At 48.8% G+C, this 143326-nt stretch overlaps 12 protein-coding genes and 2 pseudogenes across 12 annotated transcripts; 8 read left to right on the forward strand and 6 right to left on the reverse strand.

Annotated features, from left to right (window-relative positions):
* Positions 1 to 4468: 4468 nt before the first annotated feature.
* On the forward strand, positions 4469 to 4780 carry LOC141091700 (histone H4-like). The gene has a single exon (XM_073577394.1). It carries the CDS (start codon positions 4469 to 4471, stop codon positions 4778 to 4780), a length of 312 nt encoding a protein of 103 aa, XP_073433495.1.
* An 8519-nt stretch (positions 4781 to 13299) lies between these two features.
* Positions 13300 to 13756, forward strand: LOC141091645 (histone H2B 1.1-like). Its single transcript, XM_073577326.1, has one exon. It carries the CDS (start codon positions 13336 to 13338, stop codon positions 13711 to 13713), a length of 378 nt encoding a protein of 125 aa, XP_073433427.1. The 5' UTR covers positions 13300 to 13335; the 3' UTR covers positions 13714 to 13756.
* Positions 13757 to 13891: 135 nt separating this feature from the next.
* On the forward strand, positions 13892 to 15610 carry LOC141091646 (histone H4-like; annotated as a pseudogene).
* A 47862-nt stretch (positions 15611 to 63472) lies between these two features.
* On the forward strand, positions 63473 to 63840 carry LOC141091651 (histone H4). Its single transcript, XM_073577332.1, has one exon. It carries the CDS (start codon positions 63480 to 63482, stop codon positions 63789 to 63791), a length of 312 nt encoding a protein of 103 aa, XP_073433433.1. The 5' UTR covers positions 63473 to 63479; the 3' UTR covers positions 63792 to 63840.
* Positions 63841 to 66470: 2630 nt separating this feature from the next.
* On the forward strand, positions 66471 to 67220 carry LOC141091647 (histone H1.5-like). Its single transcript, XM_073577328.1, has one exon. The coding sequence runs from the start codon at positions 66548 to 66550 to the stop codon at positions 67169 to 67171; it is 624 nt and encodes a 207-aa protein (XP_073433429.1). The 5' UTR covers positions 66471 to 66547; the 3' UTR covers positions 67172 to 67220.
* A 495-nt stretch (positions 67221 to 67715) lies between these two features.
* Positions 67716 to 68218, forward strand: LOC141091649 (histone H3). Its single transcript, XM_073577330.1, has one exon. It carries the CDS (start codon positions 67757 to 67759, stop codon positions 68165 to 68167), a length of 411 nt encoding a protein of 136 aa, XP_073433431.1. The 5' UTR covers positions 67716 to 67756; the 3' UTR covers positions 68168 to 68218.
* A 439-nt stretch (positions 68219 to 68657) lies between these two features.
* On the reverse strand, positions 68658 to 70364 carry LOC141091652 (histone H4-like; annotated as a pseudogene).
* A 163-nt stretch (positions 70365 to 70527) lies between these two features.
* LOC141091650 (histone H2B 1.1-like) lies at positions 70528 to 70989 on the reverse strand. Its single transcript, XM_073577331.1, has one exon. It carries the CDS (start codon positions 70949 to 70951, stop codon positions 70571 to 70573), a length of 381 nt encoding a protein of 126 aa, XP_073433432.1. The 5' UTR covers positions 70952 to 70989; the 3' UTR covers positions 70528 to 70570.
* A 222-nt stretch (positions 70990 to 71211) lies between these two features.
* Positions 71212 to 71730, forward strand: LOC141091648 (histone H2A type 1-like). Its single transcript, XM_073577329.1, has one exon. It carries the CDS (start codon positions 71287 to 71289, stop codon positions 71677 to 71679), a length of 393 nt encoding a protein of 130 aa, XP_073433430.1. The 5' UTR covers positions 71212 to 71286; the 3' UTR covers positions 71680 to 71730.
* A 34437-nt stretch (positions 71731 to 106167) lies between these two features.
* Positions 106168 to 106666, reverse strand: LOC141091659 (histone H3). The gene has a single exon (XM_073577341.1). The coding sequence runs from the start codon at positions 106627 to 106629 to the stop codon at positions 106219 to 106221; it is 411 nt and encodes a 136-aa protein (XP_073433442.1). The 5' UTR covers positions 106630 to 106666; the 3' UTR covers positions 106168 to 106218.
* Positions 106667 to 107850: 1184 nt separating this feature from the next.
* Positions 107851 to 108619, reverse strand: LOC141091658 (histone H1.01-like). Its single transcript, XM_073577339.1, has one exon. It carries the CDS (start codon positions 108536 to 108538, stop codon positions 107900 to 107902), a length of 639 nt encoding a protein of 212 aa, XP_073433440.1. The 5' UTR covers positions 108539 to 108619; the 3' UTR covers positions 107851 to 107899.
* Positions 108620 to 111266: 2647 nt separating this feature from the next.
* Positions 111267 to 111649, reverse strand: LOC141091662 (histone H4). The gene has a single exon (XM_073577344.1). It carries the CDS (start codon positions 111625 to 111627, stop codon positions 111316 to 111318), a length of 312 nt encoding a protein of 103 aa, XP_073433445.1. The 5' UTR covers positions 111628 to 111649; the 3' UTR covers positions 111267 to 111315.
* Positions 111650 to 112957: 1308 nt separating this feature from the next.
* Positions 112958 to 113420, reverse strand: LOC141091661 (histone H2B 1.1-like). Its single transcript, XM_073577343.1, has one exon. The coding sequence runs from the start codon at positions 113379 to 113381 to the stop codon at positions 113001 to 113003; it is 381 nt and encodes a 126-aa protein (XP_073433444.1). The 5' UTR covers positions 113382 to 113420; the 3' UTR covers positions 112958 to 113000.
* Positions 113421 to 113660: 240 nt separating this feature from the next.
* LOC141091660 (histone H2A type 1-like) lies at positions 113661 to 114163 on the forward strand. Its single transcript, XM_073577342.1, has one exon. The coding sequence runs from the start codon at positions 113720 to 113722 to the stop codon at positions 114110 to 114112; it is 393 nt and encodes a 130-aa protein (XP_073433443.1). The 5' UTR covers positions 113661 to 113719; the 3' UTR covers positions 114113 to 114163.
* Positions 114164 to 143326: the final 29163 nt, after the last annotated feature.

Genomic DNA, 143326 nt, shown 5'->3' on the forward strand with positions numbered 1-143326 from the left:
TCCCTGCCCAACCCTCCACTCCACCACCCACCACCTCTTCTGCTTCCCACATGTCCACCCATTCTGTAGTTTTTTCCACACCTTCACCTCTAACTGTTCCTTCCCCACCACGATCCCAGTCCTCTCTCCACACTCCCAGTGTCGAAGTGTCCCGCAGCCCCTCCAGCAGTATTTCCACCACACACTACACAGATTTATAATGTGTGTATTTAAATAAAAATGACCAGTTTTATGGTTTCAAAGCTTTATTAAACAAGTTTATTAAAATTTTAAAAAAGTTTACTAAAAAAAACATTTTTCAATAAAAGTTAAATTATTTTACACTGGTTGTCTGTCATTTCTTTCTGCGGCGAAAAAGGTTAAATACAGGGTATTTAAAAGGTGAAATGGTATTCAAAACTAGGTATATAACTGTGGGTAAATTTTAGCTTTTTGCCACAGTTGTGTTCCTGGTTGTGTTTGAAGCAAAGTATTTCACCTAAAAAGTTGTGTTTATTGTTGGTGATTTCCTAACAATGTACACAACTTTTGTTAAAAGGTGAAATACTTTGCATAAAACACAACCAGGTACACACCTGTGGCCTAAAGCTAAAAATAGTAAGACCATGACAAGATAGCCAACTTTGGTTGGCAAAGGTATATACTGTTGGTCCAGAAGGTACACAAGTTTGGTTAGGGCACAAATCTTTCACACTCTGTCATCCTGCCAGTGCACTCTGCCTTGAGGTGACATAAAGTATATTGCAAAATTGTCCCTCATTACTGAAACCGTCACAGAACTTCTAGTGGTAATGTCATGGTAATCTTGCAAGGTGGTTTCTTCAGAGGTGTCCTCAATGGAAATGGGTTCCTTGCAGATAACAAAATTGTGGAGTACCACGCACGCTTTGATCACCTCGTCCACAGTTTCTGTCTTGAGGTTGATCGCAGTCAATAGGACCCGCCATTTGGCTGTCAGAATACCAAAGGTACATTCAACCATTCTTCTTGCTCTTGTGAGGTGGTAATTAAAAATGCGTTTTGGTCTTGTCAATCCTCTGCTAGAGTACGGTTTCAAAAGGTGTTCTGACAGCTGGAAGGCTTCATCCCCTACACAGACAAATGGCATAGGTGGACCAGATGTTTGCGGCAGCGGTCTAGGTGGTGGGAACTGGAAGGTGTTTCCATACAGTTTACGCCCCATGGCAGACAGTTTGAAAACTTGAGAGTCATTGGAGCGGCCATAGGCCCCAATATCAACCGCAATAAATTTGTATTCCGCGTCAGCGATGGCCATGAGGACAATTGAAAAATATTTCTTGTAATTGAAATATTCCGATCCCGATCCAGCTGGCTTTACAATGCGGATATGTTTCCCGTCCACAGCGCCCAAGCAGTTTGGAAACTGACATATCTGTTGAAACTTGTCAGCAATTTCAATCCACCTCTCTGTTGTGGGCTCTGGTAAAAACTCTTCAGCTAAGGAGTCCCACAGTGCACGGCATGTGTACTTCACAATTCCAGATATGGTGGAAATCCCGAGTCTGTACTGGAAATGCAGTGACGAAAGGGATTCTCCAGTTGCAAGAAATCTGTGGGGAATTAAAAAACAATAAATTAGTTTTAAATCACAGCATTACATACCAAAACTGAGCTATAACACTTGGAGATACAAACTACCACCAACAAGATTGCAGTGAAAGTGTGCTCTGATGCGATCACATCCAATAAATGTGGCTTACCTTAAAGTCACCATCAGACGCTCTGCGGGTGAAACAGAGAAGCGGCAATAGGTGTCCGCTTTTCTTATGAGGTGTGCAATGCGCTCCACCAAGTAATCAAAATTTTCCATTTTCATCCTAAGAAATCCAAAAAATTTCTCCGGGTTTCGTCGAAGGTCCATGCAGAGTGTAGAATAGACCCCACGCGTCATTCTCTTGGCTGTGATGGGGTGGATCCACAAACGTCGTCTACGATGCCTGATGCGCTGCTGTCTCGCTCTCTCCTTCTCCAGAACAATCACCCTCAAACGATTCGCCTCCGCTATAAAATCCGCCAAATTCTTCAAAATATTTCCAATCACAACATCCATCTTCGCCAGTAACTTGCTCTTCTCTCCAACCTGCACTTTCTCCTCTACAACCTGTCAAAGAAGGGCTGTAGGAACATGCTATATATAGTTTTCCAGTAGCCAATCCCGTTCGGAAGGCCACAAGGGTCAATTTTAAAAACCGGATCCGGCGTAATCCGTCGAAAAACGGATAGAAAAACGGATGAACCGGATGAGACGGATCCGGTTTTGTCTGTCAAGAAAAAGACGGATCCGGCAGAAAACCGGATCCGTCACATCCGGTTTTACGAAACATTTGCCGGATCCGGCGTTCCGACACGACGCCGGATCGCGCCTGACGCCGAAAACCTGATGTGTGAAAGTAGCCTTAGTGTGCTTATTCCTGAACAGCTGGTTACAGGTATAAGAAACACTAATTTTATGAAGTGTGTGTGTCGACTACACTTTAATGGGAGCTAATGTGGCCTACACAACTTTCAAATGTAGTGTTTGTTGAACTTTGTTGTTTTTTTTTGGGGGGGGGAAACTAAAAGGATGTGACCAAAGATTTGAAAGTCAGAGTATCACCAACTTTCTGGAGCTATTACAATGCAGGCAGGTAACCTACAATGCAAAAGATGAGGCTCCAAAAAAATTGGGTAATACTAATCTGGCTGCAGCTGAAGGGCTCAAGCCAGAAAAAGGCTCCTCTATCTACTCCTATATAGTGTTTGCAACCAACCACTGTAAATGGATAGGGATGGATGCACACTAATAGGAGAACAAAAAATGAGCTGCAATTAAAGAAAAATATGTGTGAGGCAGTGACGCACGCTGAGCGGCCTACAACCAGACGTGGCTGCAGGACACACTACTCAGCGTGAGCTGCACTCACACACAGTCACCTCTCAGACAGCCGTGAACAGTGCAGCAAAGTGGGCACTAGCACTGAAAGGCTGCAGAAAGGCTCCGCTGTCTACTACTAGTGTTTGCAACCAACGTATATGGATACGGATGGAAGCACACTAGATAGAATTTTTTAAAAATAAGCAGCTCAAAAAGAAAAATATGTATGAGGCAGCAGTGAGGCACGCTGGGCGGCCTACCACCAGACATGGCTGCAGGACCCACTCCACAGCGTGAGCTGCACTCACACAGCCCTTGCAGACAACTGTGAACACTGCTGCTAGGGAAAAGAAGGCTACAGTGGTGGTTTATGTAGCCTGGGTAAAGCACAATATTGTTTTGAGAATCGCTATTTCTAACTGTCCCTCACAGTCTTCAACAGCAGCCAGTCCCTAACTGAATTCACAGCAGAGTGACCAGAAATGGCAGCGGCGGTGGCTTTTATAGTGCATCATGACATCATTTCAGCAGCCAATCACAGCCATGCCAATAGTTAACATGCCTACATGCCTAACAGGATGTGCCCACACTTCTGAGGATTCCCATTGGCTGAATCAAAGCGAGCGGGCTCCTAGCATTATGGGAACTTCCGATTCCGGTATCCGATATGAAAAAAGTATCGGAAGTCAGTATCGGAATTCCGATACAGCTAATATCGGCCGATACCTGATACTTGCGGTATCGGAAAGCTCAACACTATTCAAGAGTCTATATGCCTGATTTTCATATAGCTCATTAGGCCATATCACAAGGTTGCCCCCCCTTATCCGCAGCCTTAAAGACAACGTCTTTCCATTTTTGCATCTCCTCTAAGGCTTTTTGTTGTTCATATGTTAAATTAAATTTTTTCTTTTTGGTCTCAGCCAATTTCTCAATATCATTAGACACAATTTTTGTAAAAAATTCCACTGCAGGACAAACACTCAATACAGGGAATTTTTTAGATTTACAAAATAGTTTTTTAAGGGAAATTGCTTACCTCAGACGAATTGTCATTTTCCTCCGCCAAGGATTCCAACACTTGAAGGGCCTCCTGCTCCTCTCTAGTGTTAAGACCCTCCACCGTTTTACAATGAAACTTTTTCAAGAGGACTTTACGGGCAAACAGGTGGACGTCCTTAGTCGTTAGAAGCGGATCTATAGAACGGGATGGTGAAAAGGTTAAACCTTTTTCTAATACCTCAATTTGAGGCAAAGTGAGTACATGAGAAGGCAAATTAATGACCTTACTCTTATCATTCTCATAATTTCTCTCTTTCCTTTGATTTTTAAAAGGTTGAATTGATTTATTATTATTTTGATAAGCATATCTTGTAACAGGTCCCGATCTATAAGAGGATTCTCTGTCACTCTCAGATCCATATGCTCCAACTGATGAAGAGAGGGAATTCACGGACTCACTTCTTTTCGGCTGATTCTTATTTTTATCCACTGGGTCCTGGTGCCGCCTCTCCAGTTAGTTCTGCCACACCGAGTTTTTTTAGTAAAGGACTCTGCGCTCATCAGTCATCGTGTTCTGCTGACTACGGGAAGATGTCTGGTCGCGGTAAAAGAGGGAAAGGTCTCGGGAAGGGCGGCGCCAAGCGGCACAGGAAGGTGCTCCGTGATAACATCCAGGGCATCACCAAGCCTGCCATCCGCCGTCTCGCTCGCAGGGGAGGCGTCACGCGCATCTCCGGCCTCATCTATGAGGAGACTCGCGGCGTCCTGAAAGTCTTCCTGGAGAACGTGATCCGTGACGCCGTCACATACACTGAGCACGCCAAGAGGAAGACCGTCACCGCCATGGACGTGGTGTACGCGCTCAAGCGCCAGGGCCGCACTCTCTACAGCTTCAGAGGTTAATGCGTCTCCTCTCCATCCTCACCCCCCAAAGGCTCTTATCAGAGCCGCCCACATCTACTAAGAAAAAGCTATGATCTCCGCTGTGTGATGTGGCCAGGGAGGGAGATTGCGGGTATTTTGCGGTGTTATGTGACATCAGCGGTTAAAACAGATGGTTACCTGGATATACAGCGCTATATGGGTCGGGAATTACTGTATGGATGAAATATCTAGAGCGCTTTATAGAGATTACATCAAAGTATATACATTTACTGCACTCTATGAGGGTACACTGCAGTGTATTAATGGTATTGGGTAGAGTTGAGCGACTTTTGGTTTTTTAGGGTCGAGTTTCGTTTCGTGAAACCCGACTTTTCCAAAAGTCGGGTCGAGCAAGATCGGCCGGCTATAGGGAAAAGTCTGGGTCGTCCTGAAACACGAAACCCAATGTAAGTCAATGGGGAATAAAAGTCGGCAGTGAGAGGAGGACAGGAAACACACCTACAGTGCCCATTTGAATGCCAAAAGCATCAATTCTTCTTACTTAAGCTTGTCAACCTTAATTAACTTCATAATACAAGTTACGCACCGAAAAATGGGGGTTATTTGGCTAAAGTTGTGGGGGGGAAGGGCTGGCTCCAGGTTTTCATGTGCCCTGGGCGAAAGAGCGCCCCTTTAACACATACCACAACTCATCATGCTCCGATACGGCAGAGAAATAGCGGTATAGTACAATGAAAAATACTTCACTTTTTACATCTCATGACAAGGCCCATCTATTTCTCCATACAGAATCATTGGTCCCATATAATGTTTGAAACAGTATATGATGAGATCCACATCCTGCTACAGTATATGTTGGTCCCCATGGATGAAGCTCCACTGTCTTATGGGCCCAAATAATGCTCCAAACATAATGGGCCCCATTTCTAATGCTCTAGTGTATAATGGGCCCTGTAAATGCTGCTCCAGTGTCTGATGTCCACCTTTGGAATGTTCCAGTGTATGGTGGGCCCCATCTATCATTCTCCAGAGTATAGTGCTCCCCAAAAATTGCTGTCCCAACATTGAAAACAATGAAATAAGTCTCCTCGCTAGGGAATCCCTGTACTAGTCTGGACTCCTCGTCGTCCCCATCTTCCATCTCACTGCACAGTATTTCAACCTTGCAAGTGCTGTGATCCTGAGCAAGCAGGGGGGGCCCACTCGTTGGCGACGGCACTGACACAGGGCCCCTGATAGTACGGTGGTGTGTCTGATGGCGGGTGGGCCGAACCTGCACTTTCATCTGCAGCTTCCTCTTTGTCACCGTGTAAGATGGAACTGTATATGGGAAGGGTAACATGAGTTTCATCAGGGTCAGATTAAGGTCGTGTAGCGTGCGAGGGGAATGTAGTGGTCTGGGTCAATGTACCAGCAGATTCATCGAGCAGTGGCTGGGCATCAGTGCACTTGTGTCGCCCCCAGGAGTACGGTCGCCACAGTGGCATTACCTTCCTCCTAGGGAGTGTGATGTCATGCTTGGGAGCAACGAAGGATCTCTCTAGCAGGTTAACTGATTGGGCGGCGTTATTCCCACGAGTCATGACCCTCCAAACAGCGTTCATGAAGGCAAAGTGTTTGTTTTACGTGGGCAGTATGGTTGCAAAGCTGAACCTTAAAGAAATGTCCAGAAGGGCACCACCAGGAGTGGAGCCTACGGTTTAATTCGACTCCACCTGGGAAACCTCAACCATGCCAGCTACAGAAAAGATGCACACATTGCAAGCTTAATTCTGTTAACGAACGAGACTCCGTCATGCCCCGCGGTCCGAGTCCGGCTTACTAGAGGGACACGTGAGGCTCTGGCACATGAGATTGGCCAATAACTGGTGTGTCATGCCCTTACATGTCCGTGGCTGCATGTGCGCTACACTGAAAAGGCCAGCGTTTGTCGCTTACAGGTGCAGATAACCCGCTGAACAGCGTTAGTGATGGGGATCTGTGATTACAATTATTACCCGCGAACAATGATTTCCCAGTAAGTGCAGGTCAACTGCCGTTCCGGAATTAGGCCTAACCGTCATTCCTGAAAAAATGAAAAACTTACGTGTGCAAACTACAGGTGCTGTAGCTTGCTTAACAGCTCGCCAGCCATTCTCACGCCCAGTATGGATTACACGTGATTGCACAAAGGTGAGAAAGGGTACCGTATCCCCGGATGACATGTATGGATAGCATAGTGTACACATTCAAAATATATGTCTATACATCAGGAGGCAGGCTCAGACGGTGTCAGGCACAGTATGGATTTGACGGCCCAGACTACACAGCGGAGGAGCAGGGAGAGGTAAAGATTGCAAATGCTGGGGCCCTGCCCAAGCAAGGGGGGCCCACTCGTGGGCGTCGGTATTGGCACTGGGCCCCTCATAGTACGGCGGTGTGTCTGACGGCGGGTGTGCACCACCACCGTCAGAGACACTTGATTGCACTATGAGGGACCCTGTGCCAGTGCCCGCGCCCAAGAGTCGGCCTACCCACCTGTCCAGGGCAACGGCACTCGCACGGTGTCGTGCGCTAGGTGGTGACCCCGGCCATGGGGGGGGGAGGCAGCACAGTTAGGGAGTTTTAGAAAGTGGCATATGTTGATGTTGGACATTCAGCTGATGCAAAAGGCGAAATAGGTGAAGTACCAGGAACAGGTGAACCAAAGCAAGCCATTTTTCTGTCACCCTATGTGTCATCAGGGGAAGGTGGGACAAAATCCTTGGAAACCCATGCATGGTTCATTTTAATGAAGGTTAGATCATCCACATTTTGGGTTGACAGACGGGTCCTTTTTCTGTCAGGATTGATCCAGCTGCACTGAAGACTCTTTCCGATAGCACACTTGCAGCTGGGCAAGCGAGCCCCTGTAAGGCATATTGGGCCAATTCAGGCCAGGTGTCCAGTTTAGCGGCCCAATAGTCAAAGGGGAATGACCTGTGTGGAAGAACATCGATATGGGAGGAAAAGTAGTTTGTAACCATAGTTGACAACTGCTGTCTCCTGTCACTTTCCATCAATGCAGTATTACCAGTTGTGTGAGCGGTACTTGAAAAATCAGTCCACAACATTGTCATGAAACCCCTGTCTCCAACGCCACTTCTGCTGTGTGCACCACGAACACCTCTGCCAAGCTGCCCCCGGCCCGTACGGCTCGTGTGAGAACCATCACCGCTGCTGTGTGCTGGGAATGCCTCAAGCAACCGATTTACCAGAGTTGCTTGTTTATTAGCCAATATTAGGTCAAGGTTCTCCTGTGGCATGATGTTTTGTAATTTGTCTTTATAGCGTGGATCCAGGATGCTGGCCAACCAGTAGTCGTCATCGTTCATCATTTTGGCAATGCGGGGGTCCCTTTTTAGGATCTGCAAGGCATAATCTGACATGTGGGCCAATGTTCCCGGTGTCAATGATGCACTGCGAGTGCTGGTTGGAGGAGCACTTTCTGGCAAATCCACATCCCTCCAGTCACGCACAAACCCTGTACCAGACCTTGCCACGCCAACATTTTCACTTGCCCCACGAGATGCATCCTCCTCCCCTAAGTAATCATCCCCATCATCATCCTCCTCCTCCTCTTCTTCCTCCACCTCGTCCAGGAGAGGTCCCTGAGCAGACAATGGCTGAATGTCATCAAGGATTCCCTCCTCGTCAACATTGGCTGCAGACGCCTGCTCCTTAAGGTGCGTCAAAGTTTGCATGAGCAGACGCATAAGTGGGATGCTCATGCTTAGGATGGCGTCTTCTGCGCTTACCAGCCGTTGTGCATTACTCAAAACACTGAAGGACTTTACAGAGGTCTTTCAGCTTCGACCACTGCACACCTGTCAACTCCATGTCTGCTCTCAAAGTGCCTGGCCGTGTATCCTCCCACAAATGCATTATGGCCTGCCTCTGCTCGCACAGCCGCTCAACCATGTGCAGGGTGGAGTTCCACCTTGTTGCAATGTCGATAATGAGGCGGTGGTTGGGAAGGTGGAGCAATCGCTGCAGCTTCTGCATACGAATGGAGTGTACAGGCGACCGGCGGATGTGCGCGCACAGTCTTCGCACCTTCTGGAGCAGGGCTGTTAACTCCGGATAATTTTTGAGGAAGCACTGCACCACCAGGTTCAAGGTGTGAGCCAAGCAAGGTAGTTTTGAAAGGGCTATGGCTGCCACAAAATTACGGCCGTTATCACTAACTACCTTGCCTGCCTCAAGATGTACACTGCCCAGCCATGACTCAGTTTGTCGCTGAAAGTACTCGGCCAGCACCTCGGCGGTGTGTCTGTCGCCCAAACACATCATCTGCAACACAGCCTGCTGACGCTTTCCACTAGATGCTCAATAGGGGGACACCTCGTGTGCAACAGTGGCAGCTGCAGATGGAGTGCTCGTACGACTGCGCTCTGTGGACGAGCTTTCGCTTCTGGAGGAGGAGGAGGAGGGTGGAACGCCTACAGCCAACTGTTTCCTATACCGTGGGCTAGGCAGCACTGTCCCACCACCGCTGTCCTCTGTGGACCCTGCATCCACCACATTAACCCAGTGCGCAGTGATGGACACGTAACGGCCCTGGCCATGCCGACTGGACCATGCATCAGTTGTGAGGTGCACCTTTCCACTCACTGACTGCTTGAGTGCATGGACAATGCGGTCTTTCACATGATGGTGGAGGGCTGGGATGGCTTTGCGAGAGAAGAAGTGGCGACTGGGTAGGTCATAGCGTGGTACTGCATAGGCGCTTTCCACCAACCGAAAGGGCATCATCTCAAACGAGATTAGTTTGGCAATGTGGGCGTTCAAACCCAGTGTACGCGGATGAGAGACTGAGTACTTTCTTGACCAACTCATAGTGTCTGGGAGGGTGAGCTGGACTTGAGAGCTGCATATGGTGGAAGTAGCGGTGGACAGGGCGGACTGAGAGAGGGTTGATGATGGTGATGGAGTTGGTGTTCTTTCTGATGGCCTAGATTCAGTATTTCGTTGATATAACAGTGGGATTCCCTGACTGCTGTGGCCTTGCAACGACACCTCAACATTTGCTGCTGTGCTGACCGGTGGGCTTACAGTGGGGGAAACAATGTAGCATTGCTGACTACCTTCTTTGTGATCAGTTGCACATGTGGTACTTGAGGTTTGGTGTTGTGTCCACGCTTGCAAGTGCATGGTGGTTAAATGTCTAAGCATGCAACTGGTATTCAAATTTTTCAGATTTTACCCTCGGCTAAAAGTCTTTGCGCACTTCTTACAGATAACCTTGGCCTGATCATGAGGATTTTGTTCAAAAAAGTGCCACACTGCACTCTTCCTACTTTGGCAGACATTTTGCGGCCTAGCACGCTGTGATATTTTGACCCTCTGGACAAGCTGTCCAACAACTCTTTTGATTTTTGGAACCTGTCTTTGGAGTGCTCCGTGCCTGCCAGATAACAGCTGTTGCGATGTCGATGTCTGCTGTGGATGCTCCTCATCTGAGCTATTGGAAGCAGCACCCTCTTCCCCCAATGGATGCCAATCTGGGTCAACAACTGGGTCATCCATCACCTCCTCTTCAATGTCATGTGCACCTTCCCCTGTGTCACCGTGTATGGTGGTATAGTGTGCGGGAAGGGGCACCTGAGTCTCATCAGGGTCAGAATCTGGCTCTGTACACTGCGAGGACAATGTAGTGCTCTGAGTGAATGTACCAGCAGAATCATCTATCAGTGGCTGTGCATCAGTGCACTCCATGTCAGATTCATCTTGGCCTGGGTAATTCACCATTTCACTTGATAATCCAGGCGTGGTATGTGAAAACAGCTCCATGGAGTAATCAGTAGTATGGCCTGCGTCATCCTTCAATCTTGGTTGGGGTGAAGGACACAAGGAAAGGTGTGGTTCATGAACATGAGCCTCCAATGACGACTCAGTGCTTTTACTTTTTACAACTGAAGAAGAGGAGGCGATAGAGCTGGAGGCTGAGTCAGCAATGTAAGCCAAAACTTTTTCCTGCAGCTCTGGCTTTAAAAGCGGTTTGCCAACTCCTAGAAAAGTAAGCCTTCGAGGCCTTGTGGAGCCAGACGATGACGCAGGCTCAACACCTCCTGCATTCGGTCCTATTTTGCTCTTGCCACTACCATCAGATCCACCACCAACACCATCATTACCAGCTGCCAACCCCCGCCCAATTCCTCGGCCTCTTCCACCAGCCTTCCTCATTTTTGGTAGAAATGTAGACAAAATCCAACAAACTATATAGTAATGTAAAACAAGGTACAAGGTGTCTATAGGACAGGGTAGATTTTGAATTTCTGCACACACTTGTGGACACTGGACACTTATGGATTGTGTGAGGCCCACTGAATATCAGAGCGCTATGTCACAGGCTTGATGGCACAGGTGTGAAAAAAGTGACTACAGGATAAGGGAGATTTTGAATTTCTGCACACACTTGTGGACACTGGACACTTATGGATTGTGTGAGGCCCACTGAATATCAGAGCGCTATGTCACAGGCTCGATGGCACAGGTGTGAAAAAAGTGAGTACTGGATAAGGGAGATTTTGAATTTCTGCACACACTTGGGGACACTGGACACTTATGGATTGTGTGAGGCCCACTGAATATCAGAGCGCTATGTCACAGGCTCGATGGCACAGGTGTGAAAAAAGTGAGTACAGGATCACGGAGATTTTGAATTTCTGCACACACTTGTGGACACTGGACACTTATGGACTGTGTGAGGCCCACTGAATATCAGAGCGCTATGTCACAGGCTCGATGGCACAGGTGTGAAAAAAGAGACTACAGGATCACGGAGATTTTGAATTTCTGCACACACTTGTGGACACTGGACACTTATGGATTGTGTGAGGCCCACTGAATATCAGAGCGCTATGTCACAGGCTTGATGGCACAGGTGTGAAAAAAGTGACTACAGGATAAGGGAGATTTTGAATTTCTGCACACACTTGTGGACACTGGACACTTATGGATTGTGTGAGGCCCACTGAATATCAGAGCGCTATGTCACAGGCAGAAATTGGCTAGTGCATCACAAACTACAAGGTGTATATAGAATTGGGCAGAATAGGAATCTAGAGTGTAGGTCTGTAAGAACGGAACAAGTACTCCACTTATCCTTCCACAGTGACACACAGATAGCTTCACTGTGGCCGTGATAAAAGCCGTTACACGGTACTGAGAGGAGCGTGCACGTACACGGCTGTCCGGTGTACGTAAAATTGTCAAGCTCCGTGTTTTTTAAGTATACGGACTGACACACGCTGTCTCTCTATAGTTTTGAATGTAATCAAACAGCAAATATATTTAACTGTTTGAAAGCTAGACAAAACTAGTAGGTGCAGGTCTGAAAGAACGGAACATGTCCTCGACTTATTCTCACAGAGTGACACACAGATGGCTTCACTGTGGCTGTGATAACAGCCGTTACACGGTACTGTGTGAGGAGTGTGCACCGCTGTATGGTGTGAAAAAATGCACGCTCAGTACCTCAGCAGGACAAAAAAAAAAAAATTGGGATTGCTTTTAAAAAAGCAGTTTGCAGAGCAGTGGGTAAACAGCAATGCAGCCGTCAGGAAGCCTTAGAAGGCAGCGTAACAACCAACACCCCTGATCCACCAAAATATAGCCTCCCCTTGCACCGCGCACACAGTGACTGGTGTGTTGTACAGGCAAAATCGATAGCAGCAGAATCAGTTTTTTTTTCTTCTTCCCTGCCTAACGCTCTCCCTACAGAATCAGCAGCAGCAACCTCTCCCTATGCTAAGATCGGCAGAAGTAAGATGGCGGTTGGCGTGCACGCCCTTTTATAACCCCTGTGACGCCCACCAAAGCAAGCCAATCACTTGCATGCCCTTCTGAAAGATGGTGGTGACCCGTGCCTATGTCATCACGTTGCCCACAGTGTCCGTGGATCCTGATTGGCTGAAAAGGAGCGCAAAACAAACTTTTGAAACGCGACTTTGGCACGTAAGTCGCCGACCTCGTGGCCGACCTCATCCTAGGGTCGGGTTTCGTTTCATGAAACCCGACTTTGCCAAAAGTCGGCGACTTTTGAAATTTTTCGACCTGTTTCGCTCAACTCTAGTATTGGGTATGAGCATTAAATGGCCGCAAATAGCGCTATATGGCATCCGGAGAACTACTTTGAAGGCTACATTACTACCTGGAGGTGTCTATTTCTATATGGAAGGTTTACAGCTGTGCGTGGGGGGTTTTGCATGATAGATAGGAGGCATACAGCACAATAAGAGGGTACGCTGCAGTATATGGAGCTTCACTGTGCTATTTAGATGTATACAGCACTATATGGGGGTACACGGCGGTATATAAAGCTGCACTGCATCCCCCATATAGTGCTGTATAAAGACTTGTGGAGCCACCAATGAGCAGCAGTGGGCGGAGCGAGTGACGGTTCCGTTGGTCACATGACTTTGTCACCCAATAGCACGGCGATCTCGCAGCAGTGCTCATTTGCATGGCCGGGCTATAAATACCTCCGCTCTGGGAGGAGCAAGGTCGTTATTATTCTGCTTTGAGACGGAGGAGGCTGCTTTACTTTTGTTATGGCTGATCCCAAGTCTGCTCCAGCTCCCAAGAAGGGCTCCAAGAAAGCCGTGACCAAGCCTCAGAAGAAGGACGGCAAGAAGCGGAGGAAGAGCAGGAAGGAGAGCTACGCCATCTACGTGTACAAGGTGCTGAAGCAGGTCCACCCCGACACCGGCATCTCCTCCAAGGCCATGGGCATCATGAACTCCTTCGTCAATGACATCTTCGAGCGCATCGCAGGGGAAGCCTCCCGCCTGGCTCACTACAACAAGCGCTCCACCATCACCTCCCGGGAGATCCAGACCGCCGTGCGCCTGCTGCTGCCCGGAGAGCTGGCCAAGCACGCCGTGTCCGAGGGCACCAAGGCCGTCACCAAGTACACCAGCGCCAAGTGAGATCTGCTCCGCCATCACCCCAAAGGCTCTTCTAAGAGCCGCCCACCCCCTCACCATAAGAGCTGCTCCTCCGCTGCCCTGTGTAGTGTCCTCATCAAGGCCGTGCATGTGCTGAGCAGCTCCTTTCCGGAGAAAACGTCTACACTGGGACCTCCTCTCTCCAATAGGTCAGTGATAATGATTGCAGGTGGTGCGTTGCACTCGGCGATAGGTCCTCGCTCTCCCGCAGCTGGTAATGATGATCTCTGCTCAGTGACATTTCCAGTAGATTATCCTCCTGGTTGGATCTCTGCTTTCTCTTTTCATCTCCTCTTACATTAACCCTTTCCATTCCAATTTGTGAGTTTCCTGTGAATGCTGGGGGTGGTAGTAGTGAGGTGCAGACACAACACTGGATGAATCCAGGAGCCGCGCTACAGCGATCTATGAGGGCACCCGGCCGTCACTGCGCTTCACTGGAATAATACAAGTTCATGGAGTCTCTGATTCTACACACTCCTTTTCCTTCCGCTGTCCGGTTTATGTGCGGGTTCTCCCTATACGGATCGCACTCTCTCAGGAATAGATGGCGGCTGCGGTTTCTGATATCACAGGTGAGAAGTGAGATTCCAGTTATCGCTCAGCACTTTCTCTAGTCTCATCCATTGTAAGGGAGAGGGGTATGGTGTGCACAGCCGGGGTCTGCGGTGCTTGAGGCGGATTCTGTACAGAGCAGAGATTCAGCAGGAATACGGTCACTAAGGAGTTGAAAGTAAATTAAGTAGCGGGCGAATGGTCGGTTCTTTATTTCGATGTTCCGCCGTCATTTACTGAGCCGTTAGTGAACCCTAATTTCCCGCTCAGTCGCACATTGCGCTCCGGAGAAGCGTTAGCGATCACAATCTGATGTCACACGCGCTGGGTCCTGGTGCCGCCTCTCCAGTGTGTTCTGCCTATACCCGTATTTGTCCCCGGATCGGTGCTGGCGCCTTCCCACTCCCTTTTCTATATTGTCTTAGTGAACATTATTCCTGACGTTGATTGGAGCAGATCCCGTGCGCGGCGATGGTCGCTGCAGATCACATCGGTGGTTGGGGATCGTTATCTTGTATCTGATATTTCTCCTCTTCTCCGGGGATGGAGCCTCCGGGACTCGTTACATGCGGCTCCCTGCCCTGTACTGGCCGCCACCACCTGTAATGAGGAGCGACTGCCTGGGTCAGATGAGGCTTCTGGAGATCACTGTCCCTAAAGTATTTATTTACTTATTACATTTTGAAGAAGCTGGAAAATAGCAACGGAAAAATCCAAATAACGGACAGATCTAGCGGCGGCGCCGCGATGGGGAGTTTTGTTGAATATTCTTTGTAACTTAGAGGCGGGAAATTCAAAATCACCAACAGTCCTGTATTCAGCCAATCAGAGAAGAGGAGGAGCTTAACTGCGAATTCAATACTAGAACCCCCGCCCCGGAAACCGTCATCCCTCCTGTTCTCGCTCCGGTCCGCACTTCCTCCATGTAAAGTAAAGGACTCTGCGCTCATCAGTCTTAGTGTTCTGCTCACTACAGGAAGATGTCTGGTCGTGGTAAAGGAGGGAAAGGTCTCGGGAAGGGCGGCGCCAAGCGGCACAGGAAGGTGCTCCGTGATAACATCCAGGGCATCACCAAGCCTGCCATCCGCCGTCTCGCTCGCAGGGGAGGCGTCAAGCGCATCTCCGGCTTCATCTATGAGGAGACTCGCGGCGTCCTGAAAGTCTTCCTGGAGAACGTGATCCGTGACGCCGTCACCTACACCGAGCACGCCAAGAGGAAGACCGTCACCGCCATGGACGTGGTGTACGCGCTCAAGCGCCAGGGCCGCACTCTACGGCTTCGGAGGTTAATGCGTCTCCGCTCCATCCTCACCCCCCAAAGGCTCTTATCAGAGCCGCCCACATCTACTTAGAAAAAGCTATGATCTCCGCTGTGTGATGTGGCCAAATGGTTATCTGGATATACTATATGGGTCATGAATTCCTGTATGGATGAAATATCTAGAGCGCTTTATAGAGGCTACATCACAGTATAGGCATTCACCACACTCTGAGGGTACACACACCTTACCCCTCTCCCTATATTAACGTTGGTTGTTATAGACGCCGCATGTTTTACAATGGATGAGAATAGAGAAAGGTGAGATTTCAGTTATCGCTCAGCAATCACCTGTGATATCAGAAACCGCAGCCGCCATCTATTCCTGAGAGTGCGATCCCTATATGGAGAACACGCACATAAACCGGCAGTTCAGGACTCAGCTCGTTTTTGGGAAGATTTGGTGGCTCTGAAAAGAGCCTTTGTGTTGTGGTTGGAGCCCGGGAAGATCTAAGCTCTCTCCCCACGGATCCTGCGGGCCAACTGGATGTCTTTGGGCATGATTGCTACCCTCTTGGCGTGGATGGCGCACAGGTTGGTGTCCTCGAAAAGTCCCACCAGATAAGCCTCGCTGGCCTCCTGCAGGGCCATCACCGCGGAGCTCTGAAAGCGCAGATCAGTTGTTAAGGGGTTAAGTGTGACAAAAGAATTGGAAATCAGGAAGGGGGCAAACGCTTTTTCATACCACTGCATATCACATAGTAAAGAACAAACACCCCAGAATAACAAGACCGTATGTAACACCCCAGAATACTGAGACCGTATATAACGACTCGAAAGTACGGGAATGTATATAAAACACCAGAATAATGGGATCGTATATAAGACCCCAGAATACCGAGAATGTTGTGAATTTGCTTTCTGGCCTACCTCTGGTTACTACTAGTGTTGAGCGATACCGTTCGATACCCAAAAATATCGTATCGGATGGTATCGCCCGATACGAAAAAAAAATCGGGTATCGCCGATTCCGATACCGGAAGTCCCATTCAAGTCAATGGGACTTCCGGTATCGGAATTAAAAAAAGGCCTTTATTTCCTTGTTGGCTAATTCTACATAATTGAAAACAAATAAGAATCATGTAGAATGTATTGTGGGAGGTGGAGGAGACATTAAAGGCATAGTGGTTTATTCAAATCACATGGCACAGCATTAAATCCAATTTTTTTTTTTCAAGACGTTCGGAGTTAAAAAGATATTGACTATGTTAACCTTTTTTATATTTAGTCAGATATGTGTGTTTCACAACTTCCTTGCTCTTCACCTTCTTTTGTACTTCTCCCACACTTTCTCCTTCATGATCCGCAGCAGTAGCATTTTTTTCATCAACTGTTTCTTCACCTTATTCATCTTCTTCTTCTTCATCTTCTCCCCATTAATTTTTTTTTTCCATTCTTCATATTCTTCTTATTCAGCTATTATTAATTTTCATATGCTATTTCTTCATCTTCTTCCTATTCTTCTTTTTCTTCATTTTCTTATGGTGACAGGCATTCCTGTAGTACTTATCTATAAAAGTTATAAGATTACACCTTACGTTCTGCCTGTCACAAAAGATTTACAAAAGGATTTGTCCGCGTTCAGTTTGGCCTGCAGCAGCAGGCATTTTCCAGGGGCACCACGAGGAGGAACGGACTCACCCCCATTTACTGCTTAGTCTTCTGCTTATAATTTTGATTTCTTCTATGCTGATTTTTTGTCTTATGCTTAATGTTCTTCTGCTTTCTGTTCTTCTGCTTCTTGTTCTTCTGTCTTTTGTTCTGTATCTTGGTGGTTGTCTTCATGTTCTTTGTCCTCTTGGTCTTATTATTTAGGGTCATATTTCTGGTCTTCTTTGGTGTGGTCTTCAGGGTCATCGTCATGGAGATCAATAAGGATTACCAAAGACAATTTCAAAAAGCTTGATCTTGGAAATGTAGCAGAAGGTACAAGAAGGCTGAGAAACTGGCGAGAACCAGCAGACAGTGCTGGCACCCGGATGGGTAGCAGAAGGAACAAGAGCCAATGGCACTACCGAGGACCAACTGACGGTGCTGGACCACGGTTACTAAGCAGAAGGTACCTGTGCTAAAAAGCACTACCAAGGACCAGCTGACGGTGCTGGACCTCGGATACCGAGATGGAGGCACCTAGGCCAAAGGCTCTGGCGAGAACCAGCAGACAGTGCTGGAACCCGGGTGGGTAGCAGAAGGTACCCATTGAAAGCAAAGTAGCCAGGCCGCAGTTACCGAAACCCACAGTCCTACAGGGGGTCCATGTCCCATTGGCACTACGGATCCAGCCTTCAGTGCCAGTTCCCGCAGCCCACATAGGAGTCACCTAAACTGCAGGCACCGTAGAGTCGGCTAACCCGGCCGCAAGACGACAGGACAACGGATTGGTGGCATAGTGACCTTGACACTACCCGGAAACAGCAGGCGTGCTGGAACCCGGGTGGGTAGCAGAAGGTACCCATTCAAAGCAAAGTAGCCAGGCCGCAAGCCTGCCGCAGTTACCGAAACCCACAGTCCTACAGGGGGTCCATGTCCCATTGGCACTACGGATCCAGCCTTCAGTGCCAGTTCCCGCAGCCCACATAGGAGTCACCTAAACTGCAGGCACCGTAGAGTCGGCTAACCCGGCCGCAAGACGACAGGACAACGGATTGGTGGCATAGTGACCTTGACACTACCCGGAAACAGCAGGCGTGCTGGAACCAGGCTGGGCAACAGGGAGTCCCCGTGCCAAAGACACTGCCGAGCACCAACTGGTGTTGTTGGAGCCCAGGGACAATCATGGTGTAGGCCGAGGCCTACTTGGTGGCAGTTTTAGATTGCTTGTAGGCTACAACAGACTGTCAACGTGCTCCAATTAGGCATCTGTCTCCACTCTGTTTCCATGATTTCACGTGACTACCAACACCGCCAGTTTATGCGTACAGTAGCCGTCTGCCCAATCCACACGTGTTCCTGTGTTACTGGTGTTCTGTAATGTCAGCAGATCCCCTGATGTTTGTCTGCCACTGTCTCCTGCTCTGTCCACATTCCCACCGCTTACAGTGGGAAGGTGGACAGCGCAGGAGACAGTGCCGGACACACATTGGGGGATCTGCTGACGTAACAGAACCCCAGTAACACAGGAACACGTGTGGAATGCGTGGACGGCAACTGTGAGCAGGAACTGGCGGTGTTGGAGGTCAGGGGAAATACTAGAGACAGAGTGGAGACAGAGGCCAAATCAGAGAATTTTTAAATCTGAAGTAGTTACAATTTGGAGGCAGCAGCAGTTTGCCCTCCACACAGCAGGGGATCAGCTGACGTTACTGAACCTCACTTTCACATGAACGAGTGTGTTTTTCTGTGTGGACAGCACTTCCGAGCACCAACAGGCGGTGTTGGAGCCCAGTGACAATCATGGTGCAGGCCGAGGCCTACTAGGAGCCAGGTGTAAAGCTGAGGTATTTTGACTTTGGAGGGAGCAGGACACTTTGCCCTCCACACAGCAGGGGGATCAGCTGACGTTACCGAACCCCACTTTCACATGAACGAGTGTGTTTTTCTGTGTGGACGGCACTTCCGAGCAACAACTGACGATGTTGGAGCCCAGGGATAGTCATTTTGTAGGCTGAGGCCTACTTGGAGGCAGTTTAAGATAAGACGTTGTTTGAATTTGGAGGCAGCAGCAGTTTGCCCTCCACACAGCAGGGGATCAGCTGACATTACTGACCCCCACATTCACATGAACAAGTGTCTTTTTCTGTGTGGACAGCACTTCCGAGCACCAACTAGCGTTGTTGGAGCCCAGGGAGAACCAGGGTGCAGGCCGAGGCCTACTTGGTGGCAGTTTTAGATTGTTTGTAGGCTACAACAGGTTGTCAACGTGCTCCAATTGGGCATCTGTCTCCACTCTGTTTCCAGGATTTCACGTGACCACCAACACCGCCAGTTTATGCGTACAGTAGCCGTCTGCCCAATCCACACGTGTTCCTGTGTTACTGGGATTCTGTAATGTCAGCAGATCCCCTGATGTGTGTCTGCCACTGTCTCCTGCTCTGTCCACATGTCCACCTTCCCACTGCAAGCGGTGGGAATGTGGACAGAGCAGGAGACAGTGGCAGACACACATTGGGGGATCTGCTGACGTAACAGAACCCCAGTAATACAGGAACACGTGTGGATTGCGTGGATGGCAACTGTGAGCAGGAACTGGCGGTGTTGGAGGTCAGAGGAAATTCTAGAGACAGAGTGGAGACAGAGGCCAAATCAGAGAATGTTTAAATCTGAAGTAGCTAACATTTGGAGGCAGCAGCAGTTTGCCCGCCACACAGCAGGGGATCAGCTGACGTTACCGAACCCCACTTTCACATGAACGAGTGTGTTTTTCTGTGTGGACAGCACTTCCGAGCACCAACTGGCGTTGTCGGAGCCCAGGGAAAATGAGGTAGTAGGCTGAGGCCTACTTGGAGCCAGGTGTAAATCTGAGGTTGTTTGACTGTGGAGGGAGCAGGACACTTTGCCATACACACAGCAGGGGATCAGCTGACGTTACCGAACCCCACTTACACATGAGCGAGTGTTTTGTCTGTGCGGACAGCACTTCTGAGCACCAACTGGCGGTGTCGGAGCCCAGGGAAAATCAGGTAGTAGGCTGAGGCCTAATTGGTGGCAGTTTGCGATTGTTTCTAGACTACTACTAACTGTCAACGTACTCCAATTAGGCCTCTGTCTTCACTCTGTTTCGAGTATTTCCGCTGGCTTCCAACCACGCCAGTTGCTGCTCTGAAATGCCGTCTGCACATCCACACTTGTTCCTGTGTTACTGGGGTTCTGTAACAGCAGCTTCTCCCTAGAGGTGAGTCAGGCAATGTCTCCTGCTCTGTCCACATTTCCACTACAAGTAGTGGGAATGTAGACAAAGCAGGAGACATTGCCGTGCTCAACTCTGGAGATGAGCAGATGTTACAGGACCCAGGTACCACAGGAACAAGTGTGGATTGTGCAGACGGCACTTGACAGCAGAAACAGGCGGTGTTGTAGGCCGGAGGAAATACTCAAAACAGAGTGGAGACAGAGGGCAAATCAGAGAACATATTAAATCAGAGGTAGTCAGAAGTTGTAGGCAGCAGGAGAGTTTGCCGTACACACAGCAGGGGATCAGCTGACGTTACCGAACCCCACTTACACATGACCGAGTGTTTTGTCTGTGCGGACAGCACTTCAGAGTAGAGTTGAGCGAAACGGGTCGAAAAAATTCAAAAGTCGCCGACTTTTGGCAAAGTCGGGTTTCATGAAACGAAACCCGACCCTAGGATGAGGTCGGCCACGAGGTCGGCGACTTACGCGCCAAAGTCGCGTTTCAAAAGTTTGTTTTGCGCTCTTTTTCAGCCAAATCAGGATCCACGGACACTGTGGGCAACGTGATGACCTAGGCACGGGTCACCACCATCTTTCAGAAGGGCATGCAAGTGATTGGCTTGCTTTGGTGGGCCTCACAGGGGGTATAAAAGGGCGTGCACGCCGACCGCCATCTTACTTCTGCCGATCTTAGTATAGGGAGAGGTTGCTGCTGATTCTGTAGGGAGAGCATTAGGATGGGAAGAAGACAAAAAAACTGCTTCTGCTGCTAGCGATTTGGCCTGCACAACACACAAGTCACTGTGTGTGCAGTGCAAGGGGAGGCTATATTGTGGTGTATCAGTGGTGTTGGTTGTTGGGCTGCCTTCTAAGGCTTCCTGACACGCTGGCATTGCTGTTTACCCACTGCTCCACAAACTGCTTTTTTAAAAGCAATCCAATCTCCCTTATCCTCTAGTCACTTTTGTCACAGCTGTGCCATCGAGCCTGTCACATAGCGCTCAGATATCAGTGGGCCTCACACAATCCACAAGTGTCCAGTGTCCAAAAGTGTGCGCAGAGATTCAAAATTTCCATTATCCTCTCGTCACTTTGGTCACAGGCAGCTGTGCCATCGAGCGTGTCACATAGCGCTCAGATATCAGTGGGCCTCACACAATCCACAAGTGTCCAGTGTCCAAAAGTGTGCGCAGAGATTCAAAATCTCCATTATCCTCTCGTCACTTTGGTCACAGGCAGCTGTGCCATCGAGCGTGTCACATAGCGCTCAGATATCAGTGGGCCTCACACAATCCACAAGTGTCCAGTGTCCAAAAGTGTGCGCAGAGATTCAAAATCTCCATTATCCTCTCGTCACTTTGGTCACAGGCAGCTGTGCCATCGAGCGTGTCACATAGCGCTCAGATATCAGTGGGCCTCACACAATCCACAAGTGTCCAGTGTCCAAAAGTGTGCGCAGAGATTCAAAATCTCCATTATCCTCTCGTCACTTTGGTCACAGGCAGCTGTGCCATCGAGCGTGTCACATAGCGCTCAGATATCAGTGGGCCTCACACAATCCACAAGTGTCCAGTGTCCAAAAGTGTGCGCAGAGATTCAAAATCTCCATTATCCTCTCGTCACTTTGGTCACAGGCAGCTGTGCCATCGAGCGTGTCACATAGCGCTCAGATATCAGTGGGCCTCACACAATCCACAAGTGTCCAGTGTCCAAAAGTGTGCGCAGAGATTCAAAATCTCCATTATCCTCTCGTCACTTTGGTCACAGGCAGCTGTGCCATCGAGCCTGTCACATAGCGCTCAGATATCAGTGGGCCTCACACAATCCACAAGTGTCCAGTGTCCAAAAGTGTGCGCAGAGATTCAAAATCTCCATTATCCTCTCGTCACTTTGGTCACAGCTGTGCCATCGAGCCTGTCACATAGCGCTCAGATATCAGTGGGCCTCACACAATCCACAAGTGTCCAGTGTCCAATAGTGTGCGCAGAGATTCAAAATCTCCATTATCCTCTCGTCACTTTGGTCACAGGCAGCTGTGCCATCGAGTGTGTCACATAGCGCTCAGTAGAGTTGAGCGACTTTTGTTTTTTTAGGGTCGCGTTTCGTTTCGTGAAACCCGACTTTTCCAAAAGTCGGGTCGAGCAAGATCGTCCGATTATAGGGAAAAGTCGGGGTCGTCCCGAAACACGAAACCCAATGTAAGTCAATGGGGAATAAAAGTCGGCAGTGAGAGGAGGACAGGAAACACACCTACAGTGCCCATTTGAATGCCAAAAGCATCAATTCTTCTTACTTAAGCTTGTCAACCTTAATTAACTTCATAATACAAGTTACGCACTGAAAAATGGGGGTTATTTGGCTAAAGTTGTGGGGGGGGGGAGGGCTGGCTGCAGGTTTTCATGTGCCCTGGGCGAAAGAGCGCCCCTTTAACACATACCACAACTCATCATGCTCCGATACGGCAGATAAATAGCGGTATAGTACAATGAAAAATACCTCACTTTTTACATCTCATGACGAGGCCCATCTATTTCTCCATACAGAATCATTGGTCCCATATAATGTTTGAAACAGTATATGATGAGCTCCACATAATGCTACAGTATATGTTGGTCCCCATGGATGAAGCTCCACTGTCTTGTGGGCCCAAATAATGCTCCAAACATAATGGGCCCCATTTCTAATGCTCTAGTGTATAATGGGCCCTGTAAATGCTGCTCCAGTGTCTGATGTCCACCTTTGGAATGTTCCAGTGTATGGTGGGCCCCATCTATCATTCTCCAGAGTATAGTGCTCCCCAAAAATTGCTGTCCCAACATTGAAAACAATCAAATAAGTCTCCTCGCTAGGGTATCCCTGTACTTGTCTGGACAGGTGCTGTAGCTTGCTTAACAGCTCGCCAGCCGTTCTCACGCCCAGTATGGATTGCACGTGATTGCACAAAGGTTAGAAAGGGTACCGTATCCCTGGATAACATGTATGGATAGCGTACACATTCAAAATATATGTCTCAGGAGGCAGGCTCAGACGGTGTTAGGCCCAGTATGGATTGCACAAAGGTTAGAAAGGGTACCGTATCCCTGGATAACATGTATGGATAGCGTACACATTCAAAATATGTGTCTCAGGAGGCAGGCTCAGACGGTGTCAGGCCCAGTATGGATTGCACGTGATTGCACAAAGGTTAGAAAGGGTACCGTATCCCTGGATAACATGTATGGATAGCGTACACATTCAAAATATATGTCTCAGGAGGCAGGCTCAGACGGTGTTAGGCCCAGTATGGATTGCACGTGATTGCACAAAGGTTAGAAAGGGTACCGTATCCCCGGATAACATGTATGGATAGCGTACACATTCAAAATATATGTCTCAGGAGGCAGGCTCAGACGGTGTCAGGCACAGTATGGATTTGACGGCCCAGATTACACAGCGGAGGAGCAGGGAGAGGTAAAGATTGCAAATGCTGGGGCCCTGCCCAAGCAAGGGGGGCCCACTCGTGGGCGTCGGTACTGGCACTGGGCCCCTCATAGTACAGCGGTGTGTCTGACGGCGGGTGTGCACCACCACCGTCAGAGACACTTGATTGCACTATGAGGGACCCTGTGCCAGTGCCCGCGCCCAAGAGTCGGCCTACCCACCTGTCCAGGGCAACGGCACTCGCACGGTGTCGTGCGGTAGGTGGTGACCCCGGCCATGGGGGGGGAGGCAGCACAGTTAGGGAGTTTTAGAAAGTGGCATATGTTGATGTTGGACATTCAGCTGATGCAAAAGGCGAAATAGGTGAAGTACCAGGAAGAGGTGGACCAAAGCAAGCCATTTTTCTGTCACCCTATGTGTCATCAGGGGAAGGTGGGACAAAATCCTTGGAAACCCATGCGTGGTTCATTTTAATGAAGGTTAGATCAGCCACATTTTGGGTTGACAGACGGGTCCTTTTTTCTGTCAGGATTGATCCAGCTGCACTGAAGACTCTTTCCGATAGCACACTTGCAGCTGGGCAAGCGAGCTCCTGTAAGGCATATTGGGCCAATTCAGGCCAGGTGTCCAGTTTAGCGGCCCAATAGTCAAAGGGGAATGACCTGTGTGGGAGAACATCGATATGGGAGGAAAAGTAGTTTGTAACCATAGTTGACAACTGCTGTCTCCTGTCACTTTCCATCGATGCAGTATTACCAGTTGTGTGAGCGGTATTTGAAAAATCAGTCCACAACATTGTCATGAAACCCCTGTCTCCAACACCACTTCTGCTGTGTGCACCACGAACACCTCTGCCAAGCTGCCCCCGGCCCGTACGGCTCGTGTGAGAACCATCACCGCTGCTGTGTGCTGCGAATGCCTCAAGCAACCGATTTACCAGAGTTGCTTCTTTATTAGCCAATATTAGGTCAAGGTTCTCCTGTGGCATGATGTTTTGTAATTTGCCTTTATAGCGTGGATCCAGGATGCTGGCCAACCAGTAGTCGTCATCGTTCATCATTTTGGCAATGCGGGGGTCCCTTTTTAGGATCCGCAAGGCATAATCTGACATGTGGGCCAATGTTCCCGGTGTCAATGATGCACTGCGAGTGCTGGGTGGAGGAGCACTTTCTGGCAAATCCACATCCCTCCAGTCACGCACAAACCCTGTACCAGACCTTGCCACGCCAACATTTTCACTTGCCCCACGAGATGCATCCTCCTCCCCTAAGTAATCATCCCCATCATCCTCCTCCTCCTCCTCTTCTTCCTCCACCTCGTCCAGGAGAGGTCCCTGAGCAGACAATGGCTGAATGTCATCAAGGATTCCCTCCTCCTCTTCCTCAACATTGGCTGCAGACGCCTGCTCCTTAAGGTGCGTCAAAGTTTGCATGAGCAGACGCATAAGTGGGATGCTCATGCTTAGGATAGCGTCGTCTGCGCTTACCAGCCGTGTGCATTCCTCAAAACACTGAAGGACTTTACAAAGGTCTTTCAGCTTCGACCACTGCACGCCTGTCAACTCCATGTCTGCTCTCAAAGTGCCTGGCCGTGTATCCTCCCATAAATGCATTATGGCCTGCCTCTGCTCGCACAGCCGCTCCACCATGTGCAGGGTGGAGTTCCACCTTGTTGCAATGTCGATAATGAGGCGGTGGTTGGGAAGGTGGAGCAATCGCTGCAGCTTCTGCATACGAACGGAGTGTACAGGCGACCGGCGGATGTGCGCGCACAGTCTTCGCACCTTCTGGAGCAGGGCTGTTAACTCCGGATAATTTTTGAGGAAGCACTGCACCACCAGGTTCAAGGTGTGAGCCAAGCAAGGTATGTGGCTGAGTTTTGAAAGGGCTATGGCTGCCACAAAATTACGGCCGTTATCACTAACTACCTTGCCTGCCTCAAGATGTACACTGCCCAGCCATGACTCAGTTTGTCGCTTCAAGTACTCGGCCAGCACCTCGGCGGTATGTCTGTCGCCCAAACACATCATCTGCAACACAGCCTGCTGACGCTTTCCACTAGCTGCTCGATAGGGGGACACATCGTGTGCAACAGTGGCAGCTGCAGATGGAGTGCTCGTACGACTGCGCTCTGTGGACGAGCTTTCGCTTCTGGAGGAGGAGGAGGAGGAGGGTGGAACGCCTACAGCCAACTGTTTCCTATACCGTGGGCTAGGCAGCACTGTCCCACCACCGCTGTCCCCTGTGGACCCTGCATCCACCACATTAACCCAGTGCGCAGTGATGGACACGTAACGGCCCTGGCCATGCCGACTGGACCATGCATCAGTTGTGAGGTGCACCTTTCCGCTCACTGACTGCTTGAGTGCATGGACAATGCGGTCTTTCACATGATGGTGGAGGGCTGGGATGGCTTTGCGAGAGAAGAAGTGGCGACTGGGTAGGTCATAGCGTGGTACTGCATAGGCCATGAGTTCGCGGAAAGCTGTGCTTTCCACCAACCGAAAGGGCATCATCTCAAACGAGATTAGTTTGGCAATGTGGGCGTTCAAACCCAGTGTACGCGGATGAGAGACTGAGTACTTTCTTGACCTACTCATAGTGTCTGGGAGGGTGAGCTGGACTTGAGAGCTGCATATGGTGGAAGTAGCGGTGGACAGGGCGGACTGAGAGAGGGTTGATGATGGTGATGGAGTTGGTGTTCTTTCTGATGGCCTAGAATCAGTCTTTCGTTGATATAACAGTGGGATTCCCTGACTGCTGTGGCCTTGCAACGACACCTCAACATTTGCTGCTGTGCTAACCGGGGGGCTTACAGTGGGGGAAACAATGTAGCGTTGCTGACTACCTTCGTTGTGATCAGTTGCACATGTGGCACTTGAGGTTTGGTGTTGTGTCCACGCTTGCAAGTGCATGCTGGTTAAATGTCTAAGCATGCAACTGGTATTCAAATTTTTCAGTTTTTTCCCTCGGCTAAAGGTCTTTGCGCACTTCTTACAGATAACCTTGGCCTGATCATGAGGATTTTGTTCAAAAAAGTGCCACACTGCACTCTTCCTACTTTGGCAGACATTTTGCGGCCTAGCACGCTGTGATCTTTTGACCCTCTGGACAAGCTGTCCAGCAACTCTTTTGATGTTTGGAACCTGTCTTTGGAGTGCTCCGGGCCTGCCAGATAACAGCTGTTGCGATGTCGATGTCTGCTGTGGATGCTCCTCATCTGAGCTATTGGAAGCAGCACCCTCTTCCCCCAATGGATGCCAATCTGGGTCAACAACTGGGTCATCCATCACCTCCTCTTCTATGTCATGTGCACCTTCCTCTGTGTCACCGTGTATGGTGGTATAGTGTGCGGGAAGGGGCACCTGAGTCTCATCAGGGTCAGAATCTGGCTCTGTACACTACGAGGACAATGTAGTGCTCTGAGTGAATGTACCAGCAGAATCATCCATCAGCGGCTGTGCATCAGTGCACTCCATGTCAGATTCATCTTGGCCTGGGTAATTCACCATTTCACTTGATAATCCAGGCATGGTATGTGAAAACAGCTCCATGGAGTAATCAGTAGTATGGCCTGCATCATCCTTCAATCTTGGTTGGGGTGAAGGACACAAGGAAAGGTGTGGTTCATGAACATGAGCCTCCAATGACGACTCAGTGCTTTTACTTTTTACAACTGAAGAAGAGGAGGCGATAGAGCTGGAGGCTGAGTCAGCAATGTAAGACAAAACTTTTTCCTGATGCTCTGGCTTTAAAAGCGGTTTGCCAACTCCTAGAACACTAAGCGTTCAAGGCCTTATGTAGCCAGACGATGACGCAGGCTCAACACCTCCTGCATTCGGTCCTATTTTGCTCTTGCCACTACCATCAGATCCACCACCATCATTACCAGCTGCCAACCCCCGCCCAATTCCACGGCCTCTTCCACCAGCCTTCCTCATTTTTGGTAGAAATGTAGACAAAATCCAACAAACTATATAGTATGTAAAACAAGGTACAAGGTGTCTATAGGACAGGGGAGATTTTGAATTTCTGCACACACTTTTGGACACTGGACACTTTTGGATTGTGTGAGGCCCAATGAATATCTGAGCGCTATGTGACAGGCTCGATGGCACAGCTGTGACCTAAGTGACTAGAGGATAAGTGAGATTTTGAATCTCTGCACACACTTTTGGACACTGGACACTTTTGGATTGTGTGAGGCCCAATGAATATCTGAGCGCTATGTGACAGGCTCGATGGCACAGCTGTGACCTAAGTGACTAGAGGATAAGTGAGATTTTGAATCTCTGCACACACTTTTGGACACTGGACACTTTTGGATTGTGTGAGGCCCAATGAATATCTGAGCGCTATGTGACAGGCTCGATGGCACAGCTGTGACCTAAGTGACTAGAGGATAAGTGAGATTTTGAATCTCTGCACACACTTTTGGACACTGGACACTTTTGGATTGTGTGAGGCCCAATGAATATCTGAGCGCTATGTGACAGGCTCGATGGCACAGCTGTGACCTAAGTGACTAGAGGATAAGTGAGATTTTGAATCTCTGCACACACTTTTGGACACTTTTGGATTGTGTGAGGCCCAATGAATATTTGAGCGCTATGTGACAGGCTCGATGGCACAGCTGTGACCTAAGTGACTAGAGGATAAGTGAGATTTTGAATCTCTGCACACTTTTGGACACTGGACACTTTTGGATTGTGTGAGGCCCAATGAATATCTGAGCGCTATGTGACAGGCTCGATGGCACAGCTGTGATCTAAGTGACTAGAGGATAAGTAAGATTTTGAATCTCTGCACACTTTTGGACACTTTTGGATTGTGTGAGGCCCAATGAATATCTGAGCGCTATGTGACAGGCTCGATGGCACAGCTGTGACCTAAGTGACTAGAGGATAAGTGAGATTTTGAATCTCTGCACACACTTTTGGACACTGGACACTTTTGGATTGTGTGAGGCCCAATGAATATCTGAGCGCTATGTGACAGGCTCGATGGCACAGCTGTGACCTAAGTGACTAGAGGATAAGTGAGATTTTAAATCTCTGCACACACTTTTTGACACTGGACACTTTTGGATTGTGTGATGCCCAATGATTATCTGAGCCCTATGTGACAGGCTCGATGGCACAGCTGTGACCTAAGTGACTAGAGGATAAGTGAGATTTTGAATCTCTGCACACTTTTGGACACTGGACACTTTTGGATTGTGTGAGGCCCAATGAATATCTGAGCGCTATGTGACAGGCTCGATGGCACAGCTGTGACCTAAGTGACTAGAGGATAAGTGAGATTTTGAATCTCTGCACACACTTTTGGACACTGGACACTTTTGGATTGTGTGAGGCCCAATGAATATCTGAGCGCTATGTGACAGGCTCGATGGCACAGCTGTGACCTAAGTGACTAGAGGATAAGTGAGATTTTGAATCTCTGCACACACTTTTGGACACTGGACACTTTTGGATTGTGTGAGGCCCAATGAATATCTGAGCGCTATGTGACAGGCTCGATGGCACAGCTGTGACCTAAGTGACTAGAGGATAAGTGAGATTTTGAATCTCTTCACACACTTTTGGACACTGGACACTTTTGGATTGTGTGAGGCCCAATGAATATCTGAGCGCTATGTGACAGGCTCGATGCCACAGCTGTGACCAAAGTGACTAGAGGATAAGGGAGATTGGATTGCTTTTAAAAAAGCAGTTTGCGGAGCATTGGGTAAACAGCAATGCCAGCCTGTCAGGAAGCCTTAGAACGCAGCCCAACAACCAACACCACTGATACACCACTATATAGCCTCCCCTTGCACTGCACACACATTGACTGGTGTGTTGTGCAGGCCAAATCGCTAGCAGCAGAAGCAGTTTTTCGGTCTTCTTCCCTGCCTAACGCTCTCCCTACAGAATCAGCAGCAACCTCTCCCTATGCTAAGATCGGCAGAAGATGGCGGTCGGCGTGCACGCCCTTTTATACCCCCTGTGACGCCCACCAAAGCAAGCCAATCACTTGCATGCCCTTCTGAAAGATGGTGGTGACCCGTGCCTATGTCATCACGTTGCCCACAGTGTCCGTGGATCCTGATTGGCTGAAAAAGAGCGCAAAACAAACTTTTGAAACGTGACTTTGGCGCGTAAGTCGCCGACCTCGTGGCCGACCTCATCCTAGGGTCGGGTTTCGTTTCATGAAACCCGACTTTGCCAAAAGTCGGCGACTTTTGAAATTTTTCGACTCGTTTCGCTCAACTCTAATCCTAACTACTCCGGTTTTTGCCTACCGCATGTGTGCCACTGAGTCCCTGTGTTGCTAACAGGCTCAGCGTTACTTTTCTATTTTTTCCTGGAGCAGCTCTGTGCACTTAACAGAGACTGCTTGATTGCACCTGGGTGATATAGAACCCTGTGCACATTACCGCCACAATGCTCTGTGTCTTCTAGCTGCGGTTTTTCCATCTGCCGCACGGTGGACCCCGGGCGGCGAACACGTTTATTTATATTTTTTTAAGAGTGTTCCGCCGCCGTAACACCCGGTCCCAGACCAGATCCAGGACGACCTGGCCAGCCGCTGCAATTGCGGTACACCGCAGGGCCTTCCCAGGTGGAGGCACATCCGACATACCTGGGGCCTCCTGGCAGTGCGTCCTGTGCTCCGGTGCAGGTGGTGATGGAGCGGATGGTAGCTCTGGGTCCGCGGGGGCTTCGGTCGGGACCTGCGCAGCCACAACAGGTCCGGGCGGGCGCACGGTCTCAGCTCCCGGGTCCTCCGATGACTTCTTCGGGCGAGCGGGACGCAGCCGCACGGACAGCGTGGAGGTGAAAGTTATCGCTGGCGGGGAGTGGTCTGGTGCGGCAGCGGCAGGTACCGATGGAGAGGGTACCGCTGATGTAGGCCCCGCCAGGGCGCGCTGCCGTCTCAACCTCTCCAGCGCTTCCCTTCTTAGCTGCAGACGGGTAGTCAGTTCGGTGATTTCGTCTTGTAGCTGCCGGCAAATGATGCCAGCTTCAGGGTTGGAGCCGTGAGCCATGGCGCCGGGGGCTTGCACTTCCCCGCGCTCCGCAGGCCTCCTTCCATCACTCTCCAAAATGGCGTTCTGGCGTTCTTCTTCTTGCTTCGCCCTTCTGCTCGCCACTGGCTTTCTCTGCCCCTCCTTCCGGGGGCAGCGTCTTCTTCCCGCGCCTCCAAACCAAGCCAGTACACGATCCCCTCGGGGAGTGGGCCATGCATCAGTCACATAGTAATTCAGGCAGGGACAGCCCAAGACTCTTCGCGGTCTTTTCTTAGGACCTCCCACCTCTTCACGCCCTTCTTCTCCGCGCCAGTGGCCATTTCTAATGTCCATTTTACAGTCTATTAAATTTGGTCTTCTGCACATTTTCAAAAGTTGTTAATCCAAGGCACACAGAACCCGATGGCATCGGGTCTCGTCATCCTGTTCCATGGCATCGGGTCTCGTAATCCTGTTCGTGACGCCAAAAATTGGGTCGCCCTCGCTTCTCCCAGGGCTGCGGGGTACTCGGTACCGGGCCGGTGTCAAGGCGGGAATGTGTCACAGCAGCGGTGACCCGGTCCGTGGCCCTGGGCGCCCAATATCAATGGCGGTGATATTAATGGTGTTAAAGTTTATATGACTAGTTCGTGATGCCACCCGTGGTATTTGGCAAGTGAGGTGTTAGCCAACACTGCGTGCAGATCCGCTGGGACTGATGGTGTGGTGCAGCAGAGATGGTGTAGCTCCCCACAGGTGGAGCTGTAGTCCCAGGGCAGTGTAGGTGCAATGGATGAGGAGAGGCACAGAATGGTATGGAGGCTGGTACCCTGGTGTAGTGGTGCGGGAATAACTGGAGGACACCAGAGTATGCGGTTCCAAAGCTTTACTCACTGTTTGCAGTTCACACAACTGCCTGCCTCCGTACCGTGTTCTCCAGGTCAGGGCTCCAGCCAACCTCCAGGCAGGATAGGATTCTCCCTACCACACTCCGCCAACATGTACCTTCACTGAACGACTCCTCCAATGCGCCTTTAGGTGCGAAGCACTCCAGTACTTAGTTACCCTGGAATGCCTCTCTCTAGGTGTTCCTAGTCTTTACTTGTATGACAGACAGCTGTAGCCTGCTCGGGGACTCCTCACTACGTCCCGCCTCTCTATTCAGTTGCTGTTGTGTCCCAAGTCTATGATGGGAGCAAGCCGTTAGCGGCTCACTACTCCTCCGAAGTCTGTTGCCGGACATTAAGTTCCAATCCACCTCGGGGACCGGGCCCCGGCCTTTGCGCTCTCTGGACTGGAAGGGTGCTCTCTCTTTCTCAACCTGCTTCCCACTGTCCTTCTCTTCTCCTTCGTTCCGATCTGTTCTCTCTCTCTTATGGAAGGTTAGGTTATCAATCTTATCAGTCTCTCTCTCTGGTCTTTCTCGTGCCAGCAGCCGAGATCACTGGGGCCTGCTGCAGCATGTCCCTCAGACACCTATCTTCTCTCTTCTTTCTCCTCTAACCAACTAACTAATAACTTTCACTCTTCCCTCTCTTTTATATCTAACTCCACCCGCCTCCCCAGCACCTCATGTGTTACGAAGCCAGGGACCTCAACAGGCACCCTATGACCTTTCCAGCATAAAGCATGGATGGGTTCCTGCTGATCTATCCTGTGTGTGGGGTGCAGGTGTTGGAATGCGGAAAGGAGTTCCCAGCCTACCTGGATAGTGGGGCACTACACCTTAGGAGAAGGTGCAGTACCTCTGTGGCAACTGAAGCCTCAGGGGCGCCACAGCAACAACAGAAGGGTCACGTGACTCTACACCATTTTCCTCCAAGCTAACCTTCAAGGGGGAGCTGGAGTTCGGTTCCTCCACTCTGGCGGTGGAGGTTTGCGTGGATTCTGGAGAGGAGGATAATTTTATGTCCTCAGCCTTCGCTCTTCTGCACGTGATGCCATTGGCCAGGTTACCATTAAAATGAACCATGCATGGGTTTCCAAGGATTTTGTCCCACCTTCCCCTGATGACACATAGGGTGACAGAAAAATGGCTTGCTTTGGTCCACCTCTTCCTGGGACTTCACCTATTTCGCCTTTTGCATAAGCTGAATGTCCAACATCAACATATGCCACTTTCTAAAACTCCCTAACTGTGCTGCCTCCCCCCCCCCATGGCCGGGGTCACCACCTAGCGCACGACACCGTGCGAGTGCCGTTGCCCTGGACAGGTGGGTAGGCCGACTCTTGGGCGCGGGCACTGGCACAGGGTCCCTCATAGTGCAATCAAGTGTCTCTGACGGTGGTGGTGCACACCCGCCGTCAGACACTCCGCCGTACTATGAGGGGCCCAGTGCCAGTACCGACGCCCACGAGTGGGCCCCCCTTGCTTGGGCAGGGCCCCAGCATTTGCAATCTTTACCTCTCCCTGCTCCTCCGCTATGTAGTCTGGGCCGTCAAATCCATACTGTGCCTGACACCGTCTGAGCCTGCCTCCTGATGTATAGACATATATTTTGAATGTGTACACTATGCTATCCATACATGTTATCCGGGGATACGGTACCCTTTCTCACCTTTGTGCAATCACGTGTAATCCATACTGGGCCTGAGAACGGCTGGCGAGCTGTTAAGCAAGCTACAGCACCTGTGGTTTGCACACGTAAGTTTTTCATTTTTCAGGAATGACGGTTAGGCCTAATTCCGTAACTGCGGTTGACCTGCACTTACTTGGAAATCATCGTTCGCGGGTAATAATTGTAATCACAGATCCCCATCACTAACGTTGTTCAGCGGGTTATCTGCACCTGTAAGCGACAAACGCTGGCCTTTTCAGTGTAGCGCTCATGCAGCCACGGACATGTAAGGGCATGACACCAGTTATTGGCCAATCTCATGTGCCAGAGCCTCACGTGTCCCTCTAGTAAGCCGGACTCGGACCGCGGGGCATGACGGAGTCTCGTTCGTTAACGGAATTAAGCTTGCAATGTGTGCATCTTTTCTGTAGCTGGCATGGTTGAGGTTTCCCAGGTGGAGTCGAATTAAACCATAGGCTCCACTCCTGGTGGTGCCCTTCTGGACATTCCTTTAAGGTTCAGCTTTGCAACCATACTGCCCACGTAAAACAAACACTTTGCCTTCATGAACGCTGTTTGGAGGGTCATGACTCATGGGAATAACGCCGCCCAATCAGTTAACCTGCTAGAGAGATCCTTCGTTGCTCCCAAGCATGACATCACACTCCCTAGGAGGAAGGTAATGCCACTGTGGCGACCGTACTCCTGGGGGGCGACACAAGTGCACTGATGCCCAGCCACTGCTCGATGAATCTGCTGGTACATTGACCCAGACCACTACATTCCCCTCGCACGCTACACGGCCTGAATCTGACCCTGATGAAACTCAGGTTACCCTTCCCATATACAGCTCCATCTTACACGGTGACAAAGAGGAAGCTGCAGATGAAAGTGCAGGTTCGGCCCACCCGCCATCAGACACACCACCGTACTATCAGGGGCCCTGTGCCAGTGCCGTCGCCAACGAGTGGGCCCCCCCCTGCTTGCTCAGGATCACAGCACTTGCAAGGTTGAAATACTGTGCAGTGAGATGGAAGATGGGGACGACGAGGAGTCTAGACTAGTACAGGGATTCCCTAGCGAGGAGACTTATTTGATTGTTTTCAATGTTGGGACAGCAATTTTTGGGGAGCACTATACTCTGGAGAATGATAGATGGGGCCCACCATACACTGGAACATTCCAAAGGTGGACATCAGACACTGGAGCAGCATTTACAGGGCCTATTATACACTAGAGCATTAGAAATGGGGCCCATTATGTTTGGAGCATTATTTGGGCCCATAACACAGTGGAGCTTCATCCATGGGGACCAACATATACTGTAGCATTATGTGGAGCTCATCATATACTGTTTCAAACATTATATGGGACCAATGATTCTGTATGGAGAAATAGATGGGCCTCGTCATGAGATGTAAAAAGTGAAGTATTTTTCATTGTACTATACCGCTATTTCTCTGCCGTATCGGAGCATGATGAGTTGTGCTATGTGTTAAAGGGGCGCTCTTTCGCCCAGGGCACATGAAAACCTGGAGCCAGCCCTCCCCCCCCCACAACTTTAGCCAAATAACCCCCATTTTTCAGTGCGTAACTTGTATTATGAAGTTAATTAAGGTTGACAAGCTTAAGTAAGAAGAATTGATGCCTTTGGCATTCAAATGGGCACTGTAGGTGTGTTTCCTGTCCTCCTCTCACTGCTGACTTATTCCCCATTGACTTACATTGGGTTTCGTGTTTCGGGACGACCCCGACTTTTCCCTATAGTCGGCCGATCTTGCTCGACCCGACTTTTGAAAAAGTTGGGTTTCACTTAACGAAACTCGACCCTAAAAAACCAAAAGTCGCTCAACTCTAGCGACGACACCTCAACATTTTCAGCTTGTGGTGTGCTAACCAGTGGGCTTACAGTGGGGGAAGTGATGTAGCATTGCTGACTACCTTCATTCGGAGCAGGTGCACATGTGGTACGTGAGGTTTGGTAGTCCGTCCACGCTTGCAAGTGCATGGTGGTTAAATGTCTAAGCATGCAACTGGTATTCAAATTTCTCAGTTTTTTCCCTCGACTAAAGGTCTTTGCACACTTCTTACAGATTACCTTTGCCTGATCATTAGGATTTTGTTCAAAAAAGTGCCACACTGCACTCTTCCTAGTATGGAAGACATTTTGAGGCCTTGCACGCTGTGCTAATTTGACCGTCTGGCCAAGCTGTCCTGCAACTCTTGGTTTTTGTAACCTGTTTTTGGACTGCTCCGGGCCTGCCAGATAACAGCTGTTGCGATGTCGATGTCTGCTGCGGATCCTCCTCCTCTTCTGAGCTATTGGCAGCAGCACCCTCTTCCTCCAATGGATGCCAATCTGGGTCAACAACTGGGTCATCCATCACCTCCTCTTCAATTTCATGTGCACCTTCCTCTGTGTCACCATGTAAGGTGGTATAGTATGCGGGAAGGGGCACCTGAATTTCATCAGGGTCAGATTCTGGCTCCGTACACTGCGAGGACAATGTCGTGCTCTGAGTGAATGTACCAGCAGAAAAATCTAGTAGTGGCTGTGCATCAGTGCACTCCATGTCAGATTCATCGTGGATTGGGGAATTCACGATTTGACTTGATAACCCAGGCATGGTATGTGAAAAGAGCTCCATGGAGTAATCTGTAGTGTGGCCTGCCACATCCTTCACTTTTGGTAGGGGTGAAGGACACAAGGAAAGGTGTTCCTGACCAGGAGACTCCACTGACGACTCAGTGCTTTTATTTTTTGAAACTTCAGAAGAGGAGGCGATAGAGCTGGAGGCTGAGTCAGCAATGTAAGCCAAAACTTGTTCCTGAAGCTCCGGCTTTAAAAGCGGTTTACCTACTCCCAGAAAAGGGAGCCTTCGAGGCCTTGTGGAGCCAGACAATGACGCAGGCTCAACACCTCCTGCCTTAGGTGCTATTGTGCTTTTGCCACTACCAGCAGATGCACCCCCACCAGTACCAGCTGGCAACCCCTGCCCACTTCCACCATACAGTCATGGTCAAAAGTTGAGAATGACACAAATATTAATTTTTACAAAGTCTACTGCTTCATTTTTTCTAATGGCAATTTGCATATACTCCAGAATGTTATAAAGAGTGATCAGCTTAACAGCAATTACTTGCAAAGTCAATATTTGCCTAGAAAATGAACTTTATCCCCCAAAACACATTTCAACATCATTGCAGCCCTGCCTTAAAAAGACCAGCTAACATCCTTTCAGTGATTGCTCCATTAACACAGGTGTGGGTGTTGATGAGGACAGGGCTGGAGATCAATCTGTCATGATTAAGTAAGAATGACACCACTGGACACTTTAAAAGGAGGCTGGTGCTTGGCATCATTGTTTCTCTTCAGTTAACCATGGTTATCTCTAAAGAAACACGTGCAGTCATCATTGCACTGCACAAAAATGGCCTAACAGGGAAGAGTATCGCAGCTAGAAAGATTGCACCTCAGTCAACAATCTATCGCATCATCAAGAACTTCAAGGAGAGAGGTTCCCTTGTTGCCAAAAAGGCTCCAGGGCGCTCAAGAAAGACCAGCAAGCGCCAGGACTGTCTCTTAAAAGTGTTTCAGCTGCGGGATCAGGCTACCAGCAGTGCAGAGCTTGCTCAGGAATGGCAGCAGGCAGGTGTGAGTGCATCTGCACGCACTGTGAGGCGGAGACTCTTGGAGCAAGGCCTGGTCTCAAGGAGGGCAGCAAAGAAGCCACTTCTCTCCAGGAAAAACATCATGGACAGACTGATATTCTGCAAGAGGTACAGGGAGTGGACTGCTGAGGACTGGGGTAAAGTCATTTTCTCTGATGAATCCCCTTTTCGATTGTTTGGGACATCTGGAAAACGGCTTATTCGGAGAAGACCAGGTGAGCGCTACCACCAGTCTTGTCTCATGCCAACTGTCAAGCATCCTGAAACCATTCATGTGTGGGGTTGCTTCTCAGCCAAGGGCATGGGCTCTCTCTCAGTCTTGCCTAAAAACACAGCCATGAATAAAGAATGGTACCAGAATGTCCTCCAAGAGCAACTTCTCCCAACCGTCCAAGAGCAGTTTGGCGATCAACAATGCCTTTTTCAACATGATGGAGCACCTTGCCATAAAGCAAAGGTGATAACTAAATGGCTCAGGGAACAAAACAGATTTTGGGACCATGGCCTGGAAACTCCCCAGATCTTAATCCCATTGAGAACTTGTGGTCAATCATCAAGAGACAGGTGGACAAACAAAAACCTTCAAATTCAGACAAAATTAAAGCATTGATTTTGCAAGAATGGACTGCTATCAGTCAGGATTTGATCCAGAAGTTGATTGAGAGCATGCCAGGGAGAATTGCTGAGGTCCTGAAGAAGAAGGGTCAACACTGCAAATATTGACTTGCTGCATTAACTCATTCTAACTGTCAATATAACCTTTTGCTACTCATATGATTGCAATTATATTTCTGTATGTGATAAAAACATCTGACAAACACACATAAAAACCAGAGGGCAGCAGATCATGTGAAAATATAATATTTGTGTCATTCTCAAAACTTTTGGCCATGACTGTACTTCCTCATTTTTTTGAAAAATGTACCCAAAATACCACCAGCTATATGGTACAAGGTGTATATAGTATTGGGGAGAATTGGAATCTCCCTAGAGATTTTAGGAGGCTGACAATGATGCTCTCAGTCCAAGTATGGCAGCAGGCAGCCTAATAAGCAGGACTGCTGCACACAAAAGTGTGGAAAAATGAACGCTTGGTAACTGTGCAGAAGAGAGGAAGAAAAGTACTTTTGCTTTTAAAAAGGCAGTTTGCTCAGCAGTGTGCAAACAGCAATGCAGCTATCAGGGAGCCTTGTAAGGCAGCCTAACAACCAACAGAGCTGATGCACAAAAATAGAGCCTCACCTGTCACTGCACACAGTGTTGTACAGTGGAAATCGCTACCAGCAGAAGCAGTTTTTTTGTTCTTCTTCCCTGCCCAACGCTCTCCCTTTATTAGGGCTGGTGGAACGCACCAAATGATAAAGTAGTAGTAGGTGCGTTTGCAGCCGGGGTCCACTGTGCAGAGGTGGTACACTGCTGCTAGACAATGGCGGAAGAATAGAGCAGCGTGAAAACAGTCACACGTGGGTTACGTCACCCAGTGTGAGCAGGAGCGGACTCTGTTAATTCACAGAGCCGCACAACCACTGAACGTGGATGCCGGAGCCTGTTTAGCTCACAGAGCCCGGCCAAAGAGCGCACAGCAAACAGCCACAGAACTCTACCTCAAGGACACGGGGTTAGAGTCCCTCTAGGCCCACTGAGCGCGCGGCGTCGCTACCACGAGCGCCGCTATAGACGCTGACTATGGAGTGCGGAGCACTTGCACTGAGGCGTGCCGAGTCACTGGTGTGGACTAAAGCCTGACGCCAACTCTGACCTACCTACGCCTAAGCGCTAGCAGGCTAGGCTGCATAACACATGCGTACCAAGGGTAGGGTTGAAAATACAGTGTATCCTAGCGCATGGCCGAGCGGCCATGTGAACCTTTTACAGCCACGAGCGTCCGGGACCTTCCTGGCTTCTTCGGTAGGAAGGCTGGATCAGTTTTTATGATCACCCCATCATCCAAAAAGGTGGTATATGGTGGATTTACAGACATTGCCTGCAGCTCGCAGACACGACGAGCTGAGGTTAGGGCCACCAGGAGTACTGTTTTTAGCGTCAGCGCCTTTATTGAGATGGAAGCAATAGGTTCCAATGGAGACGCTGTTCGTGCCCTAAATACTAAATTTAGATCCCAGGGAGCTACCTTAGATGCTAATTTTGAGGGCCTGGATGTAAAGGAGGCCCGAATGAATCTATAGACCCATGGGTGATCAGCCAGTTTTTGATCAAGCAATGCACCCAGGGCCGATACCTGCACTTTCAAGGTGCTTGTGGACAGTCCTTTTTCCAGTCCTTTCTGGAGGAACTCTAGGATTTCTTTTATTGGCATTTCCTGGGCTGTCCCAGTCAATTGTTGGCCCATGAACTGCAAGAATTTTTCCCAAATTTTTTGGTATTTGCGTGAAGTTACCTCCTTTCTGCTAGCGAGCAGGGTGGTTACTAACGGGACTGAGAACCCTTTTGCTAGAAGGAGTCCCCTTTCAAGTTCCACGCAGTGAGGTGCAGCCTGTGAACCCTGGGGTGTTCTACTGGGCCCTGGTATAGCAGATTTAGGGTATCTGGGAGGATCCGCGTCTGAGCCATGTGAACCATGCCCTTTTCGGCCAGAAGGGTGCAATCAAGAATATTCGAGCTCTCTCTTGTCGGATCTTTTTCAAGAATACTGGTGTCAATGGAAAAGGGGGGGGGGGAACGCATAGGCCAGACAAAATTTCCACCGGTGTAGTAGCGAGTCCACCCCCTCTGGTTGCTCTCTTGGATTTAGGGAGTAGAACCTGTCCACTTTCCGATTTTTCCCTGGTAGCAAACAGGTCTACTTCTGGTGTGCCCCAGGCAGTGCAGATTTCTCCAAATATTTTTTGACTTAGGGACCATTCTCCCTGGTGTAGTACATGGTGGCTTAAATAATCGGCCAGATAATTGTCTGCCCCCTTTAAATGTGTACCCGATAAGGACAGAAGATTGTTTTCCGCCCATGCGAATAATTCCCTGGCCTCTGCCATAAGGGTTGCCGACCTTGTACCCCCTTGTCTGTTTATGTATGCTATGACTGTGTTGTTGTCGGATAATATGGTGACATGTCTTCCTTGTACTTCTTGCTTTACCAGGGGAAGGGCTCGCCTTACAGCCGCCAGTTCTTTAAGATTTGAGGATGCATCCCTCATTCCGGGTTCCCACTGGCCCTCTAGGGTTCGTTTCTCTGTGTGTGCCCCCCAACCACTCAGACTTGCGTCCGTGGTTAATACTACTGAGTTTTGAGTAGTCCAGGGCACTGATCTGGTTAAATTTTCGGTGCTCAGCCACCATTTTAGTGACTCCCGCACTTGAGGGGAGAGAATGATCTCCCGGTTTAAATTGGAAGGACCCTTCTCCTGCTTGGATAGGATCTGCTACTGTAGCTCTCTCGTATGGGCTTGTGCCCACCGGACCGCTGGGATTGTTGCTGTTATCATGCTCAGGAGCGACATTGCCTCACTTACTGATATGGCTCGACCGGATTGTATCCGTTGTGTTTTTTGTTGGATAGCCCCAATTTTTCCTTTCTGGAAGAATGCACTGCTGTTTTAATGAGTCCAATTGAATTCCAAGGAATTCTTGTGACTGTACTGGAGTTAATTTGGATTTTCTCAGATTGATCCTCCAGCCCAACCTGGTTAATATTTCCAGGACCTTTAACTGCATCTTCGCAATTTTGCTTGTCGTTTGCTATGACCAGGAAATCGTCTAGATAGGGTACTAGCAGGTTATTCTCCCTTCTTATAAAGGACGCTACTTCCCCGATGATTGTTGTAAATATATGAGGGGCTACTGATACCCTGAAGGGTAGGTACTGGTACAGTAGACGAGTGTGAATTTGAGCTCTCTCTACCACCAGTCTTCGATATTGTTGGTGCTCTCCCCATATTGGGACATGGTAATAGGCGTCGTAAGATCTATTACTGCCATGTAGCAACCTGGGTCGAGTAGCTTAACTGCTGACCCCAAGGTCTCCATTTTGAATTTCTATGTTCTGATGTATTGGTTCAGGGCTTTGAGATTGAATATTGTTCTTAGTGACCCATCTGGTTTTGGCGTGAGGAACAGAGTGCTGTAATACCCTTTCCCTTCTTGATGAGACGGGACTTTTATTAGTACCTCTTTTTGAAGGAGGAGCTGGATCTCCTTTTCTAGCATAGCCTGATTCTTTTTGGCTACCCGGGTCACTTTTAGTCTTTGGGGTGGAAGGCTTAGAAAACTTAGTCGTAGGCCCCCGGCTAACAGGTCGGTTACCCACTTTGAGGTGTGCAATGCTACCCACTGATGGACAAAGAACTGAAGCCTTCCCCCGACCACCCTGGCGTCATTGCTTAGTATCGGGTCTCGGGGTGGTTTTACTAAAGAGGAATCCCTTCTCTCTTCCCCTCCATGGTCTGCCCCGTGTGGTCCTATCGTCTGGCCGCCCTTGGCTCCCTCTGTTCCCTGTTCCCACGAAAGGATGAGAGAGCTTCAGTCCACCGGCGCCTAGGGAAGGGGGGTGGAAACCATTTTTTCTTATCTGACGCCTTTTCTAAAATTTCATCCAATGCTTTCCCAAACAAGTATTGACCCTCACAAGGGAAGGCACAGAGTTTAACTTTTGACTGGAAGTCTTCCGACCAGTTTTTTTTAACCAAAGTGCTCTGCAGCCTGAATTTGAAAGGGCTCATGCACGGGCGGCACCATGGACGGAATCTACTGCGGCGTCCACCAGGAATTCCGCTGCCTTCTGTAGGGAAGGTATTGCCTCCAGCAATGTCTCCCTTCGGCATTTATTCTTAATTTGGCCTTTCCCTACAGAAGACATATATAGGGCAATTGTTAATATATTGTGCTGCCTTACAAAGGCACTCACCCGGCCCCTTTCCTAGGTACCCCGGTAGCTCTTCATCCTGCGCGTTCCTCTCAACTTTAGGATCCATTTTCCTTCTGCTGCTGGTCTGGCTCTATAACACTGGAGTCCGTGTGCAGCCTCTCAGGGACCATTGGCGCTTGCCTCGTCTCCCTTTTTATGGAGGAGCGGTGCGCGCTTCTGGGACTGCTCCCGCCCGGAAGTGCCCATTACACCGCTCCCCCGGCATGTGAAGTCACTTCCAGTGCAACCCCGGAAGCCGTCGCCACACAGTCGGTGCCAGGCCTCCCCCGGCTCTGCCTCCCACTGGAGCGGCCGCCGGGGAGTCACACGAGGAGGACACCGCTCACAGCGCCCACCGAGCTGGGCTGACAGGCGCGCGCCACCGCGCCCCGCTGCCGTCCTCTCCCTGTGGACCTCGGCCTCCTGACCGGACATCAGAGGGGGATCCCTCCGGAGGTACAGGCTCTGCCCCAAGCATTCCGGCTGCAGGAAACCAAACTGGGGAGAGAGGTGCCGCCCCCTTCTTATGTCTCTGCTACAGGTTTCCTGTTTCCTGGGGGCAGATACCTTCTCATGTCTGCGGTGCTGTCATGGGGAAGGGAAAAATACGACCTAGTAGGAATAACTGAGACATGGTTAGACGACAGCTATGACTGGGCGGCTAACTTGCAAGGATATGATTTGTTTAGGAGGGATCGTAAAAAAAGGAAAGGGGGTGGAGTCTGTCTATATATAAAGCCCACACTAAGAGAAGATCTACAAGAGGGAAATGAAGAGGTGGAGTCTCTATGGGTGGAGATACAAGGAGGGAAAAGTAATAAAATCCTCATAGGGGTTTGTAATAAGCCACCAAATATAACAGAAACCACTGAGAATGTATTATTGAAGCAAATAGACAAAGCAGCAAATCCAGAGGTGTAGCTAGGGTTTCGGTTCGAGGGGGGCAAAACTTCTGAGTGGGCCCCTAACTAGGTAACGCACCCTAATAGTGGATGTAGGCGATGACTGCGCTGTTACTGAAAATAATCCCTATATAAAGGCCAACGTGGATATTACCGCAATATCGTCAGTGGTAAATACCATTCCTACAAAACATATGTGATTACTGCACAGGTATAGTTGGTGTCTTACCGCTGACGTTCTTTCTGATGGAATCGTTCACTTTTCACGTCTTTTCCATCTGGCCCAGACCGACATGACAACTCCTCCAGCCAAGACTCGGCTACAGAGAATACAACAACGACATGTTTCACCTCTCATATTCCCGCCCCATCACCATCTATTCCCAACCTGCACAAACCCCTCATCCTGCTGATACGGTAGCAGCGGCTCAGTATTGAGGTATGTGTCCCTATTACTGCACCTGATACCCCAATACTGAGCCGCTGCTGCCATATGTGTCTCTATTACTGCACCTGATACCCCAATACTGAGCCGCTGCTGCCATATGTGTCTCTATTACTGCACCTGATACCCCAATACTGAGCCGCTGCTGCCATATGTGTCTCTATTACTGCGCCTGATACCCCAATACTGAGCCGCTGCTGCCATATGTGTCTCTATTACTGCACCTGATACCCCAATGCTGAGCCGCTGCTGCATGTGTCTCTATTACTGCGCCTCATACCCCAATGCTGAGCCGCTGCTGCCATATGTGTCTCTATTACTGCACCTGATACCCCAATACTGAGCCACTACTGCCGTATGTGTCTCTATTACTGCACCTGATACCCCAATACTGAGCCACTACTGCCGTATGTCTCTATTACTGCAGCTGATACCCCAATACTGAGCCGCTGCTGCCATATGTGTCTCTATTACTGCACCTGATACCCCAATGCTGAGCCGCTGCTGCCGTATGTGTCTCTATTACTGCAGCTGATACACCAATGCTGAGCTGCTGCTGCATGTGTCTATTTACTGCACCTGATACCCCAATACTGAGCCGCTGCTGCCGTATGTGTCTCTATTACTGCACCCGATTCCCCAATACTGAGCCACTACTGCCGTATGTGTCCCTATTACTGCACCTGATACCCCAATGCTGAGCCGCTGCTGCCGTATGTGTCCCTATTACTGCACCTGATACCCCAATACTGAGCCGCTGCTGCCGTATGTGTCTCTATTACTGCAGCTGATACACCAATGCTGAGCTGCTGCTGCATGTGTCTATTTACTGCACCTGATACCCCAATACTGAGCCACTACTGCCGTATGTGTCCCTATTACTGCACCTGATACCCCAATGCTGAGCCGCTGCTGCCGTATGTGTCCCTATTACTGCACCTGATAACCCAATACTGAGCCGCTGCTGCCGTATGTGTCTCTATTACTGCACCCGATTCCCCAATACTGAGCCACTACTGCCGTATAGAACATAATTTTACCTCTATATAAGTCACTAGTGCGACCACACTTAGAATACTGTGTACAGTTCTGGTCTCCGGTGTATAAGAAAGACATAGCTGAACTGGAGCGGGTGCAGAGAAGAGCGACCAAGGTTATTAGGGAACTAGGGGGTCTGCAATACCAAGACAGGTTATTACACTTGGGGTTATTTAGTTTGGAGAATCGAAGGCTTAGGGGTAGTGTTGAGCATTCCGATACCGCAAGTATCGGGTATCGGCCGATACTTGCTGTATCGGAATTCCGATACCGACTTCCGATATTTTTTCAATATCGGAATTCGGCATCGGAATCGGAAGTTCAGTTGATTGACAGCCTGACGTCATCATGATGCGCGGTGTGTGCGCGCATCATGATGCGCCGTCATTTCGGGCCTTCCGGGGGTCTCTGCCGGCCTGCCGGGGGGCTGTGCCGGCCTGCCGGGGGGCTGTGTGGACTGCCCGGGGTCTGTACCGGCCTGCCGGGGGGCTGTACCGGCCTGCCGGGGGGCTGTGCACCCTGTGGGGGTCTGTACCGGCCTGCCGGGGGGCTTTGCCGGCCTGCCGGTGGTCTGTGCACCCTGTGGGGGTCTGTACCGGCCTGCCGGGGGGCTGTGCCGGCCTGCCGGTGGTCTGTGCACCCTGTGGGGGTCTGTACCGGCCTGCCGGGGTCTGTGCCGGCCTGCCGGGGGGCTGTGCTGATGTCCGGGGGTCTGTGCAAGCATCGTCCGATGGGACTACAAGTCCCATCTGGCGATGCCTGCTACCATGACAGTGATTGACACATTAGCCAATGATGGGACAGTAGTAGTCCCATCATCCGGCTAATGTGTTAAATGTTAAAAAAAAAAAATACTACATACATACTACATGCTACATACATACTACATACATGCTGCATGCTACATACATGCTGCATGCATACTACATACATACTACATGCATGCTACATACATACTACATATATACTACATGCATGCTACATACATACTACATACATACCACATACATACTACATACATACCACATACATACTATATATACTACATACATACTACATGCATGCTACATACATACCACATGCATACTACATGCATGCTACATGCTACATACATACTACATGCTACATACATACCACATACATGCTACATACATACTACATACTACATACATACCACATACATACTACATGCATGCTACATACATACTACATACATACTGCATGCTACATGCATGCTACATACATACTACATGCTACATACATACCACATATATACTACATACATACAATACATTCATACAATACATACAACATAGAGTAACATACTTACCAATACTTGTCACATTGTTCCCCGAAGCCATTGTCTTTTCCGGAATAAATATTAACATAACAAACCACAAAAATACTCACCCACGATCCGAAGCAGTCCACGAGTGTGTCCCACGACGATCTTGGGTAGAGAACTGCAGCATCAGATGATGCTGCCGTTCTCTACGGGCTGCAGGAATCCAATGACGGAAGGTAGGTATCCTTCCGCACTGTATTCCTCCGCCACTTAAAAAAAAAAAAGTCCCTAGTCTCACTTTATGCCATTGCTGTGTGGGAATTTCCCACACAGCAATGGCATAAAAAAAAAAAAAAGTCCCTAGTCTCACTTTATGCCATTGCTGTGTGGGAATTTCCCACACAGCAATGGCATAAAAAAAAAAAAAAGTCCCTAGTCTCACTTTATGCCATTGCTGTGTGGGAAATTACCACACAGCAATGGCATAAAGTGAGACTAGGGACTTTTTTTTTTTAAGTGGCGGAGGAATACAGTGCGGAAGGATACCTACCTTCCGTCATTGATTCCTGCAGCCCGTAGAGAACGGCAGCATCAGCTGATGCTGCAGTTCTCTACCCAAGATCGTCGTGGGACACACTCGTGGACTGCTTCGGATCGTGGGTGAGTATTTTTGTGGTTTGTTATGTTAATATTTATTCCGGAAAAGACAATGGCTTCGGGGAACAATGTGACAAGTATTGGTAAGTATGTTACTCTATGTTATATGTACTGTATGTCTATGTATGTATTGTATGAATGTATTGTATGTATGTAGTATATATGTGGTATGTATGTAGCATGTAGTATGTATGTAGCATGCATGTAGCATGCAGTATGTATGTAGCATGCATGTAGTATATATGTAGTATGTATGTAGCATGCATGTAGTATATATGTATGAATGTATGTAGCATGTAGTATGTATGTGGTATGTATGTAGCATGTAGTATGTATGTAGTATATATGTAGTATGTATGTAGCATGTAGTATGTATGTAGCATGCATGTAGTATATATGTAGTATATATGTAGCATGTATGTGGTATGTATGTAGCATGTAGTATGTATGTAGCATGCATGTAGTATATATGTAGTATGTATGTAGCATGTAGTATGTATGTAGCATGTAGTATGTATGTAGCATGCATGTAGTATATATGTAGTATATATGTAGCATGTATGTAGTATGTATGTGGTATGTATGTAGCATGTAGTATGTATGTAGCATGCATGTAGTATATACGTAGTATGTATGTAGCATGTAGTATGTATGTAGCATGCATGTAGTATATATGTAGCATGCATGTAGTATGTATGTAGCATGCATGTAGTATATATGTAGTATGTAGCATGTAGTATGTATGTAGCATGCACTATGTATGTAGCATGCATGTAGTATATATGTGTTATGTATGTAGCATGTAGCATGCATGTAGCATGCATGTAGTATATATGTGGTATGTATGTAGCATGCAGTATGTATGTAGCATGCAGTATGTATGTAGCATGCAGTATGTATGTAGTATATATGTAGTATGTATGTAGTATGTATGTAGTATATATGTAGTATGTATGTTGCATGTAGTATTTATGTAGTATGAATGTAGCATGTATGTAGCATGTAGTATGAATGTAGCATGTATGTAGTATGCATGTTGTATGTATGTAGCATGTAATTTTTTTTTTTTTTTTTTTTTTACATTCAACACATTAGCCGGATGATAGGACTATTACTGTCCCATCATTGGCTAATGTGTCAATCACTGTCATGGTAGCAGGCATCGCCCGATGGGACTTGTAGTCCCATCGGACGATGCCTGCACAGACCACCGGCAGGCCGGCACAGCCCCCCGGCAGGCCGGCACGGACCCCCTGGCAGGCCCGTACAGACCCCCTGGCAGGCCCGTACAGACCCCCTGGCAGGCCCGTACAGACCCCAGAGAGGCTGTACAAGGGCAGGAAAGGGTTTTTCTTATTCCGATACCGGAAGTCCCATAGACTTGAATGGGACTTCCGGTATCGGCGATACCGATACTTTTTTTAAAGATCGGCCGATACCATCCGATACGATACTTTGAAGTATCGGACGGTATCGCTCAACTCTACTTAGGGGTGATCTTATTACAATGTATAAATATATGCGGGGACAATACAAAAACCTTTCTAATGATCTTTTTACTCTTAGACTTGTGACGGGGACAAGGGGGCATCCTCTACGTCTGGAGGAAAGAAGGTTTAAGCATACTCACAGACGCGGATTCTTTACTGTAAGAGCAGTGAGACTATGGAACTCTCTGCCATATGATGTTGTAATGAGTGATTCACTACTAAAATTTAAGAAGGGACTGGATGCCTTTCTTGAAAAGTATAATATTACAGGGTATATACACTAGTTTCCTTAATATTGCGTTGATCCAGGGAGCTAGTCTGATTGCCGTATGTGGAGTCGGGAAGGAATTTTTTTCCCCAATGTGAAGCCTACTGTTGCCACATGGGGTTTTTTTGCCTTCCTCTGGATCAACATGTTAGGGCAAGTTAGGATAGGATATGGGATGAACTAGATGGACTTAAAGTCTCCCTTCAACCTTAATAACTATGTTACTATGTATGTGTCCCTATTACTGCACCTGATACCCCAATGCTGAGCCACTGCCGTATGTGTCCCTATTACTGCACCTGATACCCCCTATACACACACGGCCTGCTCCATACACCTCGTACACAGCGTCGGACTGGCCCACCGGGGAACCGGTGGATTCTCCGGTGGGCCCTGGCATCTGGTGGGCCCTGGCACCTGCTGGCATACAGGGCCAGCAGTTGCCTAGGGCCCCCGCTGCTCCAGGGGCCCCCAGCCAGGGGTGTGTCACACACCACGCAGCTGCTATGGGGGCCCCTGCCAGCGGAGCAGCAGCGGGTGTCAGGAGCCCATGTCCCCGCTGCTAAAGAGAAATGAATATTCACTGCGAAGCAGTGAATATCATTTCACAGTCTCCACCCCCAGAGGCTACGGCCACCAGCCCAATAAGCTGCTCTGCATCAGGGCCGGCGCCGCCCTCAGTCCTCTCTGCTCCTGGCTCACAGCCAGTGCGCGATGACGTCACTACATCGCGCTCCCGCTGTGTGTCTGGCAGAGGGGGAGCTCCTGACACTGAAGCCGGGATCAGCGTGGGAGCGAGGAGGAGAGGTGAGTATTGTGGTTTGTTTTTTTTTTTATATCTCTCTCGCTCTCTCTATCTGTCTCTCTATCTCTCTTATATATATCTATCTTTCTATCTCTATCTATTATCTATATCTATCTATTTCTATATCTATCTTTCTATCTCTATATCTCTATATCTTTCTATATATATATATATATATATATATATCTATTATGTCTATCTATCTCTATATCAATCTATCTTACTCTATCTCTATATCTATTATCTATCTAGCTACCATCTATATCTATCTATCTTTATCTATATATATCTATATCTAATATCTATATCTATCTATCTCTATACCTATCTATCTATCCGTTATCTATCTCTATATCTTTTCTCTGTATCTATCTATATATCTATATCTCTCGCTATCTATCGCTCTATATCTATCTATCTTTATCTATTTATCTCTATATCTTTTCTCTGTATCTATCTCTCTATCTCTATATATATCTATTATCTCTATATCTATATCTATTTCTCTCTATAGCTATCTATTTATCTCTATCTCTATATCTCTCTCTCTGTATATCTATCTATCTCTATATCCATCTCTATATCTATCTTTCTCTATCTATCGCTCTTTCTATCTAAATCTATATCTATCTATTATTACTATCTATCTCTATATCTTACTCTATCTCTATATCTATCTGTTATCTCTATATTTATTATCTATCTATCTCTCTCTCTCTATCTACCGCTCTCTCTATATCTATTATCTCTATATCTATTATCTCTATATCTATTATCTCTATATCTATATCTGTTTCTCTCTATATCTCTCTCTATAGCTATCTATATATTATCTCTATATATCTATCTATATATTATCTCTATATCTATCTATCTATATATCTGTTATCTCTATATCCATATCTATCTCTATATCCATATCTATCTCTCTCTATAGCTATCTTTCTATCTAACACTATATCTCTATATCTATCTCTATATCTCATTATCTATCAATCTCTATCTCTATCTCTCTTTATCCATCTATTGATCTATCCATATATCTCTATATCTATCTATTATATCTATCTATTATCTATCCATCTATCTATATCTACAGTGCCTACAAGTAGTATTCAACCCCCTGCAGATTTAGCAGGTTTACACATTTGGAATTAACTTGGCATTGTGACATTTGGACTGTAGATCAGCCTGGAAGTGTGCAATGCACTGCAGCAAAAATGTTATTTCTTTGTTTAATTTTTTTTTAAATTGTGAAAAGTTTATTCAGAGGGTCATTTATTATTCAACCCCTCAAACCACCAGAATTCTGTTTGGTTCCCCTAAAGTATTAAGAAGTATTTCAGGCACAAAGAACAATGAGCTTCACATGTTTGGATTAATTATCTCTTTTTCCAGCCTTTTCTGACTAATTAAGACCCTCCCCAAACTTGTGAACAGCACTCATACATGGTCAACATGGGAAAGACAAAGGAGCATTCCAAGGCCATCAGAGACAAGATCGTGGAGGGTCACAAGGCTGGCAAGGGGTACAAAACCCTTTCCAAGGAGTTGGGCCTACCTGTCTCCACTGTTGGGAGCATCATCCGGAAGTGGAAGGCTTATGGAACTACTGTTAGCCTTCCACGGCCTGGACAGCCTTTGAAAGTTTCCTCCCGTGCCGAGGCCAGGCTTGTCCGAAGAGTCAAGGCTAACCCAAGGACAACAAGGAAGGAGCTCCGGGAAGATCTCATGGCAGTGGGGACATTGGTTTCAGTCAATACCATAAGTAACGTACTCCACCGCAATGGTCTCCGTTCCAGACGAGCCCGTAAGGTACCTTTACTTTCAAAGCGTCATGTCAAGGCTCGTCTACAGTTTGCTCATGATCACTTGGAGGACTCTGAGACAGACTGGTTCAAGGTTCTCTGGTCTGATGAGACCAAGATCGAGATCTTTGGCGCCAACCACACACGTGACGTTTGGAGACTGGATGGCACTGCATACGACCCCAAGAATACCATCTCTACAGTCAAGCATGGTGGTGGCAGCATCATGCTGTGGGGCTGTTTCTCAGCCAAGGGGCCTGGCCATCTGGTCCGCATCCATGGGAAGATGGATAGCACGGCCTACCTGGAGATTTTGGCCAAGAACCTCCGCTCCTCCATCAAGGATCTTAAGATGGGTCGTCATTTCATCTTTCAACAAGACAACGACCCAAAGCACACAGCCAAGAAAACCAAGGCCTGGTTCAAGAGGCAAAAAATCAAGGTGTTGGAGTGGCCTAGTCAGTCTCCTGACCTTAACCCAATTGAAAACTTGTGGAAGGAGCTCAAGATTGAAGTCCACATGAGACACCCAAAGAACCTAGATAACTTGGAAAAGATCTGCATGGAGGAGTGGGCCAAGATAACTCCAGAGACCTGTGCCGGCCTGATCAGGTCTTATAAAAGACGATTATTAGCTGTAATTGCAAAAAAGGGTTATTCCACAAAATAATAAACCTAGGGGTTGAATAATAATTGATCCACACTTGTATGTTTAAAATTTATTAAAATTTAACTGAGCAACATAACTTTTTGGTTTGTAAGATTTATGCATCTGTTAATAAATCCTGCTCTTGTGTGAAGTTTGAAGGCTCTAACTTATTTGCATCTTATCAAACCTGCTAAATCTGCAGGGGGTTGAATACTACTTGTAGGCACTGTATCTCTATATCTCTCTATATCTATCTTTCTAACTCTATATCTATCTATCTCTATATCTAGCTATTATCTCTATATCTATCTGTCTCTATATCTATTATCTCTATATCTATCTATATCCATTTTTATTTATAGCCATGTATCTATATATATTTATCTCTATATCTATATATGTCTATATTATTATTATTATTATATCTGTATATCTCTATCTATTATCTATCTCTATCTATCTATCTCTATATCTTTCTATCTATAGCTATCTATCTCTATATCTATCTATCCATTATCTATTTTCTATCTATCTCTATATCTATCTACCTATCGATCTATCTTTCTATATCTATCTTTATATCTATATCTATCTCTATGAATCTTTCTATCTATATCTATCCATTATCTGCTATCTATCTCTATATCTATCTATTTCTACATCTATCTTTCTATCTATATCTATCTAACTCTATATCTATATATCTATATAGCATTATACCCTATGAGGGGGTGCATTATTCCCTATGAGGGGGGCAGTATTATACCCTATGAGGGGGCAGCATTATACCCTATGAGGGGGCAGCATTATACCCTATGAGGAGGGCAGCATTATACCCTATGAGGAGGGCAGCATTATACCCTATGAGGGGGCAGCATTATACCCTATGAGGGGGGCAGTGTTATACCTTATGAGGGGGGCAGTATTATACCCTATGAGGGGGTGCATTATACCCTATCATTATACCCTATGAGGAGGGCAGTATTATACCCTATGAGGGGGTGCATTATACCCTATGAGGGGGTGCATTATACCCTATGAGGGGGTGCATTATACCCTATGAGGGGGTGCATTATACCCTATGAGGGGGTGCATTATACCCTATGAGGGGGTGCATTATACCCTATGAGGGGGTGCATTATTGTATTCTATGAGATGGCTGCATTATATTCTATGAGATGGCTGTATTATACTATGTGAGGGGGCTGCTTTATATTCTATGAGGGGGCTACCCCAACTCCTGCTACATAATTAAGACATGTACAACCTTATATTATACCCGGATATTAGCGTGTTTTACCGCATAATTGGTGGTCTGGTATTTAACTCTATGCAGCTACATAGTGGGCCCCAAGAATGATTTTCTCTGGTGGGCCCAAGGTGTTCCAGTCCGACGCTGCTCGTACACATACGGCTCAAATCCGTACACCTTGCACACACGGCTCCACTCCGTACACAAACAGCTCTGCTCCTCCATACACCTCATACACACACGGCTCTGCTACATCCACCCTGTAAATCAATCCTGAGCCCACACAGAAACTTCACCTCATCCAGCACCATGACAACCAGCACAGCAGAGCCCTGTGCTGAAGCCCGTGATCATGTGACCCCCTGACTCCGCCCCTCTTGTGACCTCATCACAGGTCCTGTGCGCACAGAAAAGCTCAGGACGACATTGCTGGCTGTGAGGTGGGGGGCGCACTGCTGGCACCAGGTCCCTCAGCGGCCGGGCACCAGTGTAGGGAGATCGATTCTCCCTGCTCTGCTGCAGAATGTAACTGTATGGGTGCGCTGTGCACGCCGATACAGTTACAGTAGCATAGCTCAGTGGGCCCCTCAGAGTTCGGGGCCACTGCCCCCTCTGCCCCCCCGGTAGCTACGCTACTGAGCAAATCCCAATGAGGTGATTATTATGGGGGACTTCAACTACCCCGACATTGACTGGGAAACTGAAACCTGAGGATCTCAGAAAGGAAACCAATGTCTGTCAGTGACCGAGGATAATTATCTGTCACCACTTGTGCAGGGCCCAACTAGAGGGACGGCCCTTCTGGACTTAATGTTAAGCCACAGGCCAGATAGAATAACAGAAGTCCGAGTGGATGGCACCGAGGGAACAGTGACCACAATATAACACAATGCCACTTGTCCTTCAGTAAGGCGCCCTGGAAGGGGGCTACGAAAACGCTGAATTTCAGGAAAGCAAAGTGTGAGCAGCTTAGAGAGGACCTTCGCCGAATTGATTGGGACAATGTCCTCAAAAATAGGAGCACAGAAAATAAATGGGAAACATTTAAATCCGTTTTACACACCCACTGCGAGCTAGCCATACCGTACAGAAATAAAAGGGCTAGGAACAGGAGAACACCAATGTGGCTAAATAAGGATGTAAAAAGGGCAATAAAGAACAAGAACAAGGAATTTAGGAAGCTAAAACAAGAAGGCAATGAAGAAGCATTAAAAAGTTATAGAGAAAAAATAAAATGTGTAAAAAACAAAACCATTTAGCAAAAGTGGAAACTGAGAGACACATTGCTAAGGAAAGTAAAACAAATCCCAAACTATTATTTAATTATATAAACAGTAAAAAGATTAAAATTGATGGTGTCGGCCCTTTAAAGAACAATGAGGGTGAAATCATAGAGAGCGATGTTGGAAAAGCAAATGTTTTAAATACTTTTTTCTCAACAGTGTTTACACAGGAAAAGGATTTGCCAGGGGAAATGCAGAGTGATAATTAGAGTTGAGCGATACCGTCCGATACTTCAAAGTATCGTATCGGATGGTATCGGCCGATCTTTAAAAAAAGTATCGGTATCGCCGATTCCGATACCGGAAGTCCCATTCAAGTCTATGGGACTTCCGGTATCGGAATAAGAAAAACCCTTTCCTGCCCTTGTACAGCCTCTCTGGGGTCTGTATGGGCCTTTCGGGGGGCTGTGCCGGCCTGCCAGGGGGTCTGTGCAGGCTCCGGTGGTCTGTGCCGGCCTGCCGGGGGGCTGTGCAGGCTCCGGGGGGCTGTGCCGGCCTGCCGGGGGGCTGTGCAGGCATCGTCCGATGGGACTACAAGTCCCATCGGGCGATGCCTGCTACCATGACAGTGATTGACACATTAGCCAATGATGGGACAGTAGTAGTCCCATCATCCGGCTAATGTGTTAAATGTAAAAAAAAAAAAAAAAATTACATGCTACATACATACAACATGCATACTACATACATGCTACATACATACTGCATGCTACATACATACCACATATATACTACATACATACTACATACATGCTACATTCATACCACATATATACTACATACATACTACATGCATACTACATAAATACTACATGCAACATACATACTACATATATACTACATGCATGCTACATACATACTACATGCTACATACATACTACATGCATGCTACATACATACCACATACATAACACATATATACTACATGCATGCTACATTCATACTACATAAATACTACATGCAGCATACATACTACATATATACTACATGCATGCTACATACATGCTACATACATACTACATACATACCACATACATACCACATGCATGCTACATACATACTACATGCTACATACATACCATATACATACTACATGCATGATACATACCACATACATAACACATATATACTACATGCATGCTACATACATACTACATGCTACATACATACCATATACATACTACATGCATGCTACATACATACTACATGCTACATACATACTACATACATACTACATGCTACATACATACTACATGCTACATACATACTACATACATACTACATACATACTACATGCTACATACATACCACATACATACTACATACAATACATTCATACAATACATACATAGACATACAGTACATATAACATAGAGTAACATACTTACCAATACTTGTCACATTGTTCCCCGAAGCCATTGTCGTCTACGGAATAAATATTAACATAACAAACCACAAAAATACTCACCCACGATCCGAAGCAGTCCACGAGTGTGTCCCACGACGATCTTGGGTAGAGAACTGCAGCATCAGCTGTTGCTGCCGTTCTCTACGGGCTGCAGGAATCCAATGACGGAAGGTAGGTATCCTTCCGCACTGTATTCCTCCGCCACTTAAAAAAAAAAAAAAGTCCCTAGTCTCACTTTAAGTGGCGGAGGAATACAGTGCGGAAGGATACCTACCTTCCGTCATTGGATTCCTGCAGCCCGTAGAATCATAGAATCGTAGAGTTGGAAGGGACCTCCTGGGCCATCTGGTCCAACCCCCTGCTCAAAGCAGGATTCGCTAAATCATCCCAGTCAGATGTCTGTCCAGCCTCTGTTTGAAGACTTCCATTGAAGGAGAACTCACAACTTCTCGTGGCAGCCTGTTCCACTCATTGATCACTCTAACTGTCAAAAAGTTTTTTCTAATATCTAATCTGTGTCTCCTCCCATTCAGTTTCATCCCATTGCTTCTAGTCTTTCCTTGTGCAAATGAGAATAAAGTTGATCCTTCTACAATGTGACAGCCCTTTAGATATTTGTAGACAGCTATTAAGTCTCCTCTCAGTCTTCTCTTTTGCAAACTAAACATTCCCAAATCCTGCAACCTTTCCTCATAAGACAGGGTTTGCAGACCGGTCACCATTCTGGTCGCTCTTTTCTGAACTTGCTCCAGTTTGTTGATGTCTTTTTTAAAATGTGGTGCCCAAAACTGGACACAATATTCCAGATGAGGTCTGACCAAAGAGGAGTAGAGGGAAATAATGACTTCACGTGATCTAGACTGTATGCTTCTGTTAATACATCCTAGAATTGCATTTGCCTTTTTTGCTGCTGCATCACACTGTTGACTCATATTCAGTCTGTGATCTATTAGTATACCCAAGTCTTTTTCACATGTGCTGTCACTTAGCCCTATTCCTCCCATTCTATATATGCTTTTTTCATTTTTATTGCCCAGATGTAGTACTTTGCATTTCTCCCTGTTAAAAACCATTCTGTTAGTTGCTGCCCACTTCTCCAGTTTATTTAAATCTTTTTGAATCCTCTCTCTCTCTTCTCTAGTATTAGCTATCCCTCCTAGCTTTGTGTCATCAGCAAATTTAATCAGTTTACCCTCAATTCCTTCATCTAAATCATTGATAAAGATGTTGAACAATACAGGGCCCAGGACAGAGCCCTGTGGTACCCCACTTGAGACATTCTTCCAACTGGATGTGCAGCCATTTACGACCACTCTTTGGGTCCGATCACTAAGCCAGTTATGAATCCACCTAACAGTTGCCTTGTCCATTCCATACTTAGTCATTTTTTCAATAAGGATTGTATGAGAGACTATGTCAAATGCTTTGCTGAAGTCAAGATATACTATATCTACAGCATTTCCTTGATCCACCCAATCAGTGATACCGTCATAGAAGGAAATTAAGTTAGTCTGACATGACTTATTAGTTACAAACCCATGCTGACTCTGTTTAATTACTTCATTCTTATCCAGGTATTGACATACATGTTGTTTAATAATTTGTTCAAAGATCTTTCCTGGTATAGAAGTCAGACTCACCGGCCTATAGTTGCCTGGGTTCACCTTCTTCCCCTTTTTGAAGATAGGAACAACATTTGCTCTTCTCCAGTCTTCTGGCACTTCTCCTGTTCTCCAAGAATTTTCAAAGATTATGGAGAGGGGTTCAAAAATTTCTTCTGCTATCTCCTTCAGTACTCTGGGGTGTAATTCATCTGGACCTGGAGACTTGAATTCATTTAGGTTAGCTAAGTGTTTCCTCACTATCTTTCTGTTTATAGATATCCTGGATTCTTCTATTCCGTTAATAGGACAGTGAATAACAGTTGGTGTTACATTTCCTTTCTGAGAGAAAACAGATGCAAAATAGGAATTTAAAAGTTCAGCCTTCTCAACATCCTGTCTTACCATTTCATCATTTTCATCCTGTAAAAATCCTATAGCATCTTTGACTTTTCTTTTACTTTTGACATATCCCCAAAATCCTTTATTATTGCTTTTGACATCTCTTGCAAGCCTCAATTCATTGTCAGCTTTAGATAATCTGATTTGTGCCCTGCAGGTTCTGCAGACAGCATTATATTCTTCTTTAGATATGCCTCCCTCTTTCCATTTTATAAACATTTCATCTGATGCTGCAGTTCTCTACCCAAGATCGTCGTGGGACACACTCGTGGACTGCTTCGGATCGTGGGTGAGTATTTTTGTGGTTTGTTATGTTAATATTTATTCCGTAGACGACAATGGCTTCGGGGAACAATGTGACAAGTATTGGTAAGTATGTTACTCTATGTTATATGTACTGTATGTCTATGTATGTATTGTATGAATGTATTGTATGTATGTAGTATATATGTGGTATGTATGTAGCATGTAGCATGCATGTAGCATGTATGTAGCATGCATGTAGCATGTATGTAGCATGCATGTAGCATGTAGTATGTAGCATGCATGTAGCATGTATGTAGCATGCATGTAGTATGTATGTAGCATGTAGTATGTATGTAGCATGTAGTATGTATGTAGCATGTAGTATGTATGTAGCATGTATGTGGTATGTATGTAGCATGTATGTGGTATGTATGTAGCATGTAGTATGTATGTAGCATGTAGTATATATGTAGCATGTATGTGGCATGTAGTATGTATGTAGAATGCATGTAGCATGCATGTAGTATGCATGTAGCATGCATGTAGCATGCATGTAGCATGCATGTAGCATGCATGTAGCATGCATGTAGCATGCATGTAGCATGCATGTAGCATGCATGTAGCATGCATGTAGCATGTATGCAGTATGTATGTAGCATGTATGTAGCATGTATGCAGTATGTAGCATGCATGTAGTATGTATGTAGCATGCAGTATGTATGTAGTATATATGTAGCATGTAGTATGTATGTAGCATGCATGTAGTATGTATGTAGCATGCATGTAGTATGTATGTAGCATGCATGTAGCATGCATGTAGCATGCATGTAGCATGCATGTAGCATGCATGTAGCATGCATGTAGTATTTTTTTTTTTTTTAACATTTAACACATTAGCCGGATGATGGGACTACTACTGTCCCATCATTGGCTAATGTGTCAATCACTGTCATGGTAGCAGGCATCGCCCGATGGGACTTGTAGTCCCATCGGACGATGCCTGCACAGCCCCCCGGACATCAGCACAGCCCCCCGGCAGGCTGGCACAGACCCCCGGCAGGCCGGTACAGACCCCCACAGGGTGCACAGCCCCCCGGCAGGCCGGCACAGCCCCCCGGCAGGCCGGTACAGACCCCCACAGGGTGCACAGACCACCGGCAGGCCGGCACAGCCCCCCGGCAGGCCGGTACAGACCCCCACAGGGTGCACAGACCACCGGCAGGCCGGCACAGCCCCCCGGCAGGCCGGTACAGACCCCGGGCAGGCCACACAGCCCCCCGGCAGGCCGGCACAGCCCCCCGGCAGGCCGGCACAGCCCCCCGGCAGGCCCGAAATGACGGCGCATCATGATGCGCACACACCGCGCATCATGATGACGTCAGGCCGTCAATCAACTTTGAACTTCCGATTCCGATGCCGAATTCCGATATTGAAAAAATATCGGAAGTCGGTATCGGAATTCCGATACAGCAAGTATCGGCCGATACCCGATACTTGCGGTATCGGAATGCTCAACACTAGTGATAATGTAAACTCCCCATTAAGTATTACCTGCCTAACCCAGGAAGAAGTGCAGAACCGCCTTAGTAAGATTAAAACGGACAAATCACCAGGCCCTGATGGCATTCACCCTCGGGTATTAAGGGAGTTAAGTAATGTGATAGACAGGCCTCTATTCCTTATATTTAAAGACTCTATAGAAGCAGGGTCTGTTCCTTTTGATTGGCGGCAAGCAAATGTGGTACCAATATTCAAAAAGGGGTGTAAAAGGGAACCTGGAAACTATAGGCCGGTAAGCTGAACATCTGTTGTGGGTAAAATGTTTGAAGGGTTTCTAAGGGAAACCATTATGGAATATCTCAATGTTAATAAATGTTTAACTCCATATCAACATGGATTTATGAAGGATCGCTCCTGTCAAACTAACCTGATCAGCTTCTATGAGGATGTAAGCTCTCAAATGGACCAAGGAGAATCATTGGATGTCATTTATCTCGACTTCTCTAAAGCATGTGACACTGTCCCACATAAAAGATTGGTAAGTAAGAGGAGAAAGCTTGGGCTAGGGGAAAATGTGTGTAGATGGGTAGGTAGCTGGCTCAGTGATAGAAAACAAAGAGTGGTTATTAATGGGGCATCCTCAGATTGGGCCAGGGTTACTAGTGGGGTACCACAGGGGTCTGTATTGGGCCCCCTACTATTTAATATATTTATTAATGATCTAGTGGATGGCTTACACAGTAACATATCAGTATTTGCAGATGATACAAAAATATGTAAGGGAGTTAACACAAAGGAGGAAAGTTTGCAACTACAGACAGATTTGAGTAAATTGGAGAATTGGGCTGAAAAATGGCAAATTAGGTTTAACACAGATAAGTGTAAGGTTATGCACATGGGAAGGAGAAACAGATGCTACAATTACTTACTAAATGGGAAACTGCTGGGGAAATCAGACGTGGAAAAAGACTTAGGCATCTAAGTCATTAAGAAGCTAAATTGGAGTGCCCAGTGTCAGGCAGCTGCCACCAAAGCAAATAGGGTCATGGGAGGCATTAGAAGAGGTCTGGGGACACGAGATGAAAACATAATTCTCCCTCCGTACAAATCACTCGTCAGACCACACTTGGAGGATTGTGTGCAATTTTGGACGCCGGTGCTCAAGAATGACATTACTGAACTTGAAAGGGTTCAAAGGCGGCAACTAAAATGATAAATGGAGTTGGTTCACTACAATACCCAGAAAGGTTATCAAAATTAGGTCTATTTACTCTAGAAAAGAGAAGACTTAGGGGAGACTTAATATATATGTACAAGTATATCAGAGGGCAATACAGAGATCTCTCCAATGAACTGTTTGTACCAAGGACTGTGACAAGAACAAGGGGGCATTCTCTTCGTTTGGAGGAAAGACAATTTCTGCACCAGCATAGAAGAGGGTTCTTCACAGTAAGAGCAGTGAGGCTCTGGAATTCTCTTCCTGAGAAAGTGGTGATGGCCAACTCACTGAATGAATGTAAGAAAGGAATGGAGGCTTTTCTTGTGAGTAACAGTATAGAAGGTTACAAATAACAGAATATTACAGGTAGATGGTTGACCCAGCTTAGGGGAAGGAATTTTTTTCCCTATGGAGAAAATTGGCTTCTACTCTGTGGGTTTTTTGCCTTCCCCAGGATCAACAATGCAGTAAAAATAGGCTGAACTAGAGGGACATAAGGTCTTCCTTCAGCCTTCAAAACTATGTTACTATGTAATGTTACTGGTGATCACTGTATTACCTGTACACTGACACTATATACAGAGCTCCTGTGTATAATGTCACCAGTGATCACTGTATTATCTGTACACTGACACTATATACAGAGCTCCTGTGTACAGTGTCACCAGTGATCACTGTATTACCTGTACACTGACACTATACACAGAGCTCCTGTGTATAATGTCACCAGTGATCACTGTATTATCTGTACACTGACACTATATACAGAGCTCCTGTGTACAGTGTCACCAGTGATCACTGTATTACCTGTACACTGACACTATATACAGAGCTCCTGTATATAATGTCACTGGTGGTAATAACAGTGCTGCTAGTGTCATGGTTTGCATTCATGATCAGTATGTGGTCTGGAGGTGGTGATATTTCTTCTTGTATGTGGCATTATTGGTCTCGGTATAGTGGACTGTGTTATATATGGCGGTCATTTTTTCTCTCAGATGTTGATTAGAAGAAGAATTTTAAAGTATATAATCACTAATGGCAATTGGTACACAGAGGCTGAGATGCACTTATAGAATTTCTCCAGTGAAAAAAGTAATAAATTCAACAGGATAAGCGATAACATACTGATTGATGGGGTCTGACTGCTTGGACTGACACCGATCGACAAAATGTGGAGCTTTGATCCCCATTAGATTGGATCTCATGTGAAACTTGATGACTGATCCATTCATTGTCTCAGTGACTGCACTTGTTTTTTCTTAATGCCCCAAAAAGAATGAATGGAGGTGCGGTCAGACATCTCACCTGCTGCTGCATTTTCAAATGGGGAAAAAACGTCCTCATTCTTCCAATCGGTGCAGTTTCTAATGGTCGGACAGAAGTGATCACCTATCCTGTGGAGCCCAGGGATCAGTGAACTTAACAGCAAAGCCACAAAAAGAGGATTGAAAATCCTCCAAAAATTCAAGAATACAGGAGAAAATGGTCATCAGTACTTACCTGCCCAGGTCTCAGAACAAACTCCCTCTCAGGATGCAGCAGAGCCTTGTAGTTAAGATGGCGGCAACACAGGTGCAGAATACTGATGAGACCACTCCCAACCCATGGAGGGGGGATTGTTAGTATTAGATTGCACAGAATCTGCTTGTACAGGGCGCTGGTCACACACAGGTAATGCACGGTGTCCGGCTTACAGCATATTAGTGACGCCCCTACTATTAGATCAGGCGGCTGAACCCGGAAAAATGAGGTGCAAAAAATACACAGAAACATGTAAGGTATTGGCCGATATTTTGGCCAAGATATACAAGCTCGCAGCCACGTCAGGGCTCCTCACGCTCGCGCGTCCTAACACTAAACTTAAAAGCAAAGCCACAAAAAGAGGACGAAAAATTTCTTTGTATTTTTTGCACCTTATTTTTCCGGGTGCGGCAAGGCCCAGAATTTTTGGCCTTGTAAACTGTGGTGTCTGTTCACTTGGGATGCATGTAGATAGTGCTGGGCAGCCGCCTGATCTAATAGTCGGGGCGTCACTAATGGGCTCTAATCCGGACACTGTGCATTACCTGTGTGTGACCAGAGCCCGGTACAAGCAGATTCTGTGCAATGTAAAACTAAGCAATCCCCCCTCCAAGGATTGGGAGTGGTTGTCTCATCAGGACCTGTGTTGCCGCCATCTTTGCTATATGGGTCTGCTGCACCCTGTAGTGCATTTGCTCAGAGACCTGGGCAGGTGAGCACTGCTGACCCCTTTCTGCTGTACTAACCCATGGATCAGTGACAACTTGTTTTGACAAAAGAACCCCTTTAATGCAAACTACCGTAATTCTGACCCCAGTTCAGGGGGCGCACAGTAGATGTGTATTACAGTTGACGCTTCACTATAAGGCTGTGTGCACACGCTGCGGATTCTGCTGCGGTTTGCCATTTGCTCCATTGTAGAGATGATAAACCACAGAGCAATCCGCAATAAATCTGTGCGGACAAATCCACAGAGCATTCCGCAGCGTGTGCACTCACCCTAACAGGGATAACAGCTTACATGCATTTGCCTATTACTGTAGGGTGGGCCCCACTATGACCCTACTCAGAGCCCAAGGCTCCAGGGTCCCATGGCCAGATTGTACCCATCATAAGCCTCATATGGGACAGGGAGGGGCCGCGAGCTGACAGTGTCTGCCCCTGGGTCACTGTACAGCACTGATCACAGGGGCATTATTGACCAAGGCAACATAATGAACTGTGGATCACCAGGATACAGAGGAAGACAAAATGTCCCGTGACGTCACACACCAACTGTATCTGGGGGAAAGGACCCTCTCAAAGACGGGTGAGGGGCGAGATTTTGTTTCTGATCCTCAGATCTGCCACTAGGGGGCAATGAATCGCACAGTGCGGCCAATATGTGCCTAATCTCGCCCCTCCCCCCGTGTGGTCACTGCAGAGAACAGCTCATTACAGGAAGCTAGCAGGAATCCCGCACTGTCTGCCGCATAGGAGCTGTCGTCACATCCACCCTCTCGTCTCCACATCCAGATATCACACACAAGGCCCGGATATGTTATTATCACTACACAACTCATCACGCATCACTGAGGAGAGAGAAAGAAAGGGGGAGCTGCACACATGTGATCAGCCAATCAGTGAAAGGTGAGGGAGGAGCCGGTAATGCGGCACGCCCCATAGTCATCACTGAGTAGTTTTCACTCAGGTCCGCTCACCCTCTATATAAGGAGGACTCCGCGCTGGTTTCTACAGTCATCTGAAGATTTCCTGAACAATGTCTGGTCGCGGTAAAGGAGGGAAAGGTCTCGGGAAGGGCGGTGCCAAGCGGCACAGGAAGGTGCTCCGTGATAACATCCAGGGCATCACCAAGCCTGCCATCCGCCGTCTGGCTCGCAGGGGAGGCGTCAAGCGCATCTCCGGCCTCATCTATGAGGAGACTCGCGGTGTCCTTAAAGTCTTCCTGGAGAACGTGATCCGTGACGCCGTCACCTACACCGAGCACGCCAAGAGGAAGACCGTCACCGCCATGGACGTGGTGTACGCGCTCAAGCGCCAGGGCCGCACTCTCTACGGCTTCGGAGGTTAATGCGTCTCCGCTCCATCCTCACCCCCCAAAGGCTCTTATCAGAGCCGCCCACATCTACTAAGAAAAAGCTATGATCTCCGCTGTGTGATGTGGCCACGGAGGGAGATTGCGGGTATTTTGTGGTGTTATGTGACATCAGCGGTTAAAACAGATGGTTACCTGGATATACAGCGCTATATGGGTCATGAATTGCTGTATGGATGAAATATCTAGAGCGCTTTATAGAGGCTACATCACAGTATAGATATTTACTGCACTCTGAGGGTACACTGCAGTGTATTAATGGGAGTCGTAGCTATATAGCGGGTATTGAGCATTAAATGGCCGCAAACAGCCATTTTTTTTTTTTTTTTTTATCTAGTTCTATATGGAAGGTTTACAGCTGTGTGTGGGGGTTCTGCATTACAGGAGGTTTGCAGCCCTGTACACAGCAGTATATCGAGCTTCACAGCGCTATTTAGATGAATACAGCACTATAGGGGGTGTTAATGATTCTCCGCTCCATCCTCACCCCCCAGGCTCTTCTCAGAGCCGCCCACATGTGTCCTGGAGAAGCGACAATTCCTGGTATCGGATGATTGAGGTGAGGGAGTTGGGTCAGATCCTATTTCTCAGGATCGGTGTAAATCCAGTGCGGAGCGGTCACATCCTGTACCGGTGACTCTGCGCCCCCTTATTAGTGGCGGCTTCCCGGTGTCCAGCGCCTGCATCTCATCACTGTCTCCCTCCTCATTTACCATCTACATGTGGACACTGACCGTGACTTCCTGACTGCTCCTAATACCGTGGACTGTGCGGCTCCAGCCGGCAGCGCTCTCCTGTGCCGGGGCTGATGGATGCAGCCGGACATTAGCGGCTCGTTCCCCTCATGACGGGGGAGGCTGCTTGTGTCTTTTCTTATTTATCAGTAACCGGAGCCTGAAGGGAGAACAGAGGGGAAATCCGCCCCCGTAGTGTACAGCGCCGTCATCCGAGCCCGGCGGACCGGAGAGAGGACTGGAGATGACGCAGGTCCGGAGCCGGTGTATTGCGGAGTGTGGGAGCTCCATCCTCCAGAGGAGGAGACGTCTCGCATACAAGATGCCTACATAAAATATCCATAACTGTGATTGGTGAGATAATGAGCAGCCGGCACCGGTCTGGGGAGTGAGGGGTTAATACAGTCTCACTTTACCGCAAGGTCCACAGGAATAATGGCCGCTCACTCCTGACAGTGATCGGGAAATGGTGTCTCTTCCACAAGCAGAGCACAGTCACTGAAGGGTTAATGATCGAGCGCCGAGAACACGACTGAGCGGGAGATTCAAATCATCAAACGGATCTAAAGCCCCGCCCACAGGAATCGACCAATCACCGTGCTTTCTCCTCCGTTTAACCCCTTATTGCTCCTGTGTCTGCTGCTCGTCATTTCCCCGTGCTCAGCACATCGGGCTCCTCCTGGTAGAACATGTGCGGATTGTATCATCCGATCTGTGCTGGATGCGGAGCCCACACGGAGCCGCCCTTGTATAAGGTTACCAGTTCTCCGTGTGGCGTCCGCTCCGATCACTGCTGGAAGCGGAGTTGACACAGATCAGCCCTGGAGCTGCGGGCACTAGGATTGCAAAAATATACACCCCCAGTACGGTGCTGTACATCCACCATCCTCCCTACTAGGTGGTATACAGCACTACAAAGGCTACATGTGCTGTATACTCCCCATCTAGTGCTGCATTTCTCCTCTATAAACCTGTGTCATCTACAGAACACCCGCATATAGTGCTGGATACCCTCCATACAGTAACTGAGGATAAGGTAGTGCTGATACCTACATATATCGCTGTATGCCCCCATATATAGCTAAATACTCTCCAGAAAGTGCTGTGGGCCCTCCATATTGTTCTTTATCCCATCATATATCGCTGTATACCCCCATGTAGTGCTGTAAGCTGCCAAATACTGTTATGTACCGACATATTGTGCTGTATAACCTTCAAGTAGTATTGTATACCGCCATATAGTGCTGACAACCCTCCATATAGTATCGTAGTCTAGAATATAGTGCTGTATACTCCCCTTATATTAGGGTACACCCTCATTGACGGCTGTACTCCCCCATAGAGGGACGCGTACCCTCCATATAGCGCTGTATATTCCACACATCAGATATTCTGGACTCCGCGCTCCTGATCCACAAGCCCACACACTGGATATATATAGGCCAGAAGCTGCAGGGAGCGGAGCCGCCGTCTGTGTCTCCTTCCGACCTCTCAGCAGCTCCAGGTCGTTCTCCCATCGTCCAATCAGCTTCCTGCACGGTACAGATTGTGGTACAGATCCCTGTGATAGTGACAGGTGCCGGGAACAGAAGGAGCGAGCTCCCGCAGCAGATTCATCTTCCCCGATACAGAATGATGTGCGGCCAGGAGGACTATGGGGAGATTCCGGGGCTCTTCCCGGCTCCTTCCTGCCTCCTCCGCCAGTGACGGCTATAGACATGTGGGGGAGATGTCAGTGAGGAGGAGGACACTGACACAGCGGCTCTGCTGCCCGGTCCTGACCGGTAATGGTCGCTTATCCCGGGCAAGGAAGCACAAGGGGAGAGCGGAGCTTCACCTGGCTCAGACAGGAGGGGCGGGGCCTGTGACCAGTGTCAGCCAATAGAAGCTCAGGAGGGGCAGCCAATCAGTGCGCAGTGTGACTGTATATATTTGAGGCGGCTCCTGCTTCGGCTTTTGTAATTTTTCTTTCAGCACTTTGTGTTTGTTCTTGATTATATGATGGCAGAGACCGCGCCAGCCGCCGCTCCTCCTCCTCCTGCCGAACCGGCCACCAAATCCAAGAAGCAGCCGAAAAAATCCTCCGCAGGGGGCGCCAAGAAGAGCAAAAAGCCTTCTGGCCCCAGCGTGTCCGAGCTGATCGTCAAAGCCGTGTCTGCTTCCAAGGAGCGCAGCGGGGTGTCTCTGGCCGCCCTGAAGAAGGCTCTGGCTGCTGGAGGGTACGATGTGGAGAGGAATAACAGCCGCCTGAAGCTGGCCGTCAGGGGTCTGGTCACCAAGGGCGCCCTGCTCCAGGTTAAGGGCAGCGGCGCCTCCGGGTCATTCAAGCTGAACAAGAAGCAGGAGACCAAGGACAAGAAGAAGCAGGCGCCTGCAGCCAAAGCCAAGAAACCAGCAGCCAAGAAAGCTGCAAAATCCCCGAAGAAGCCCAAGAAGAGCCCGAAAAAGGCCAAGAAGCCCGCAGCGGCCAAAAAAGCAGTTAAGAGCCCCAAAAAGCCGAAGGCTGCTCCGAAGCCCAAGAAGGTGACAAAGAGCCCCGCTAAGAAGGCGGCGAAACCCAAAGCTGCCAGGAGTCCGGCTAAGAAGGCGGCTAAAGCCAAGAAGCCCGCGGCCAAGAAATAAGCGGAGCCGCCCTGTCCTCATCCCACAAAGGCTCTTATCAGAGCCACCACCTCCTCACTGCAGAGCTGTATGATCAGTGCCACCACCTCCTCCCTGCAGAGCTGTATGATCAGTGCCACCACCTTGTCCTCAGCAGACCTGTATGATCAGTGCCACCACCTCCTCCCTGCAGAGCTGTACGATCAGTGCCAGTACATTATATAATTGATGCTGGGCGCAGTGTCAGGATGGATAGTTATCTGTTGCTAATACGAGCTCTGCACTGTACAGCGCTGTGTACACGGATATGGCCGTGCATTTACGTCAGTGGCGTCTGCTCCATATTCCGAATGTAAGGGATGATGTGAACCGCCTCGTGGAGGAGGCGGGGACAACAGGGGGCGGGGTTACTGGGCGAGAGGCGGAGTTGCTCTTCACAATGATTGGTTAAACACATCATGTCCTTATTGGCTTCTTTTATTTATGCCCCAACCAGTGGCGTGCAGGGGGCGTGTTTCCTATAGACCAATGAGGACGCGCCCTGGAGCATAAATACCCTTCTCCCGCTGCTTTGCTTATCACATCTGTTCACCTCTACATCTAGCTATGGCCAGGACGAAGCAGACCGCCCGCAAATCCACCGGAGGGAAGGCTCCTCGCAAGCAGCTGGCCACGAAGGCCGCCAGGAAGAGCGCTCCTGCCACTGGTGGAGTGAAGAAGCCGCATCGTTATCGCCCAGGAACAGTCGCTCTCCGTGAGATCCGCCGCTACCAGAAATCCACTGAGCTGCTGATCCGTAAGCTTCCCTTCCAGCGCCTGGTGAGGGAGATCGCCCAGGACTTCAAGACTGATCTGCGCTTCCAGAGCTCCGCGGTGATGGCCCTGCAGGAGGCCAGCGAGGCTTATCTGGTGGGACTGTTCGAGGACACCAACCTGTGCGCCATCCACGCCAAGAGGGTAACAATCATGCCCAAAGACATCCAGTTGGCCCGCAGGATCCGTGGGGAGAGAGCTTAGATCTTCCCGGGCTCCAACCACAACACAAAGGCTCTTTTCAGAGCCACCAAATCTTTCCAAAAACGAGCTGAGTCCTGAACTGCCGGTTTATGTGCGTGTTCTACATATACGGATCGCACTCTCTCAGGAATAGATGGTGGCTGCGGTTTCTGATATCACAGGTGATCGCTGAGCGATAACTGAAATCTCACGTTTCTCTATTCTCATCCATTGTAAAACATGCGGAGTCTATAACATAACCAACGTTAATATAGGGAGAGGGGTAAGGTGTGTATACCCTCAAAGTGTGGTGAATTTCTATACTGTGATGTAGCCTCTATAAAGCGCTCTAGATATTTCATCCATACAGTAACTCCTGACCCATATAGCGCTGTATATCCAGGTAACCATCTGTTTTAACCGCTGATGTCACATAACACCACAAAATACCCGCAATCTCCCTCCCTGGCCACATCACACAGCGGAGATCATAGCTTTTTCTTAGTAGATGTGGGCGGCTCTGATAAGAGCCTTTGGGGGGTGAGGATGGAGCGGAGACGCATTAACCTCCGAAGCCGTAGAGAGTGCGGCCCTGGCGCTTGAGCGCGTACACCACGTCCATGGCGGTGACGGGTCTTCCTCTTGGCGTGCTCGGTGTAGGTGACGGCGTCATGGATCACGTTCTCCAGGAAGACTTTCATGACGCCGCGATTATCCTCATAGATGAGGCCGGAGATGCGCTTGACGCCTCCCCTGCGAGCGAGACGGCGGATGGCAGGCTTGGTGATGCCCTGGATGTTATCACGGAGCACCTTCCTGTGCCGCTTGGCGCCGCCCTTCCCGAGACCTTTCCCTCCTTTACCGCGACCAGACATCTTCCTGTAGTCAGCAGAACACTATGACTAATGAGCGCAGGGTCCTTTACATGGAGGCGGGGCGGACCGGAGCGAAAACAGGAGGGATGACCGTTTCCGGGGCGGGGGTTCTAGTATTGAATTCGCGGTTAAGCTCCTCCTCTTCTCTGATTGGCTGAATACAGGACTGTTGGTGATTTTGAATTCCCCCCCCTCTCTGTTACAAAGAATATTCAACAAAACTCCCCATCGCGGCGCCGCCGCTAGATCTGTCCGTTATTTGGATTTTTCCGTTGCTATTTTCCAGCTTCTTCATAATGTAATAAGTAAATAAATACTTTAGGGACAGTGATCTCCAGAAGCCTCATCTGACCCAGGCAGTCGCTCCTCATTACAGGTGGTGGCGGCCAGTACAGGGCAGGGAGCCGCATGTAACGAGTCCCGGAGGCTCCATCCCCGGAGAAGAGGAGAAATATCAGATACAAGATAACGATCCCCAACCACCGATGTGATCTGCAGCGACCATCGCCGCGCACGGGATCTGCTCCAATCAACGTCAGGAATAATGTTCACTAAGACAATATAGAAAAGGGAGTGGGAAGGCGCCAGCACCGATCCGGGGACAAATACGGGTATAGGCAGAACACACTGGAGAGGCGGCACCAGGACCCAGCGCGTGTGACATCAGATTGTGATCGCTAACGCTTCTCCGGAGCGCAATGTGCGACTGAGCGGGAAATTAGGGTTCACTAACGGCTCAGTAAATGACGGCGGAACATCGAAATAAAGAACCGACCATTCGCCCGCTACTTAATTTACTTTCAACTCCTTAGTGACCGTATTCCTGCTGAATCTCTGCTCTGTACAGAATCCGCCTCAAGCACCGCAGACCCCGGCTGTGCACACCATACCCCTCTCCCTTACAATGGATGAGACTAGAGAAAGTGCTGAGCGATAACTGGAATCTCACTTCTCACCTGTGATATCAGAAACCGCAGCCGCCATCTATTCCTGAGAGAGTGCGATCCGTATAGGGAGAACACGCACATAAACCGGACAGCGGAAGGAAAAGGAGTGCGTAGAATCCGAGACTCCATGAACTTGTATTATTCCAGTGAAGCGCAGTGACGGCCGGGTGCCCTCATAGATCGCTGTAGCGCGGCTCCTGGATTCATCCAGTGTTGTGTCTGCACCTCACTACTACCACCCCCAGCATTCACAGGAAACTCACAAATTGGAATGGAAAGGGTTAATGTAAGAGGAGATGAAAAGAGAAAGCAGAGATCCAACCAGGAGGATAATCTACTGGAAATGTCACTGAGCAGAGATCATCATTACCAGCTGCGGGAGAGCGAGGACCTATCGCCGAGTGCAACGCACCACCTGCAATCATTATCACTGACCTATTGGAGAGAGGAGGTCCCAGTGTAGACGTTTTCTCCGGAAAGGAGCTGCTCAGCACATGCACGGCCTTGATGAGGACACTACACAGGGCAGCGGAGGAGCAGCTCTTATGGTGAGGGGGTGGGCGGCTCTTAGAAGAGCCTTTGGGGTGATGGCGGAGCAGATCTCACTTGGCGCTGGTGTACTTGGTGACGGCCTTGGTGCCCTCGGACACGGCGTGCTTGGCCAGCTCTCCGGGCAGCAGCAGGCGCACGGCGGTCTGGATCTCCCGGGAGGTGATGGTGGAGCGCTTGTTGTAGTGAGCCAGGCGGGAGGCTTCCCCTGCGATGCGCTCGAAGATGTCATTGACGAAGGAGTTCATGATGCCCATGGCCTTGGAGGAGATGCCGGTGTCGGGGTGGACCTGCTTCAGCACCTTGTACACGTAGATGGCGTAGCTCTCCTTCCTGCTCTTCCTCCGCTTCTTGCCGTCCTTCTTCTGAGGCTTGGTCACGGCTTTCTTGGAGCCCTTCTTGGGAGCTGGCGCAGACTTGGCGGGATCAGGCATGATGGGAACGAGAAACGTCTCCGCACAAGAGAGAAGAATAACGACCCTGCTCCTCCCAGAGGAGTTTATAGCCCGGCCATGCAAATGACTCTGCTGTCAGATCGCCGTGCTATTGGGTGACAAAGTCATGTGACCAACGGAACCGTCAGTCGCTCCGCCCACTGCAGCTCATTGATGGCTCCACAAGTCTGATTTACATTGGTAACTTGTGATCCATCCAATGACAGGAGAGGAGGGCGGGGCAGATGATTATAAAAGCGACAGCCGCGCAGCTATTGCCTTATATCACGCAGATTTTTTTTTTCTGTTTCTTCTTGTTATCAGCGATCACCACCATGTCTGGACGCGGCAAACAAGGAGGGAAGGTCCGCGCTAAAGCCAAGACCCGCTCATCCCGGGCAGGACTGCAGTTCCCGGTTGGCCGTGTGCACAGGCTTCTCCGCAAGGGCAACTACGCCGAGAGGGTGGGCGCCGGCGCTCCGGTCTATCTGGCCGCTGTGCTGGAGTATCTGACCGCTGAGATCCTGGAATTGGCCGGTAATGCCGCCCGAGACAACAAGAAGACCCGCATCATCCCCCGACACCTGCAGCTGGCGGTGCGCAATGACGAGGAGCTGAACAGGCTGCTGGGTGGGGTGACCATCGCCCAGGGGGGCGTCCTGCCCAACATCCAGGCCGTGCTGTTGCCCAAGAAGACCGAGAGCAGCAAGTCCGGCAAGAGCAAGTGAGCGCTGCTGCCGATCCCACCTACACAACCAAAGGCTCTTCTAAGAGCCACCCACCCCGTCACCACCAGAGCTGACGCCGCTGATCTCGGGTCCTCACATTCCAGACACCACGGGCTGCCGCCACCAGTCTGTAGGTTGCTGCGCACACTGGAATCCGTTGTGCGGTTTCTACCCAAAACACTGGAGTGTCGGGAGATGAATGGGATAATATCATATGAAGCCTCAGACCTGTGGGGGGAGAGGAGTCCCTCATTAGTGTCTGATCCTCCGGCCCCTGACATCGCTGTGGAGATAACACGCAGTGATCACGTATCGGGGGGGAGTTGGCGGCCGCTGCCGGCGATTCTCCACATCAGTGACTGCGGCTCCTCCCGGAGGACGATCCCGTGATGGCGGCTCTGGAGGGCTGGACTCAGCGCGGTTCTCGGGTGACCGGATTGTGATCTCCGCTGTCAGCCGTGACCGGTAGTAATCCTCCGCGGAACAAGAGCGGGAACTTCAAATCCCCCAACGGATCCTGTGATCAGACAATGAGCGGGAATCCTCGGTAAAGCGCCGTCCTCAGTGACGTACATAGACGTCTTTCCAACTCCGTTTAACTCCTTACTTGCCGTGTTGCTGCTGATCTCCCCTTATTTAGCAGTGTCCACAGATGCGGCACCTTCTCCCCAGCCCCCGGCAGCGCTCACATCGGGCTCCTCCAGAGCATCTGCTGCTTGCAGCCCCCTGTAATCACTGCAGACACAACTGGGAGTCCTGATAATACTTACTAAAAGGGTTAACCCCACAATAGTGTAGTGTAATCAGCCGCAGGCTTCACTGAACAAATACTAAGTAACGCAGAAAAATAAGAATTAATAAAGCCAATAAACCACGAATCCTCCTGCTTTTCTTTCATTGCTAAAATATCACAGATCAAAGCATCATACCTAGTGAGGAGCGAGCAGTAAAGAGCTCGGGTGCTCGTTCGGGTTGAGCAAATTTGAATACTCAGGTACTTGGACAGAACAACGAGCCCAATGTAAGTCTATGGGAGACCCCAGCATTTCTACATGGATCCCCCAGGTCTAAAAACATCTGAAAATGATGGAAACACTGCTGCAATGACAGGGGACATCATGGGGATCACCCCTGGAAGCATTCCTGACTCCTAGGTCACAGCTTTATCATTGTAGCATTTACCAACCCTAGGTGGCCATGTGGTGTGTGATATTAGCAGACACATCTTGTCTTTCAGAGTCCCTCCTTCATAAATGAAACAAGTGTAAAGATGGATGTTTCAAATATATCCCTACTAGTGTTGAGCATTCCGATACTGCAAATATCGGGTATCGGCCGATATTCGCTGTATCGGAATTCCGATACCGAGTACCGATATTTTTTCAATGTCGGAATCGGAAGTTCCCATAATGCAAAGAGCCACTGTTGTGGCTCTGATTGGCTGCCGAAATGATGTCATCATGATGCGCCGTCAGTTCGAGCCTTCCGGGGGAGGGGGGTCTATGCAGACTGCCCGGGGTTCTGTACCGGCCTGCCGGTGGTCTGTACTGACTGTCCGGGGGTCTGAGCGGCCTGCCGGGGGGGCTGTGCCGACTGTCCGGGGGTCTGTGCAGGCTGCGGGGGTCTGTGCAGGATCGTCCGATGGGACTACAAGTCCCATCGGGCGATGCCTGCTACCATGACGGTGATTGACACATTAACCAATGATGGGACAGTAGTAGTCCCATCATCCGGCCTATGTGTTGAATGTAAAAAAAAAAAAAAACATACTACATACATGCTACATACATGCAACATACATACTGCATATATTCCACATGCATGCAACATGCATACTACATATATACCACTAGAGTTGAGCGAAACGGGTCTAAAAAATTCAAAAGTCCCCGACTTTTGGCAAAGTCGGGTTTCATGAAACGAAACCCGACCCTAGGATGAGGTCGGCGACTTACGCGCCAAAGTCGCGTTTCAAAAGTTTGTTTTGCGCTCTTTTTCAGCCAATCAGGATCCACGGACACTGTGGGCAACGTGATGACATAGGCAGGGGTCACCACCATCTTTCAGAAGGGCATGCAAGTGATTGGCTTGCTTTGGTGGGCGTCACAGGGGGTATAAAAGGGCGTGCACGCCGACCGCCATCTTACTTCTGCCGATCTCAGTATAGGGAGAGGTTGCTGATTCTGTAGGGAGAGCGTTAGGCAGGGAAGAAGACAAAAAAAACTGCTTCTGCTGCTAGCGATTTTGCCTGCACAACACACCAGTCACTGTGTGTGCAGTGCAAGGGGAGGCTATATAGTGGTGTATCAGTGGTGTTGGTTGTTGGGCTGCCTTCTAAGGCTTCCAGACAGGCTGGCATTGCTGTTTACCCACTGCTCTGCAAACTGCTTTTTTAAAAGCATTCCAATCTCCCTTATCCTCTAGTCACTTTTGTCACAGCTGTGCCATTGAGCCTGTGACATAGCGCTCAGATATCAGTGGGCCTCACACAATCCAAAAGTGTCCAGTGTCCAAAAGTGTGTGCAGAAATTCAAAATCTCCCTTATCCTCTAGTCACTTTGGTCACAGCTGTGCCATCGAGCCTGTCACATAGCGCTCAGATATTCATTGGGCCTCACACAATACAAAAGTGTCCAGTGTCCAAAAGTGTCTGCAGAAATTCAAAATCTCCCTTATCCTCTAGTCACTTTGGTCACAGCTGTGCCATCGAGCCTGTCACATAGCGCTCAGATATTCATTGGGCCTCACACAATCCAAAAGTGTCCAGTGTCCAAAAGTTGTGCAGAGATTCAAAATCTCCCTTATCCTCTAGTCACTTTGGTCACAGCTGTGCCATCGAGCCTGTCACATAGCGCTCAGATATTCATTGGGCCTCACACAATCTCACACAAGGAAAGACTAGAAGCAATGGGATGAAACTGAATGGGAGGAGACACAGATTAGATATTAGAAAAAACTTTTTGACAGTTAGAGTGATCAATGAGTGGAACAGGCTGCCACGAGAAGTGGTGAGTTCTCCTTCAATGGAAGTCTTCAAACAGAGGCTGGACAGACATCTGACTGGGATGATTTAGCGAATCCTGCTTTGAGCAGGGGGTTGGACCAGATGGCCCAGGAGGTCCCTTCCAACTCTACGATTCTATGATTCTATGATTCTATGATTCTAATCCAAAAGTGTCCAGTGTCCAAAAGTGTGTGCAGAGATTCAAAATCTCCCTTATCCTCTAGTCACTTTGGTCACAGCTGTGCCATCGAGCCTGTGACATAGCGCTCAGATATCAGTGGGCCTCACACAATCCAAAAGTGTCCAGTGTCCAAAAGTGTGTGCAGAGATTCAAAATCTCCCTTATCCTCTAGTCACTTTGGTCACAGCTGTGCCATCGAGCCTGTCACATAGCGCTCAGATATTCATTGGGCCTCACACAATCCAAAAGTGTCCAGTGTCCAAAAGTGTGTGCAGAGATTCAAAATCTCCCTTATCCTCTAGTCACTTTGGTCACAGCTGTGCCATCGAGCCTGTGACATAGCGCTCAGATATCAGTGGGCCTCACACAATCCAAAAGTGTCCAGTGTCCAAAAGTGTGTGCAGAGATTCAAAATCTCCCTTATCCTCTAGTCACTTTGGTCACAGCTGTGCCATCGAGCCTGTGACATAGCGCTCAGATACCAGTGGGCCTCACACAATCCAAAAGTGTCCAGTGTCCAAAAGTGTGTGCAGAGATTCAAAATCTCCCTTATCCTCTAGTCACTTTGGTCACAGCTGTGCCATCGAGCCTGTGACATAGCGCTCAGATACCAGTGGGCCTCACACAATCCAAAAGTGTCCAGTGTCCAAAAGTGTGTGCAGAGATTCAAAATCTCCCTTATCCTCTAGTCACTTTGGTCACAGCTGTGCCATCGAGCCTGTCACATAGCGCTCAGATATTCATTGGGCCTCACACAATCCAAAAGTGTCCAGTGTCCAAAAGTGTGTGCAGAGATTCAAAATCTCCCTTATCCTCTAGTCACTTTGGTCACAGCTGTGCCATCGAGCCTGTCACATAGCGCTCAGATATTCATTGGGCCTCACACCATCCAAGAGTGTCCAGTGTCCAAAAGTGTGTGCAGAGATTCAAAATCATAGAATCATAGAATCGTAGAGTTGGAAGGGACCTCCTGGGCCATCTGGTCCAACCCCCTGCTCAAAGCAGGATTCGCTAAATCATCCCAGTCAGATGTCTGTCCAGCCTCTGTTTGAAGACTTCCATTGAAGGAGAACTCACCACTTCTCGTGGCAGCCTGTTCCACTCATTGATCACTCTAACTGTCAAAAAGTTTTTTCTAATATCTAATCTGTGTCTCTTCCCATTCAGTTTCATCCCATTGCTTCTAGTCTTTCCTTGTGCAAATGAGAATAAAGTTGATTCTTCTACAATGTGACAGCCCTTTAGATATTTGTAGACAGCTATTAAGTCTCCTCTCAGTCTTCTCTTTTGCAAACTAAACATTCCCAAATCCTGCAACCTTTCCTCATAAGACAGGGTTTGCAGACCGGTCACCATTCTGGTCGCTCTTTTCTGAACTTGCTCCAGTTTGTTGATGTCTTTTTTAAAATGTGGTGCCCAAAACTGGACACAATATTCCAGATGAGGTCTGACCAAAGAGGAGTAGAGGGAAATAATGACTTCACGTGATCTAGACTGTATGCTTCTGTTAATACATCCTAGAATTGCATTTGCCTTTTTTGCTGCTGCATCACACTGTTGACTCATATTCAGTCTGTGATCTATTAGTATACCCAAGTCTTTTTCACATGTGCTGTCACTTAGCCCTATTCCTCCCATTCTATATATGCTTTTTTCATTTTTATTGCCCAGATGTAGTACTTTGCATTTCTCCCTGTTAAAAACCATTCTGTTTGTTGCTGCCCACTTCTCCAGTTTATTTAAATCTTTTTGAATCCTCTCTCTCTCTTCTCTAGTATTAGCTATCCCTCCTAGCTTTGTGTCATCAGCAAATTTAATCAGTTTACCCTCAATTCCTTCATCTAAATCGTTGATAAAGATGTTGAACAATACAGGGCCCAGGACAGAGCCCTGTGGTACCCCACTTGAGACATTCTTCCAACTGGATGTGCAGCCATTTACGACCACTCTTTGGGTCCGATCACTAAGCCAGTTATGAATCCACCTAACAGTTGCCTTGTCCATTCCATACTTAGTCATTTTTTCAATAAGGATTGTATGAGAGACTTTGTCAAATGCTTTGCTGAAGTCAAGATATACTATATCTACAGCATTTCCTTGATCCACCCAATCAGTGATACCGTCATAGAAGGAAATTAAGTTAGTCTGACATGACTTATTAGTTAGAAACCCATGCTGACTCTGTTTAATCACTTCATTCTTATCCAGGTATTGACATACATGTTGTTTAATAATTTGTTCAAAGATCTTTCCTGGTATAGAAGTCAGACTCACCGGCCTATAGTTGCCTGGGTCCACCTTCTTCCCCTTTTTGAAGATAGGAACAACATTTGCTCTTCTCCAGTCTTCTGGCACTTCTCCTGTTCTCCAAGAATTTTCAAAGATTATGGAGAGGGGTTCAAAAATTTCTTCTGCTATCTCCTTCAGTACTCTGGGGTGTAATTCATCTGGACCTGGAGACTTGAATTCATTTAGGTTAGCTAAGTGTTTCCTCACTATCTTTCTGTTTATAGATATCCTGGATTCTTCTATTCCCTTAATAGGACAGTGAATAACAGTTGATGTTGCATTTCCTTTCTGAGAGAAAACAGATGCAAAATAGGAATTTAAAAGTTCAGCCTTCTCAACATCCTGTCTTACCATTTCATCATTTTCATCCTGTAAAAATCCTATAGCATCTTTGACTTTTCTTTTACTTTTGACATATCCCCAAAATCCTTTATTATTGCTTTTGACATCTCTTGCAAGCCTCAGTTCATTTTCAGCTTTAGCTAATCTGATTTGTGCCCTGCAGGTTCTGCAGACAGCATTATATTCTTCTTTAGATATGCCTCCCTCTTTCCAGTTTATAAACATTTTTTTCTTCCTTTTTAGCATGTGCTTAAGTTCTGTGTTCATCCATCCTGGTTTCCTTAAATGCTTCCTATTCTTCCCTCTTTTCGGAATTGTTAACAACTGTGCTTTGAGAATTTCATTTTTCAAGATTTCCCATCCTTCCTGGACATTTTTGTCTTTAAGGATATCCAGCCATTGGATCCCTCCAATTCTCTTTCTGAATCCCTTAAAATCTGCCTTTCTGAAATCTAACCTTGACGTCTGAGTCTTCACAGGTCTTCCACCTCTAGTTATCCAAAATTCTAAAATAGCATGGTCGCTACCTCCTAGGGTCCCAGCCACTTTTACCTCCTCAACCATTTCCTCCCTGTTTATAAGGATTAGATCCAAGGTAGCAGTTCCCCTTGTTTTCTCCCCTACCTTTTGGAAGATAAAGTTGTCAGCAAGAGAGGATAAGAATTTCCTTGACCTGTTAGTTTTGCCTGAGAGAGATTCCCAACAAATGTCTGGATAGTTGAAATCTCCCATGACAACTATGTCATATTTTTTGGAGAACTTGGCCATCTGATGCATAAAGAGTTCATCTATATCTTCGGCTTGCACAGGCGGCCTGTAGTAAATGCCTACAATGGTGTCCTTTCCATTGTTCCGTCCTTGTATTCTTACCCAAACAGTTTCCACAGAACTTCCAGTCTCTGAAGCTTCAATCTCTGTGCAGATATACGCGTTTCGAACATACAATGCGACACCCCCTCCTCGTTTATCAAGTCTGTTTCTTGCAAATAAGTTGTATCCTTCTAGTCTTGTATTCCAATCATGTGTATTGTCCCACCAAGTTTCAGTGATTCCAATTACATCATATTTCTTTTCCTGTGTTAGTAGTTCCAATTCTCCTTGTTTGTTGCCCATGCTTTGTGCATTAGTATAGAAACATTTTAGTTTGTGATTGGTTTCTCTTTCTCCAATATTTTTATTAATTAGATTCTTTCGTCTTTGTTCTTCCTTTCCACTTCTAATAGCAGAGTTCTCAATAGCATTTGTCAGGTGTATGGCTTTTTCTGGTCTTTTGCTTCCCTTCCCATGTTGTTCTAGTTTAAAGCTCTCCTTACAAGTGTAGCAAGGCGACTTCCAAATACATGCTTTCCAGTCTTCGTAAGGTGCACCCCATCTCTAGCAAGTAGTCCATCGTATAAGTAGTTCACTCCGTGATCCAGAAATCCAAATCGTTGCTGACGGCACCATCGACGTAGCCAGTTGTTCACCTGCAGAATCTTATTCCACCTCCTTGTTCCATGGCCATCCACTGGGAGGATGGAAGAGAAGACCACCTGCGCTCCCAGTTCTTTCACTTTCTTGCCTAAGTCTTCAAAGTCTCTGCAGATGGTTTCCAGGTCGTTTCTTGCGGTGTCATTTGTCCCCACATGTAGTAGCAGGAATGGGTAGTCATCTGTAGGTCTGAAGAGTCCTGATATCCTGTCAGACACATCTTTAATTTTTGCACCTGGAAGACAGCACATTTCTCTTGAAGTTATATCCGGTCTGCAGATAGCGGCCTCAGTTCCTCTCAGCAGGGAATCCCCCATGACCACCACTCTCCGTTTCTTCTTCACAACATTTTTCTTTCTCCATCCAGGAGGACTCTGAAGGCGTACAAGGTTGCTGTTTGTTGGCAAAGTCTTATCCTGATGTATTTCTTCATCGTTTTCCTGCGTGAGAGCCTGGTACTGGTTTCTGAGCAGTATGGGTGCTGACTGCCTCCTGATCCTCCTGCTTCTCTGGGTCACATGTCTCCATTCCTCTGTTTCTTCAGGTGCACTTCGAATTTCTTCTCTTTCTGTAACATGAAGAGATAATTCTGCTCTGTCCAAGAACTCTTCACCTTCCTTAATGATCTTCAACGTAGCTAACCTCTCTTCGAGATTTTGCAACTTTTCCTCCAACAGGGACACAAGCTTGCATTTGTGGCATGTGAAGTTTGGCTTTTCCACTGGTAAATCTGTGAACATGTAGCAAGAAATGCAGCTCACCAAATGGCTCCTGGCCTCTTCCATCTTGAGATTTCTTAAAAACGATGAAAGATGAGCCAAACTTCGCGCGCCAAAACCCAGTGATCGTTGAGCTCGCGGAGACTCTTCACTTATCCCAGAAGGCACTGGGAATATGCAAATGATCTCCTCAAGACTCTTCCCCTGGTTTTCCGATTTCCTCTTTTCAGCTGCAACCGCCAAAACCCAGTGATCGTTGAGCTCGCGGAGACTCTTCACTTATCCCAGAAGGCACTGGGAATATGCAAATGATCTCCTCAAGACTCTTCCCCTGGTTTTCCGATTTCCTCTTTTCAGCTGCAACCGCCAAAACCCAGTGATCGTTGAGCTCACGGAGACTCTTCACTTATCCCAGAAGGCACTGGGAATATGCAAATGATCTCCTCAAGACTCTTCCCCTGGTTTTCCGATTTCCTCTTTTCAGCTGCAACCGCCAAAACCCAGTGATCGTTGAGCTCGCGGAGACTCTTCACTTATCCCAGAAGGCACTGGGAATATGCAAATGATCTCCTCAAGACTCTTCCCCTGGTTTTCCGATTTCCTCTTTTCAGCTGCAACCGCCAAAACCCAGTGATCGTTGAGCTCGCGGAGACTCTTCACTTATCCTCTAGTCACTTTGGTCACAGCTGTGCCATCGAGCCTGTCACATAGCGCTCAGATATTCATTGGGCCTCACACAATCCAAAAGTGTCCAGTGTCCAAAAGTGTGTGCAGAGATTCAAAATCTCCCTTATCCTCTAGTCACTTTGGTCATAGCTGTGCCATCGAGCCTGTCACATAGCGCTCAGATATCAGTGGGCCTCACACAATCCAAAAGTGTCCAGTGTCCAAAAGTGTGTGCAGAGATTCAAAATCTCCCTTATCCTCTAGTCACTTTGGTCACAGATGTGCCATCGAGCCTGTGAAATAGCGCTCAGATACCAGTGGGCCTCACACAATCCAAAAGTGTCCAGTGTCCAAAAGTGTGTGCAGAGATTCAAAATCTCCCTTATCCTCTAGTCACTTTGGTCACAGCTGTGCCATCGAGCCTGTCACATAGCGCTCAGATATTCATTGGGCCTCACACAATCCAAAAGTGTCCAGTGTCCAAAAGTGTGTGCAGAGATTCAAAATCTCCCTTATCCTCTAGTCACTTTGGTCACAGCTGTGCCATCGAGCCTGTCACATAGCGCTCAGATATCAGTGGGCCTCACACAATCCAAAAGTGTCCAGTGTCCAAAAGTGTGTGCAGAGATTCAAAATCTCCCTTATCCTCTAGTCACTTTGGTCACAGCTGTGCCATCGAGCCTGTCACATAGCGCTCAGATATTCATTGGGCCTCACACAATCCAAAAGTGTCCAGTGTCCAAAAGTGTCTGCAGAAATTAAAAATCTCCCTTATCCTCTAGTCACTTTGGTCACAGCCGTGCCATCGAGCCTGTCACATAGCGCTCAGATATTCATTGGGCCTCACACAATCCAAAAGTGTCCAGTGTCCAAAAGTGTCTGCAGAAATTCAAAATCTCCCTTATCCTCTAGTCACTTTGGTCACAGCTGTGCCATCGAGCCTGTCACATAGCGCTCAGATATCAGTGGGCCTCACACAATCCAAAAGTGTCCAGTGTCCAAAAGTGTGTGCAGAGATTCAAAATCTCCCTTATCCTCTAGTCACTTTGGTCACAGCTGTGCCATCGAGCCTGTCACATAGCGCTCAGATATTCATTGTGCCTCACACAATCCAAAAGTGTCCAGTGTCCAAATGTATGTGCAGAGATTCAAAATCTCCCATATCCTCTAGTCACTTTGGTCACAGCTGTGCCATCGAGCCTGTCACATAGCGCTCAGATATTCATTGGGCCTCACACAATCCAAAAGTGTCCAGTGTCCAAAAGTGTGTGCAGAGATTCAAAATCTCCCTTATCCTCTAGTCACTTTGGTCACAGCTGTGCCATCGAGCCTGTCACATAGCGCTCAGATATTCATTGGGCCTCACACAATCCAAAAGTGTCCAGTGTCCAAAAGTGTGTGCAGAGATTCAAAATCTCCCTTATCCTCTAGTCACTTTGGTCACAGCTGTGCCATCGAGCCTGTCACATAGCGCTCAGATATCAGTGGGCCTCACACAATCCAAAAGTGTCCAGTGTCCAAAAGTGTGTGCAGAGATTCAAAATCTCCCTTATCCTCTAGTCACTTTGGTCACAGCTGTGCCATCGAGCCTGTCACATAGCGCTCAGATATTCATTGGGCCTCACACAATCCAAAAGTGTCCAGTGTCCAAAAGTGTCTGCAGAAATTCAAAATCTCCCTTATCCTCTAGTCACTATGGTCTCAGCTGTGCCATCGAGCCTGTGACATAGCGCTCAGATATCAGTGGGCCTCACACAATCCAAAAGTGTCCAGTGTCCAAAAGTGTGTGCAGAGATTCAAAATCTCCCTTATCCTCTAGTCACTTTGGTCACAGCTGTGCCATCGAGCCTGTCACATAGCGCTCAGATATTCATTGGGCCTCACACAATCCAAAAGTGTCCAGTGTCCAAAAGTGTCTGCAGAAATTCAAAATCTCCCTTATCCTCTAGTCACTTTGGTCACAGCCGTGCCATCGAGCCTGTCACATAGCGCTCAGATATTCATTGGGCCTCACACAATCCAAAAGTGTCCAGTGTCCAAAAGTGTGTGCAGAGATTCAAAATCTCCCTTATCCTCTAGTCACTTTTGTCACAGCTGTGCCATCGAGCCTGTGACATAGCGCTCAGATATCAGTGGGCCTCACACAATCCAAAAGTGTCCAGTGTCCAAAAGTGTGTGCAGAGATTCAAAATCTCCCTTATCCTCTAGTCACTTTGGTCACAGCTGTGCCATCGAGCCTGTCACATAGCGCTCAGATATTCATTGGGCCTCACACAATCCAAAAGTGTCCAGTGTCCAAAAGTGTGTGCAGAGATTCAAAATCTCCCTTATCCTCTAGTCACTTTGGTCACAGCTGTGCCATCGAGCCTGTCACATAGCGCTCAGATATCAGTGGGCCTCACACAATCCAAAAGTGTCCAGTGTCCAAAAGTGTGTGCAGAGATTCAAAATCTCCCTTATCCTCTAGTCACTTTGGTCACAGCTGTGCCATCGAGCGTGTCACATAGCGCTCAGATATTCATTGGGCCTCACACAATCCAAAAGTGTCCAGTGTCCAAAAGTGTGTGCAGAGATTCAAAATCTCCTTATCCTCTAGTCACTTTGGTCACAGCTGTGCCATCGAGCCTGTGACATAGCGCTCAGATATCAGTGGGCCTCACACAATCCAAAAGTGTCCAGTGTCCAAAAGTGTGTGCAGAGATTCAAAATCTCCCTTATCCTCTAGTCACTTTGGTCACAGCTGTGCCATCGAGCCTGTGACATAGCGCTCAGATATCAGTGGGTCTCACACAATCCAAAAGTGTCCAGTGTCCAAAAGTGTGTGCAGAGATTCAAAATCTCCCTTATCCTCTAGTCACTTTGGTCACAGCTGTGCCATCGAGCCTGTCACATAGCGCTCAGATATTTATTGGGCCTCACACAATCCAAAAGTGTCCAGTGTCCAAAAGTGTCTGCAGAAATTCAAAATCTCCCTTATCCTCTAGTCACTATGGTCACAGCTGTGCCATCGAGCCTGTGACATAGCGCTCAGATATCAGTGGGCCTCACACAATCCAAAAGTGTCCAGTGTCCAAAAGTGTGTGCAGAGATTCAAAATCTCCCTTATCCTCTAGTCACTTTGGTCACAGCTGTGCCATCGAGCCTGTCACATAGCGCTCAGATATTCATTGGGCCTCACACAATCCAAAAGTGTCCAGTGTCCAAAAGTGTCTGCAGAAATTCAAAATCTCCCTTATCCTCTAGTCACTTTGGTCACAGCTGTGCCATCGAGCCTGTCACATAGCGCTCAGATATCAGTGGGCCTCACACAATCCACAAGTGTCCAGTGTCCAAAAGTGTGCGCAGAGATTCAAAATCTCCATTATCCTCTCGTCACTTTGGTCACAGGCAGCTGTGCCATCGAGCGTGTCACATAGCGCTCAGATATCAGTGGGCCTCACACAATCCACAAGTGTCCAAAAGTGTGCGCAGAGATTCAAAATCTCCATTATCCTCTCGTCACTTTGGTCACAGGCAGCTGTGCCATCGAGCGTGTCACATAGCGCTCAGATATCAGTGGGCCTCACACAATCCACAAGTGTCCAGTGTCCAAAAGTGTGCGCAGAGATTCAAAATCTCCATTATCCTCTTGTCACTTTGGTCACAGGCAGCTGTGCCATCGAGCGTGTCACATAGTGCTCAGATATCAGTGGGCCTCACACAATCCACAAGTGTCCAGTGTCCAAAAGTGTGCGCAGAGATTCAACATCTCCATTATCCTTTTGTGACTTTGGTCACAGGCAGCTGTGCCATCGAGCGTGTCACATAGTGCTCAGATATCAGTGGGCCTCACACAATCCACAAGTGTCCAGTGTCCAAAAGTGTGCGCAGAGATTCAAAATCTCCATTATCCTCTCGTCACTTTGGTCACAGGCAGCTGTGCCATCGAGCGTGTCACATAGCGCTCAGATATCAGTGGGCCTCACACAATCCACAAGTGTCCAGTGTCCAAAAGTGTGCGCAGAGATTCAAAATCTCCATTATCCTCTCGTCACTTTGGTCACAGGCAGCTGTGCCATCGAGCCTGTCACATAGCGCTCAGATATCAGTGGGCCTTACACAATCCAAAAGTGTCCACTGTCCACAAGTGTGTGCAGAAATTCTAAATCTCCCCTGTCCTATAGACACCTTGTACCTTGTTTTACATTACTATATAGTTTGTTGGATTTTGTCTACATTTCTACCAAAAATGAGGAAGGCTGGTGGAAGAGGCCGTGGAATTGGGCGGGGGTTGGCAGCTGGTAATGATGGTGTTGGTGGTGGATCTGATGGTAGTGGCAAGAGCAAAATAGGACCGAATGCAGGAGGTGCTGACCCTGCGTCATCGTCTGGCTACATAAGGCCTCAAACGCTTAGTTTTCTAGGAGTTGGCAAACCGCTTTTAAAGGCAGAGCATCAGGAAAAAGTTTTGTCTTACATTGCTGACTCAGCCTCCAGCTCTATCGCCTCCTCTTCTTCAGTTGTAAAAAGTAAAAGCACTGAGTCATCATTGGAGGCTCATGTTCATGAACCACACCTTTCCTTGTGTCCTTCACCCCAACCAAGATTGAAGGATGACGCAGGCCATACTACTGATTACTCCATGGAGCTGTTTTCACATACCATGCCTGGATTATCAAGTGAAATGGTGAATTACCCAGGCCAAGATGAATCTGACATGGAGTGCACTGATGCACAGCCGCTGATGGATGATTCTGCTGGTACATTCACTCAGAGCACTACATTGTCCTCGCAGTGTACAGAGCCAGATTTTGACCCTGATGAGACTCAGGTGCCCCTTCCCGCACACTATAACACCATACACGGTGACACAGAGAAAGGTGCACATGACATAGAAGAGGAGGTGATGGATGACCCAGTTGTTGCCCCAGATTGGCATCCATTGGGGGAAGACGGTGCTGCTTCCAATAGCTCAGATGAGGAGCATCCACAGCAGACATCGACATCGCAACAGCTGTTATCTGGCAGGCCCGGAGCACTCCAAAGACAGGTTCCAAACATCAAAAGAGTTGCTGGACAGCTTGTACAGAGGGTCAAAAGATCACAGCGTGCTAGGCCGCAAAATGTCTGCCAAAGTAGGAAGAGTGCAGTGTGGCACTTTTTTGAACAAAATCCTCATGATCAGGCCAAGGTTATCTGTAAGAAGTGCGCAAAGACCTTTAGCCGAGGGAAAAATCTGAAAAATTTGAATACCAGTTGCATGCTTAGACATTTAACCAGCATGCACTTGCAAGCGTGGACACAACACCAAACCTCAAGTGCCACATGTGCAACTGATCACAACGAAGGTAGTCAGCAACGCTACATTGTTTCCCCCACTGTAAGCCCACCGGTTAGCACAGCAGCAAATGTTGAGGTGTCGTTGCAAGACCACAGCAGTCAGGGAATCCCACTGTTATATCAGTCAGCAGTCGTACGAGCACTCCATCTGCAGCTGCCACTGTTGCACACGATGTGTCCCCCTATCGAGCAGCTAGTGGAAAGCTTCAGCAGGCTGTGTTGCAGATGATGTGTTTGGGCGACAGACACACCGCCGAGGTGCTGGCCGAGTACTTGAAGCGACAAACTGAGTCATGGCTGGGCAGTGTACATCTTGAGGCAGGCAAGGTAGTTAGTGATAACGGCCGTAATTTTGTGGCAGCCATAGCCCTTTCAAAACTCAGCCACATACCTTGCTTGGCTCACACCTTGAACCTGGTGGTGCAGTGCTTCCTCAAAAATTATCCGGAGTTAACAGCCCTGCTCCAGAAGGTGCGAAGACTGTGCGCGCACATCCGCCGGTCGCCTGTACACTCCGTTCGTATGCAGAAGCTGCAGCGATTGCTCCACCTTCCCAACCACCGCCTCATTATCGACATTGCAACAAGGTGGAACTCCACCCTGCACATGGTGGAGCGGCTGTGCGAGCAGAGGCAGGCCATAATGCATTTGTGGGAGGATACACGGCCAGGCACTTTGAGAGCAGACATGGAGTTGACAGGCGTGCAGTGGTCGAAGCTGAAAGACCTTTGTAAAGTCCTTCAGTGTTTTGAGGAATGCACACGGCTGGTAAGCGCAGACGACGCCATCCTAAGCATGAGCATCCCACTTATGTGTCTGCTCATGCAAACTTTGACGCACCTTAAGGAGCAGGCGTCTGCAGCCAATGTTGATGAGGAGGAAGAGGAGGAGGGAATCCTTGATGACATTCAGCCATTGTCTGCTCAGGGACCTCTCCTGGACGAGGTGGAGGAAGAAGAGGAGGAGGAGGATGATGATGGGGATGATTACTTAGGGGAGGAGGATGCATCTCGTGGGGCAAGTGAAAATGTTGGCGTGGCAAGGTCTGGTACAGGGTTTGTGCGTGACTGGAGGGATGTGGATTTGCCAGAAAGTGCTCCTCCACCCAGCACTCGCAGTGCATCATTGACACCGGGAACATTGGCCCACATGTCAGATTATGCCTTGCGGATCCTAAAAAGGGACCCCCGCATTGCCAAAATGATGAACGATGATGACTACTGGTTGGCCAGCATCCTGGATCCACGCTATAAAGGCAAATTACAAAACATCATGCCACAGGAGAACCTTGACCTAATATTGGCTAATAAACAAGCAACTCTGGTAAATCGGTTGCTTGAGGCATTCCCAGCACACAGCAGCGGTGATGGTTCTCACACGAGCCGTACGGGCCGGGGCAGCTTGGCAGAGGTGTTCGTGGTGCACACAGCAGAAGTGGCGTTGTAGACAGGGGTTTCATGACAATGTTGTGGACTGATTTTTCAAATACCGCTCACACAACTGGTAATACTGCATCGATGGAAAGTGACAGGAGACAGCAGTTGTCAACTATGGTTACAAACTACTTTTCCTCCCATATCGATGTTCTCCCACACAGGTCATTCCCCTTTGACTATTGGGCCGCTAAACTGGACACCTGGCCTGAATTGGCCCAATATGCCATACAGGAGCTCGCTTGCCCAGCTGCAAGTGTGCTATCGGAAAGAGTCTTCAGTGCAGCTGGATCAATCCTGACAGAAAAAAGGACCCGTCTGTCAACCCAAAATGTGGATGATCTAACCTTCATTAAAATGAACCACGCATGGGTTTCCAAGGATTTTGTCCCACCCTCCCCTGATGACACATAGGGTGACAGAAAAATGGCTTGCTTTGGTCCACCTCTTCCTGGTACTTCACCTATTTTGCATTTTGCATCAGCTGAATGTCCAACATCAACATATGCCACTTTCTAAAACTCCCTAACTGTGCTGCCTCCCCCCCATGGCCGGGGTCACCACCTACCGCACGACACCGTGCGAGTGCCGTTGCCCTGGACAGGTGGGTAGGCCGACACTTGGGCGCGGGCACTGGCACAGGGTCCCTCATAGTGCAATCAAGTGTCTCTGACGGTGGTGGTGCACACCCGCCGTCAGACACACCGCTGTACTATGAGGGACCCAGTGCCAGTACCGACGCCCACGAGTGGGCCCCCCTTGCTTGGGCAGGGCCCCAGCATTTGCAATCTTTACCTCTCCCTGCTCCTCCGCTGTGTAATCTGGGCCGTCAAATCCATACTGTGCCTGACACCGTCTGAGCCTGCCTCCTGAGACATATATTTTGAATGTGTACGCTATCCATACATGTTATCCGGGGATACGGTACCCTTTCTAACCTTTGTGCAATAACGTGCAATCCATACTGTGCCTGACACCGTCTGAGCCTTCCTCCTGAGACATATATTTTGAATGTATACGCTATCCATACATGTTATCCGGGGATACGGTACCCTTTCTAACCTTTGTGCAATCACGTGCAATCCATACTGTGCCTGACACCGTCTGAGCCTGCCTCCTGAGACATATATTTTGAATGTGTACGCTATCCATACATGTTATCCAGGGATACGGTACCCTTTCTAACCTTTGTGCAATCACGTGCAATCCATACTGTGCCTGCCACCGTCTGAGCCTGCCTCCTGAGACATATATTTTGAATGTGTACACTATGCTATCCATACATGTTATCTGGGGATACGGTACCCTTTCTCACCTTTGTGCAATCACGTGCAATCCATACTGGGCCTAACACCGTCTGAGCCTGCCTCCTGAGACATATATTTTAAATGTGTACACTATCCATACATGTTATCCGGGGATACGGTACCCTTTCTAACCTTTGTGCAATCACGTGCAATTCATACTGGGCCTAACACCGTCTGAGCCTGCCTCCTGAGACATATATTTTGAATGTGTACGCTATCCATACATGTTATCCGGGGATATGGTACCCTTTCTAACCTTTGTGCAATCACGTGCAATCCATACTGTGCCTGACACCGTCTGAGCCTGCCTCCTGAGACATATATTTTGAATGTGTACGCTATCCATACATGTTATCCAGGGATACGGTACCCTTTCTAACCTTTGTGCAATCACGTGCAATCCATACTGGGCGTGAGAACGGCTGGCGAGCTGTTAAGCAAGCTACAGCACCTGTCCAGACAAGTACAGGGATTCCCTAGCGAGGAGACTTATTTGATTGTTTTCAATGTTGGGACAGCAATTTTTGGGGAGCACTATACTCTGGAGAATGATAGATGGGGCCCACCATACACTGGAACATTCCAAAGGTGGACATCAGACACTGGAGCAGCATTTACAGGGCCCATTATACACTAGAGCATTAGAAATGGGGCCCATTATGTTTGGAGCATTATTTGGGCCGATAAGACAGTGGAGCTTCATCCATGGGGACCAACATATACTGTAGCATTATGTGGAGCTCATCATATACTGTTTCATACATTATATGGGACCAATGATTCTGTATGGAGAAATAGATGGGCCTCGTCATGAGATGTAAAAAGTGAGGTATTTTTCATTGTACTATACCGCTATTTATCTGCCGTATCGGAGCATGATGAGTTGTGGTATGTGTTAAAGGGGTGCTCTTTCGCCCAGGGCACATGAAAACCTGCAGCCAGCCCTCCCCCCCCCACAACTTTAGCCAAATAACCCCCATTTTTCAGTGCGTAACTTGTATTATGAAGTTAATTAAGGTTGACAAGCTTAAGTAAGAAGAATTGATGCTTTTGGCATTCAAATGGGCACTGTAGGTGTGTTTCCTGTCCTCCTCTCACTGCCGACTTTTATTCCCCATTGACTTACATTGGGTTTCGTGTTTCGGGACGACCCCGACTTTTCCCTATAATCGGACGATCTTGCTCAACCCGACTTTTGGAAAAGTCGGGTTTCACGAAACGAAACGCGACCCTAAAAAACCAAAAGTCGCTCAACTCTAATTGCAGCTCATTTTTTCTTCTCCTATTAGTGTGCATCCATCCCTATCCATCTACATTGGTTGGTTGAAAACACTATATAGGAGTAGATAGAGGAGCCTTTTTTCTGGCTTGTGCCCTTCAGCTGCAGCCAGATTAGTATTACCCAATTTTTTTGGAGCCTCATCTTTTGCATTGTAGGTTACCTGCCTGCATTGTAATAGCTCCAGAAAGTTGGTGATACTCTCACTTTCAAATCTTTGGTCACATCCTTTTAGTTCCCCCCCCCAAAAAAAAAAACAAAAAAACAACAAAGTTCACCAAACACTACATTTGAAAGTTGTGTAGGCCACATTAGCTCCCATTAAAGTGTAGTCGACACACGCACTGCATACAATTAGTGTTTCTTATACCTGTAACCAGCTGTTCAGGAATAAGCACACTAAGGCCCCCTTTGTACTTTTCTGCCTATCTTTATCAGTCTAGCAAGATGAAGAAGGCAGGGAGTAAGGCACGTGGGCGTGGAGTTTCAACAGGGAGAGGACGTGGGGATTCTGCAGGGAGAGGACGTGGGGATTCTGCAGGGAGAGGACGTGGGGATTCTGTGCCTGCTGTTGGCACCAGTGACTCAGCATCTCCCAGTTTTAGCAGGCAACAGTCCTTTATGTGCAGCTTTGTAGGACCTCACCGTACCCCACTGCTGCGGGAGGAACAAATTGAAGCCGTTTTCGGATGGATGGCAGCTAACGCATCGACTTCAATTACTTCCACATCCTCTCAGGGCCAGAGCACCGAAGAGCAACCATCTGTCTCTTCACCACCTGCCAAAGTGCCCAGGCAGTCACAGAGCCCTGGACAGGAGCCATCACGGTCTCTACTTCTGTTCTCGGAATCTGTTGGTTTGGAAAGAGGGGGCCCGCCAAGCAGCATTCCAGAATGTGAAGAAGAGGGAGTATGCAGTGATGCGCAACTTCTTTGTCCCTCTGAATCTGAAGAGGCGGGTGGGCCAGTGCCTATGGTCAGCACACCTCCGTACGCATCAGATGATGACGAGACACAGGTGCCACTTTCTGTTGCGTACGGTGCTGGCGAGACAATCCAGGAGAAGCAGGTGTTTGAAGAGGGGAGTGTAGATGATGAGGTCCTTGACCCATCATGGCGTGAGGAACAGGAAGGTGGTGGGAGCAGCTCTGAGGAAGAGATTCCCCTAACGGCCAAAACCGGAGGGAGAGGGAGGGGGCAGACTTGGTTGCCTGTAGCCTCCACTTCAACACCCGTTAGGAGCATTACACTTTCAAAAGGGAAAACGGGCGTGGTCCTTTTTTGACACAGTTGCAGATGACATTTGCTTTGTCAAATGCAAGCTGTGTCATCAGAGAGTCAAAAGAGGGAAAAATGTCAGCAACCTCAATACCACTAATATGTGGAAACATGTGCAGGCCAAGCACGAGGTGGAGTTACACAGACACACTGAAGACGTAGGCCAACGTACAGCAGCACCTACCACCTATTCAGCTCGTGTTGGGGCCTCTTCCTCCAGCTCACACACAGCTGGTTCGGCTTCCTCACAGGATCGCCAAGGAAGAACCTCTGGCACTGTTGTCCGGAGACCCTGTGACATTCCACCCACAGTACCACGTTACAAGTCTTCCTCACACTCCCAGGCCACTCGACAGCCATCGGTAGCACAGGCATGGGAGAAAAGGCGGCCATACTCGGCTAACCATCCCCGAGCACAGGCTCTGAATGCTGGCATTGTCAAACTACTGGCACTTGAAATGCTCTCATTCAGGCTGGTGGAGACTGACACCTTCTGGGACTTCATGGCATTGGCAATCCCACAATACACCGTGCCCAGCTGCTTTTATTTCAGCAGGCGAGCTGTCCCTGCCCTGGAGAAACATGTGGAGGCAATCATAAAACATGCGCTACTAAACGCCATCAGTAGCAAGGTCTACCTGACCACCGATGCGTGGACCAGTAACCATGGACAGGGATGATACCTTTCCCTCACTGCCATTGGGTCAATGTTGTGGAGCCGGGTACAGATCTGGAGAGTGGTGCTCTACGTGTTCTGCCAACTCCACGGATTGCAGGAATCCAGTCTGTACACATTGACTCCTCCTCCTTCTCAAGTTCCTCTGAAACAGCGCAGCAGGAGCCTGTTACGACCGATATGAGCTCAGCCGTGGCCAAACGTCAACAGGCCGTACTGAAATAATTTATTTGGGGAATCGAAGCCACACAGCGCAGGAGCTCTGGAATGCCATCAAGCAGGAGAGCGACGTGTGGTTTCTGCCAGCGAATCTCCAGCCGGGCTTGGTAGTGTGTGACAATGGACGAAATCTGGTGGCAGCTCTTGGCCTAGGCAACCTCACTCACATCCCATGTCTGGCACATGTGCTCAACTTGGTCGTGCAGAGCTTTCTGAGGGACTATCCGGATCGTGATGCACTGCTGCACAAGGTCCGCATAGAGTGCGCTCACTTGCGGCGTTCCAGCACGGCAAGGTCGCGCCTTGCTGCTCTGCAGCGCCGATTACGCCTTCCGGAACATCGCATCATATGTGACCTACCCACCAGGTGGAATTCTACTTATCATATGTTGGAGCGGTTGTGTGAGCAGCAGGCAGCAGTCACGGAGTACCAGCTGCATCAGGCGCAAACAAGTCGCACTGTGCGCCGGTCACACTTCAGCACCACTGAGTGGGCCTCTATGAAGGACATCTGCCTCGTTTTGCGTGCCTTCGATGATTACACGAGGATGGCGAGTGGAGATGATGCACTAGTCAGCATGACTGTCCCCCTTATCTGCCTGCTTCAAAAAACACTGCAAGCACTAAGGGATGAGGTTTTGGAAGAGGTGGAGGATGAGGAGTCCCAAATGCCATCTGCTTCTGGACAGTCTGCGCTACGTGCTTCCTCACAAAGGCCTAGGCAGGGGACACTTTGTGAGGAGGATGAGGAGGAGTCGATGGAGGAGGAAGACATCTCTCCAGAGGAGGGAGGTACACAAAGCTCTAGTCAGTATGTACAGCGAGGGTGGGGTGATGCAGAGCAGGCAGAGATCACGCCTCAAGCAGGGGACAGCGGTTCTTTGGCAGTTGGGAGTCTGCAGCACATGGTTGACTTCATGCTGCAGTACCTGAGAAACGACCGCCGCATCGCCCACATTCTCTACTCGGCTAATTATTGGGTGTACACCCTCCTAGATCCTCGCTACCGGGACAACTTGCAAACCCTCATACCAACGTTGAACCGGGAGCGTAAACTGCGGGAGTACCAAGACACACTGGTGCAGTCCATCATGTTTTCCATTCCACCCGACAGCAGTGGTGCTAGTGCTTTACAAAGCACCTCTGTGCGTCGAGCCAGTGGAGGAAACTCTGCACAAAGAGGGAGCAGAGGCAGCGCCTCAGCACAAGGCAAGACCACTATGGCCCAAATGTGGCAAAGTTTTGTGTGTCCGCCACAATTGTCTACACCATCACTGACGGCTCCAGTCAGCAGGAGGCAACGTTTCCGTCAGATGGTGACAAACTACATGTCTTGCCCTGTGACTGTACTCCAAGATGGCTCTTCCCCCTTCAAGTTTTGGGTCTCTAAGCTGGATACATGGCCAGAGCTTAGCCAGTATGCATTGGTGGTGCTGGCTTGCCCTGCTGCCAGTGTCTTATCGGAACGCGTCTTTAGTGCCGCAGGTGGTGTACTAACATACCGTCGCACGCAAATTTCTTCCGATAACGTCGACCGACTTACTTTTCTGAAAATGAACAAGGCCTGGATCTCCCCAGAATTTGCCAGTCCTCTTCCCGACTAAATAATTGGTTGGCAACTGTATCCAGGTCTCCTGTTGTGTTCATGTTTCTACCACCTGAACTATAATCCCTGGGCTTCAACACAGCCAGTTGTCGCTCAGATGTGTCGTCTGCACAGAGAAAAACACTAGCTCCTGTGTTATTGGGGTTCAGTAACGCCAGCTGCTCCCCTGCTGTGTGGACGGCAAAGTCTCCTGCTCCATCCACATTCAAACTACTACTGATTTTTAACCCTGCTCCACTTAGGCCTCTGGCTCCACTGTCTCTAGTATTTCCCCTGGCCTCCAACCCCACCAGTGACAGCTCTTAAGTGGCGTCTGCACAATCCACACTTGTTCCAGTGTTACTTGGCCTCAGTCATGTCAGTTGATCCCCTGATGTGTGTCCAGCAAGGTCTCCTGGTCTGTCCACATTCCCATTACTAGTAGTGTGAATGAGGACAGAGCAGGAGACCTTGCCGGACACACATCAGGCGATCAACTGACATGACTGAGCCCAAGTAACACAGGAACAAGTGTGGATTGTGCTGACGCCACTTCAGAGCTGTCTCTGGCGGGGTTGGAGGCCAGGGGAAATACTAGAGACAGTGGAGCCTGAGGCCTAAGTGGAACACGGTTACAATCAGTAGTAGTCTACAACCTCTATAAAACGTGCTGCAAGTTGGCCTCAGCCTGCTCCATGCCTCATCCTGGGCTCCAACAACGCCAGTTGGTGTTCAGATGTGCCATCTTCGCAGAGAAAAACACACTCGCTACTGTGTCTGTGGGGTTCAGTAATGCCAGCTGTTCCCCTGCTGTGTAGACGACAAAGTCTAGTGCTGCCTCCACATGCCAACAACATCAGGCCTGAGCCTGCTCCATGCCTCATCCTGGGCTCCAACAACGCCAGTTGGTGCTCAGAAGTGTCGTCTTCGCAGAGAAACACACACTAGCTCATGTGTTAGTGGGGTTCAGTAATGCCAGCTGTTCCCCTGCTGTGTAGACGGCAAAGTCTCCTGCTCCATCCACATGCCAAGAACATCAGGCCTCAGCCTGCTCCATGCCTCAACCTGGGCTCCAACACCGCTAGTTGGTGTTCAGAAGTGCTGTCTTCACAGAGCAAAACACACACTAGCTCCTGTGTTAGTGGGGTTCAGTAACGTCAGCTGTTCCCCTGCTGTGTGGACGGCAATGTCTCCTGCTGCCTCCACATGCCAAAACAATCAGGCCTCAGCCTGCTCCATGCTTCATCCTGTGCTCCAACAACGCCAGTTGGTGTTCAGAAGTGCCGTCTTCGCAGAGAAAAACACACTCGCTACTGTGTCTGTGGGGTTCAGTAATGCCAGCTGTTCCCCTGCTGTGTAGATGGCAAAGTCTCCTGCTCCATCCACATGCAAACTACTACAGATTTGTAACTGTGCTCCACTTAGGCCTCTGGCTCCACTGTGTCTAGTTTTTCCCCTGGCCAACAACCCCGCCAGTTCCTGCTCTGAAGTGGCGTCTGCACAATCCACACTTGTTCCTGAGACACGTCAGTTGATTCCCTGTTGTGTGTCCGGCAAGTTCTCCTGCTCTGTCCACATTCCCATTACTAGTAGTGTGAATGAGGACTGAGCAGGAGACCTTGCCAGACACACATCAGGGGATCAACTGACGTGACTGAGCCACAGTTACACAGGAACAAGTGTGGATTGTGCAGACTCCACTTCAGAGCAGGAACTGGCGGGGTTGGAGGCCAGGGGAAATACTAGAGACAGTGGAGCCGGAGGCCATAGTGGAGCACGGTTACAATCAGTAGTAGTCTACAACCTGTATAAAACCAGCTGCAAGTTGGCCTCCGCCTGCTGCATGCTTCATCCTGGGCTACACAACAGCCAGTTGTAGCCTGGAAGTGCCGTCCACACAGATTGAAACACTCGCTCCTGTGTCTGTGGGGTTCTGTAACGCCAGCTGTTCCCCTGCTGTGTGGATGGCAAAGTCTCCTGCTGCCTCCAAACTCACACTACATCGTATTTTCTCCTCGCTCCAAGTAGGCCTCAGCCTGCTCGGAGCATTGATCCTGGGCTACAACACAGCCAGTTGTAGCCTGGAAGTGCCGTCCGCACAGATTGAAACACTCGCTCCGGTGTCTGTGGGGTTCAGTAACGCCAGCTGTCCCCTTGCTGTGTGGATGGCAAAGTCTCCTGCTGCCTCCAAACTCACACTTCTAGTGATTTTTAACCGTGCTCCACTTAGGCCTCTGGCTCTACTGTCTCTATTATTTCCCTTGGCCTCCAACCACACCAGACGCTGCTCTGAAGTGGCGTCTGCACAATCCACTCTTGTTCCTGTGTTACTGTGGCTCAGGCACATCAGTTGATCCACTGATGTGTGTCCGGCAATGTCTCCCGCTTTGTCCACATTCCCATTACTAGTAGTGGGAATGTGGACAGAGCAGGAGACCTTGCCTGTCGTGTTGCGGTCGGGTTAGCCGAGTCTATGGTGACTGCAGTTGTGGTGCTTCCTAGGTGGGCTGCTTGTTCTGGTAATAAAGGCTGGTTCCGTAGTGCCAATAGGACAAGCACCCCCTGTAGGACTGTGGGTTTTGGTAACTGCGGCCGGCTCACGGCCTTGCAACTTAGTTTTTTTCCTGGGTACCTTCTGCTACCCATCCAGGTTCCAGCACCGTCAGATGGTTCTCGGCAGAGCCTTTGGCCTAGGTGCCTCCTTCTCGGTATCCGAGTTCCAGCAACGTCTGCTGTTCCTTGGTAGTGCTTTTTAGCACATGTACCTCCTGCTTAGAAACAGTGTTCCAGCACCGTCAGCTGGTCCACGGTTGTCCCATTGGCTCTTGTTCCTTCTGCTGCCCCTCCGGGTTCCAGCACCGTCAGCTGGTCCTCGCTAGTGTCATTTGCTCTTGCAGCTTCTGCTACCCATCCGGGTTCCAGCACCGTCAGCTTGTTCTCGGCAGAGCCTTTGGCCTAGGTGCCTCCTTCTCGGTATCTGAGTTCCAGCAACGTCAGCTGGTTCTCGGCAGTGCCTTTGGCCTAGGTGCCACCTTCTTGGTATCCGAGTTCCAGCAACGTCTGCTGGTCCTTGGTAGTGCTTTGGAGCACAGGTACCTCCTGCTTAGTAACCGTGTTCCAGCACCGTCAGCTGGTCCACGGTTGTGCCATTGGCTCTTTTTCCTTCTGCTGCTCCTCTGGGTTTCAGTACCGTCAGCTGGTTCTCGGCAGAACCTTTGGCCTAGGTGCCTCCTTATCGGTATCCGAGTTCCAGCAACGTCTGCTGTTCCTTGGTAGTGCTTTTTAGCACAGGTACCTTCTGCTTAGAAACCGTGTTCCAGCACCATCAGCTGGTCCACGGTTGTGCCATTGGCTTTTGTTCCTTCTGCTGCCACTCTGGGTTCCAGCACCGTCAGCTGGTTCTCGGTAGTGCCATAGAGTATTGTAGCTTCTGCTACCCATTCAGGTTCCAGCACCATCAGCTGGTTCTCGACAGTGTCTTTGGCACGGGTACTCCTTCCTGCCCAGCCTGGTTCCAGCATGCCTGCTGTTTCCGGGTAGTGTCAACGTCACTTTGCCACCAACACGTTGTCCTGTCGTGTTGCGGTCGGGTTAGCCGAGTCTATGGTGCCTGCAGTTTTGGTGCTTCCTATGTGGGCTGCGGGTTCTGGTAATAAAGTTGGTTCCATAGTGACAATAGGACAAGCACCCCCTGTAGGACTGTGGGTTTCGGAAACTGCGTCCTGCTCGCGGCATTGCAACTTTGTTGATCATGGGTACCTTCTGCTACCCATCCGGGTTCCAGCACCGTCAACTGGTTGTGCACCGCTGTAAGGTGTGAAAAAATGCACGCTCAGTACCTCACCAGGACAAAAAAAAAAATTGGGATTGCTTTTAAAAAAGCAGTTTGCAGAGCAGTGGGTAAACAGCAATGCAGCCGTGAGGAAGCCTTAGAAGGCAGCCTAACAACCAACACCACTGATCCAGCAAAATATAGCCTCCACTTGCACTGCACACACAGTGACTGGTGTGTTGTACAGGCAAAATCGCTAGCAGCAGAAGCAGTTTTTTTTTCTTCTTCCCTGCCTAACGCTCTCCCTATAAAATCATCATCAGCAGCAGCTCTCCCTATTCTGAGATCAGCATGAGTAATATGGCGGTTGGCGTGCACGCCCTTTTATACCCCCTGTGACGCCCCACAAAGCAAGCCAATCACTTGCATGCCCTTCTCAAAGATGGTGGTGACCCCTGCCTATGTCATCATGTTGCCCACAGTGTCCGTGGATCCTGATTGGCTGAAAAAGAGAGCAAAACAAACTTTTGAAACGCGACTTTGGCGCTTAAGTCGCCGAGCTCGTTGCCGACCTCATCCTAGGGTCGGGTTTCGTTTCATGAAACCCGACTTTGCCAAAAGTCGGCGACTTTTGAAATTTTTTGACCCGTTTCGCTCAACTCTAGTCAGGAGGGATCCCAGCGCCAGGATGGTGGCGGCAGAGCTGGCCTTGACGCTGGCGCCGCCGTTACACAGGTCGGTGGTGCAGCAGGAGGTGGAAGTAGAAGCCCCGGAAATACCGCTGCTGCTCGGTGTGCAAGACAATGCACACGACTTAGTGATGGAAGTAACCGAGATCGCACCTACAGCGGAGAAAAGCAAATCTGATGAGCTGACCGGGATGGGAAGGGTTAAAAGCTGCTCGCAACAAGAATGTGGTTTATCCTCAGTACAAGTCACCGGCAGAAGGCTGCGTGCGGTACCTGGCACCGGTGTACACAGAGGACTAGGGGGCAACCTCTACCTCTAGGAGAAAGAAGCTTTCATCTTCATCACAGATGAGATTCTTTATGGCACCAGCAATGTGACTATGGATTCCTTACTGTACAAGCAAAGACACGATGGATTCTTCACTGTATGAACAGGAACTCTGCTGATTATTTACTGTACAAGCAGTGAGCCTCTGGATTCTTTACTGTAAGAGCAGGGTGACTGTAGACGTTTCTGCTGTAACATGTTATAACCAGGTGATATAAAATGGTTACACATGTACAGTCAGTGTAGACCGGTGCTGGCTGGAGCTGAATGTACGGGACTACGACCAGAAAACCAAAATGCTGAGCTCACCGACTCCGGCTGATGCCTCCACCGTCCGACAATATGTTTCTCCATTCGTGCAGTTTGCCGCAGTCTGACAATTGGAGCTGGAACTTGCTGCTGTGCAGACGTAGCATTTCAGAGAGTAAGCTGCGGGCAGAAGGGGAAACATTACAGCGGACGTACATCACCTCCCAGTGTAGGCACAGAGGAGCGGCCTCCCTAGCAGCTGCTCCCGGCATCTACGTGGGCTCACCTATAGACATCTATACCTCTGCAAATCTAGCATGGAGGGCAGAGACAGTAACAGTGATCCACAGGCTCCACGGAGCACAGGACAACTCTGCCTACAGCTCCAATGGGAGAGTGCAGGTTATACAAGGGGCTTATGATGTTCGCTCCCCTCTCTGGGTGTACCTAATCCTATCCTGTGTGATACTGACTGCTGAGCTGTGTATCTAATCCTCTCTTGTGTGATACTGTCTGCTGAGCTGTGTATCTAATCCTATCCTTTGTGATACTGACTGCTGAGCAGTGTATCTAATCCTATCCAGTGTGATACTGACTGCTGAGCAGTGTATCTAATCCTCTCTTGTGTGATACTGTCTGCTGAGCTGTGTATCTAATCCTCTCCTGTGTGATACTGACTGCTGAGCAGTGTATCTAATCCTCTCTTGTGTGATACTGTCTGCTGAGCTGTGTATCTAATCCTCTCCTGTGTGATACTGTCTGCTGAGCCGTGTATCTAATCCTATCCTGTGTGATACTGATTGCTGAGCTGTGTATCTAATCCTACTGTGTGCTGAGCCGTGCATCTAATCCTATCCTGTGTGATACTGACTGCTGAGCTGTGTATCTAATCCTACTGTGTGCTGAGCCGTGCATCTAATCCTATCCTGTGTGATACTGACTGCTGAGCAGTGTATCTAATCCTACTGTGTGCTGAGCCGTGCATCTAATCCTATCCTGTGTGATACTGACTGCTGAGTAGTGTTGAGTAGAGTTGAGCGACTTTTGCTTTTTTAGGGTCGAGTTTCTTTTCATGAAACCCGACTTTTCCAAAAGTCGGGTCGAGCAAAATCGGCTGACTATAGGGAAAAGTCAGTGTCCGACCGAAACACGAAACCCAATGTAAGTCAATGGGGAATTAAAGTCGGCAGTGAGAGGAGGACAGGAAACACACCTACAGTGCCCATTTGAATGCCAAATGCATCAATTCTTCTTACTTAAGCTTGTCAACCTTAATTTACTTCATAATACAAGTTATGCACTGAAAAATGGGGGTTATTTGGCTAAAGTTGTGGGGGGGTAGGGCTGGCTCCAGGTTTTCATGTGCCCTGGGTGAAAGAGCCCCCCTTTAAAACATACCACAACTCATCATGCTCCGATACGGCAGAGAAATAGTATAGTACAATGAAAAATACTTCACTTTTTACATCTCATGACGAGGCCCATCTATTTCTCCATACAGAATCATTGGTCCCATATAATGTTTGAAACAGTATATGATGAGCTCCACATAATGCTACAGTATATGTTGGTCCCCATGGATGAAGCTCCACTGTCTTATGGGCCCAAATAACGCTTCATATATAATGGGCCCCATTTCTAATGCTCTAGTGTATAATGGGCCCTGTAAATGCTGCTCCAGTGTCTGATGTCCACCTTTGGAATGTTCCAGTGTATGGTGGGCCCCATCTATCATTCTCCAGAGTATAGTGCTCCCCAAAAATTGCTGTCCCAACATAGAAAACAATCAAATAAGTCTCCTCGCTAGGGAATCCCTGTACTAGTCTGGACTCCTCGTCGTCCCCATCTTCCATCTCACTGCACAGTATTTCAACCTTGCAAGTGCTGTGATCCTGGGCAAGCAGGGGGGGCCCACTCATTGGCGACGGCACTGGCACAGGGCCCCTGATAGTACGGTGGTGTGTCTGACGGCGGGTGGGCCGAACCTGCACTTTCATCTGCAGCTTCCTCTTTGTCACCGTGTAAGATGGAACTGTATATGGGAAGGGTAACCCGAGTTTCATCAGGGTCAGATTCAGGCCGTGTAGTGTGCGAGGGCAATGTAGTGGTCTGGGTCAATGTACCAGCAGATTCATCGAGCAGTGGCTGGGCATCAGTGCACTTGTGTCGCCCCCAGGAGTACGGTCGCCACAGTGGCATTACCTTCCTCCTAGGGAGTGTGATGTCATGCTTGGGAGCAACGAAGGATCTCTCTAGCAGGTTAACTGATTGGGCGGCGTTATTCCCACGAGTCACGACCCTCCAAACAGCGTTCATGAAGGCAAAGTGTTTGTTTTACGTGGGCAGTATGGTTGCAAAGCTGAACTTTAAAGGAATGTCCAGAAGGGCACCACCAGGAGTGGAGCCTACGGTTAAATTCGACTCCACCTGGGAAACCTCAACCATGCCAGCTACAGAAAGATGCACACATTGCAAGCTTAATTCCGTTAACGAACAAGACTCCGTCATGCCCCGCGGTCCGAGTCCGGCTTACTAGAGGGACACGCGAGGCTCTGGCACATGAGATTGGCCAATAACTGGTGTGTCATGCCCTTACATGTCCGTGGCTGCATGTGCGCTACACTGAAAAGGCCAGCGTTTGTCGCTTACAGGTGCAGATAACCCGCTGAACAACGTTAGTAATGGGGATCTATGATTACTATTATTACCCGCGAACGATGATTTCCCAGTAAGTGCAGGTCAACCGCAGTTCCGGAATTAGGCCTAACCGTCATTCCTGAAAAAATGAAAAACTTACGTGTGCAAACCACAGGTGCTGTAGCTTGCTTAACAGCTCGCCAGCCGTTCTCACGCCCAGTATGGATTACACGTGATTGCACAAAGGTGAGAAAGGGTACCGTATCCCAGGATAACATGTATGGATAGCGTACACATTCAAAATATATGTCAATACATCAGGAGGCAAGCTCAGACGGTGTCAGGCCCAGTATGGATTACACGTGATTGCACAAAGGTGAGAAAGGGTACTGTATCCCCGGATAACATGTATGGAAAGCATAGTGTACACATTCAAAATATATGTCTATAGATCAGGAGGCAGGCTCAGATGGTGTCAGGCCCAGTATGGATTACATGTGATTGCACAGAGGTGAGAAAGGGTACCGTATCCCCGGTTAACACGTATGGATAGCATAGTGTACACATTCAAAATATATGTCTATACATCAGGAGGCAGGCTCAGACGGTGTCAGGCACAGTATGGATTTGACGGCCCAGACTACACAGCGGAGGAGCAGGGAGAGGTAAAGATTGCAAATGCTGGGGCCCTGCCCAAGCAAGGAGGGCCCACTTGTGGGCATCGGTACTGGCACTGGGCCCCTCATAGTACGGCGGTGTCTGACGGCGGGTGTGCACCACCACCGTCAGAGACACTTGATTGCACTATGAGGGACCCTGTGCCAGTGCCCGCGCCCAAGAGTCGGCCTACCCACCTGTCCAGGGCAACGGCACTCGCACGGTTTCGTGCGCTATGTGGTGACCCCGGCCATGGGGGGGGGGAGGCAGCACAGTTAGGGAGTTTTAGAAAGTGGCATATGTTGATGTTGGACATTCAGCTGATGCAAAAGGCGAAATTGTTCAAGTCCCAGGAAGAGGAGGACCAAAGCGAGCCATTTTTCTGGCAACCTATGTGTCATCATGGGAAGGTGGGACAAAATCCTTGGAAACCCATGCATGGTTCATTTTAATGAAGGTTAGATCATCCACATTTTGGGTTGACAGACGGGTCCTTTTTTCTGTCAGGATTGATCCAGCTGCACTGAAGACTCTTTCCGATAGCACACATGCAGCTGGGCAAGCGAGCTCCTGTAAGGCATATTGGGCCAATTCAGGCCAGGTGTCCAGTTTAGCGGCCCAATAGTCAAAGGGGAATGACCTGTGCGGGAGAACATCGATATGGGAGGAAAAGTAGTTTGTAACCATAGTTGACAAATGCTGTCGCCTGTCACTTTCCATCGATGCAGTATTACTAGTGTTGAGCATTCCGATACCGCAAGTATCGGGTATCGGCCGATACTTGCTGTATCGGAATTCCGATACCGACTTCCGATATTTTTTCAATATCGGAATTCGGCATCGGAATCGGAAGTTCAGTTGATTGACGGCCTGACGTCATCATGATGCGCGGTGTGTGCGCATCATGATGCGCCGTGATTTCGGGCCTTCCGGGGGTCTCTGCCGGCCTGCCGGGGGGCTGTGCCGGCCTGCCGGGGGGCTGTGTGGACTGCCCGGGGTCTCTGCCGGCCTGCCGGGGGGCTGTGCCGGCCTGCCGGGGGGCTGTGCACCCTGTGGGGGTCTGTACCGGCCTGCCGGGGGGCTGTGCCGGCCTGCCGGGGGGCTGTGCTGATGTCCGGGGGTCTGTGCAAGCATCGTCCGATGGGACTACAAGTCCCATCGGGCGATGCCTGCTACCATGACAGTGATTGACACATTAGCCAATGATGGGACAGTAGTAGTCCCATCATCCGGCTAATGTGTTAAATGTTAAAAAAAAAAAAAAAAAAAAAAAAAAAAAATACTACATACATACTACATGCTACATACATACTACATATATACTACATACATACTACATACATACTACATGCATGCTACATACATACTACATATATACTACATACATACTACATGCTACATACATACTACATACATACTACATACATACTACATGCATGCTACATATATACTACATGCTACATACATACCACATACATACTACATGCATGCTACATACATACTACATGCATGCTACATACATACTACATACATACTACATGCATGCTACATACATACTACATGCTACATACATACCACATATATACTACATACATACAATACATTCATACAATACATACATAGACATACAGTACATATAACATAGAGTAACATACTTACCAATACTTGTCACATTGTTCCCCGAAGCCATTGTCTTTCCGGAATAAATATTAACATAACAAACCACAAAAATACTCACCCACGATCCGAAGCAGTCCACGAGTGTGTCCCACGACGATCTTGGGTAGAGAACTGCAGCATCAGATGATGCTGCCGTTCCCTACGGGCTGCAGGAATCCAATGACGGAAGGTAGGTATCCTTCCGCACTGTATTCCTCCGCCACTTAAAAAAAAAAAAGTCCCTAGTCTCACTTTATGCCATTGCTGTGTGGGAAATTCCCACACAGCAATGGCATAAAGTGAGACTAGGGACTTTTTTTTTTTTTAAGTGGCGGAGGAATACAGTGCGGAAGGATACCTACCTTCCGTCATTGGATTCCTGCAGCCCGTAGAGAACGGCAGCATCAGCTGATGCTGCAGTTCTCTACCCAAGATCGTCGTGGGACACACTCGTGGACTGCTTCGGATCGTGGGTGAGTATTTTTGTGGTTTGTTATGTTAATATTTATTCCGTAGACGACAATGGCTTCGGGGAACAATGTGACAAGTATTGGTAAGTATGTTACTCTATGTTATATGTACTGTATGTATTGTATGAATGTATTGTATGTATGTAGTATATATGTGGTATGTATGTAGCATGTAGTATGTATGTAGCATGCATGTAGCATGTAGTATGTATGTAGCATGCATGTAGTATATATGTAGTATGTATGTAGCATGCATGTAGTATATATGTAGCATGCATGTAGTATGTATGTGGTATGTATGTAGTATATATGTAGTATGTATGTAGTATATATGTAGCATGTATGTAGTATGTATGTAGCATGCATGTAGCATGTAGTATGTATGTAGCATGCATGTAGTATATATGTAGTATGTATGTAGCATGCATGTAGTATATATGTAGTATGTATGTAGTATATATGTAGCATGTATGTAGTATATATGTAGCATGCATGTAGCATGTAGTATGTATGTAGCATGCATGTAGTATATATGTAGTATGTATGTAGCATGCATGTAGTATATATGTAGCATGCATGTAGTATATATGTAGTATGTATGTAGTATATATGTAGCATGTATGTAGTATGTATGTAGCATGCATGTAGCATGTAGTATGTATGTAGCATGCATGTAGCATGTAGTATGTATGTAGCATGCATGTAGTATATATGTAGTATGTATCATGTAGTATGTATGTAGCATGCATGTAGTATATATGTAGCATGCATGTAGTATATATGTAGTATGTATGTTGCATGTAGTATGAATGTAGCATGTATGTAGTATGTAGTATGAATGTAGCATGTATGTAGTATGTAGTATGAATGTAGCATGTAATTTTTTTTTTTTTTTTTACATTTAACACATTAGCCGGATGATGGGACTACTACTGTCCCATCATTGGCTAATGTGTCAATCACTGTCATGGTAGCAGGCATCGCCAGATGGGACTTGTAGTCCCATCGGACGATGCCTGCACAGACCCCCGGAGCCTGCACAGACCACCGGCAGGCCGGCACAGCCCCCCGGCAGGCCGGCACAGCCCCCCGGCAGGCCGGCACAGCCCCCCGGCAGGCCGGCACAGCCCCCCGGCAGGCCGGCACAGCCCCCCGGAGCCTGCACAGACCACCGGCAGGCCGGCACAGACCACCGGAGCCTGCACAGACCCCCTGGCAGGCCGGCACAGCCCCCCGGCAGGCCGGCACAGACCACCGGAGCCTGCACAGACCCCCTGGCAGGCCGGCACAGCCCCCCGAAAGGCCCGTACAGACCCCAGAGAGGCTGTACAAGGGCAGGAAAGGGTTTTTCTTATTCCGATACCGGAAGTCCCATAGACTTGAATGGGACTTCCGGTATCGGAATCGGCGATACCGATACTTTTTTTAAAGATCGGCCGATACCATCCGATACGATACTTTGAAGTATCGGATGGTATCGCTCAACTCTAAGTATTACCAGTTGTGTGAGCGGTACTTGAAAAATCAGTCCACAACATTGTCATGAAACCCCTGTCTCCAACGCCACTTCTGCTGTGTGCACCACGAACACCTCTGCCAAGCTTCCCCCGGCCCGTACGGCTCATCTATGAGGAGACTCGCGGCGTCCTAAAAGTCTTCCTGGAGAACGTGATCCGTGACGCCGTCACCTACACCGAGCACGCCAAGAGGAAGACCGTCACCGCCATGGACGTGGTGTACGCGCTCAAGCGCCAGGGCCGCACTCTCTACGGCTTCGGAGGTTAATGCGTCTCCGCTCCATCCTCACCCCCCAAAGGCTCTTATCAGAGCCGCCCACATCTACTTAGAAAAAGCTATGATCTCCGCTGTGTGATGTGGCCAGGGAGGGAGATTGCGGGTATTTTGCTGTGTTTTCAGCGGTTAAAACAGTTGGGTTACCTGGATATACAGCGCTATATGGGTCAGGAATTACTGTATGGATGAAATATCGAGCTTTATAGAGGTTACATCACAGTATATACATTCACCACACTCTGAGGGTACACACACCTTACCCCTCTCCCTATATTAACGTTGGTTATATTATAGACGCCGCATGTTTTACAATGGATGAGAATAGAGAAACGTGAGATTTCAGTTATCGCTCAGCAATCGTGATATCAGAAACCGCAGCCACCATCTATTCTGAGAGAGTGCGATCCGTATATGGAGAACACGCACATAAACCGGACAGTTCAGGACTCGGCTCGTTTTTGGAAAGATTTGGTGGCTCTGAAAAGAGCCTTTGTGTTGTGGTTGGAGCCCGGGAAGATCTAAGCCCTCTCCCCACGGATCCTGCGGGCCAACTGGATGTCTTTGGGCATGATTGTTACTCTCTTGGCGTGGATGGCGCACAGGTTAGTGTCCTCGAACAGTCCCACCAGATAAGCCTCGCTGGCCTCCTGCAGGGCCATCACCGCTGAGCTCTGGAAGCGCAGATCGGTCTTGAAGTCCTGGGCGATCTCCCTCACCAAGCGCTGGAAGGGAAGCTTACGGATCAGCAGCTCCGTGGATTTCTGGTAGCGGCGGATCTCACGGAGAGCAACGGTTCCTGGGCGATAACGATGCGGCTTCTTCACTCCGCCAGTGGCAGGCGCACTCTTCCTGGCAGCCTTCGTTGCCAGCTGCTTGCGAGGAGCCTTCCCTCCGGTGGATTTGCGGGCGGTCTGCTTGGTCCTGGCCATAGCTCAATTTAGAGGTGAACAGATGTGATGAGCTGAGCGGCGGGAGAAGGGTATTTATGCTCCAGGGCGCGTCCTCATTGGTCTATAGGAAACACGCCCCCTGCACGCCACTGGTTGTGGCATAAATAAAAGAAGCCAATAAGGACTTGATGTGTGTAACCAATCATTGTGAAGAGTAACTCCGCCTCTCGATCAGTAACCCCGCCCCCTGTTGTCCCCGCCTCCTCCACGAGGCGGTTCACATCATCCCTTACACACGGAATATGGAGCAGACGCCACTGACGTAAATGCACGGCCGTATCCGTGTACACAGCGCTGTACAGTGCAGAGCTCGTATTAGCAACAGATCACAACTATCCATCCTGACACTGCGCCCAGCATCAATTATATAATGTACTGGCACTGATCGTACAGCTCTGCAGGGAGGAGGTGGTGGATCTCATCGTACAGCTCTGCAGGGAGGAGGTGGTGGCACTGATCATACAGCTCTGCTGAGGACAAGGTGGTGGCACTGATCATACAGCTCTGCAGGGAGGTGGTGGCACTGATAACACAGCTCTGTAGGGAGGAGGTGGCACTGATCATACAGCTCTGCAGGGAGGAGGTGGTGGCACTGATCATACAGCTCTGCTGAGGACAAGGTGGTGGCACTGATCATACAGCTCTGCAGGGAGGTGGTGGCACTGATAACACAGCTCTGTAGGGAGGAGGTGGCACTGATCATACAGCTCTGCAGGGAGGTGGTGGCACTGATCACACAGCTCTGCAGGGAGGTGGTGGCACTGATGATACAGCTCTGCAGGGAGGAGGTGATGGCACTGATGATACAGCTCTGCAGGGAGGTGGTGGCACTGATCACACAGCTCTGCAGGGAGGTGGTGGCACTGATCACACAGCTCTGCAGGGAGGTGGTGGCACTGATCATACAGCTCTGCGGGGAGGAGGCGGTGGCACTGATCATACAGCTCGGCAGGGAGGAGGTGGTGGCACTGATCATACAGCTCTGCAGGGAGATGGTGGCACTGATGATACAGCTCTGCAGGGAGGTGGTGGCACTGATCACACAGCTCTGCAGGGAGGTGGTGGCACTGATCACACAGCTCTGCAGGGAGGTGGTGGCACTGATCATACAGCTCTGCGGGGAGAAGGCGGTGGCACTGATCATACAGCTCGGCAGGGAGGAGGTGGTGGCACTGATCACACAGCTCTGCAGGGAGGAGGTGGTGGCTCTGATAAGAGCCTTTGTGGGATGAGGACAGGGCGGCTCCGCTTATTTTTTGGCCGCGGGCTTCTTGGCTTTAGCCGCCTTCTTAGCCGGACTCCTGGCAGCTTTGGGTTTGGCCGCCTTCTTAGCGGGGCTCTTTGTCACCTTCTTGGGCTTAGCCTTCGGCTTTTTGGGGCTCTTAACTGCTTTTTTGGCCGCTGCGGGCTTCTTGGCCTTTTTCGGGCTCTTCTTGGCCGCGGTCGGAGCCTTCTTGGGCTTCTTCGGGGATTTTGCAGCTTTCTTGGCTGCTGGTTTCTTGGCTTTGGCCGCAGGCGCCTGCTTCTTCTTGTCCTTGGTCTCCTGCTTCTTGTTCAGCTTGAATGACCCGGAGGCGCCGCTGCCCTTCACCTGGAGCAGGGCGCCCTTGGTGACCAGACCCCTGACGGCCAGCTTCAGGCGGCTGTTATTCCTCTCCACATCGTACCCTCCAGCAGCCAGAGCCTTCTTCAGGGCAGCCAGAGACACCCCGCTGCGCTCCTTGGAAGCAGACACGGCTTTGACGATCAGCTCGGACACGCTGGGGCCAGAGGGCTTTTTGCTCTTCTTGGCGACCCCTGCGGAGGATTTTTTCGGCTGCTTCTTGGATTTGGTGGCCGGTTCGGCAGGAGGAGGAGGAGCGGCGGCTGGCGCGGTCTCTGCCATCATATAATCAACAACAAACACAAAGTGCTGAAAGAAAAATTACTAAGGACGGAGCGGGAGCCGCCTCAAATATGTACAGTCACACTGCGCACTGATTGGCTGCCCCTCCTGAGCTTCTATTGGCTGACACTGGTCACAGGCCCCGCCCCTCCTGTCTGAGACGGGTGAAGCTCCGCTCTCCCCTTGTGCTTCCTTGCCCGGGATAAGCGACCATTACCGGTCAGGACCGGGCAGCAGAGCCGCTGTGTCAGTGTCCTCCTCCTCACTGACATCTCCCCCACATGTCTATAGCCGTCACTGGCGGAGGAGGCAGTAAGGAGCCGGGAAGAGCCCCGGAATCTCCCCATAGTCCTCCTGGCCGCACATCATTCTGTATCGGGGAAGATGAATCTGCTGCGGGAGCTCGCTCCTTCTGTTCCCGGCACCTGTCACTATCACAGGGATCTGTACCACAATCTGTACCGTGCAGGAAGCTGATTGGACGATGGGAGAACGACCTGGAGCTGCTGAGAGGTCGGAAGGAGACACAGACGGCGGCTCCGCTCCCTGCAGCTTCTGGCCTGTATATATATATATATATATATATATATATCCAGTGTGTGGGCTTGTGGATCAGGAGCGCGGAGTCCAGAATATCTGATGTGTGGAATATACAGCGCTATATGGAGGGTACACGTCCCTCTATGGGGGAGTACAGCCGTCAATGAGGGTGTACCCTAATATAAGGGGAGTATACAGCACTATATTCTAGACTACGATACTATATGGAGGGTTGTCAGCACTATATGGCGGTATACAATACTACTTGAAGGTTATACAGCACAATATGTCGGTACATAACAGTATTTGGCAGCTTACAGCACTACATGGGGGTATACAGCGATATATGATGGGATAAAGAACAATATGGAGGGCCCACAGCACTTTCTGGAGAGTATTTAGCTATATATGGGGGCATACAGCGATATATGTAGGTATCAGCACTACCTTATCCTCAGTTACTATATGGAGGGTATCCAGCACTATATGCGGGTGTTCTGTAGATGACACAGGTTTATAGAGGAGAAATGCAGCACTAGATGGGGAGTATACAGCACATGTAGCCTTTGTAGTGCTGTATACCACCTAGTAGGGAGGATGGTGGATGTACAGCACCGTACTGGGGGTGTATATTTTTGCAATCCTAGTGCCCGCAGTTCCAGGGCTGATCAGTGTCAACTCCGCTTCCAGCAGTGATCGGAGCGGACGCCACACGGAGACCCGGTAACCTTATACAAGGGCGGCTCCGTGTGGGCTCCGCATCCAGCACAGATCGGATGATACAATCCGCACATGTTCTACCAGGAGGAGCCCGATGTGCTGAACCCGGGGAAATGACGAGCAGCAGATACAGGAGCAATAAGGGGTTAAACGGAGGAGGAAGCACGTCTATCGGTGATTGGTCGATTCCTGTGGGCGGGGCTTTAGATCCGTTTGATAATTTGAATCTCCCGCTCAGTCGTGTTCTCGGCGCTCGATCATTAACCCTTCAGTGACTGTGCTCTGCTTGTGGAAGAGACACCATTTCCCGATCACTGTCAGGAGTGAGCGGCCATTATTCCTGTGGACCTTGCGGTAAAGTGAGACTGTATTAACCCTCTCACTCCCCAGACCGGTGCCGGCTGCTCATTATCTCACCAATCACAGTTATGGATATTTTATGTAGGCATCTTGTATGCGAGACGTCTCCTCCTCTGGAGGATGGAGCTCCCACACTCCGCAATACACCGGCTCCGGACCCGCGTCATCTCCAGTCCTCTCTCCGGTCCGCCGGGCTCGGATGACGGCGCTGTACACTCCGGGGGCGGATTTCCCCTCTGTTCTCTCTTCAGGCTCCGGTTAATGATAAATAAGAAAAGACACAAGCAGCCTCCCCGGTCATGAGGGGAACGAGCCGCTAATGTCCGGCTGAATCCATCAGCCCCGGCACAGGAGAGCGCTGCCGGCTGGAGCCGCACAGTCCTCGGTATTAGGAGCAGTCAGGAAGTCACGGTCAGTGTCCACATGTAGATGGTAAATGAGGAGGGAGACAGTGATGAGATGCAGGCGCTGGACACCGGGAAGCCGCCACTAATAAGGGGGCGCAGAGTCACCGGTACAGGATGTGACCGCTCCGCACTGGATTTACACCGATCCTGAGAAATAGGATCTGACCCAACTCCCTCACCTCAATCATCCGATACCAGGAATTGTCGCTTCTCCAGGACACATGTGGGCGGCTCTGAGAAGAGCCTGGGGGGTGAGGATGGAGCGGAGAAGCATTAACACCCCCATATAGTGCAGTATTCATCTAAATAGCGCTGTGAAGCTCGATATACTGCTGTGTACAGGGCTGCAAACCTCCTGTAATGCAGAACCCCCACACACAGCTGTAAACCTTCCATATAGAACTAGATTAAAAAAAAGGCTGTTTGCGGCCATTTAATGCTCAATACCCGCTATATAGCTACGACTCCCATTAATACACTGCAGTGTACCCTCAGAGTGCAGTAAATGTCTATACTGTGATGTAGCCTCTATAAAGCGCTCTAGATATTTCATCCATACAGTAATTCATGACCCATATAGCGCTGTATATCCAGGTAACCATCTGTTTTAACCGCTGATGTCACATAACACCGCAAAATACACGCAATCTCCCTCCCTGGCCACATCACACAGCGGAGATCATAGCTTTTTCTTAGTAGATGTGGGCGGCTCTGATAAGAGCCTTTGGGGGGTGAGGATGGAGCGGAGACGCATTAACCTCCGAAGCCGTAGAGAGTGCGGCCCTGGCGCTTGAGCGCGTACACCACGTCCATGGCGGTGACGGTCTTCCTCTTGGCGTGCTCGGTGTAGGTGACGGCGTCACGGATCACGTTCTCCAGGAAGACTTTCAGGACGCCGCGAGTCTCTTCATAGATGAGGCCGGAGATGCGCTTGACGCCTCCCCTGCGAGCCAGACGGCGGATGGCAGGCTTGGTGATGCCCTGGATGTTATCACGGAGCACCTTCCTGTGCCGCTTGGCACCGCCCTTCCCGAGACCTTTCCCTCCTTTACCGCGACCAGACATCGTCTCGTAGTCAGCAGCAGAACACTATGACTGATGAGCGCAGAGTCCTTCCTTTATATAGAAGAATGCAGACCGGAGCGAGGACTGGCGAGATGACGTGTTCCGGGGCGGGATTTCAAGTATGGAATTCGCAGTTAGCTCCTCCCCTTCTCCTCTGATTGGCTGCGCACAGGACAGTTGGCGATTTTGAATTCCCCGCTCTTATTTTGTAGTTTTTCCCGCTTCTGTATTTGTGTAACATAAGAGTCAATAAAACTCCTCATCTCGGCGCCGCTGCTGCTCGGAGACACAAAATTATTTGTTTCTCCATTAATGTCAATGTGAGATTCAGGCTGGAAATTAATCAATCTCTGGGAGATCATCATCGATCAGACGCCTCCACCGGTCTGGAGAGGAAAGGGTGGGTGACGTCAGAGGAAAATCAGCTGCTGCCCGGTAAGTTACCTGGTTGTCTCCACACACGGATCTGTGATGACCTTTCCTATAGAGAAATCATGCGGACAACCTCTAATGACCGCAGAGAAACGGAGCAAAACTCCGCCGTCAGGAACCAACCAAACCGCAAAAACGACTTCCACCTCTATTTAACGCTCACATGCGATCACCACATCCAGCTGATCACAGACTCCTGTATAAAGGGGACTAAATCTCAGAAGAGACAGAACAATGTCGGACTACAGACCTCTGACCGTACAGGAACGAAGAGACCTCATGGATTGGTCTTCCTCTGACAATGGAGGCATCAGGACCCCGGAGCAGACCTCAGTCACAGGGCAGTGAAGCCCCCGCCCTCCTCCTGGACGAGCTGCTGCAGGGTTTATGGCCACAGCTGCTCCTCTCCTCACAGTTCTGCTTCTCATCACTCGTCTTCTCGGCTGGATGATTTCTGTGTTGTGGATAAATAGGAGACTCCTCAGATCGTTACCCGCAGCCTGATGAACAGACCTGAGGAGTCTCCACAGCTGCAATCCACCAGCTCTTCACTCCGCCATTAAGGTCTCAACCTCTGAGGACATAAACTGTAACACTTCATCCAGCTGTAACTCCAGGGTAAAGTCTCCATGTGGCGACAAGTCTCTGGAGCTGCGGATACTATGGCTGTGGATGGGAGGAAGTGTGGAGCATGCGGGGCTGTCAGTACATTCCTCTCACTACCACCCTCATCATCCTCACCTCCAGCCCTGCGCTTCATAACTGCAGATGTAAGTGGTGTCTGTCTCCCGCCCCAGTGCGCAGGAGCTGCCGGTCAGGAGAAACCGCTACAGATGTGAGATCAAGACAAGGACCTAAAAAAAAGCAGCGGAGGAGCAGCTCTAATGGTGAGGGGGTGGGCGGCTCTTAGAAGAGCCTTTGGGGTGATGGCGGAGCAGATCTCACTTGGCGCTGGTGTACTTGGTGACGGCCTTGGTGCCCTCGGACACGGCGTGCTTGGCCAGCTCTCCGGGCAGCAGCAGGCGCACGGCGGTCTGGATCTCCCGGGAGGTGATGGTGGAGCGCTTGTTGTAGTGAGCCAGGCGGGAGGCTTCCCCTGCGATGCGCTCGAAGATGTCATTGACGAAGGAGTTCATGATGCCCATGGCCTTGGAGGAGATGCCGGTGTCGGGGTGGACCTGCTTCAGCACCTTGTACACGTAGATGGCGTAGCTCTCCTTCCTGCTCTTCCTCCGCTTCTTGCCGTCCTTCTTCTGAGGCTTGGTCACGGCTTTCTTGGAGCCCTTCTTGGGAGCTGGAGCAGACTTGGCGGGATCAGGCATGATGGGACAGAGAAAAGTCTCAGCACAAGAGAGAAGAATAACGATCTGCTCCTCCCAGAGGCATTTATAGCCCGGCCATGCAAATGAGCTCTGCTGTCAGACTGCGGTCTATTGGGAGACAAAGTCATGTGACCAACGGAACCGTGAGTCGCTCCGCCCACTGCAGCTCATTGGTGGCTCCACAAGTCTGATTTACATTGGTAGCTTGTGATCCATCCAATGACAGGAGAGGAGGGCGGGGCAGATGATTATAAAAGCGACAGCCGCGCAGCTATTGCCTTATATCACGCAGATTTTTTTTTTTTTTCTGTTTCTTGTTCTTATCAGCGATCACCACCATGTCTGGACGCGGCAAACAAGGAGGGAAGGTCCGCGCTAAAGCCAAGACCCGCTCATCCCGGGCAGGACTGCAGTTCCCGGTTGGCCGTGTGCACAGGCTTCTCCGCAAGGGCAACTACGCCGAGAGGGTGGGCGCCGGCGCTCCGGTCTATCTGGCCGCTGTGCTGGAGTATCTGACCGCTGAGATCCTGGAATTGGCCGGTAATGCCGCCCGGGACAACAAGAAGACCCGCATCATCCCCCGACACCTGCAGCTGGCGGTGCGCAATGACGAGGAGCTGAACAGGCTGCTGGGTGGGGTGACCATCGCCCAGGGGGGCGTCCTGCCCAACATCCAGGCCGTGCTGCTGCCCAAGAAGACCGAGAGCAGCAAGTCCGGCAAGAGCAAGTGAGCGCTGCCGCCGATCCCACCTACACAACCAAAGGCTCTTCTAAGAGCCACCCACCCCGTCACCACCAGAGCTGACGCCGCTGATCTCGGGTCCTCACATTCCAGACACCACGGGCTGCCGCCACCAGTCTGTAGGTTGCTGCGCACACTGGAATCCGTTGTGCGGTTTCTACCCAAAACACTGGAGTGTCGGGAGATGAATGGGATAATATCATATGAAGCCTCAGACCTGTGGGGGGAGAGGAGTCCCTCATTAGTGTCTGATCCTCCGGCCCCTGACATCGCTGTGGAGATAACACGCAGTGATCACGTATCGGGGGGGGAGTTGGCGGCCGCTGCCGGCGATTCTACACATCAGTGACTGCGGCTCCTCCCGGAGGACGATCCCGTGATGGCGGCTCTGGAGGGCTGGACTCAGCGCGGTTCTCGGGTGACCGGATTGTGATCTCCACTGTCAGCCGTGACCGGTAATAATCCTCCGCGGAACAAGAGCGGGAACTTCAAATCCCCCAACGGATCCTGTGATCAGACAATGAGCGGGAATCCTCGGTAAAGCGCCGTCCTCACTGACGTACATAGACGTCTTTCCTCCTCCGTTTAACTCCTTACTTGCCGTGTTGCTGTTCTCCCCTTATTTAGCAGTGTCCACAGATGCGGCACCTTCTCCCCAGCCCCCTCCAGCGCTCACATCGGGCTCCTCCAGAGCATCTGCTGCTTGCAGCCCCCTGTAATCACTGCAGACACAACTGGGAGTCCTGATAATACTTACTAAAAGGGTTAACCCCACAATAGTGTAGTGTAATCAGCCGCAGGCTTCACTGAACAAATACTAAGTAACGCAGAAAAATAAGAATTAATAAAGCCAATAAACCACGAATCCTCCTGCTTTTCTTTCATTGCTAAAATATCACAGATCAAAGCATCATACCTAGTGAGGAGCGAGCAGTAAAGAGCTCGGGTGCTCGTTCGGGTTGAGCAAATTTGAATACTCAGGTACTTGGACAGAACAACGAGCCCAATGTAAGTGCATGGGAGACCCCAGCATTTCTACATGGATCCCCCCCGAGGGTCCTTTTCAGGTCTAAAAACATCTGAAAATGATGGAAACACTGCTGCAATGACAGGGGACATCATGGGGATCACCCCTGGAAGCATTCCTGACTCCTAGGTCACGGCTTTATCATTGTAGCATTTACCAACCCTAGGTGGCCATGTGGTGTGTGACACATAAGCAGACACATCTTGTTTCATTTATGAGGAGGGACTCTGAAAGACAAGTGTAAAGATCGATGTTTCAAATATATCCCTACTAGTGTTGAGCATTCCGATACTGCAAATATCTGGTATCGGCCGATATTCGCTATATCGGAATTCCGATACCGAGTACCGATATTTTTTCAATATCGGAATCGGAAGTTCCCATAATGCAAAGAGCCACTGCTGTGGCTCTGATTGGCTGCCGAAATGATGTCATCATGATGCGCCGTCAGTTCGAGCCTTCCGGGGGAGGGGGGGTCTTTGCAGACTGCCCGGGGTTCTGTGCGGACTGCCGGGGTCCGTACCGGCCTCCCGGTGGTCTGTGCCGACTGCCCTGGGGGCTGTGCCGGCCTGCCGGTGGTCTGGCCGACTGCCCGGGGGTCTGTGCGGACTGCCGTGGGTCTGTACCGGGCTGCCGGGGGGCTGTGCCGACTGTCCGGGGGTCTGTGCAGGCTGCGGGGGTCTGTGCAGGATCGTCCGATGGGACTACAAGTCTCATCGGGCGATGCCTGCTACCATGACGGTGATTGACACATTAACCAATGATGGGACAGTAGTAGTCCCATCATCCGGCCTATGTGTTGAATGTAAAAAAAAAAAAACATACTACATACATGCAACATGCATACTACATATATACCACATATACCGGGTGTTAGGGTCGGCGGAACGCACCAGATATAAATAATGGAAGGCGCGTTCGCCGCCCGGGGTCCACCGTGCGGTAGATGACAAGACCGCTGCTGGACAATGGCAGATACGCTAGAAGTGCGAAACAGCGCTCGGGTTAACGTCACCCGAGAGCGGACTCTGTTTAGTCACAGAGACGCCAAAGTATGAACTAGACGTAAAGGCTGAACCTGTTAGCTGCACAGGTCAGCCGGCGTGTGGCGTCGCAGCTGCGAACACCAAAAGCTGCTACTACTGCAGCGCGGCCGTAACTGAAGCCGCTAAGCGACGATGCCGGAGGAGCCGGGCACCGACGGACGCTAGTGTAGGTGAGGAAGGCTCAGTGGCGTGTAGCCTGCCACAATCTGGAGCTGACTAACCCAACATACTGTCACCATTCGTAATATCCGAGGGAAGGGGTTTCATAATAAGTCAGACACCAGTCCATGCATCCATCACCATACACACACAGAATAATATGCTACACTAGCGCATGGCCGAGCCGCCATGCAGGCTTTTTATAGCCATGCGCTTCCGGGACCTTCCAGTACTATAGGAAGGACCAATCAGATCCGACATAGGACCTTCACATGTGACCCCTGCTCTCCACTGAGAGGACAAGTTGCGGGCATGCCCAGTCGCACGGCGCGAGGACTTAGCCTCTAGAGCAGTTCCCTGCAAAGCAGGTTGCGTTATCATTGCTGCACCAGAGGTGGCAGCAACATCCAGGCTCACAGAACGAGTCTGCGGGGAATGCCTGGTTCGCCGAGATTGCTGAGCAGGAGTCCGAGCGGTCGGAGGAGAATGGGAGACCGCAGGATGTCTGGCTCTGGATTCCTGCTGTGCAGTGCCAGGAATCCGACGCCTAACACCGGGGGTCTGTGCTGGCCTGCCGGTGGTCTGTACCGGCCTACCGGGGGGCTGTGTCGACCGTCCGGGGGTCTGTGCAGGCTGCAGGGGTCTGTGCAGGCTGCGGGGGTCTGTGCAGGATCGCCCGATGGGACTACAAGTCCCATGGGGCGATGCCTGCTACCATGACGGTGATTGACACATTAGCCAATGATGGGACAGTAGTAGTCCCATCATACGACCTATGTGTTGAATGTAAAAAAAAAAAATACATACATACTGCATATATACCACATGCATACTACACATATACCGGGAGTCTGTACAGACTGTCTGGGGGTCTGTGCAGGTTGCGGGGGTCTGTGCAGGATCATCCGATGGGACTACAAGTCCCGTCGGGCGATGCCTGCTACCATGACGGTGATTGACACATTAGCCAATGAGGGGAGAGTAGTAGTCCCATCATCCGGCCTATGTGTTGAATGTAAAAAAAAATGCATAATACATACTACAAATATACCAGCCCCCCGGCAGAATGCTCAGACCCCCGGACAGTCGGTACAGACCGCCGGCACAGTGGTATATATGTTGCATCCATGTAGTATGTATGTTGCATATATGTAGTATGTATTTTTTTTTTTTTTTTACATTCAACACATAAGCCAGATGATGGGACTACTACTGTCCCATCATTGGCTAATGTGTCAATCACCGTCATGGTAGCAGGCATCGCCCGATGGGACTTGTAGTCCCATCAGACGATCCTGCACAGACCCCCGGACAGTTGGCACAGACCACTGGCAGGCCGGCACAGCCCCCCGCAGCCTGCACAGACACCCGGACAGTCGGTACAGACCACCGGCAGTCCGCACAGACCCCCAGGTAGTCGGCACAGACCCCTGGAAGATCCGTACACCCCCCCCCCCCCCCCCCCCCCCGAGAGGCTGTACAAGGAGAGAAAAGGGTTTCTCTTATTCCGATACCGGAAGTCCCATAGACTTGAATGGGACTTCCGGTATCGGAATCGGCGATACCCGATACTTTTTTCGTATCGCGCCGATACCATCCGATCCGATATTTTAGGGTATCGGATAGTATCGCTCAACACTAATCCCTACTTAAAAGTGTGTGTATTTTACATGTGCGGCAGGTTGGGCTAGTAGAGTAAACCAGATTTATTTGTACTGATTTTACTCTGGGGGGCGCCATTTTGTAGTTCGCCTCAGGCAGCAGAGAGACTAGGTTGACCCCTGGGGCAAGAGTAACATAGTGTTACATAAAAAAGACAAATGTAATAACAAAAGTCAAAATCAATGTGTAGAACTTTTATTTTTAAAATTTTATGTTTGATTTTAACACAAAGCAGAAATTAGAAGGCAAAGGAGGCTTTCATCAATGTTTTCCTAAAATACAGTACATTGGATTGGGGATAAGAGGCTGAACACTGGACTAGAGGAAGGGGCTCAGGGAGCTCTAATTGTCCATGGGGGCACACAATCCCTGCTTTGCCCCAAGGTACTTGATGCCCATAATTTAGGTTACTTTATGGTTTCTACATGGAAGTCAATTAGGTTTATAATACACCTGACAGAGAACCTGGAGAACAATCCTAACCGCATCCTGCCCGCAAAGCTGAGGGTTTACCACAGTGGTATCCTCCGTGGGGTAAACACATGACGACATATCTCTGCTCAGAATATTGTGTTACACTCTATCAGTCTGTTTCCCACAGAGGATTGTCTGGATACGATTGCAGCAATCCCTCAGCTGTGAAAAGTATAAAGCTAATCAAGACTTTTACTCTGCAGATGTGAACAAGATTCTTTTCATTCATTGAAAGAGGAAGCAGAGCTTTCAGAAATGGGAAGAAAAATGAAATCTAGGTCCATGAAGTTCCGATCTCTTTATTTCTGAGTTGTGCTGGTGTCTCACGTCTGCGGTTACAGGACTGAGCTCTTCAGGATTGTCAGGAGTAGAGTTGAGCGACTTTTGGTTTTTTAGGGTCGCGTTTCGTTTCGTGAAACCCGACTTTTCCAAAAGTCGGGTCGAGCAAGATCGTCCGATTATAGGGAAAAGTCGGGGTCGTCCCGAAACACGAAACCCAATGTAAGTCAATGGGGAATAAAAGTCGGCAGTGTGAGGAGGACAGGAAACACACCTACAGTGCCCATTTGAATGCCAAATGCATCAATTCTTCTTACTTAAGCTTGTCAACCTTAATTAACTTCATAATACATGTTACACACTGAAAAATGGGGGTTATTTGGCTAAAGTTGTGGGGGGGGAGGGCTGGCTCCAGGTTTTCATGTGCCCTGGGCGAAAGAGCGCCCCTTTAACACATAATACCACAACTCATGATGCTCCGATACGGCAGAGAAATAGCGGTATAGTACAATGAAAAATACTTCACTTTTTACATCTCATGACGAGGCCCATCTATTTCTCCATACAGAATCATTGGTCCCATATAATGTTTGAAACAGTATATGATGAGCTCCACATAATGCTACAGTATATGTTGGTCCCCATGGATGAAGCTCCACTGTCTTATGGGCCCAAATAATGCTCCAAACATAATGGGCCCCATTTCTAATGCTCTAGTGTATAATGGGCCCTGTAAATGCTGCTCCAGTGTCTGATGTCCACCTTTGGAATGTTCCAGTGTATCATTCTCCAGAGTATAGCGCTCCTCAAAAATTGCTGTCCCAACATTGAAAACAATGAAATAAGTCTCCTCGCTAGGGAATCCCTGTACTTGTCTGGACTCCTCGTCGTCCCCATCTTCCATCTCACTGCACAGTATTTCAACCTTGCAAGTGCTGTGATCCTGAGCAAGCAGGGGGGGCTCACTCGTTGGTGACGGCACTGGCACAGGGCCTCTGATAGTACGGTGGTGTGTCTGATGGCGGGTGGGCCGAACCTGCACTTTCATCTGCAGCTTCCTCTTTGTCACGGTGTAAGATGGAGCTGTATATGGGAAGGGTAACCTGAGTTTCATCAGGGTCAGATTCAGGCCGTGTAGCGTGCGAGGGGAATGTAGTGGTCTGGGTCAATGTACCAGCAGATTCATCGAGCAGTGGCTGGGCATCAGTGCACTTGTGTCGCCCCCAGGAGTACGGTCGCCACAGTGGCATTACCTTCCTCCTAGGGAGTGTGATGTCATGCTTGGGAGCAACGAACGATCTCTCTAGCAGGTTAACTGATTGGGCGGCGTTATTCCCACGAGTCATGACCCTCCAAACAGCGTTCATGAAGGCAAAGTGTTTGTTTTACGTGGGCAGTAAGGTTGCAAAGCTGAACCTTAAAGGAATGTCCAGAAGGGCACCACCAGGAGTGGAGCCTAGGGTTAAATTCGACTCCACCTGGGAAACCTCAAACATGCCAGCTACAGAACAGATGCACACATTGCAAGCTTAATTCCGTTAACGAACGAGACTCCGTCATGCCCCGCGGTCCGAGTCCGGCTTACTAGAGGGACACGTGAGTCTCTGGCACATGAGATTGGCCAATAACTGGTGTGTCATGCCCTTACATGTCCGTGGCTGCATGTGCGCTACACTGAAAAGGCCAGCGTTTGTCGCTTACAGGTGCAGATAACCCGCTGAACAACGTTAGTGATGGTGATCACTGATTACAATTATTACCCGCGAACAATGATTTCCCAGGAAGTGCAGGTCAACTGAAGTTCCGGAATTAGGCCTAACCGTCATTCCTGAAAAAATGAAAAACTTACGTGTGCAAACCACAGGTGCTGTAGCTTGCTTAACAGCTCGCCAGCTGTTCTCACGCCCAGTATGGATTACACGTGATTGCACAAAGGTGAGAAAGGGTACCGTATCCCCAGATAACATGTATGGATAGCGTACACATTCAAAATATATGTCTCAGGAGGCAGGCTCAGATGGTGTTAGGCCCAGTATGGATTGCACGTGATTGCACAAAGGTGAGAAAGGGTACCGTATCCCCAGATAACATGTATGGATAGCATAGTGTACACATTCAAAATATATGTCTCAGGAGGCAGGCTCAGACGGTGTTAGGCCCAGTATGGATTGCACGTGATTGCACAAAGGTTAGAAAGGGTACCGTATCCCCGGATAACATGTATGGATAGCGTACACATTCAAAATATATGTCTCAGGAGGCAGGCTCAGACGGTGTCAGGCCCAGTATGGATTGCACGTGATTGCACAAAGGTTAGAAAGGGTACCGTATCCCCGGATAACATGTATGGATAGCGTACACATTCAAAATATATGTCTCAGGAGGCAGGCTCAGACGGTGTTAGGCCCAGTATGGATTGCACGTGATTGCACAAAGGTTAGAAAGGGTACCGTATCCCCGGATAACATGTATGGATAGCGTACACATTCAAAATATATGTCTCAGGAGGCAGGCTCAGAAGGTGTTAGGCCCAGTATGGATTGCACTTGATTGCACAAAGGTTAGAAAGGGTTCCGTATCCCCGGATAACATGTATGGATAGCGTACACATTCAAAATATATGTCTCAGGAGGCAGGCTCAGACGGTGTTAGGCCCAGTATGGATTGCACTTGATTGCACAAAGGTTAGAAAGGGTACCGTATCCCCAGATAACATGTATGGATAGCGTACACATTCAAAATATATGTCTCAGGAGGCAGGCTCAGACGGTGTTAGGCCCAGTATGGATTGCACGTGATTGCACAAAGGTTAGAAAGGGTACCGTTTCCCCGGATAACATGTATGGATAGCGTACACATTCAAAATATATGTCTATACATCAGGAGGCAGGCTCAAACGGTGTCAGGCACAGTATGGATTTGACGGCCCAGATTACACAGCGGAGGAGCAGGGAGAGGTAAAGATTGCAAATGCTGGGGCCCTGCCCAAGCAAGGGGGGCCCACTCGTGGGCGTCGGTACTGGCACTGGGCCCCTCATAGTACAGCGGTGTGTCTGACGGCGGGTGTGCACCACCACCGTCAGAGACACTTGATTGCATTATGAGGGACCCTGTGCCAGTGCCCGCGCCCAAGAGTCGGCCTACCCACCTGTCCAGGGCAACGGCACTCGCACGGTGTCGTGCGCTAGGTGGTGACCCCGGCCATGGGGGGGGAGGCAGCACAGTTAGGGAGTTTTAGAAAGTGGCATATGTTGATGTTGGACATTCAGCTTATGCAAAAGGCGAAATAGGTGAAGTCCCAGGAAGAGGTGGACCAAAGCAAGCCATTTTTCTGTCACCCTATGTGTCATCAGGGGAAGGTGGGACAAAATCCTTGGAAACCCATGCATGGTTCATTTTAATGAAGGTTAGATCATCCACATTTTGGGTTGACAGACGGGTCCTTTTTTCTGTCAGGATTGATCCAGCTGCACTGAAGACTCTTTCCGATAGCACACTTGCAGCTGGGCAAGCGAGCTCCTGTAAGGCATATTGGGCCAATTCAGGCCAGGTGTCCAGTTTAGTGGCCCAATAGTCAAAGGGGAATGACCTGTGTGGGAGAACATCGATATGGGAGGAAAAGTAGTTTGTAACCATAGTTGACAACTGCTGTCTCCTGTCACTTTCCATTGATGCTGTATTACCAGTTGTGTGAGCGGTACTTGAAAAATCAGTCCACAACACTGTCATGAAACCCCTGTCTCCAACGCCACTTCTGCTGTGTGCACCACGAACACCTCTGCCAAGCTGCCCCCGGCCCGTACGGCTCGTGTGAGAACCATCACCGCTGCTGTGTGCTGGGAATGCCTCAAGCAACCGATTTACCAGAGTTGCTTGTTTATTAGCCAATATTAGGTCAAGGTTCTCCTGTGGCATGATGTTTTGTAATTTGCCTTTATAGCGTGGATCCAGGATGCTGGCCAACCAGTAGTCGTCATCGTTCATCATTTTGGCAATGCGGGGGTCCCTTTTTAGGATGCGCAAGGCATAATCTGACATGTGGGCCAATGTTCCCGGTGTCAATGATGCACTGCGAGTGCTGGTTGGAGGAGCACTTTCTGGCAAATCCACATCCCTCCAGTCACGCACAAACCCTGTACCAGACCTTGCCACGCCAACATTTTCACTTGCCCCACGAGATGCATCCTCCTCCCGTAAGTAATCATCCCCATCATCATCCTCCTCCTCCTCTTCTTCCTCCACCTCGTCCAGGAGAGGTCCCTGAGCAGACAATGGCTGAATGTCATCAAGGATTCCCTCCTCCTCTTCCTCCTCATCAACATTGGCTGCAGACGCCTGCTCCTTAAGGTGCGTCAAAGTTTGCATGAGCAGACGCATAAGTGGGATGCTCATGCTTAGGATGGCGTCGTCTGCGCTTACCAGCCGTGTGCATTCCTCAAAACACTGAAGGACTTTACAGAGGTCTTTCAGCTTCGACCACTGCACACCTGTCAACTCCATGTCTGCTCTCAAAGTGCCTGGCCGTGTATCCTCCCACAAATGCATTATGGCCTGCCTCTGCTCGCACAGCCGCTCCACCATGTGCAGGGTGGAGTTCCACCTTGTTGCAATGTCGATAATGAGGCGGTGGTTGGGAAGGTGGAGCAATCGCTGCAGCTTCTGCATACGAACGGAGTGTACAGGCGACCGGCGGATGTGCGCGCACAGTCTTCGCACCTTCTGGAGCAGGGCTGTTAACTCCGGATAATTTTTGAGGAAGCACTGCACCACCAGGTTCAAGGTGTGAGCCAAGCAAGGTATGTGGCTGAGTTTTGAAAGGGCTATGGCTGCCACAAAATTACGGCCGTTATCACTAACTACCTTGCCTGCCTCAAGATGTACACTGCCCAGCCATGACTCAGTTTGTCGCTGAAAGTACTCGGCCAGCACCTCGGCGGTATGTCTGTCGCCCAAACACATCATCTGCAACACAGCCTGCTGACGCTTTCCACTAGCTGCTCGATAGGGGGACACATCGTGTGCAACAGTGGCAGCTGCAGATGGAGTGCTCGTACGACTGCGCTCTGTGGACGAGCTTTCGCTTCTGGAGGAGGAGGAGGAGGAGGAGGGTGGAACGCCTACAGCCAACTGTTTCCTGTACCGTGGGCTAGGCAGCACTGTCCCACCACCGCTGTCCCCTGTGGACCCTGCATCCACCACATTAACCCAGTGCGCAGTGATGGACACGTAATGGCCCTGGCCATGCCGACTGGACCATGCATCAGTTGTGAGGTGCACCTTTCCGCTCACTGACTGCTTGAGTGCATGGACTATGCGGTCTTTCACATGATGGTAGAGGGCTGGGATGGCTTTGCGAGAGAAGAAGTGGCGACTGGGTAGGTCATAGCGTGGTACTGCATAAGCCATGAGTTCGCGGAAAGCTGTGCTTTCCACCAACCGAAAGGGCATCATCTCAAACGAGATTAGTTTGGCAATGTGGGCGTTCAAACCCAGTGTACGCGGATGAGAGACTGAGTACTTTCTTGACCTATTCATAGTGTCTGGGAGGGTGAGCTGGACTTGAGAGCTGCATATGGTGGAAGTAGCGGTGGACAGGGCGGACTGAGAGAGGGTTGATGATGGTGATGGAGTTGGTGTTCTTTCTGATGGCCTAGAATCAGTCTTTCGTTGATATAACAGTGGGATTCCCTGACTGCTGTGGCCTTGCAACGACACCTCAACATTTGCTGCTGTGCTAACCGGTGGGCTTACAGTGGGGGAAACAATGTAGCATTGCTGACTACCTTCGTTGTGATCAGTTGCACATGTGGCACTTGAGGTTTGGTGTTGTGTCCACCCTTGCAAGTGCATGCTGGTTAAATGTCTAAGCATGCAACTGGTTTTCAAATTTTTCAGATTTTTCCCTCGGCTAAAGGTCTTTGCGCACTTCTTACAGATAACCTTGGCCTGATCACGAGGATTTTGTTCAAAAAAGTGCCACACTGCACTCTTCCTACTTTGGCAGACATTTTGCGGCCTAGCACGATGTGATCTTTTGACCCTCTGGACAAGCTGTCCAGCAACTCTTTTGATGTTTGGAACCTGTCTTTGGAGTGCTCCGGGCCTGCCAGATAACAGCTGTTGCGATGTCGATGTCTGCAGTGGATGCTCCTCATCTGAGCTATTGGATGCAGCACCCTCTTCCCCCAATGGATGCCAATCTGGGTCAACAACTGGGTCATCCATCACCTCCTCTTCTATGTCATGTGCACCTTCCTCTGTGTCACCGTGTATGGTGGTATAGTGTGCGGGAAGGGGCACCTGAGTCTCATCAGGGTCAGAATCTGGCTCTGTACACTGCGAGGACAATGTAGTGCTCTGAGTGAATGTACCAGCAGAATCATCCATCAGCGGCTGTGCATCAGTGCACTCCATGTCAGATTCATCTTGGCCTGGGTAATTCACCATTTGACTTGATAATCCAGGCATGGTATGTGAAAACAGCTCCATGGAGTAATCAGTAGTATGGCCTGCGTCATCCTTCAATCTTGGTTGGGGTGAAGGACACAAGGAAAGGTGTGGTTCATGAACATGAGCCTCCAATGACGACTCAGTGCTTTTACTTTTTACAACTGAATAAGAGGAGGCAATAGAGCTGGAGGCTGAGTCAGCAATGTAAGACAAAACTTTTTCCTGATGCTCTGGCTTTAAAAGCGGTTTGCCAACTCCTAGAAAACTAAGCGTTCGAGGCCTTATGTAGCCAGACGATGATGCAGGCTCAACACCTCCTGCATTCGGTCCTATTTTGCTCTTGCCACTACCATCAGATCCACCACCAACACCATCATTACCAGCTGCCAACCCCAGCCCAATTCCACGGCCTCTTCCACCAGCCTTCCTCATTTTTGGTAGAAATGTAGACAAAATCCAACAAACTATATAGTATGTAAAACAAGGTACAAGGTGTCTATAGGACAGGGGAGATTTTGAATTTCTGCAGACACTTGTGGACACTGGACACTTTTGGATTGTGTGAGGCCCACTGATATCTGAGCGCTATGTGACAGGCTCGATGGCACAGCTGTGACCTAAGTGACTAGAGGATAAGGGAGATTTTGAATCTCTGCACACACTTTTGGACACTGGACACTTTTGGATTGTGTGAGGCCCAATGAATATCTGAGCGCTATGTGACAGGCTCGATGGCACAGCTGTGACAAAAGTGACTAGAGGATAAGGGAGATTTTGAATCTCTGCACACACTTTTGGACACTGGACACTTTTGGATTGTGTGAGGCCCAATGAATATCTGAGCGCTATGTGACAGGCTCGATGGCACAGCTGTGACAAAAGTGACTAGAGGATAAGGGAGATTTTGAATCTCTGCACACACTTTTGGACACTGGACACTTTTGGATTGTGTGAAGCCCAATGAATATCTGAGCGCTATGTGACAGGCTCGATGGCACAACTGTGACCTAAGTGACTAGAGGATAAGGGAGATTTTGAATCTCTGCACACACTTTTGGACACTGGACACTTTTGGATTGTGTGAGGCCCACTGATATCTGAGCGCTATGTGACAGGCTCGATGGCACAGCTGTGACAAAAGTGACTAGAGGATAAGGGAGATTTTGAATCTCTGCACACACTTTTGGACACTGGACACTTTTGGATTGTGTGAGGCCCACTGATATCTGAGCGCTATGTGACAGGCTCGATGGCACAGCTGTGACCTAAGTGACTAGAGGATAAGGGAGATTTTGAATCTCTGCACACACTTTTGGACACTGGACACTTTTGGATTGTGTGAGGCCCAATGAATATCTGAGCGCTATTTGACAGGCTCGATGGCACAGCTGTGACCAAAGTGACTAGAGGATAAGGGAGATTGGATTGCTTTTAAAAAATCAGTTTGCGGAGCAGTGGGTAAACAGCAATGCCAGCCTGTCAGGAAGCCTTAAAAGGCAGCCCAACAACCAACACCACTTATACACCACAATATAGCCTCCCCTTGCACTGCAAACACAGTGACTGGTGTGTTGTGCAAGCCAAATTTCTATCAGCAGCAGAAGCAGTTTTTTTTTCTTCTCAGCAGGACAAAAAAAAAAAATTGGGATTGCTTTTAAAAAAGCAGTTTGAGGCCCAATGAATATCTGAGCGCTATGTGACAGGCTCGATGGCACAGCTGTGACCAAAGTGACTAGAGGATAAGGGAGATTGGATTGCTTTTAAAAAAGCAGTTTGCGGAGCAGTGGGTAAACAGCAATGCCAGCCTGTCAGGAAGCCTTAGAAGGCAGCCCAACAACCAACACCACTGATACACCACTTTATAGCCTCCCCTTGCACTGCACACACAGTGACTGGTGTGTTGTGCAGGCCAAATCGCTAGCAGCAGAAGCAGTTTTTTTGTCTTCTTCCCTGCCTAACGCTTCCCTACAGAATCAGCAGCAACCTCTCCCTATACTGAGATCGGCAGAAGTAAGATGGCGGTCGCCGTGCACGCCCTTTTATACCCCCTGTGACGCCCACCAAAGCAAGCCAATCACTTGCATGCCCTTCTGAAAGATGGTGGTGACCCCTGCCTATGTCATCACGTCGCCCACAGTGTCCGTGGATCCTGATTGGCTGAAAAAGAGCGCAAAACAAACTTTTGAAACGCGACTTTGGCGCGTAAGTCGCCGACCTCGTGGCCGACCTCATCCTAGGGTCGGGTTTCGTTTCATGAAACCCGACTTTGCTAAAAGTCGTCGACTTTTGAAATTTTTCGACCCGTTTCGCTCAACTCTAGTCAGTAGGGATCCCAGCGCCAAGATGATGGCGGCAGAGCTGGCCTTGACGCTGGCGCCGCCGTTACACAGGTCGGTGGTGCAGCAGGAGGTGGAAGCAGAAACCCCGGAAATACCGCTGCTGCTCGGAGTGCAAGACAATGCACACGACTTAGTGATGGAAGTAACCGAGATCGCACCTACAGCGGAGAAAAGCAAATCTGATGAGCTGACCGGGATGGGAAGGGTTAAAAGCTGCTCGCAACAAGAATGTGGTTTATCCTCAGTACAAGTCACCGGCAGAAGGCTGCGTGCGGTACCTGGCACCGGTGTACACAGAGGACTAGGGGGCAACCTCTTCCTCTAGGGGAAAGAAGCTTTCATCATCACAGATGAGATTCTTTATGGCACCAGCAATGTGACTATGGATTCCTTACTGTACAAGCAAAGACACGATGGATTCTTCACTGTATGAACAGGAACTCTGCTGATTATTTACTGTACAAGCAGTGAGCCTCTGGATTCTTTACTGTCCGAGCAGTGACACTGTAGATTTTGTACTCTACAAGCAAAGACACTATGGATTCTTCACTGTATGAACAGGAACTCTGCTGATTATTTACTGTACAAGCAGTGAGACTCTGGGTTCTTTACTGTAAGAGCAGGGTGACTGTAGACGTTTCTGCTGTAACATGTTATAACCAGGTGATATAAAATGGTTACACATGTACAGTCAGTGTAGACCGGTGCTGGCTGGAGCTGAATGTACAGGACTACGACCAGAAAACCAAAATGCTGAGCTCACCGACTCCGACTGACGCTTCCACTGTCCGACAATACGTTTCTCCATTCGTGCAGTTTGCCGCAGTCTGACAATTGGAGCTGGAACTTGCTGCTGTGCAGACATAGCATTTCAGAGAGTAAGCTGCGGGCAGAAGGGGAATCATTACAGCGGACGTACATCACCTTCCAGTGTAGGCACAGAGGAGCGGCCTCCCGAGCAGCTGCTCCCGGCATCTACGTGGGCTCACCTATAGACATCTATACCTCTGCAAATCTAGCATGGAGGGCAGAGACAGTAACAGTGATCCACGGAGCACAGGACAACTCTGCCTACAGCTCCAATGGGAGAGTGCAGGTTATACAAGGGGCTTATGATGTTCGCTCCCCTCTCTGGGAGCAAATGTTGTTCCTATCTTCAAAAAGGGGAAGAAGGTGGACCCAGGTAACTATAGGCCGGTGAGTCTGACTTCTATACCAGGAAAGATCTTTGAACAAATTATTAAACAACATGTATGTCAATACCTGGATAAGAATGAAGTGATTAAACAGAGTCAGCATGGGTTTGTAACTAATAAGTCATGTCAGACTAACTTAATTTCCTTCTATGACGGTATCACTGATTGGGTGGATCAAGGAAATGCTGTAGATATAGTATATCTTGACTTCAGCAAAGCATTTGACAAAGTCTCTCATACAATCCTTATTGAAAAAATGATTAAGTATGGAATGGACAAGGCAACTGTTAGGTGGATTCATAACTGGCTTAGTGATCGGACCCAAAGAGTGGTCGTAAATGGCTGCACATCCAGTTGGAAGAATGTCTCAAGTGGGGTACCACAGGGCTCTGTCCTGGGCCCTGTATTGTTCAACATCTTTATCAACGATTTAGATGAAGGAATTGAGGGTAAACTGATTAAATTTGCTGATGACACAAAGCTAGGAGGGATAGCTAATACTAGAGAAGAGAGAGAGAGGATTCAAAAAGATTTAAATAAACTGGAGAAGTGGGCAGCAACTAACAGAATGGTTTTTAACAGGGAGAAATGCAAAGTACTACATCTGGGCAATAAAAATGGAAAAAGCATATATAGAATGGGAGGAATAGGGCTAAGTGACAGCACATGTGAAAAAGACTTGGGTATACTAATAGATCACAGACTGAATATGAGTCAACAGTGTGATGCAGCAGCAAAAAAGGCAAATGCAATTCTAGGATGTATTAACAGAAGCATACAGTCTAGATCACGTGAAGTCATTATTTCCCTCTACTCCTCTTTGGTCAGACCTCATCTGGAATATTGTGTCCAGTTTTGGGCACCACATTTTAAAAAAGACATCAACAAACTGGAGCAAGTTCAGAAAAGAGCGACCAGAATGGTGACCAGTCTGCAAACCCTGTCTTATGAGGAAAGGTTGCAGGATTTGGGAATGTTTAGTTTTCAAAAGAGAAGACTGAGAGGAGACTTAATAGCTGTCTACAAATATCTAAAGGGCTGTCACATTGTAGAAGGATCAACTTTATTCTCATTTGCACAAGGAAAGACTAGAAGCAATGGGATGAAACTGAATGGGAGGAGACACAGATTAGATATTAGAAAAAACTTTTTGACAGTTAGAGTGATCAATGAGTGGAACAGGCTGCCACGAGAAGTGGTGAGTTCTCCTTCAATGGAAGTCTTCAAACAGAGGCTGGACAGACATCTGACTGGGATGATTTAGCGAATCCTGCTTTGAGCAGGGGGTTGGACCAGATGGCCCAGGAGGTCCCTTCCAACTCTACGATTCTATGATTCTATGATTCTATGATCTAATCCTATCCTGTGTGATACTGTCTGCTGAGCCGTGTATCTAATCCCATCCTGTGTGATACTGACTGCTGAGCTGTGTATCTAATCCTCTCCTGTGTGATACTGACTGCTGAGCCGTGTATCTAATCCCATCCTGTGTGATACTGACTGCTGAGCTGTGTATCTAATTCTATCCTGTGTGATACTGACTGCTGAGCCGTGTATCTAATCCTCTCCTGTGTGATACTGACTGCTGAGCTGTGTATCTAATCCTCTCCTGTGTGATACTGACTTCTGAGCCGTGTATCTAATCCTCTCCTGTGTGATACTGACTGCTGAGCCGTGTATCTAATCCTACTGTGTGCTGAGCCGTGCATCTAATCCTCTCCTGTGTGATACTGACTGCTGAGCCGTGTATCTAATCCTCTCCTGCGTGATACTGACCGCTGAGCTGTGTATCTAATCCTCTCCTGTGTGATACTGACTTCTGAGCCGTGTATCTAATCCTCTCCTGTGTGATACTGACTGCTGAGCCGTGTATCTAATCCTACTGTGTGCTGAGCCGTGCATCTAATCCTCTCCTGTGTGATACTGACTGCTGAGCCGTGTATCTAATCCTTTCCTGTGTGATACTGACTGCTGAGCCGTGTATCTAATCCTCTCTTGCGTGATACTGTCTGCTGAGCCGTGTATCTAATCCTCTCCTGTGTGATAAAAAAGAGAATTGGAGGGATCCAATGGCTGGATATCCTTAAAGACAAAAATGTCCAGGAAGGATGGGAAATCTTGAAAAATGAAATTCTCAAAGCACAATTGTTAACAATTCTGAAAAGAGGGAAGAATAGGAAGCATTTAAGGAAGCCAGGATGGATGAACACAGAACTTAAGCACATGCTAAAAAGGAAGAAAAAAATGTTTATAAAATGGAAAGAGGGAGGCATATCTAAAGAAGAATATAATGCTGTCTGCAGAACCTGCAGGGAACAAATCAGATTATCTAAAGCTGACAATGAATTGAGGCTTGCAAGAGATGTCAAAAGCAATAATAAAGGATTTTGGGGATATGTCAAAAGTAAAAGAAAAGTCAAAGATGCTATAGGATTTTTACAGGATGAAAATGATGAAATGGTAAGACAGGATGTTGAGAAGGCTGAACTTTTAAATTCCTATTTTGCATCTGTTTTCTCTCAGAAAGGAAATGTAACATCAACTGTTCTTCACTGTCCTATTAAGGGAATAGAAGAATCCAGGATATCTATAAACAGAAATATAGTGAGGAAACACTTAGCTAACCTAAATGAATTCAAGTCACCAGGTCCAGATGAATTACACCCCAGAGTACTGAAGGAGATAGCAGAAGAAATTTCTGAACCCCTCTCCATAATATTTGAAAATTCTTGGAGAACAGGAGAAGTCCCAGAAGACTGGAGAAGAGCAAATGTTGTTCCTATCTTCAAAAAGGGGAAGAAGGTGGACCCAGGCAACTATAAGCCGGTGAGTCTGACTTCTATACCAGGAAAGATCTTTGAACAAATTATTAAACAACATGTATGTCAGTACCTGGATAAGAATGAAGTGATTAAACAGAGTCAGCATGGGTTTGTAACTAATAAGTCATGTCAGACTAACTTAATTTCCTTCTATGATGGAATCACTGATTGGGTGGATCAAGGAAATGCTGTAGATATAGTATATCTTGACTTCAGCAAAGCATTTGACAAAGTCTCTCATACAATCCTTATTGAAAAAATGACTAAGTATGGAATGGACAAGGCAACTGTTAGGTGGATTCATAACTGGCTTAGTGATCGGACCCAAAGAGTGGTCGTAAATGGCTGCACATCCAGTTGGAAGAATGTCTCAAGTGGGGTACCACAGGGCTCTGCCCTGGGCCCTGTATTGTTCAACATCTTTATCAACGATTTAGATGAAGGAATTGAGGGTAAACTGATTAAATTTGCTGATGACACAAAGCTAGGAGGGATAGCTAATACTAGAGAAGAGAGAGAGAGGATTCCAAAAGCTATAAATAAACTGGAGAAGTGGGCAGCAACAAACAGAATGGTTTTTAACAGGGAAAAATGCAAAGTACTACATCTGGGCAATAAAAATGAAAAAAGCATATACAGAATAGGAGGAATAGGGCTAAGCAACAGCACATGTGAAAAAGACTTGGGCATACTAATAGATCACAGACTGAATATGAGTCAACAGTGTGATGCAGCAGCAAAAAAGGCAAATGCAATTCTAGGATGTATTAACAGAAGCATACAGTCTAGATCACGTGAAGTCATTATTTCCCTCTACTCCTCTTTGGTCAGACCTCATCTGGAATATTGTGTCCAGTTTTGGGCACCACATTTTAAAAATGACATCAACAAACTGGAGCAAGTTCAGAAAAGAGCGACCAGAATGGTGACCGGTCTGCAAACCCTGTCTTATGAGGAAAGGTTGTAGGATTTGGGAATGTTTAGTTTGCAAAAGAGAAGACTGAGAGGAGACTTAATAGCTGTCTACAAATATCTAAAGGGCTGTCACATTGTAGAAGGATCAACTTTATTCTCATTTACACAAGGAAAGACTAGAAGCAATGGGATGAAACTGAATGGGAGGAGACACAGATTAGATATTAGAAAAAACTTTTTGACAGTTAGAGTGATCAATGAGTGGAACAAGCTGCCACAAGAAGTGGTGAGTTCTCCTTCAATGGAAGTCTTCAAACAGAGGCTGGACAGACATCTGACTGGGATGATTTAGCGAATCCTGCTTTGAGCAGGGGGTTGGACCAGATGGCCCAGGAGGTCCCTTCCAACTCTACGATTCTATGATTCTATGATACTGACTGCTGAGCTGTGTATCTAATCCTCTCCTGTGTGATACTGACTGCTGAGCCGTGTATCTAATCCTCTCCTGTGTGATATTGACTGCTCAGCCGTGTATCTAATCCTCTCCTATGTGATACTGACTGCTGAGCCGTGTATCTAATCCTCTCCTGTGTGATACTGACTGCTGAGCCGTGTATCTAATCCTCTCCTGTGTGATACTGACTGCTGAGCCGTGTATCTAATCCTCTCCTGTGTGATACTGACTGCTGAGCCGTGTATCTAATCCTACTGTGTGCTGAGCCGTGCATCTAATCCTCTCCTGTGTGATACTGACTGCTGAGTAGTGTTGAGCGATACCTTCCGATATAGGGAAATATCGGATCGGACTGATACCCACAAAGTATCGGATATCGCCGATTCCGATACCGGAAACCAATGCAAGTCAATGGGACAGAAATATCGGAATTAAAATAAACCCTTTCTTTCCTTGTAGGTTAATTCTACATGAAGGAAAACAACTAATAATAATGTAGAATGTATTGGGGGAGGTGGAGGAGACATTAAAGCCATAGAGATTTAGCCCAATCAAATGGAATAGCAGGAATTTTTTTTTTTTTAGACGTTCAGAGTTACAAAGATATTGACTATGTTAACCTTTTTAATATTTTGTCAGATATGTATGTTTCACTACTTCTATGCTCTTCTCCTTCTTTTTTACTTCTCCCACACTTTCTCCTTCATGATCCTCAGCAGCAGCATCTTTTTCATCAACTTCTTCTTCACCTTATTCATCTTCTTTTTCTTCACTTTCTTCCTATTATTCTTTTTATGTTACATTCTTCATCTTCTTCCTATTCTTCTTCTTCATCATATTCTTATTTGTGACAGGCATTCCTGTAGTTGTTATCTATAAAAGTTTGGAGATTACACCAGCCGTTCTGCCTGTCACAAAAGATTTACAACAGGATTTGTCCGCGTTCAGTTCGGCCTGCAGCAGCAGGCATTTTCCAGGGGCACCACAAGGAGGAACGGACTCACCCCCATACACTGCTTAATCTTCTTCTGCTTATAATTTAGATAATATCTGTTGCTCTGATTTTTAGTCTTATGCTTAATGTTCTTCTGATTTTTGTTCTGCTTTTTGTTCTTCTGCTTCTTGGTCTTCTGTCTCTTGTTGTTCTGTATCTTGGTGGTTGTCTTCATGTTCTTTGTCCTCTTGGTCATCTTCTTCAGGGTCATCTTTTTGGTCTTGTTTGGGGTGGTCTTCATGGTGGTCGTCTTCAGGGTTGTCATCTTTGGGGTCGTCGTCTTCTTCGGGGTGGTCTTCAGGGTCGTCGTCTTCAGGATCATCGTCTTCGGGGTTTTCCTCTTCTTCGAGGTGGTCTTCAGGGTTGTCGTTTCAGGGTCATCGTCAGGGAGATCCAGATTGATTACCAAAAACCATTTCAAAAAGCTTGAACTTGGAAATGTAGCAGAAGGTACAAGAAGGCTGAGGAACTGCGGAGAACCAGCTGACAGTACTGGAACCCGGATGGGAAGCAGAAGGAACAAGAGCCATTGGCACTACCGAGGACCAGCTGATGGTACTGGAACCCGGTTACTAAGCAGGAGGTACCTGTGCTAGAAAGCACTACCAAGGACCAGCAGACGTTGCTGGATCTCGGATACTGAAAAGGAGGCACCTAAGCCAAAAGGCACGGCCGAGAACCAGCTGACGGTGCTGGAACACGGATGGGTAGCAGAAGCTACAAGAGCCAATGGAACTACCGAGGACCAACTGACGGTGCTGGAACCCGGAGGGGCAGCAGAAGGAACAAGAGCCAATGGCACTACCGAGGACCAGCTGATGTTACTGGAACCCGGTTACTAAGCAGGAGGTACTTGTGCCAGAAAGCACTAAAAAGGACCAGCAGACGTTGCTGGAACTTGGATACCGAGAAAGAGGCACCTAAGCTAAAGGCACTGCCGAGAACCAGCTGACGGTACTGGAACCCGGATGGGTAGCAGAAGGTACCCATGAAAAACAAAGTTGCAAGGCCTAGAGCCGGCCGCAGTTACCGAAACCCACAGTCCTACAGGGGGTGCTTGTCCTATTGGCACTACGGAACCAGCCTTTATTGACAGATCCCGCAGCCCACATAGGAAGCACCTAAACTGCAGGCAACATAGAGTCGGCTAACCCGACCGCAACACGACAGGACAACGTATTAGTGGCAAAGCGACGTTGACACTACCCGGAAACAGCCGGCGTGCTGGAACCAGGCTTGGTAGGAGAGAGTACCCGTGCCAAAGACACTGCCAGGAACCAGCTGGTGGTGCTGGAACCCAGGGTAAATACTACAAACAGAGTGGAGACAGAGGCCTAATTAGAGCAAGTTTAAAATCTGTAGTTGTGTGAGTGTGGACAGAGCAGGAGAAACTGCCGGACACACAGCTGGGGATCAGCTGACATTACAGAACCCCAATAACACTGGAGCATATGTTGACTGTGCAGACGGCACTTCTGAGCAGCAACTGGTGGTGTTGGAGCCCAGGGTCAATAGTACAAACAGAGTGGAGGCAGAGGCCTATTTGGAGCAAGTTTAAAATCTGTAGTTGTGTGAGTGTGGACAGAGCAAGAGAAATTGCAGGACACACATCTGGGGATCAGCTGACATTACAGAACCCCAATAACACTGGAGCATATGTTGACTGTGCAGACGGCACTTCTGAGCAGCTACTGGCGGTGTTGGAGCCCAGGGTTAATACTACAAACATAGTGGAGCCAGAGGCCTAATTGGATCAAGATTAATATCTGTTGTAGACTACTACTGATTTTAAACTTGCTCCAATTAGGCCTCTGGCTCCACTCTAGTAGGGGAATGTGGACAGAGCAGGAGAAATTGCCGGACACACAGCTGGGGATCAGCTGACGTTACATAACCCCAGTAACACAGGAGCAAATGTTGATTGTGCAGATGGCACTTCTGAGCAGCAACTGGTGGTGTTGGAGCCCAGGGTAAATAATATAAGATAATCCTTTAATCGTCCCACCATGGGGAAATTCAGAGCATTACAGCAGCAAGGCAGGAACAAGTACAGATACAGATGCATAAAGGCATCACATTGACAGTAGGTAGGTACATAAACGGAAAAAAAAAAAAAAAAAGATATAACCGGACTATCACAACTTTTGGATCTATCAGTTCACTGTTTGGGTCGTTCTCCGTTTTGGACAGTGCTGGTTATACAGCCTAACTGCAGCAGGAAGGAAGGACTTTCGATAGTGCTCCCTCTCACATTTAGGATGAAGTAGCCGTCACTGACAGTACTGCACATCTTTGTCACGGTCTCATGCATGGGATGGGAATCATTCTGCACCATGTAGCTCACCTTGGCCAGTATCCTCCTGTCGCCTACTTCCTGAACTGGATCAAGGGGGCATCCCAGGACAGAGCTGACCCTTCTAATCAGTTTGTCCAGCCTATTCCTGTCCCTAGTTGATATGCCACTACCCCAGCACGCCACACCAAAGAAGATGACTGATGCCACAACAGAGTTGAAGAAGGATGCAAGGAGTGCCCCCCCTAACTCCGAAGGCTCTCAGCCTTCTGAGCAGAAAAAGCCTACTTTGGCCCTTCCTGTACACTGCATCCAAGTGATGGGCCCAGTCAAGCTTATTATTGAGGATGACACCAAGGTACTTATAGGTGTCGACTATCTCAATGTCATTTCCCTGAATGTTCACCACTACTGGTGGATTTTTTCCCTTGCGAAAGTCCACAACCAATTCCTTGGTCTTCCCGGAATTAATCCTAAGGTGGTTCCTCTGACACCACTCCACAAAAGCTTGGTTAGTATCTCTGTACTCTCTTTCATCTCCTCCTGTGATGAGGCCTACTATTGCAGAGTCATCAGAACACTTCTGCAAGTAGCAGCTAGATGAGTTGCACTTAAAATTCGCAGTGTACAGTGTGAAGAGAAAAGGGGCAAGAACTGTACCTTGAGGTGCCCCTGTATTGCAGATCACCGTGTCTGACACACTGTCCCGAACCTTTACAAACTGAGGTCGGTTCGTGAGGTAGTTAAGGATCCAGGTGAAGAGTTGGAGGTCCACGCCAACAAGGCCCAGCTTGTCTCTCAGTAGACCTGGCTGCATGGTATTAAAAGCACTAGAGAAATCAAAGAACATTATTCTCACAGTGTTCCCAGGTTTCTCCAGGTGAGAGAGTCCTATCTAGAAGGTGGATAATGGCATCATCCACAGCAATGCCCAGCCTGTAGGCAAACTGGAGAGGGTCCATATCCGAGCTCACTAGAGGACGGAGACGTTTGAGAACCAATCTCTCTAGTACCTTCATCAGGTATGAAGTCAATGCTACAGGTCTATAGTCATTAAGGTCTTTCGGATAAGGTTTCTTCGGAACTGGTACCACACACGAAAATTTCCACAGTTGTGGTACTATACCTATTCTCAGGCTCATATTGAACAGATATGTAATGATCTCACTCAGCTGGTGCCCGCAGGTTTTGATTAGCCTTGCACTGATGCCGTCAGGACCTGCAGCCTTCAAAACTTTGATCTTATCCAGTTCTTTTGCAACCTGGGTACTTGTGAAGAACAGACCCTGGCTCAATTGACAAGTTGCAGCAGGGGGGTGAGGTTATTGTAGCAGAGAGGTGTGAATGAAATGCAGGGGCAGGAGCAGCCAGTGTGTGATTAAATCTGTTAAAGAATAGACTAAGTTCATTAAGCCCCTCTTTATCTACAACCATCCTGGTGACAGTCTGTCTATGCCCAGTTATAGACTTTAGACCCTCCCAGACTTCATGAATCCTTTTCTGTGACAATTTCAGTTCAATCTTTCTCTTATAATTAGCCTTTCCCTGCCTGATTAGATTATTCAGATCTTTCTGCACCTCTCTCAGCCTGCCCTTGTCACCTGATCTGAAGGTCAACTTCTTCTCTTTGAGAAGAGCCTTTATTCCGGGGCTGATCGATGGTTTATTGTTAGAGAAGCACCTCACTACTTTTGTGGGTACCGTGTTGTCTACACGGAAATTAATGTAGTCCGTTATACAATGTGTATAAATACTAGAGACAGAGGCCTAATTGGAGCAAGTTTAAAATCAGTAGTAGTGTGAATGTGGACAGAGCAGGAGACATTGCCGGACACACAGCAGGGGAGCAGCTGGAGTTACTGAACCCCACTAACACAGGAGCTAGTGTTTTTCTCTGTGCAGACGGCACTTCTGAGCAGCAACTGGCAGTGTTGGAGCCCAGGGTAAATCAGGGTGTAGGCTGAGGCCTAATTGGAACAAGTTTAATATCTGATGCAGTGTGAATGTGGAGGGAGCAGGAGATGTTGCCGGACACACAGCAAGGGAGCAGCTGGCGTTACTGAACCCCACTAACACAGGAGCTAGTGTTTTTCTTTGTGCAGACTGCACTTCTGAGCAGCAAGTGGCGGTGTTGGAGCCCAGGGTCAATCAGTTCAGGTGGTAGAAACATGAACACAACAGGAGACCTGGATACTTTTGCCAACCAATTATTTAATCTGGAAGAGGACTGGCAAATTCCGGCGCTATCTAGGCCTTGCTCATTTTCAGAAAAGTAATCCCGTCAACGTTAGTCGCGTGCGACGGTCTGTTAGTACACCACCTGCGGCACTAAAGACACGTTCCGATAATACACTGGCAGCTGGGCAAGCCAGCACCTCCAATGCATACTGGCTAAGCTCTGGCCATGTATCCAGCTTAGAGACCCAAAACTTGAAGGGGGAAGAGCCGTCTGGGAGTACACTGACAGGGCAAGACAAGTAGTCTGTCACCATCTGACGGAAACGTTGCCTCCTGCTGACTGGAGCCGTCTGTAATGGTGTAGACATTTGTGGCGGACACACAAAACTTTGACACATTTGGGCCATACTGGTCTTGCCTTGTGCTGAGGCGCTGCCTCTGCTCCCTCTTCGTGCAGAGCTTCCTCCACTGCCTCGACGCACAGAGCTGCTTTGTAAAGCACTAGCAGCACTGCTCTCGGGTGGAATGGAGAACATGATGGAATGCACCAGTGTGTCTTGGTATTCCCGCATTTTACGCTCCCGGTTCAACGTTGGTATGAGGGTTTGAAAGTTGTCCCGGTAGCGAGGATCTAGGAGGGTGTACACCCAATAATCAGCCGCGTTGAGAATGTGGGCGATGCGGCGGTCGTTTCTCAGGCACTGCAGCATGAAATCAACCATGTGCTGCAGACTCCCAACTACCAAAGAACCGCTGTCCCCTGCTTGAGGCGTGATCTCTGCCTGCTCTGCATCACCCCACCCTCGCTGTACATACTGACTAGAGCTTTGTGTACCCCCCTCCTGTGGAGAGATGTCTTCCTCCTCCATCGACTCCTCCTCACAAAGTGTCCCCTGCCTAGGCCTTTGTGAGGAAACACGTAGCGCAGACTGTCCAGAAGCAGATGGCATTTGTGACTCCTCATCCTCCACCTCTTCCAAAACCTCCTCCCTTAGTGCTTGCAGTGTTTTTTGAAGCAGGCAGATAAGGGGGACAGTCATGCTGACTAGTGCATCATCTGCACTCGCCATCCGCGTGGAATCATCGAAGGCACGCAAAACGAGGCAGATGTCCTTCATAGAGGCCCACTCAGTGGTGCTGAAGTGTGACCGGCGCACATTGCGACTTGTTTGCACCTGATGCAGCTGGTACTCCATGACTGCTGCCTGCTGCTCACACAACCGCTCCAACATATGTAACGTTGAATTCCACCTAGTGGGTAGGTCACATATGATGCGATGTTCCGGAAGGCGTAATCGGCGCTGCAGAGATGCAATGCGCGATCTTGCCGTGCTGGAACGACGCAAGTGAGCGCACTCTATGCGGACCTTGTGCAGCAGTGCATCAAGATCCGGATAGTCCCTCAGAAAGCTCTGCACGACCAAGTTGAGCACATGTGCCAGACATGGGATGTGAGTGAGGTTTCTTAGGCCAAGAGCTGCCACCAGATTTCGGCCATTGTCACACACTACCAAGCCCGGCTGGAGATTCGCTGGCACAAACCACACGTCGCTCTCCTGCTTGATGGCATTCCAGAGCTCCTGCGCTGTGTGGCTTCGATTCCCCAAAGAAATTAATTTCAGTACGGCCTGTTGACGTTTGGCCGCGGCTGTGCTCATATCGGTCGTAACAGGCTCCTGCTGCGCTGTTTCAGAGGAACTAGAGTAGGAGGAGGAGTCAATATGAACAGACTGGATTCCTGCAATCCGTGGAGTTGGCAGAACACGTAGAATGCCACTCTCCAGATCTGTACCCGGCTCCTCAACATTGACCCAATGGGCAGTGAGGGAAAGGTATTGTCCCTGTCCATGGTTACTGGTCCACGCATCAGTGGTCAGGTGGACCTTGCTACTGACAGCGTTTAGTAGCGCATGTTTTATGTTTGCCTCCACATGTTTCTGCAGGGCAGGGACGGCTCGCCTGCTGAAATCAAAGCGGCTGGGCACAGTGTATTGTGGGACTGCCAATGCCATGAAGTCCCGGAAGGTGTCAGTCTCCACCAGCCTGAATGACAGCATTTCAAGGGCCAGTAGTTTGGCAATGCCAGCATTCAGAGCCTGTGCTCGGGGATGGTTTGCCGAGTATGGCCACCTTTTCTCCCATGCCTGTGCTACCGACGGCTGCCGAGTGGCCTGGGAGTGTGAGGATGACTTGGAACGTGGTGCTGTGGGTGGAATGTCACAGGGTCTCCGGACAACAGTGCCAGAGGTTCTTCCTTGGCGATCCTGTGAGTAAGTCAAACCAGCTGTGTGTGAGCTGGAGGAAGAGGCCCCAACACGAGCTGAAGAGGTGGTAGGTGCTGCTGTACGTTGGCCTACGTCATCAGTGTGTCTATGTAACTCCACCTCGTGCTTGGTCCGCACATGTTTCCACATATTAGTGGTATTGAGGTTGCTGACAGTTTTCCCTCTTTTGACTCTCTGATGACACAGCTTGCATTTGACAAAGCAAATGTCATCTGCAACTGTGTCAAAAAAGGACCACGCACTGCAAGTCTTGGGAGCGCCCGTTATGCCTTTTGAAAGTGGAATGCTCCTAATGGGTGCCGAAGTGGAGGCTACAGGCAACCAAGTCTGCCCCCTCCCTCTCCCTCCGGTTTTGGCCTTTCGGGGAATCTCTTCCTCAGAGCTGCTCCCACCACCTTCCTGTTCCTCACGCCATGATGGGTCAAGGACCTCATCATCTACACTCCCCTCTTCAAACACCTGCTTCTCCTGGGTTGTCTCGCCAGCACCGTACGCACCAGAAAGTGGTAACTGAGTCTCGTCATCATCTGATGCGTACTGAGGTGTGCTGACCATAGGCACTGGCCCACCCGCCTCTTCAGATTCAGAGGGACAAAGAAGTTGCGCATCACTGCATACTCCCTCTTCTCATTCTGGAATGCTGCTTGGCTGGCCCCCTCTTTCCAAACCAACAGATTCCGAGAACAGAAGTAGAGACTGTGATGGCTCCTGTCCAGGGCTCTCTGACTGCCTGGGCACGTTGGCAGGTGGTGAAGAGACAGATGGTTGCTCTTTGATGCTTTGGCCCTGAGAGGATGTGGAAGTAATTGAAGTCGATGCGTTAGCTGCCATCCATCCGACAACGGCTTCAATTTGTTCCTCCCGTAGCAGTGGGGTACGGCGAGGTCCTACAAAACTGTGCGTAAAGGACTGTTGCCTGGTAAAACTGGGGGATGCTGACTCACTGGTGCCAGCAGCAGGCACAGAATCCCCACGTCCTCTCCCTGCAGAATCCCCACGTCCTCTCTCTGCAGAATCCCCATGTCCTCTCCCTGCTGAAACTCCACGACCACGTGCCTTACTCCCTGCCTTCTTCATCTTGCTAGACTGAGAAAGATAGGCAGAAAAGTACAAAGGGGGGCCTAAGGCCTCTTTCACACATCAGGTTTTCGCCGTTAAGCGCGATCCGGCGCTTTTGACAGAAACCGGATCCGGCGAAATGCAATGCCGGATCCGGTTTCCCCCCCATTGACTTGCATTTGCGCCGGATCGTGCCGGATGGCCATGCGTTTCATCCGGTTTTCGCCGGATCCGGCAATGTGTCGCGATCCGGCGTCTGGAAAAAACGGCTACTGTAACGTTTTTTGTCTCCGGCGTAAAAGCCGGACACGCCGGATCCGGCGCGTCCGGCTTTTTCACACAATGAAAGCCTATGTGCGCCGCAATGCCGGATCCGGTTTTTTGGGTCTGAGCATGCTCAGTAGCTCTGCCCACAAGACATATATAAAAGCAAGACAGTGGGACCCACAGCCACACCCAACATGCCACCCAAGAAAGCAACCAAGCGCAGCAGGAGAAGGCAGGTGACCACTGCAGCACCATCAGCACCACCACCACCCCAAATGGAGCAGCAAATGGAACATGCTGAGGAGGGGAGGCCAGCAGCAGATGAGAGACGGTAATTATCAAATCCCCCATTCCTCCAAACTAGGGCTATGGAATATCAAGATATTCATTGGCCCTTTGTTTCTCTTTATTCAACAGCCGCCCAATAGATGCAGCAGCAGCAGCAGCAGCAGCAATGGCAGCAGGTGGAACACCACCCACAGGCATGGAGTCTGGCCACCAGGAAGACAGCACATCATCTTCTGGGAGCCCTCCCTCGCATCATCAGCGTTTGACGGTAAGTTTTTATTTCCAAAATCCATCATCTCTGTAATATATGTCTATTCATTGCCTTTTATTTCAAAACAGGATTCACAAGATGAAGAGGAGCTCCCAGAAGAAGAAGGAAGGGGTGGGCAGACACTTGGAGTGGGCTCACAATTGGTAAGTTTTTTGCATCAAACGCAGAAACACAACATCACACTACACAACACATAGAAAACAATGTTCTGCAGACCACACACAGCAAACAAATGCCTACATCCAAAGACATAACATTTTTTGTTTTCTTCTCTAGTCTTCCCAATCTGGTGCTCGGCCAAGAGGTCCTCGCAGTGCCTCCCAGGGTCATCGGCGACAGCAACGCGGCGGTCACCAGCGTGTAAGTATAAATATTTTTGCTTTGTTTTTTTGCACTTTTTATTTCATTTCTTTTGTGGAGGCTAATTATGTTATTTTTGTCTTTTTCTTTAACAGCCTTCACAGCGTGCTCCCGACTCTGACGGTGAGGATGGAGGACTCGATGTGGACCACCTCATCGATCTCGTCAGAGAAAGGGAGCCGCTCTGGAATATGGCTGACCGCCGCCACGCTGACCTTATCGTTACCCGACGACTCTGGGAGGAAATCTGTTCGCTCCTTGTGGACCGCTGGGAGGACCTCGATGCTCGGGCCAAGATTAAAGAGCGTAAGTATATACAGTACCGGTTGCTTGATGTAAACCAGTGTTTCCCGAACTCCAGTCCTCGTGGTCCCCACGGATCATG

Source organism: Dendrobates tinctorius, unplaced genomic scaffold (genome assembly GCF_039654945.1).
Source record: "Dendrobates tinctorius isolate UK_male_01 unplaced genomic scaffold, ASM3965494v1 ptg000055l, whole genome shotgun sequence".
In the NCBI taxonomy this organism is placed as follows: domain Eukaryota; kingdom Metazoa; phylum Chordata; class Amphibia; order Anura; family Dendrobatidae; genus Dendrobates; species Dendrobates tinctorius.

Excerpts from the sequence above, each read along its gene's own strand:
- LOC141091700 (XM_073577394.1), top strand. The coding sequence starts at position 4,469 with ATGTCTGGTCGCGGTAAAAGAGGGAAAGGTCTCGGGAAGGGCGGCGCC.
- LOC141091645 (XM_073577326.1), top strand. The coding sequence starts at position 13,336 with ATGGCTGATCCCAAGTCTGCTCCAGCTCCCAAGAAGGGCTCCAAGAAA.
- LOC141091651 (XM_073577332.1), top strand. The coding sequence starts at position 63,480 with ATGTCTGGTCGCGGTAAAGGAGGGAAAGGTCTCGGGAAGGGCGGTGCC.
- LOC141091647 (XM_073577328.1), top strand. The coding sequence starts at position 66,548 with ATGATGGCAGAGACCGCGCCAGCCGCCGCTCCTCCTCCTCCTGCCGAA.
- LOC141091649 (XM_073577330.1), top strand. The coding sequence starts at position 67,757 with ATGGCCAGGACGAAGCAGACCGCCCGCAAATCCACCGGAGGGAAGGCT.
- LOC141091650 (XM_073577331.1), bottom strand. The coding sequence starts at position 70,951 with ATGCCTGATCCCGCCAAGTCTGCGCCAGCTCCCAAGAAGGGCTCCAAG.
- LOC141091648 (XM_073577329.1), top strand. The coding sequence starts at position 71,287 with ATGTCTGGACGCGGCAAACAAGGAGGGAAGGTCCGCGCTAAAGCCAAG.
- LOC141091659 (XM_073577341.1), bottom strand. The coding sequence starts at position 106,629 with ATGGCCAGGACCAAGCAGACCGCCCGCAAATCCACCGGAGGGAAGGCT.
- LOC141091658 (XM_073577339.1), bottom strand. The coding sequence starts at position 108,538 with ATGATGGCAGAGACCGCGCCAGCCGCCGCTCCTCCTCCTCCTGCCGAA.
- LOC141091662 (XM_073577344.1), bottom strand. The coding sequence starts at position 111,627 with ATGTCTGGTCGCGGTAAAGGAGGGAAAGGTCTCGGGAAGGGCGGTGCC.
- LOC141091661 (XM_073577343.1), bottom strand. The coding sequence starts at position 113,381 with ATGCCTGATCCCGCCAAGTCTGCTCCAGCTCCCAAGAAGGGCTCCAAG.
- LOC141091660 (XM_073577342.1), top strand. The coding sequence starts at position 113,720 with ATGTCTGGACGCGGCAAACAAGGAGGGAAGGTCCGCGCTAAAGCCAAG.